This window comes from Symphodus melops (genome assembly GCF_947650265.1).
Source record: "Symphodus melops genome assembly, chromosome: 3".
NCBI classification, from domain to species: Eukaryota; Metazoa; Chordata; class Actinopteri; order Labriformes; family Labridae; genus Symphodus; species Symphodus melops.
In genome coordinates this window covers 20,850,656-20,973,334 of record NC_136693.1, presented here as the reverse complement: position 1 = coordinate 20,973,334, position 122,679 = coordinate 20,850,656, and the positions used below count along the sequence as shown (strand labels likewise).

At 40.3% G+C, this 122,679-nt stretch overlaps 11 protein-coding genes and 1 long non-coding RNA gene across 17 annotated transcripts; 6 read left to right on the top strand and 6 right to left on the bottom strand.

Moving 5' to 3' along the window:
• Positions 1 to 5,054: 5,054 nt before the first annotated feature.
• On the top strand, positions 5,055 to 17,884 carry zdhhc7 (zDHHC palmitoyltransferase 7). The gene is made up of 8 exons (XM_079340234.1): positions 5,055 to 5,220; positions 6,244 to 6,341; positions 11,955 to 12,302; positions 13,045 to 13,169; positions 13,322 to 13,418; positions 14,072 to 14,153; positions 14,765 to 14,895; positions 15,136 to 17,884. The coding sequence occupies exons 3-8, from the start codon at positions 11,961 to 11,963 to the stop codon at positions 15,316 to 15,318; spliced, it is 960 nt and encodes a 319-aa protein (XP_079196360.1). The 5' UTR covers positions 5,055 to 5,220; positions 6,244 to 6,341; positions 11,955 to 11,960; the 3' UTR covers positions 15,319 to 17,884.
• Positions 17,885 to 18,645: 761 nt separating this feature from the next.
• Positions 18,646 to 25,333, top strand: terfa (telomeric repeat binding factor a). Of its 2 annotated transcripts, none has more exons than XM_079340230.1 (13): positions 18,646 to 19,063; positions 19,595 to 19,690; positions 20,104 to 20,225; positions 20,362 to 20,448; positions 21,092 to 21,232; positions 21,704 to 21,828; positions 22,569 to 23,036; positions 23,531 to 23,617; positions 23,951 to 24,058; positions 24,141 to 24,278; positions 24,532 to 24,614; positions 24,701 to 24,747; positions 25,028 to 25,333. In XM_079340230.1, the coding sequence occupies exons 1-13, from the start codon at positions 18,913 to 18,915 to the stop codon at positions 25,184 to 25,186; spliced, it is 1,812 nt and encodes a 603-aa protein (XP_079196356.1). In that variant the 5' UTR covers positions 18,646 to 18,912; the 3' UTR covers positions 25,187 to 25,333. The 2 variants fall into 2 exon arrangements, with proteins under 2 accessions (XP_079196356.1, XP_079196357.1); XM_079340231.1 differs by having other exon boundaries at positions 18,879 to 19,063; positions 24,710 to 24,747.
• Positions 25,334 to 25,379: 46 nt separating this feature from the next.
• On the bottom strand, positions 25,380 to 27,188 carry nip7 (NIP7 nucleolar pre-rRNA processing protein). Its single transcript, XM_079340241.1, has 5 exons — positions 27,048 to 27,188; positions 26,843 to 26,929; positions 26,612 to 26,750; positions 26,015 to 26,155; positions 25,380 to 25,792 (listed from the first exon to the last, which is right to left on the bottom strand). The coding sequence occupies exons 1-5, from the start codon at positions 27,101 to 27,103 to the stop codon at positions 25,673 to 25,675; spliced, it is 543 nt and encodes a 180-aa protein (XP_079196367.1). The 5' UTR covers positions 27,104 to 27,188; the 3' UTR covers positions 25,380 to 25,672.
• A 3-nt stretch (positions 27,189 to 27,191) lies between these two features.
• Positions 27,192 to 33,243, top strand: cdc42se2 (CDC42 small effector 2). The gene is made up of 5 exons (XM_079340242.1): positions 27,192 to 27,296; positions 28,918 to 29,164; positions 29,897 to 29,998; positions 30,097 to 30,175; positions 30,855 to 33,243. Exons 2-4 carry the CDS (start codon positions 29,111 to 29,113, stop codon positions 30,169 to 30,171), a joined length of 231 nt encoding a protein of 76 aa, XP_079196368.1. The 5' UTR covers positions 27,192 to 27,296; positions 28,918 to 29,110; the 3' UTR covers positions 30,172 to 30,175; positions 30,855 to 33,243.
• Positions 33,244 to 35,053: 1,810 nt separating this feature from the next.
• Positions 35,054 to 38,706, top strand: LOC306821689. Its single transcript, XR_013778825.1, has 3 exons — positions 35,054 to 35,134; positions 37,136 to 37,203; positions 38,183 to 38,706. It is a non-coding gene; the product is annotated as an uncharacterized lncRNA (long non-coding RNA).
• Positions 35,128 to 39,540, bottom strand: LOC306821688 (interferon regulatory factor 2-like). The gene is made up of 3 exons (XM_079340243.1): positions 39,023 to 39,540; positions 38,827 to 38,926; positions 35,128 to 35,727 (listed from the first exon to the last, which is right to left on the bottom strand). The coding sequence occupies exons 1-3, from the start codon at positions 39,110 to 39,112 to the stop codon at positions 35,531 to 35,533; spliced, it is 387 nt and encodes a 128-aa protein (XP_079196369.1). The 5' UTR covers positions 39,113 to 39,540; the 3' UTR covers positions 35,128 to 35,530.
• Positions 39,541 to 41,968: 2,428 nt separating this feature from the next.
• Positions 41,969 to 46,414, bottom strand: LOC306821497 (uncharacterized protein). Of its 2 annotated transcripts, none has more exons than XM_079339961.1 (10): positions 46,291 to 46,414; positions 46,127 to 46,197; positions 45,887 to 45,995; positions 45,487 to 45,638; positions 45,241 to 45,389; positions 44,934 to 45,096; positions 43,811 to 43,904; positions 43,618 to 43,696; positions 43,453 to 43,523; positions 41,969 to 43,362 (listed from the first exon to the last, which is right to left on the bottom strand). In XM_079339961.1, exons 1-10 carry the CDS (start codon positions 46,302 to 46,304, stop codon positions 42,393 to 42,395), a joined length of 1,872 nt encoding a protein of 623 aa, XP_079196087.1. In that variant the 5' UTR covers positions 46,305 to 46,414; the 3' UTR covers positions 41,969 to 42,392. The 2 variants fall into 2 exon arrangements, with proteins under 2 accessions (XP_079196087.1, XP_079196088.1); XM_079339962.1 differs by having other exon boundaries at positions 45,896 to 45,995.
• Positions 46,415 to 50,212: 3,798 nt separating this feature from the next.
• Positions 50,213 to 54,929, top strand: ddias (DNA damage-induced apoptosis suppressor). 2 transcript variants are annotated; one of them, XM_079340297.1, is made up of 6 exons: positions 50,213 to 50,586; positions 50,713 to 50,874; positions 51,078 to 51,186; positions 52,154 to 52,467; positions 52,602 to 54,393; positions 54,593 to 54,929. In XM_079340297.1, exons 1-5 carry the CDS (start codon positions 50,465 to 50,467, stop codon positions 54,388 to 54,390), a joined length of 2,496 nt encoding a protein of 831 aa, XP_079196423.1. In that variant the 5' UTR covers positions 50,213 to 50,464; the 3' UTR covers positions 54,391 to 54,393; positions 54,593 to 54,929. The 2 variants fall into 2 exon arrangements, with proteins under 2 accessions (XP_079196423.1, XP_079196422.1); XM_079340296.1 differs by having other exon boundaries at positions 52,602 to 54,929.
• A 3,907-nt stretch (positions 54,930 to 58,836) lies between these two features.
• Positions 58,837 to 62,990, top strand: LOC306821577 (uncharacterized protein). Its single transcript, XM_079340088.1, has 3 exons — positions 58,837 to 58,966; positions 59,662 to 59,801; positions 59,910 to 62,990. The coding sequence occupies exons 2-3, from the start codon at positions 59,662 to 59,664 to the stop codon at positions 62,710 to 62,712; spliced, it is 2,943 nt and encodes a 980-aa protein (XP_079196214.1). The 5' UTR covers positions 58,837 to 58,966; the 3' UTR covers positions 62,713 to 62,990.
• Positions 62,991 to 63,081: 91 nt separating this feature from the next.
• On the bottom strand, positions 63,082 to 68,437 carry LOC306821087 (uncharacterized protein). Its single transcript, XM_079339276.1, has 7 exons — positions 68,374 to 68,437; positions 66,906 to 67,019; positions 66,647 to 66,766; positions 65,959 to 66,015; positions 65,459 to 65,623; positions 64,928 to 65,041; positions 63,082 to 64,755 (listed from the first exon to the last, which is right to left on the bottom strand). Exons 1-7 carry the CDS (start codon positions 68,425 to 68,427, stop codon positions 64,663 to 64,665), a joined length of 717 nt encoding a protein of 238 aa, XP_079195402.1. The 5' UTR covers positions 68,428 to 68,437; the 3' UTR covers positions 63,082 to 64,662.
• A 2,155-nt stretch (positions 68,438 to 70,592) lies between these two features.
• lpin1a (lipin 1a) lies at positions 70,593 to 94,416 on the bottom strand. 3 transcript variants are annotated; one of them, XM_079339242.1, is made up of 24 exons: positions 93,984 to 94,416; positions 85,402 to 85,602; positions 84,912 to 85,007; positions 82,975 to 83,071; positions 82,653 to 82,878; positions 81,754 to 81,828; positions 81,408 to 81,500; positions 81,050 to 81,164; positions 80,185 to 80,383; positions 79,907 to 80,059; positions 79,562 to 79,655; positions 79,014 to 79,213; positions 78,721 to 78,814; positions 78,295 to 78,364; positions 77,080 to 77,166; positions 76,538 to 76,630; positions 76,360 to 76,421; positions 76,117 to 76,255; positions 75,411 to 75,559; positions 75,154 to 75,240; positions 74,469 to 74,621; positions 73,951 to 74,065; positions 73,667 to 73,770; positions 70,593 to 73,538 (listed from the first exon to the last, which is right to left on the bottom strand). In XM_079339242.1, exons 1-24 carry the CDS (start codon positions 94,074 to 94,076, stop codon positions 73,394 to 73,396), a joined length of 2,940 nt encoding a protein of 979 aa, XP_079195368.1. In that variant the 5' UTR covers positions 94,077 to 94,416; the 3' UTR covers positions 70,593 to 73,393. The 3 variants fall into 3 exon arrangements, with proteins under 3 accessions (XP_079195368.1, XP_079195370.1, XP_079195369.1); XM_079339244.1 differs by lacking the exon at positions 93,984 to 94,416 and adding an exon at positions 87,922 to 88,115; XM_079339243.1 differs by lacking the exon at positions 77,080 to 77,166 and having other exon boundaries at positions 93,984 to 94,414.
• Positions 94,417 to 96,014: 1,598 nt separating this feature from the next.
• greb1 (growth regulating estrogen receptor binding 1) lies at positions 96,015 to 120,219 on the bottom strand. Its single transcript, XM_079338744.1, has 34 exons — positions 119,924 to 120,219; positions 113,893 to 114,053; positions 113,660 to 113,767; positions 113,390 to 113,566; positions 112,844 to 113,026; positions 111,242 to 111,340; positions 110,953 to 111,084; positions 108,918 to 109,079; positions 108,657 to 108,779; positions 107,833 to 108,018; positions 107,461 to 107,597; positions 106,762 to 107,038; positions 106,531 to 106,659; positions 106,218 to 106,430; positions 105,772 to 105,969; positions 105,470 to 105,653; positions 105,123 to 105,306; positions 104,888 to 105,024; positions 104,445 to 104,796; positions 103,608 to 103,723; positions 103,071 to 103,276; positions 102,315 to 102,933; positions 101,227 to 101,383; positions 101,037 to 101,139; positions 100,652 to 100,807; positions 100,353 to 100,489; positions 100,083 to 100,244; positions 98,721 to 98,925; positions 98,433 to 98,595; positions 98,195 to 98,313; positions 97,688 to 97,920; positions 97,299 to 97,499; positions 97,007 to 97,145; positions 96,015 to 96,702 (listed from the first exon to the last, which is right to left on the bottom strand). Exons 2-34 carry the CDS (start codon positions 114,044 to 114,046, stop codon positions 96,539 to 96,541), a joined length of 6,015 nt encoding a protein of 2,004 aa, XP_079194870.1. The 5' UTR covers positions 114,047 to 114,053; positions 119,924 to 120,219; the 3' UTR covers positions 96,015 to 96,538.
• Positions 120,220 to 122,679: the final 2,460 nt, after the last annotated feature.

The window sequence follows — 122,679 nt, the reverse complement described above, 5'->3', positions numbered from 1 at the left end:
ACATGGCAATAAAATCGATTCTGATTTTGATTCTGAAAACTAGCAACAATGTCAACCTCAATCTTTATTGGGAAACTGGATTCAAATAAACAATGGTGGACTGGATGGCATATGGTCTTGGCCTTTGTCTGTTTCACACTTGCAGTTCAAGAAAAGCCAACAGATTGTCCTTCTAAGAAAATCCCTTCTAAAAGGCTTCCAGGTTGGATTTGTGCCAGTGAGGCGAAAGGTAGATGGAGTGGAGATAAGCCTGCAGAAGGTTAGAGGCCATTCCATCATGGCCTGGTCAGTGTTATCCGTCATGCCTCTGTGGAGAGAGAAATACTCCCACTTCTCAAGTTTGGATAAATTTGCTCTCATTTATATTCAGTCTGCGATTGTTATCATTTTTGAATTAGTTTGCATGTCCAGTGTCATAGGTATTTACAGCATTGATTGACAGACGTAAACAGTAAACCGATCCAGGTCAACATCAGTTAGCCCTTTAAGGCACCCGGTCATGTAATGTTTAAACCATTTGCAATTACTTACAGATGTATAAAGACGGTAACTACATTATAGACAGTATTCTCTATTTCTACGTCAAACTGAGGATTTTTACATCGACATGGATCATTATTAAATTGATTGGGATCATCAAGTTATACTTATTAAACAGAATTAAAGTGCCAATGCAATTTTTGCATACTTCCTTTATGTATCAATGCAACAATTTTCTGCTGCTTTGATGTGCATAACATTAAGTCAGCTTTTAGTGTATCTATCTACAATACAGTTTAGTGTTTTGCGAAAAACAGCTAACACATTGGGAAAAAAGGGTAAAGTCCCAATGATCTATCAACTGTTGTTTTGAAAGACTTATATGGATGTATGGACATCAGTGGATCTTTGTCTTTATCACGCAAAGGGGGAAAAAAGAAGAACTATCCAAAGCCAAACAACATCAAGCTGTTCTGTTTTTACTCTTGGTCTGTTATTAACTTTTTCATTTTCTCTTTCTTAATATGAAGTGGACCTCCTGAGCTCTAGTGTTGGTAGGCATGCAAATACATTTTTGTAAACAAATTGAACTTCATAATTGATATTCTAAAACATGTTGATCTTGTGTTTGTTTAGGCCCACATTTTGTTACTGTTAAAAATGTGTTGCTTAAATCTCACGACTCAAAAGTCCTATTTTTTTGTAATACCAAAGCATTTTCCTGTATGGATTTAGTTAGTTTTAAAGAATTAGCTAAAACACAAATTATTGAGATGAGGAAAAAGGCGCATGAAGCAAAAAGACTGATGCTTTGATGACAACTTTTGTCATATATCAATGATTAGTGCAGTTCAGTACGTTCACCTTATTAGCCAAAGATTGAAGAAGAACATAATGGCAATCAGGAAAACATAATGAAGCAGTTCAATATGTGTATGAAGATCACACTGGTCGGATATAAATGTCACCGCCTCCTACCAACTGTTTGCGTTGAATTTTTATGACTAGCTCCTGCTGCTTTCACACATCAGCTCTGCATGACTTCACACAGAAAATTTCCTAGGGTGCTGGCTGGCAGGAAAAAAATCCTGGTAAAGACAGGTTGAATAGTTCGTTATAGGCCATATTCATTCACACTAGCAGCTGGCAGTCACTGAAAATTTGGGGAAACCTTTAAAGGTTGTGAATGTTCTGAAGCATAATTAAGGTAAATGCATTTTTAACAGTAATCAAAGTCAGGCAAAATATTAGATTTGCCTTTTTTCACAGTTTGCATATTATATTTTGTCTCAAGGGTCATAAAACAACTATTTTTGAATAGTTTAAAAATATATGTCTGAAACAGAAAACATATGTCTTAAACAGAAAACATAGATATAAACAACCAATACATCACTCAAAACTAAAACCCTACAATTTGAAAATGACTTTTTCCAAGACACAGTACAGTGTCTTAAAAGGAGTGCAACTTTTAGATAAGTCTCTGCATACTTTAAATTTCGTATCTGAAAGACATACAATAAGATGCTCTTCTTGGCAGTGATTTTGCAAAAACAAATGAAAATAAGGCAGTCTACCTTGAGAGACTTTTTTGTTGCTGTCTCTCCCCCTCTCCCTCTCTCTAAATATAGCAGAGCTACACATAAGTAAAGAAGGGGGACCAGCTACAGCCACCGTAGACACTTTCTCCAAACCACTCTGTTCTTAACTTTACTTTGCAGCACTTAAATCCAAAAAGCCGGCATGCGGCATGTCAACAAATGTTGTTTCTTGTGGAAAATGTGAGTGCGGGGGTTACTCCAAAATTATAATGCACATGGGAACCCAAGGCCTCCTGTTGTAGATTGTATTTGTTGCATGAGCACTTACCATTCATTATTTAATCACATACAAGTCTCCTGATAACATCAAGAGTTAAAATCAAATACCTGCTTGTCCTAGATGCTATTTACAGTCTCCTGCAACCTTTCCAATACAACCAAGTAGGAAACGCTTTAAGGGATGTTTATCAGGTTTGGGAAGCCTTTGGAAAATGGAAGGTTAAATGTAGCTACTGTGGCTGCTCTTTTAGCTGTCAGTCAGCTGCTTATCCAGCCATAATTGAGAGAGAGAGAGAGAGAGAGAGAGAGGGAAAGTGAGTGAGAGAGGGGCAGAATTGGAAATGGCTTCAGTCCCCAGCCGTTAAGCTGCTTTAGAGGATTGCTGGGTATTTTTTTCTACCTCCCTCTAAAGCAGACCGCTGATATCAGCTCTGAACCAGAACAAGAGAGGGCAGGGCAGAAGCCCTGCGCTTTCACTGCGCAGCTGCAGCCACAGGCCAGGGAAGGGCCAAGCTGCTTTGTCTTGTCTTTATTATTCACTCTTGGGAGACACGTGACATGCAGAGACTGCTGCAAGGAATCTCCTGCTGCACCCTGCTGGGGACATGACGCCACAAGTGGGCATCTGTCCCCATCTGACCACAAGACAGCCTGGTCAGGTAGTCATGGCAGGTGTGTCCCAAAAAAGCTTTTAGTAACATTACTCATTATTTATCTCCTGCTGATAATTGCTGAACAGTTACTCTGTTCTGCTTGGATAAAATATTGATTGGATTGGGGGCGCTGGTGGCGCAGTGACGCAGTGGTTAGTGCGCGCATCCCCATGTATGGAAGCTATAGTCCTCAACGCGGGCGGCCTGAGTTTGGATCCGGCCTGTGGCTCCTTTCCCGGATATCAGTTCCTACTCTCTCTCCCTGATTTCTGTCTCTGTCCGCTGTCTTATCTCTACAATAAAAGCCAAAAAATAAATCTTTTAAAGATATTGATTGGATTAATTCAAACAACTTCATTAATCAATCTTGGGGCAATTGATGTGTAGCAGCCTGTACACATGAGAAACAAAGACAAGTTGACGTACAAGCAACAGATTATTCAACAAGTTAAAACAAAGATAAGACCTAAAGGAAACACTGATATTAGACAGGCTGATCATTTCCTGAGGATCTGCTGGTCGGCCAAATTGACTACAAAACACTTGGATACACAACTAAAAGAATAAAAGGTCAGTAGCTAAAAGATACAGTCTTTAACCTAAGGAGCATTCAGTAAACTGATTGCAGAGGAGATGAACAATTTTGGATAGGGGTTAGTTTTACAGGCAGGTAAAACATAACAACACTATGATGGCAGCATACAAAATTTAGAGTAAAGAATGAATGTCCAGAAAAAGCTCTCAATTTTCCTGGGGATCTTCTAAAGAATTCAGATCCCTCTGTTTTCCACCCAATTATCTTAAAACAGATTTTAACAATTTTGTTTATGTCTTTAATTGAGAGCCTGTGAAACCAACAGATAAAAGAAAAACAAAGGAGACTCTCAATCAAAGACTGACTTGATTTACTGACTCCTTGAAAGGTGGATTCTCTGTTGCCTCCTCTTTACAATAGCCTCAGTGTTGGCATCAAATTTAAGTTGGTTGTCTAAATATGTGCTCAGGTATTTATACAAACTTTCAATCTCCACATTTTTATTATAGATGCTGAAATCTGAGGCTGCCTCCCTCTTATGTCTAAAATCTAATACCAATCCCTTTGTTTTTCAAATGTTCAATTTTTAAAAGTTGTTGTCACACCAAGGAATAACAACAGGGAGAGCTCTCCCATGGTCTGACACTGGACTTATAGGAGGAGAGACCTCAAGGCTATGTCATCAGAACATTTGACCAGGTATAGCTTCCTCAGTATACATGATGAAGAGGAGACACGCCCTTGTGGTTAGCCAGTGTAAATGATTAAGGGGTCTGACAGATGGCCATTTACAGACACCCTCTGAGTTCTGTCAGTCAGAAAGTCCACAATCCACAGCACAAGCTGATGAGGCAGTTCAGACAAGGGTTCTGTTTACACTTTAAAATATTCAAACCTTTCTACTTATCACGACAAAGAATTGGATTTAATAGTAAGCAGGCACCTAGTATCTGGTGACCCAGATTTTGCTGTGAATGTAGACACAAAGTGAATTTTCATACTTTTTACCATATACTTAATGGGGATATACCTGCAAAAAACGGCGTTTCTTTTGAAAATTGTGTTTGGAAATGTAAAACACATTCTATGGTTAGGTCCGTGGTGCCATTAAGTTCTAATAATACATTCAAACATTTCAGCTGGTTTGACGCTAATTCAAGTCCAAATGCAATAATTTATTGAGGCAAAACAACTGTTCTGTAGGACAATGTTGTTTTTAAACTACTGAATTTAGACAATTAGAGCTCACGATTATACAAGCATTCACATAGCCTTTACTAGGAGGCAACACTAGTGCTACTATATGCAAACATTTAATTACAAGGGTTTCCATGTGGCATTCTCTCAAACTGTTTTATTAACTTTATAATAACCGCAGCATTTCAATGCAGTACTGTTTTCTAAGTTTACGGGGTCAATGTCATCCCCTGTAGTTAGCCAATAGCGCCAACAAGTGGAGAATTGAGTTTATCGCAGACATAATGTTGCACTTCTTTACAAACACGCGGGGAGGCGCTATATTACAACTTCTCCGGACATTTCCGAATGACAACGGAGAAACCCGAGGTGAACCCCGGAAGTACCCTCGTTACTGGTCACTAGCAGCTCGTTGTTTGAGCGATGTGTCGCCGCTGCTGCGGGCACGGCAGCACCGGAGCTGGTGTTTACCTCAAACTGGAGCTCAAAATGTATTAAAAAGGAGCCCCCAACAAATTAAAAAAGGATTATTAAGGTATGTAATTCATCATCCATTCTGGAGGCTCTGTTTCTGCGCCCGTCGTGTACACCGTGTTAGCATGCTAGCCGTGTTAGCTTCTGTTTGTGGCTAAACAGTTAGCAAGCTTGATGTAGCTCTCAATTTGGATGCATGATTAGTGTCAAGCTATTGGAGCTGATGTGCCCAGTTTGTGTGGCTGAGTGTGTAGTTGTTTGTGTGTGTATATAGGTCTCAGTCACGACCCTGACTGTACGCGGTGCTGATGTACAGACTCAAATCTCAAGTCACACCTCCTTTAGTCATCTGTTGATTTGCCTCAGTCTCTTTATTTAAAACAAATCTTTCTGTCCCCGTTAACGATCAGATACCTGTTTGAATTGTTTTTCTTTGACTGTCATTCAAAAATGAAAAAATGAATGTTTCATTATAATTTGATGTCTTAGCTAGTGTAGTAAACTAAATGTGAGCTCGTCGTTTTGTTTATTGGTGTGTAAAGTTTATAGACTGATGCTGAACAGCCACTGTAAAATCATGTGGTGGCTTTTAGACACTTATAGTGTGCTTCATCTCGGCGGTCCCCAAGACATGATTGATTCAAACCTCAGACAGACAGTAAAGTCTGTGATTACTTCCCGGACTGAAAACAGACAACACTTTCAGTTTTACCACTCTGGTATGAAAAGCCACCAACTCTTGAAGATGATAAAGACGTGTTCATCTTAAGAGGAAAGATTTACCTGTCTGACTTAGCAAGTCACATTTAATACAGTAGTCCAATGATTGTTCTTTTTCGTAGAGGTTGCGATGTCTGACAGAGGAGTTGATGACATTTATTGACATATCAGAGGCTGCAGAAAGTGGTGAAGAGTATTGCATTTTATTGAGAGATATTTCTGTTGTTTTGTCGAGACTAGTAGTTGTAGTTTCAACAAACAAAAGTTTGATCTTCATGTGCTGCAAACTGGCTGGTTATTCATTTCTTTATTGAAAAACAATCTTGATCCCACGATCACTTCTTTCCTTGTTTATCTCTTTCAGGGGCAGCCTTCCTGACAGTCTACATATTTACTTCATCCTGAATGCTGGTCCAGGAAATAAACACATAAGCATGTTGTTGTGAAGAAAGAACATATTTGGTACGTTGCAAAACTTTTTTTGTTCTCAATTTGCATGCTTATTTGTTGACATGGTCTGATGTGTAACATGTGCAAACAGAGCAAATCAGCTCAGCTCATGTTGTCTGTTAGACTCTTATGCAAAGGCTGGAAGAGTGACATTCCTCCCTTTGGCTTTTACTTGTTCATAGGAGGGTTTTTTAGCTGTCAGCACCAGAGAGCAGTGCCCTGAGGAGTCATTTAGAAGTGTATAAATGAGAATGTAATTCTTTATAAGGGCTCAAACATTCATACATTCATGGATAGAAGCCTTTGAGTGAGAATAAAGCTGTGAACGAGCATAGAAATAGGATAACAAGTTATGGAGAAGCCACTCCGATATGACTTTTTGTAAAGGTTTTTATTTGGTGTTAGATAATGTAGGTTTTCTAATTCTAAAGTGACAACAAGCCACGATGTCTTGTGGTGTCTGTTATTGCATTGGCTGTTAAATCCCTCGCTCTTTAGTATAAATAGCACAAGTTGTATTAATCCATAAATTAAAACCATTTCTTGAAGGAATATATTTTGTCTTCAGCTCTTGTTTCATCTCATTTTCTTCAGTATTGATACTTCCCCTTGCTCTGACTTAGTATGCGATGGGCTTGACTCTGAAGTGCCTGCTGGTTATAGATGTAAGAGAGAAGACAGGCAGTGAGATAAAGAGAGAGGGAGTCTTGTGCTGTGCCCTCTGACTGGGAAGGGCGGACAGCTCTTGTGGTTTTAATGGACCTCCCTCTCATTGACCTCTGAAAAATCAATACGCCAGGAGCCTTTTCTCCCCTGTTAAACATGATGATGGTTTTCTTTGTTTAACAGAAGAAAAAAAAACAACAACCCTAAAACATGCTGTTGTGTCCAACAAGGCTGGTGACGTGTTATCACAAGATAAACACAATGGTTACAGATGCTTTCTATGGAAGGTTCTTCTAAAGGCCTTGTTTGTCTTCATATCGCTTTCAGTTATTTTCTGAAATAGAAGAAAACATGCTTCGTTTGTCCCACGAGGAGAAATTACTTTTACACTCGGTTATTGAGACATGCTACACACAGAGACTGAAACACACACACACACACACACAAACAGGATGTGACCAACACTAATGGAGAGACGCCTTCTGATGAGATGTGATCTGACTTCTTCAATATATCCCAAATCTTTTGTTCCTTCTCTTCATCCATTTATTTACCAGCCCCCGTTGTTTGATATTTAAAATGGTGCTATCCTTTAAGTCTAAGCTTTTTTAGCTTTGACATTAAATGAACGTTTGTTTGTTTTTGGGGGGGTTTTTTTGCACACTCAGCTGCTCTCCATTCATGTCCGGTTGTCATTCATTCAAACTGTGCTGTTAGTTTCTCTTCCTTCGCTGACCCTGAACTGTTGCTGGTGGATTTGGTTGATTTTCGGAGGCATTTTGAGTCACGCCATCATCAACTCATCGCACGTGTCTGGACGAGCGCTGATTCCAATCGGCTGGAGAAATCCCTTTTCTTCTCGATCCATGTCGTTCTATGCACAATGGAGGACAAGCCTGATATTGTTGTGTCAAAGTGACTCCCTATGTTTGATATTAAAAACAGAGAAATCAGAGGATCGAACTGACACACAGTTCATTGTCATCCGCTGTTTTCATCTGTCAGCGTAAAGACCTCTGCTTGCCCACACAAATGTGTTTAATGATCCAATTAGGCCTCTAATCAGGTGGAAGTGGAGCTTTGCACATAGACATGTAGAACAACACCTACAGGAAAGCTGATCACAGTAAATCTCCTCAAGGCGATCAGTATACCAAGTGTGGAACATTTTCCAACTTTTGAGTGTCTTTGCACAGTTCTATTTCTGCGGGTGACTTTTGTCCTGTTTCCTACCACCTGACTGTCCCCACTGATCTGTACACTCATCGGCCACTGTTTTAGGTTCACGGGTTGGACCTCCTCTTACTTTCAGAACTGCCGTGTTTGTTGCATAGAAGCTGCTGGAAACATTTCTTCAGAGATTTTGGTCCATAATGACACGATGGCATCACACAGTTGGTGCAGATTTGTCGGATGCACATCCATGACACCAGTCTCCACATCACAAATTGTGATCTCTGTTGGACTGAGATCCGGTGACTGTGGAGGCCATTTGAGAACAGTGAACTCACCGACATGTTCAAGAAGCCAGTTTGACATGAGCTTTGTGACACGGTGCGTTTTCCTGCTGGAAGTATCCATCAGAAGATGGATACACTGATCATAAAGGGTTGGACATGTGATCATTCCCAGGTAGTCTGTGGCGTTTAAATGATGCTCAATAAGTACACGGGGACCTCGGTTGGAACCAGGGGTTATTTATTTGAGTTGACTTTCTATCAGCTTGAACCGGACTGGCCATTCTGGTTTGACCTCTGGCATCAGGAAGACATTTTCACCCAAAGAACAACCACTCACTGGATATTTTCTCTTTCTTGGTCTCTGTAAACCCGTGAGACGATCGCGCGAGTAGATTAGCAGTTGCTGAAATACTCAGACTATCTCGCCTGGCACCAACAACCATGCACTTTTTTTTTTTTTACCCCATTCTAGTTCTTCGTTTGAATTTCATTCATGCATTGAGTTGCTGCCATGTGATTGGCTGATAAGATATTTGCAATAACAAACAGTCGAACAGCTGTAGCTAATAAAGTGGCTGGTGAGTGTACTTCGGGTCGGTGGGGAGTCCTTGCCCCAGGTGGAGGAGTTTAAGTATCTCGGGGTCTTGTTCACGAGTGGGGGGAAGATGGAGCGTGAGATCGACAGACGGATCGGTGCGGCGTCTGCAGTCATGCGGTCGCTGTATCGGTCCGTCGTGGTGAAGAAGGAGCTAAGCCGAAAGGCAAAGCTCTCGATTTACCGGTCGATCTTCGTTCCTACTCTCACCTATGGTCATGAGCTTTGGGTCATGACCGAAAGAAAGAGATCTCGGATACAAGCGGCCGAAATGGGCTTCCTCCGTAGGGTGGCTGGGCGCACCCTTAGAGATAGGGTGAGGAGCTCTGTCACCAGGGAGGAGCTCGGAGTAGAGCCGTTACTCCTCCACATCGAGAGGAGTCAGTTGAGGTGGTTCGGGCATCTGGTCCGGATGCCTCCCTAGGGAGGTGTTCCGGGCATGTCCCTCCGGGAGGAGGCCCCGGGGTAGACCCAGGACACGCTGGAGAGACTATGTCTCTCGGCTGGCTTGGGAACGCCTTGGGGTCCCACCGGAAGAGCTGGAGGAGGTGTCTGGGGTGAGGGAAGTCTGGGTGTCTCTGCTTAGACTGCTGCCCCCGCGACCCGGCCCCGGATAAGCGGCAGAAAATGGATGGATGGATGGATGGTGAGTGTATATCTATATGAGTCTATTACTTACTTTTTTAATAAAGAACACAGTTCGGCTAAAATGCATGAACATTTCTATTATGGCAGCTCTTACATATATCAGTCAAAGTTTGAATGAGTCCAGTTTTTCTCCCGAGAACACCAACGGGCTCCCATGGGCCCCTCTTTGAAAGGGAGGCATGTGTTCTTAACTTCCTCCCGTTGATCTGACTTCTTTGTCGTGTTATTAAGGGAGCTGTTAGGACGTCTCTGTCATGTTTTTTTTCCCTTCGTTCAAATTCTCTGTATGCCTTTATTGGATAGGAGAGCCCAACAGAGACAGGATATGTTGGGAGGAGAGCGTAGGGGATGACATGCAGGAAAGATTCGAGGCCGGATTCGAACCCGTGGCTGCTGCGACGAGGACCGCCGTCCATACATGGAGAGATATGCAGGAAAAACTCTTAAAAGTCACTATCAGGGATGTTGTCTGAGACTCTGAAAAGCAACCACAGACCGAATGTAATGTAGGTTCAAGACTTGGTCCCAAAACCATTTGTTTGCAAAAAGCACTCTTTTACTGTGTTTGTACCAACATTCAACTGGCTGGATGTTCATATAGTAATATTAATATTGTCTACTTTTTTTGGGTTTCAGAGTTATGATCATATTCGCAATCATCTCAACAAATTCACTGTGTGGAATTAAAACCAGATTCCTCTAACTGGAGTGTGTTTGCCGCTTCTGTCAGAAAAGCACTTTAAAAACTCTCCTTCATTTTGAAAGCAGCTGACATGACACCCACTGACATGGATTGTTTGTTTTTTTTGGATGCACGCAGAAACAAACAGCAGTCTGGTCGTGCCGAGTTAGCTAAAGACTGCTTAGCTCTGCTCCCACAGACTCACTGGAAATGTCTTGTTCATTACGCTCAGCAAAAAGAAGCAGTGACATCTTGGTTGTAGGGAGTAGCAGAACACCCCGTCATCAACAAATACTAAAAGTCAAGTCTGCCTTGATACAGAGTGTGTGTGTGTGTGTGTGTGTGTGTGTGTGTGTGTGTGTGTGTGTGTGTGTGTGTGTGTGTGTGTGTGTGTGTGTGTGTGTGTGTGTGTGTGTGTGTGTGTGTGTGTGTGTGTGTGTGTGTGTGTGTGTGTGTGTGTGTGTGTGTGTGTGTGTGTGTGTGTGTGTGTGTGTGTGTGTGTGTGTGTGTGTGTGAGAGAGAGAGAGAGAGATTGATTGGGTCAATGACAGCATGTAAGAGGAAGTCACATAGCAGGACACTGATTCATTTCCTGCTTGCTTTAGTTGTCAGTGAAGACTCTTGCTGCCATGCCGACACCCCCTTCATGTAAACACTCCTTTCTCTGTTCATCTTTGTACAGTGAATACACTGTGTCTAGTCACCTCTATAGCAATCCAGATGTTATTGTTATTGAAATTTTTTTTTCTGGTTGTTTTGCTCATCGGAGTTCAAGTCTAACTTTCCCCAGTTCTGTAAAATTTCTTATCGTGTTTTTGGTGTTGGCGGACTCAAGAATTTAGTTGGGTTTTTTTGTCCACCCATGCTGCTCACTGTTGTTCTGATCAAACCCGGGATGAATCCATCAAGATACTGCAATGATAAGTATCTCCTTGTGATATGATTATCGATCATCTCATTGATCGACGTGGTGTCAATAGAAGGTTGTACGGATTATTATTAGCCTTGTATTCCTCACATGCTCGCTGGCTGCAGGATCGGTTTCACTGATTGATCTCAAAGCAGCCAACATTGTCTCACTGTTCCTGTCGTGACCTTGACATGAACACAGAACAAGAAACTCACAGCCGCTCACGTCCCGTGTGTTGTGCAAGGTTCGAAGGGCATGGACACCTGAGATCCCGTTTCTTTGTCTCTTATATGTCGTGTGTTTTCTGTTCAGCACTTTCAAACATCTGAGTGCCTACAGACCAGATTGTGTAATAATATGAACAGAAGTGTTTAGGTTCCTCTTGTCATGTCTGCTGGTTATTATGACCTCTGGGACCTTTCCTCAAGTGCCACCATAGGAACAGCATACCTCCATGTTTGAAGTGAAGTTCACCTGATCTCTGGCTGCCCCTTTGAAAGGTGCCGTGTGTCTTCAGAGGGGCAGTGGACCGATATGGAAAAAAGAATAAAATAAAGTGTTTCAAGAGAACAATGACTTTGTATTTTCTCATTTTGAAGATCAAGAAGACAGAAGCCCTCAGTTTAACTTTACCTGTAATCTCTCTCTCTCTCTCTCTCTCTAGGGTAGGATGCAGTCTTCAAACCACCGACTGCGAGATATGGATCAGCACCACCCGCTGCTGTCGGCAGGCTCCGATGTGGAGTCAGGGAGTCTGTCGGCCGATGTCATGGTCGTGGGTCCCCATGCACACGCAGCAGGAAACCGCACACTGTGGTTCATTCAGGACAGCTGCGGGATGGTGTGCGCGTCCATCACCTGGTTCCTGGTGCTCTACGCTGAATTTGTGGTGAACTTTGTCATGCTGCTGCCCAACAAGAACTTCTGGTACTCCCTACTGAACGGGGCCGCCTTCAACTCCCTGGCTGTGCTTGCATTGGCCTCGCATCTGCGCACCATGCTGACTGACCCGGTAAGGGTGCGAAGAACAGTGTGGAGGATAAAGATGGAGCTAAAAGGCGAACAGGAGCAAAAAAAAAAAAAAAGAGGCTCAAGTCCGTGTTTAACTGAAAAACATTTATGTCACAGTCTCCTAAAAAAAAAAGTGTAATTAAAAACACATGGTCAGGGTCTGACGCTCACATCTGATGTTATCTTGCACACTGTGTGTGTGGGGGGGGGGGGTTGTTGCTGTTGTAAAGTCTCAGCTTTGTAACTGATCCTCTGACATTACTCTCAGTGATTTCTCTCGTCATGCTGCAGGAAGTGTAGGTCAAATACGATCAGTGGTGCTGCAACGTTGACTCATTCCTACTCTGAGAAACCTGATGACGGCTTCGCTTGTGCTTTCTAGCCCACGACAGCCAGGCCTTCCCAGCTGCTCCGTTTTAAAAGCCCAAAATAGTCCACTCTACAGTCAGCTGGCCTGTACAGTGTCCACTCGGGGTTTTGACTGAACTTAAAGGTCTTACATTGTGAGATTGCACAGATTAAAATGAAGGATACCTTACATTATAGTCGAGCTAAGAAGAGTGTGTTGTCCCGTAAAGAGAGATTGTTCCATGTGCACAAGTCGGATGTGTTTGGAGCCCTTCACAGGGAAAAGTAGAAACACTTGTTGATTTTAGACACAGCTTGAATTCTCACAGCCATAACTTCCTATTGTGTTTATTTGGGACATTCATCCTTGATGCCCATCATCCTCCATCCTACAGGGTGCAGTTCCGAAGGGAAATGCAACCAAGGAGTACATGGAGAGCTTACAGCTGAAGCCCGGTGAGGTCATCTACAAGTGCCCGAAGTGCTGCAGCATCAAGCCCGAGAGGGCACACCACTGCAGGTCAGTCTGCAGCCAATCAGGCGGTGACGTGCTTCTTTTGTACCATCTTAACTGCCCCTTTGAAGCCTCTCTGCACATGTTCAGTTTCACTTTAACGGGAGCAGCGTCGGCGTGTTTGTGATGCCTCCGTGTCTTCTCTTCCCTGCCTTCAGTATTTGTAAAAGATGTATCAGGAAGATGGATCACCACTGTCCCTGGGTCAACAACTGCGTGGGAGAAAAGAATCAGAGGTTCTTTGTACTTTTCACTGTAAGTTCACTCAAACACTCGCGCTGTGGTACATTTCTTTCAAACAAGGGTGTGATTGAGTAGATTCATTATGTACATACATCTGATCTTTTATATCACCTAATGATCATTTGAACTGATAACTTCGCATCATCATGTGTACGTTGCCGAGGTTACAGGACTCTATCTCCCTGTTTTTTTAATTAAAAAAAAACGAGGAAGGCAAAATGTCCTCTTCTGGATCTAAACGGTCCCTGGAGTGTTTCGTCCAGCTGAGGTTTTACTGCTCAGACGTGATGTCACTCACATCAAACACAAGCCTGCATGAAATGTACTCACACAGCCATTTGTGATTCTCACGACATCAGCACTTTTTATATGGCTTCATGTGCTGACCGCAACTTTTATTTATTTATTTTTTAACTCTGGAACATAAAGCTCTTATATGTGGCTGTGCAGTACAAGGTTACCTGTGAGATGACAGTTTTGCTCTGCTCACAGATTATGTAATTACAGTGCAGCACAGCCCTATTATATTTAAATCATAGACAAATGTGTAATTTGTAAGGGAAATCAGAACTTAGGCAGCCATGTTGGATAGTGGCACATTGGCCTTTTTTCACCCATCTGTCACTTCCTTCTCTTTTTGTCCTCTGGTGTTCGTCTGCCTGCAGATGTACATAGCCTTGATTTCAGCCCACGCCCTGGCCCTCAGTGGCATGCACTTCTTCAGCTGTATTAAAGTCCAGTGGAATGGTAAGGCCTCTCTGTCGTACAGTATCAACTATGACGTTGTTAATCTTGTGTGTCTCTTTGTAGAGCTAATAATACACTACTCACCATAAGTTAGGGATGTTGTGTGAGGGCTTTTCCTGATTGTGAGTAGTGTACTTTATTCTTAGATTTTCATTTTTTGCTGCACAGCATGATACTGGCTCATCAAGGAAATGTTCTCAACCAGATAGATAGATAGATAGATAGATAGATAGATAGATAGATAGATAGATAGATAGATAGATACTTTATTGATCCCGAGGGAAATTCAAGTTGTACATGCAAATGTGATGTCATAATAAGACAGACTGCTGTGATTGGCCGAAAATGGCAGCTAATTTCACACAACGGCTAATCCTTTGATGAAAACCTTTGTGTGAATGTTTGACAGCTTGTTAGAAATGTTTGGGGAGAATTCACTGAAGTTTCAGTCTGACTCTAGGTCAGGTCAGGTGCACGATTGGTTGTGGAAATTGCTCATCCTTTGAATGCAGTCCGTTTGCCAGTGTCTTTTTTTTTGTTTGTTTTTGTTTTTTTAACATCCCAGTCAGATAGTGAAAAATCACAACTCCTTTCCTTTTCCTTTTGATCAGAATGCAGCGACTTTTCTCCGGGGGTTTCTGTGCTGCTGCTGATCTTCCTCTGTCTGGAAGCCATCCTCTTCCTCACTTTCACAGCTGTAATGTTTGGTACGCAGATCCACTCCATCTGCAATGATGAGACGGTGAGTATCCACTGTTCCCTTCGAGCTTTGTTTCTTTTAACAACGTATGTGTGGTGGGGAGAGTCACGGCACGGTCGTGGGGCGACGAGTAGGTGTATATATACATATCTAAACAGTATACGTTCCTTCCTTCTTCTCGTCCCCTTTTGATGTGATTGTTTACATTGGCCTGCAGATAAGGCAAACAGACAACCTGCCGAGGAATCCTTTGATTTACAGTCCTCTCTGAATGTCTTGCAGGAGATTGAACGTCTTAAAAATGAGAAGCCTACTTGGGAGCGTCGCATGAGATGGGACGGGATGAAAGCTGTGTTTGGGAGTCCACCCTCCGTGCTTTGGTGTAATCCATTCACAGGCCTGCGTCTGCGGCGTCTGCTGCTGTTAACACAAGGTCGCCGGGGCGGATCTGAGTTTTCTGTCTGAGAGCGGGGCAGACTCATGCAGCTGAACACTCGTCCGCCTCTTGAGCGATATTTATTTGTTTCTGGGGGAGCAGAGATGAGCTTCTGCTCCCTGAGGCTCTTCTTTATGTGTGGGAGACACAACAGACTAGCTGCTCCGGGCCATCACTACCACCACTGAAAGTTTGTCTTATCACTTGCACATGCTAAAAGTGACCCAACATCCTTTGGTCTGCACGAGTACAACTGGAATATTGGTTGTAACAGGAGCAGCTTTTTCAGTTCCAGTGTGTTTTTAGGTAAAGCATGCAGTTTTTTTTTTTTTTTTTTTTTTATTCCTTTTGAGACCTTCCAAGGTGCTGTTTGAGCTCGACTCATTCACCTTCAGTAGACTGCTGCAGGAGTTTGATCACCACGAGACCAAGACGAATCAAGTTAAATGGCCCAATGCTTGAAACCGTTTCATGAACCCAGATGAGGGAGTCACAGTGGAGGACGTGCATAACTTTCATGGCTCTCGGGGAAAGAGTTTAGATCGTGTGTAAAGTGGACATGACAAAAAGAACTGTGCTGCCTCGCTTTGCACGTGTAAGCTGGATGGGTTGGTATCCCAGCCTGAAAATGAGCCTTTCACCATGTTTGGACGAATGCACAGGACAACTGTGAACACCTCATTGTTATTCAACAGGACTGAGTGTCTTTTCTTATCTTCTGTGTCATGTATGTCTCCTCAAGCGGAAATTGTTGATTCTTTCTCTTTCGGCTACTTGGGCCTGTATAAATATTAGTTTCTTGTTTTAACAACTGCCGAAGCCTCTTTATCATGACACTGAGCTCAACTCAACAGTTGACTGCAGTGATTCTCTTTTGTTTCAAATCTCTATTTGTGGGGGATAAATCAGTTTTCTATAACTTGTTCAGTGTCTGCACAGTTGCTAATCCTCCCCTCCATGCTGCTCCAAATCCTATTTTCAGCAAAAGATCTATCATTGGGTCCACTCATGCCTGCTTGGTTTTTCATATCAGAGCATTATAGGACGTTGCCTGCTGAAAAAGCTGAATGTTACTCAGTTTGAATTTACTTGCACACCGTTTTTCTTTTATGAAAAAGCTTCTGTTTATATTCCATTTGTAAGATTAACAGTTGGATAAAACTTCACAGCATTTAAACTCCTATAAACAACGGTACAACCCCCTCTGAGACAGAGCCAAGTCGCAGACTAGGCGGCTTTGCATGCTCCTCTTGCAGCATGTGGTGCCACAATTTGAAAAGCAGAACTGGAGACATTAGCACAACCCCTTTTTGGCTCTCGTTGGGATCTCATTTTGGTCTCAAGGGCCAGGCTCCATTGTGCAGGCTGCCTGCAGAATTAAAAAGGAGCTGCTTTGCAGAAAGAGGCCGAGGTAGCTGGCTCTTTATACAAGCTTTAACTCTGAACAAAGTCTTGAGGAGCCCGGTGAATGATTGGAAGGCCGTACCTGCTTTCACTCCAGAAATGTAAGTCCTGTAACATCCAGCAGGAGAACAGTCAGATTCTTTTAGCTTATTATTGCCTTCAAATTCAAGTGAAATGATCAGCTTTTGTATTCCCATATTTATAAAAGCTTGTCTCCCATTTTCACTTCATCAGTTGGCCTGTTTGCACTGAATGGATGACACTCGTTGAATCTGCAGTTCAGGCTTTACCCTCATGTTTGACTTGCAGGCTCTTATCAAAGTATTGACAAAACAAGATTTTTTTTTAATGTACACCGCTTTATGTTCTCATCTGTGGTTGTCAGGAGAATGAACTGAGTCTCCTCTGTTTACACTGAATGATCCCATCTGTTGCTGTCTGACTACAACATGTACTTAGAATGTAAAACATATTTTGTGGGGCTAAGTGACACAGCACTTAAGCCAACTGATATCAGGGGATTTATTTAAAGCTGCCCTCACACGTCTGATGTTATTCTGCAGGACTGCATCACTTTACCTACACTTTTCTTGTTTTGTCTATTGTTATAGTTTAGCCAATAACAGTTTGTTTTACTTCTCTTCATTAGCCCTTTGTTTCAACTGACCTTGATTTCATTTTGGTGTGAAACACAGCAGAGTAAATGTACACTTAACATGCACAAAGTTAAAAAAATCCCATACAAGCTGTCAGTGTCACTTATGTGTAGGGAAATAGATGCGATCTGTTTGACAGTTTCACACGTACTTTGGTTCTATTAAAAAGAAAATTGCAGGTATTGTTTGCAAAAAACCATCTGGAGCCAGTGAGACGTCTCTTGAGTCCAAAAACAGTGGCAATACTAACAACAAACTGAAACATTAAACTCTTAGATGTATTGGTAGGAAGTAGCAGATAATGGGTGTTAGTTTTTGGCTGTTTTGAATTAAAGGACATCGCTGCGTTGAATGGATATTAGTGTTCAGTGGTGTATTTTGTGCAATAAATTGGGCTCGATTCATGTCAACAAGTATTATCACAGGATTTGTTTGATTCCTATCCCCAATGCTGTACTTTTAAGACTTGATTTAGGATTTTTTACAGGGTATGTATTAATGCTTCGTTATCGAATGAATAAACAGTTGTACCCATCATTGTTTGGTCATCCCTACCTGCTGTATGTCCGAAGCTGATACAATCCCCATAGGAGAGGATCGTTCGACAATGTGCATAGTTGTGTGAAACAGTGCAACACTATCTGTCAATGGCTTTTCTCCCAAGGCAGAAAATGTAGGATCAAGAACATTTTGTGATGTGTAGTTCTGACTCTGAGCACTATGGTGATGTGACGACAGACTTACCATTAACATCTTCATTTCCAGTTGACAAAGGTTTTATTTGCTCTCAGGGGAGAGAATTTTTCCTTGAGGAGAAAGTCCGTCAAAATTATTACAAAGTATAAAAGTTACTATTAACAGTATATAAATGGAATGTTTTATTCAAGTTTTTAAATTGTGTCATTATCATGTGTCCTCTTTAACGTCATTCTTTTACATAATAAAGTTGATTAAATTAAAGCTATATGTGACTGGTTTTCTATCCAATGCTATTTCATTTTCCTTTCTTCACAGGTGGTGTGTTTTCCATAGCTGGAAAATTTCCTGCTATACTAAGCAAAGTTGGTAGTGTCAGTAGAACAAAAATAAAGATAATCACTGCTAAGTTTGATAATTAAAATTACGTGATATTTTTTTTTTTTGTATCATTTTAAAATAAGCCACTGTTAATGAACCGCAACAATCCTTTGAGAAGAAAATGAGTTTTCGAAGCACTGTAGCTGTTGTACTCGCTGTAGTCCACAAGGTGGCACTGTAACTTCTTCCGCTGTTGTCCTACAGTACACTTACAAAGGAAGAGTATTTGGGTTCAAATAGTCCCTGAATTGTTTCTTTCAGGCACCAGTGTTCTCAAAGTTTTCACTCTTTCAATTTGATTTGCTGACACTCATCGTGTGTTATTTCAAGTTTAATCCCTAGACTTTATACATGTAAATGTCAAGTCTTTGATTTAACGAGTACGTTCGGCGACATATCGCTGAAGCATTGCCGGAAGTCTAAAGGCAGGGAATCTAAAACCCTAACCCTAGTGCCCTCCTGCTGCTTCCGTGGACATGCGTGGATATGGCGGCAAAGGAAACTGTAAACACCCCTGTGAGCGAAGTTGAATCTATTATCAACCGCTGGTTGTTTGACTACTATTATTGTTGTTTACTAGAAGTGTTTAAAAAGAACCTCTACGATGACTTCTGTCGCATTAGAGGTATTGTTGAAAGTAAGTGACGGATTCAGCTTCCCCTTCTTCACCTCAAAGTTGTGCAGGATTTAGCTTGCTTATTGTGACTGATAAATTTTTCTGATGTGAAAAAAACACTGTTTATGTTCACTACATAATATATGCTGTCCTGCTGTCCACGTATAACTTATGCTTCATGCTCGTCACCTCACGCTGTTAGCTGTCTTAGCTTAGCTTTAGCTCCGTACTCTTCTGCGTTAATTAGAGCGAGGCGGCTCCGTAGATGGTAGCATAGCACTGCACCTAATGCTAACATGTTTATTCCTCAGTAACACTAAATAACCTTTCAGTATATGTGTGTTCAGTCTGTGTTGTGGTGTGCAAATCTTTCCTAGCTTTAAACTGAAGTGTTCATCCAGGGTCGTTTCCTGTTACACTTGTGTTAGTATTATTCATGTTTTAAGAAGTGATGACCAGCGTGTGTATCCTAATGGTATTTTCTTACTATCTGGGCATGTATATGTAGAAGAAGAAAAAAAACACACAAGCTTGTTTGTTGGCTTGTTACAGGCGTGTTGGATCTTCCTATGCAGTCCACCGATGTCATTCAAACAAAGGTCAGAGTCTTGCAGTTTCTCTGCCGGATAAATGAAGGCGAAAAACTTGGTAAGAGAAGCAGCAATACATTTGTATTACACATCCTACTAATAACTGTGTGTAATGCTGTGAATTTTATTCAGCTGCATCGTGTTTCTATAATTATGAATATTCAGCTTTCAGTAGCACAAAACACCAACAACAACACACATCAACACCACTTCCAAACAGCAGATGTGTAACTCATGAATGCAGCACTGCATTATTGTGTATAATTTAACAACAGGTTTGGCCACTTGATTCACCAATATTTCACAGCTTTTATTAGTAAGAAAACCATATCCATTTGAAGTGTACTCCTTCAACATGAATGTAGTTCCACCTTTAAGAGAGTTGTGGGATTATTCATGAGTAGAGCATTACTTTAGAGGCACATGAAGTCTTAGACACTAAGATGAGTATTGATTTGTCTTTGACGACAGACTTGATATTTGAGCAGTCAACTCCTCTGGAGTCAGCCTTGACCATTCTGGAACTGATGGCCAGTGAAAACGCTGTTTCACAGCAGGATTTCCAGAATATCAGCACTTCACTGAAAGAGATGGTACGTTTGTATTTTTAAATTCCAGTGTTCCCCTCACAGTTCTCATATCTGAGCATGTGCTCGACTTTCTTACAACAGAGCGTGATCCCACAACGTTTCATCAGGTTACCGACCTGTTTTGTTTTTGACATTTTAGATTGTTGGGATTCTCATTAGAAACCAGGAGTTTGACAAAGCAAAGGAGGTGCTGACTGAACACTTCCCCCAAAAAATGGTTGGCAAGGTGAGTTGTGTCACTGAAGCAGGTCAGCCTCTCAGACTCTCCATCAATTCAACTAAAGTCTCATCAGGATCTTGCCTTTCTCTCTGAATCCAGGTGGTCATGCTGTCAGTGCATATCTGTAGAAAAACCTTTCAGTAGTAGAACATGGATTTAAAGTTTACCTTGTTATCTAAATACTCAGGCTGTGTTACAGCTTAGCTTGTTTGATATTATTTCATCATCTGTGTGCTGTTTGTCAGTCATACCTCCTCTTATATTATGTGCTTGGTGATGATAAGACTGCTGGGGTAGCATTGTGTTTGTTTCAGCTCCTAAAAACATCAGCAGCATTTTTTGAATAGAATAAAGAAGCCTAGGGGAGTCTCTCAGCAGCTTTTCACCGTGTTCAGTCACACCACAGCCAGCTTGTTGATTGGGTGCAGCTAGAAGCTCCGACTGTGCGTGTGTCTAGTGTGTGTTGTTGACTAGCCTGTAGTCTCCCTCCTTGTATTAAAATCCTTTAATCCTGTGTCCTTTGACACGTTCAAGACGATGACGCTGAATCAACTTGTACTTTAACATGTAACAATGTAATTTCAGTTTTAACTTCATTTTTATGTGTGTGTGTGTGTGTGTGTGTGTGTGTGTGTGTGTGTTATTTCAGAAAGCTATATTCACAGGCCTAATCAGACAGAAGAGTAACACGCATGAAGTCATCGAGAAGATCAACTTCCAGCAGTTCAAGCAGGAGATGTTGGCCTTTTGTGAGAGGCTTTGCCCATTCAGCGTTCCCTTTCTCCACCAGGTATGTAGCTGTGATCAAAGCTGAGCTCCAAATGTAACAACGACCCGAAATGTCATAAAGAAATGTAACAAAACCCAAAATGTAATAACTGTAATGTAATAATTTGTTGATTATTATTATTTATTTATTTTTTTAAACATTTTGGGTCGTTGTTACAGTTGGAGCTCTTACAAAGCTTCCTGTGTTGACTTATTGAGATTAAAGGTGGCTTTGATAAGGCTCATTTTAAATTGATATGGTTGGTTTTTACTGATGAGAAGTCAAAATGAGATTTGCAGATTTCCTTGAGATGCTGACTGTTTGTTTGACAACTTTTATGTTGATGACTACAAATCATTTCCAGAAGCAGAATTCCTTGTTAACCATCTCTGAGTCCTGTCAGGAGTTGCTTGCCATTTTAACATTAGTGTTGTTCGTGATCACAAGACTTTAGTTGAGCTCGTCCACAAACTCATTTCATGTCTGTTACAGGCTGCAAAAAGGCTCATCGATGAGAGAAAACAAAAGGAAGATGACACGGCAGCTGAAGCTGTTGAGCAAGAGGAACCTGGCCCATCCTCTCACCTTTCTGTGAACTTCAACCAGTTCATACCATGGTAGACTCTCACACCATCCCTGCTAATGGAACATGAGCCCCTCGTACAGTATGGTCTCTTTGAAGACTCGTGCAATTGTGTCTTGATATAGGACTTCCTTTCCCCCCCCCCCAGTAGGTGATAGTGTAAGCAGTTAATGCCAGTGCTGGAAAATGAGCCCTTATTGCCATTGAATCAGTCGTACACCTTCCTGGGCTAAAAAGGAGCGCACATGCCTCTGGAATTAAAACAGCACAGTCGGTGCACACTTGAGAGGATGTGCAGACTACCAGTTTTCTCTAAAAGCTCCTCAATAAAGAAAAGATACTGGCCCGTTTGACGTTGTTAATCAACGCTGTCAGATTGACTCAATATTGAGCATCAAATGACAGTCGTTCCCTATAACTATTGGTCTAAAAAATAGGATTTGTACAAGCAGAGCAGTTTGAAAACCTTTTAGCTTACTCTGGTGTATTTACATCAGTGTTTTTGAATTTGGAATTTGAATTTCCCTCGGGATCAATAAAGTATCTATCTATCTATCTTTTTTAATAAGTTGTCCCTGTAAAATAAGAGAAATGTAGCTGTCAGTGTTCAGTTTTAAAACTTCCATCAGCAGATCGTTACGGGTCATTAGTTCTAACTGATGTTTTTGTTTTCATTAAAACTGTTGCAACTTTTTCCATTCTTATATATTGACCAGCAACCCGTCTCATACTCTGTTCAGTTTATTCTTCGTGTCTCTTTGTTTTTTCTCCCAGTGACCACTCAATCATCCTGAGGACCAGGCTGGAGGGAGCGTACGTCGCTTTGTCTACTGGTTCAGAGAGAACGTTCGCTCAGCTGGAGGTAGAGGTGGAGAGAGAGGAACAGAAAAAAAGAGAGTCCCATTCCCTCCACTGCTCGCTTGCTCGAGAGACCAGCACCAATCAAGACTCAGAGCAGGATGTGATACTTCAGAGGGACTCGGGCAGTCCCATGGAGGCATCCCCGGCAGACCAAACTCCGCAGACAGACGCTGTTCCACAAACGCAGGCAGGTTCACTCTCAAAGACACCGGAGGTGAGGAGGACCAGACGGTCGCCTTACAATGTGGCACGTCTAGTGGTGGAGCCGGACAGCCAGGGGAGCTCGCAGAGCACGCCAGCTCTTCAAGACCAGCTGGCTGATTTAAGAACAGAAGAGCTCCCACGGTCTGCAGCCAAAGGCAACACAAACGACGGGCACAGGTATCTAGTTTTTAAGAAAGATGAGCAGTCACTGTAATCAACATTCTCTTATGTCATATTATGGATTGGTTGTATTTATTTTTCACACGTTAAGGAAATTGTACAAATCTTTGTAGTGTTCCCACTGAGCAAAGTGTCTTTAACTGTATCACAGAAACCAGTTGCTGTCAAGCGTGGAAATAAGTAAAGATGATGTTTGTAACTGGAGTGATGTTTTAAGACGTAGTCTGGTGGCCAGTATCTTTGGGCTTTTATCACCCGAGGACTGAGACACTTAGTAAAAACCAAGAGGGGATTACAAAAGTACTAGGTATCACAGAGAGAATTAAGGAAAAAAGTTTGATAGTGAGTATTAGTAGCTGGTGGCTATCATGTGACAAAACACTAATAGCTCCTGTCTTTGTATAGCACATGTAGTCATTCTTGGCTTTTCTGAGGCTTGCTTGTGGTGCTCAGTGAATGCTCGAAACTAACACTGGTGTTTTGTCACATAGAGCCTCGACGAGTTTGGTCGCGTCGTCAGCAGAAATTGAGGACGACTCGTCTGACGAACTCCATGAAAAGTTAAACAAATCAGTGAGGTAAGTCAAAATGTCAAAATAAGGAAACTTGTTTGATTCAATCTGAAACGATCTTGCTGGGTATTTTATCTTCTCTAAGTATTTTTTGAGTGTTAGAAGGAGATGTTTGTGATCATAAATATTTTCATTATTTTTTAAACAGGACTGATAGAAAATACAGATTTTGTTTTGACTTACTTGAAGGGAAAGTGTTCTGCAGACGTTAAATCATCAGTTTGGTTTGAGGTGAGAATTTGTTTGAGGTTTTGGAATTAGACAGAGAGCGGAGAATGTTGTTTACTAAACCGATCACATCTCTTGACTGCTTTGGTAAATCTTAACTCTCGTCTATAGAAAATCTAAGAGGTCAAACAGGATATCATCAGACTCTGAGGACACACAGGAATCGCCACCACCCAGTAAAACACCCCGTAAAGGAGCGGCCAGGAATCCTCCCAAAAAGCAAGTCCAATTACAACACCCATTTCATGTCAATACGTTTATGAAGTTTACATTCACTGAACTTCCTGTTATTTTTACGCAGAGATCAAGTCAATGCAAGTGACATCGTGATCACAGACTCTTCACTGGACTGCTCAGCCAATCTGTTTCCTCTTCACCGTGCCCCTCGAACAAGCTCCACCCCTCAGAAGAAAGACAAAGCTCCTTCACAATCGAAATGGTTAGTCATGAGAACACCGTGAGCTAAAGCTAAACAAGTGTGTGAAAGAATTATTACAATAATTGAAAATCTTCACCATTTTAAAAGAGCGGAATGTTCACTGGGTCCACGAGACCTTCCTCACCTCATACCAAATCATTTCTACCGCACGCATTTGCACAACAGCAAAAACAAACAAACATGTGAGGTGCTGCCCTGTATGAATCTTTCACAGCTGCTTCTGTAGTTGTCATGTTTCTGCTCTCATTCACAGGAAAAAGCTTTACAGTAATGCAAAGGAGAGTAGGGAGACATGGAGCGACGAGGAGACGTATTTCAGCAGCCGAAAGAACAGCGGTAACATCCTCAAACACCTATTTCTTCTGATTAATCCTGAACTTGTTAGTGAAAACCTTTTTTCACCTTTCCCCCCCCCCCCAAAGAACCTCAAGACGAGAGCACTGTTTCAAACACAGGCCAGAAGAAGAAGGCAAGTATAACATGACTTGTATTTTATACATCTGTCAAATATACACAAACATGTTACAGGGTCACATCATTTTAGAGGTTCAGTGTGGGAATATAAATCTAAAATGAAAGGAATTTGGGAGATATTGCTTATAGAGAGGAACTCACTGATGTATTTAAACGTCCACACTTCCTAGCTTTCCGATCCACTGATCTTTATTTAGACAGCCTCATTATTAATCAGCAGGACGGGGGGGAAAAAAAGGTAGCTGAGTGACCGGTGTCTCTTTGTTTTGTTTCAGATGTGGACCGAGGTCGAGACAGAAATGTTGAAACAAGGGGTGAAAAGATTCGGAGAGGGAAACTGGAGTAAGATCAAGGATTATTTCCATTTTAGGGATAGAACTAATGTCCAGCTCAAGGACAGATGGAGAACATTGAAGAATTCAAAGTTTGTTTGAGAGGTTCCAGTGAGAGAACAAGGTTTCCTCATTGATGTTAATTTTTATTTTTTTGTCACCTTAATTGTGCTACATTTGGTTTGATGTAAGTCGTTTCATATGCCGGATTGTTTCTCCTGTTATTGTAATAAATTGCAACGGTTCCTAGTAGGTGTCCTATTCAGCCCTTTTATACACAATACAAGTCACCAAATGAAATTAAAGACAACATTTATTTAAAGATACAGAAAAATATTTACTTTAATTTTGACAAGAAATGAGTGATGGAATATCAGGAGCTTTGGGGACAAAGGAATCCTGCAGGTCACAGCTTTATCCAAAGGTGAGCCAGGAGATGGTCTTCATTGCAGTCCTTTGAGAATTGGAGCTAGTTGTAACATCTGCTTTAACTGCCATCGAACCAGGCACTGAAGTCTAGAGACCAAACATTTACAAAAGAACAGCTGCTGTTCTAGATGAAAATTCAGTCCAGCTTTTGCTGCATCTTTATGTTAAACTGTCTTCATTCCTGATGAACTCTCCCACATCTGCCTGGTGGAACACTACGATGGACATGGGGTCAACTCGACGGCACTCCTGGGTGTTCTTGGCTGCTACTCCAAAACCCTGGAGAGTCAGATACATGACTGAGTCAGAAAGTCCTTTGAGCATGGACGCAAATTCTGTTTGGCAAACGAGAATAAATACTGCTGGGATGAAAGGATGCACCTAAAGGCCACAACATATCAACCCTTTCCGGGCACATTTTCACAGGCAGGAATACGAGCACTTTATATTTAGCATTGTCCTCAAGTATGAACAAAACCACTTTTCAGTTTCAGCACTTACCAGAGGCACATCAGCCATGGAGTAGACAACAACACCTTGATACTGTTGAGTGTTCTCAGTGATCCTCCCCAGTCCAGATTTCATCACATGGTTCCCATAGAGGAAAGACTGCTCTGCTCCAGGTTTCACCCACACTTTAAACTGTCCACCAATAAAGAGCCTCACGTCATTTATATATCAGGCCTAATAGTATGTCGCAGTTGTGATGGATGTCAAGGGTCAAAACAGTGGTACACAGTAGTAATAAAAATATGCATCGTTACTGGGAGATGGCAATTACAGTTACATGGCAGTTAAATTCAAGCTTCAAAAAACGTCATTTATCAAATAATGACAGAAAAAATACCTTTAAATAGAGGCTCAAGTAACGCAAAAAATATTAAGCATTAGAATAAGAGAAAATCACAATAGACTAATAGTGGCTCCACAATAAATAGGGACTGGTCGCTTCACCAAAGATGTGTATTATATGCTGCCTTTATTCAAATGTGCAAAGCATCTCTTCCTTCAACATTTGCATGAGCTCAGTGGACAGGAAGGAATTGATATGAGGAATCTGAAGATACAATTAATAAAAAGAAGTAAGCGTAAAATCACCTTTGCATAAGGAGCAAGGAAATCCAAAGCTGTAATGTGCAGTCTGAACTTCGTTGTCTTTGTGAACTTTCCGAAACATGTTCCCACTGACACGAGCTTGTCACGGGAGATGTTTGTGGCCAGCTTCAGGATTTTCTCACTGTGGGCAGAACACGATGATCGATTTATTAATTCATGTCGGAGTATTGCAAAACACAAGCATGTTAAAGTATGATGATAAATCCGTGTTACCTCATGTAGTAGACGCGGTCATTATGTAACCTGAAACAGTAGGTACCGTCGGGTCGGTCCACTAAAAGTTTGATGTTTTCACCGATGCTGATGTGGGAGAAGAAATAAACCTGGATTACACACATTAAGTGCTAACGTGGGTGCTAGCATGTCTGTTATCATTTCAATCTGAAAGGGCTTTTAAAATATTATTCACTTTACTTACTATTTCGAAAGTTTCTCAAACATCGTTTTCGTCTCTTCTTCAGTCAGTGGCCTCATTTTAACTACTTTAATACAAATGCTGAATCTCCGGTGGAAACGTGACAACGTGGGTCAACACGGAAATGCGTCGCTCGCTGAAACGGAAGTCGTCTGACGTAATCGTCGAGCTCAGTTCCTGGTGTGTTTTTTTTACATTCTTGAGCTTTCAGTCGGTCGGACGCCTTTACTTCGGCAAACCGGCCGTCATTTGGTAAGTTTATTCACTGAAAAATGATTGAAATCTTTCGAGAACAGATGTACTTTACGCCTGCTCGACAGTGATACGAACATTGAGGTGATTTTTTTTTCATGGTGGTTTTGTCTTACATTTAGCCTGAAGACGGGCTCAGTTAGCATGGTGAGCTAGCTAGCTGTCAGAGGAAGAAAAAAAACAAGGAGGGAGCGTTAGCTTGAGAGCTAACTCCTGCTCGGTGCATTCAATGACTCTAGCGGAGTGATTTAAACCAAACCAGAAGTTAAAACACTGAGCTTACATATTTGCAGCTTGTTTGTATTGTGAAGAGAACAGTCTCCGTTACATAACCAGTGTTTGTAAATAACGTGTTTGTGATCCGAGATCAGGAGCAGAGTAATCCTTTAAACATGCTAACAGTCATTGAAACTCTATGTGATACATGACTCAGATGTATGAAGTGTTTGATCTGCTATGTCAGCGGGCTCACGTCATTTGACCCACCTGCCACACTTATTCTCACTCCGCAATCATGTGCCTTTTCCTGTTTTACTGATACTGCTGAGAAATGCTACATACAGTAAAATCCTCTCACTTTAAAACATGGCATCACCAGAAGTCCTGAATGACTTGAAGGTTTCGATGGGATTGCAGTTTAGTCCCTAAAACCCCATGTTTAACCCTTTTCATCCAGACTCCTTTTTTAATACAAGTGTCATCATGAGCTACCAAGAAAAGATCCTATACTCCTAAAAGTGTTTCTTTACACTTTATTATTTGTGAATGAATGAAAACGGTCATGCATTAAATCATGAAAAGTACAGTCCCAGCTCAGGCTTTTTCAATCAGACTTTTCAGTGTTTTCTTTTCCCACTGTATCGTGTTGTTCCTGAACACATGACTGCTTTATTTCATCCTCAGGTCGATATTCATTAAAGTTATAGAAAAACACTGAAACATAGTCTGCTCAATAACCATGTAAGCCCAGTGTTACAGTCGAATATATTATATATTCATAGGTTCTGATCTGTCTGAAGATATTTATGATTTGACTGCCTTTAAAAAGGTGTTTCCTGTTGACTTAGTCTGTAACGGACTTTAGTCAGATCCTCTTGTGCTATGAGAATATACTTGACTTAAAATAACGTGTGTGTATTATTAGGCTCAGGGACCTTTATTATTTTGTCATACTACCCTGCTGCTAATATTAACAATTCACACATTTCATTTGTGTAACCAACCTCTTTAAATTTTAAGATGTACAGTTTCCCCACGTTCCTGAAAATATATTTTGTGTTGTAAACTGTATTTCAAATCATTTTCAAACGGTTATTTTTATTTTTTATTTTTTTTTATACAATTTACATTGAGAGTACGCACACACACCAGTGTCCTCCTGCTGTGACCTCATTATGTGCGGGTGTTGCCGGAGGAGAAACCTACTTAAACGCAGGCAGCAGCACACTTGGCACAGATCCAGCAGCAACTAAAACAGCCACATGATAACACTTTCTTTTAACGTGATTGTGGGTATAATGAAATAACTCCTCTAGAAATAAATGCAAGAAAACAACAAATGCTGAAAAACAGGCTCTTGACAATGGTCTAACTTTCTTTCTTTTCCTCCTTCCACTTTCAGGTGCTGACAGGAGTGAGCTGCCCCGTGTTGGGAGAACAGTTCTGGTGCTAACGGTTAACCCGGGATAAACCAGCAGTCTGTGTCTGTCGCCAGTTTAGGTTGCGTGTCTGTGGCTCTGATAAGTCTGAACAGGAAGACAGGCGGAGAGACGTCTGAAAGAGGAAACTGCTGCGGCTTCTTCTTCAGCCTCAGAATGACTGAGTTCTGGGTTTGTTTCAGCTGCTGCATTGCAGAGCAGCCACAACCTGTGAGTATGACATTCACTCGGAAGACTGATTCATCGGCCTGGGTGTTTCATTTAGCCGCCTGTGTAACGTGGAAGTCGGTCAAAAGAACGTTTAAGCAGGAATATAGGTTTACAAACAAAGCAGTATTCTCTCATGTGTAGGAGTGTCGGCCCTTTTATTTTCAGTTTTGATTGTGAGTTGGGGAATATTCAATAGTTTCATAAAAAACAAAGCAGTTGTCTCGTGATCAAATCAACATCCTCTTTTTATTTGCTTTGCTCATAGCCGTTATTTTTTTCTTTTTTGCTCTTGATGCTGTTTATATTCCCTGTTTTTACTGTTTTTTTGGAGCCCAAATTTCCCCCATTGGGGGATCAATAAAGATCATCCTTATCCTTAAGTTTCTAAAAGCAACATGGTGTTCACGCTGGCCACGCCCCTCTGCCTGACAGACGCTACTTTAGACTGAACAAGATTCATTAAAGGGGCTAACTCCTAACTGTTGTGACTCTTTAACGTCACGTGTAAGCAGGACGACTGGCTGACTTCAAAGTAATAAATGATGTGGAAGCTGAAGCTCCACTGCAGGCAGGTTTTAATGATGAATAGAAAAGGAGCGAGAGGGGTTTCTGTTTCGGCTGGTGTTTATCTCTTCTCCTTTCTGTTTGACTAGAAGTTTTATCTGTGATATATTTAGGACAACGTGGCCGATGAGCTTCACTAACGTTTTTGTTTCTGGTCTTCGTTCACAGAAACGGCGGCGACGGATCGATCGCTCCATGATTGGCGAGCCAACGAACTTTGTTCACACCACACACGTAGGCTCGGGGGACATGGGTCTGGGATTGGCATCGGTATGTTCCTCGTCCGCTATAATGAAAACTCCACCAACAGTCTTTTTTGTTTGTTTTTTTTAACCATATGTAAAACCTCTCCACCTTGATGATTGTAGGTGGACCTTGTCCAGGCTCAGATGAAATCTAAAGGAGGCTACTCGCACGGAGGGTCTGAAGGTTCTCAGTTGTAACAAGGTGAGCGAAGTTTCACGACCCCTCTACACGACTGCTCACAGCTCGCCTGAGACGTGTTTAATGCGAACAGCTCTGTGTTTATAGCTGAAGGTCGATCGTCAGTGCGTACAGAGTTTATATGTTCAGTCTGAGTCAAACACGCGTGGATATTCTTTTGTAACAGTAAAGGTGAACACCACTGACCATAACGCCGTTTTTCAATATAATAAAGAGCACTGAGCTTTATGTCTGTCCGTTTAGTTCCAGGAGTTCCTCCTCGCTCGCCTCAAGTAACCAAAGTCTTTTCCTCTTGATGAGCTGCGATGTGACAGTAAATGATCGCGTCCCTTGTGATGTCACACAGCTGTCAGTATTGTCGTTTAGGTTTTGATCTTCAACGGGACTGCTGTGGAAGTCAGATGGCTTTTTTTTTCCTGGCCTCAGGCAACTTGTTAACTGTTGACCAGTCTGTCATGGTGGATGTTGCCATGGTCACTTTTTTATTTTTATCTTTGGCACCTGTCCTTTTGAGACTTTTGATGAACCGGTTTACGTCGGCACTCCAAAATCTGTTCACTCTCAAAATGTGAACTGAAAAGAATGGGAGAGGTTCATATGTGACGTTCTGTTTATGTTCATACTCCAGTCATGAGTAACATCTGAGATTCTAACTCTGGTTTCATGTTTTCTCTCCTTGCAGCCCCTTCACAGTCTTGTGGAATCTACTGTTATTGATTTGAGGAACCATTTTCAAAAAGCAGTGCTGTCTGTAATGGACGCAGGACCAAAAGATGAAACCACTGCTTTTCCATAATGTTGTATATATTTTTATTTCCATTCCTTTTTTTTTTTTTTTTTTTTTTAATGAAAGCACTGCTTATCCATTTGCTGCCATACTGTTGCACTGTAAAGAGTCGCTGTTAGGAGTAGATAGGAGGGTTTAGTAAAGCTCATAATCCCAGCCACGTATGCTTGTGTGTATGCATGAGGAAAATTAAGTTTCAAAATGATTTTGCTGTTGTAGCCCATTTGGATGCTTGTATTTATTACCTGATTTGTAAAAACGGACCTCATGGTGGCTGGGCCACACCGGAGATTTTGGTCATTGAGTTTCCTTCTTTGTCCTCAGAGGTTAATCAAAGGACAGGTAGAGGTAGCGAAGCATAACGCCGCGCGTTCATTGTTTTATTCTGAGAAACGCTCACGATTCTCTGAGTTGCTTTCAGGGTTGAAGATTGCTGTCTTGTTTAAAACTTGAATGAGTAGAGTACACTGGACCATGCATTGTACACTTACACTTGCTTAGGAATTCTGCATTGATTTATTTCAACTGTTTTTTTTATACTCGTTTAGATCAAAACATATAGACTTTTAATAAACTATGAACTTCATTATCTGCCTTCTGAAGTCATGCTTATCTTTTTTAAACTAGCATCTTGATGCTGCAAATATTGAGCTTAGCGAATTCACATATTTTGTTGATCTTTTTTTGTTTTTTGTTTAACATGTCTTTTTTTTTTTTTTTTTTACGACTTTTGTACCAACATTGAACCCAAGCATTGAACTTGGAAGTCACCAAATCAGCACTGCAAACACTGCTGCTTATGTGGGTCTGGTCTGATGCAGTATTCTCACACCTGTAGTTTATCTTCTGCTTTTCCATCATCTTTTAGTTCGCTGCCTTCCCGGCACTGTTTCGTGTATCGCATTTTTTACGGAGTATTAGTCTTAGTGCAAGTCATTTTTCAGTTCTTTTGCTGATACACGCACAATGTGGTCCGAGGAGGTTTCATCCCTCTGGGGGAGGGCTTGTTGTAGTCGCTTCACGTGTCTTTGAAAACGTATATAAATGCTTCTTAACGGCGTTCAAATGCATGTGACCCACCTTTTGTAGCAGTGTTTGTAGCTTTGTTGTGAAAGCATGTTTTCATGTGGCGTTAATAATACTTTGTTAAAGACAAAACATTTAAAATGTAAAGCGTAATAAAACTTTCCAGCTTTCGAGGAGGACATCAGTACCTCAGCCTGTCAAGAATATGACATAAAATCGGCAGCTCTTGTCGCCTGATTACAAAGATTGTCTTGTTAGTGATCACTGTCTCTGTTCTCACTATGATAGACAGGCTGGTACATTTTCTACCCTTAGTATTGTCACATGAATTGGAGAAATCTAGATGAAATATTTTTCAGATTGATATTAAATGCCTTTGGCCCCTCTTCACAGAGTCTATGGTTCTCCTTATGTACACACTGCTCATTCACATGGACGCTGACTTATTCATGTGATGGTTACAGGTGTAGAGCCAACCAGCAGGTCTGGATCTTAATACACGTGATTCGTTGTTCTCCATCTACATCATATGCTTTACTTTTCAAACAACAGAAAGTGGATGTATAATTGTGTCAATCAATTTGGTATTAAATGAGTGTGAATGTCATATGATAAAATGAATGAAATCTTGATGTTTGTATCATGTTAAGTATCCTATAGCCACATTGTAATATGTTTTCATTTACAGCCTTAAAGCTGACGGTAACTGTCCAACATTCACAGACAGATTACATCATGTGATTCATCAGGCTTTAATGTTGTCACAGAGCACATCTGTTCCTCTTTAAATGTTTCTGTAGTATTTTCAGTGTGAAAACAGATCCACATACAGTCTGTGTAGTTTGTTCTTTGTTCTCCAGCTCGGGGTTCAACACTGAAGTACGCGCAAACAAACTGGGATGGCCGTATGTTCAGTAACCAGCAGGCTGTGCTAGTGGACTGCTTGAATGTGACTTTAAAAAAAAAAAACAGATTCATCCCAATATAGGAAATATTTTATGATTAAAATGTAAATACCAAGCATAAAGTAATTGATCCATGCGTCTATGTAATTGGGATCATACCTATTTTTGGTTACTTTTCCGTGTAAGAGTTTTGGGAAGGTGTTGGAGCAGTGTTCTGTTGACATTGTTTTTTTTTCTCAGGAACTGCTTGTTATGTAGTTCCCACTTTAAGGGAAATTCATTTGTCTTTTTTTTCTGCATTTTTTCAGAATAAAAAATAAGAAATAAATGTTCAATGTTGATGTTTGACCAAATGTGTGTTTCATGTTTTCACTTCAGGGCTCCACCTGCCAGCAGTGGGCTTAGAGCTTATTAAAGAGGATCATATTTAAACTAAAGTGCAGTTTTAAACACTTGAGGTACAGCTGTATAAAGCGTAGACTCAGGAGTGTTGGTGTCATTACAGGGAGACTCTATCGAGGCTCACAAGCAAATGGTTAGTAAACACGTCTGTTATACATTTATGGTTTAGGAGAGTACAAAGTACATCATTTATCTCCGAATATAAGTATCATAAAAGAAAGCAACAAGACGTGGATATACAAGAATGAGAGACACTCAACACTACTAAATGTAATGAACACATTGACTGTGCTCACTAAGATGTAAATGTATCCGTTAATATCCTGCACTTTCACTGTGCCAAAGAAGAACACTTCAGGGTTATTAATAATGCATTACTTTAGACGGCCACACAGAAATGCAGTGGTTATTGCAGTTTTTACAGAAAGGAGGTGCCTGGTTCGAATCCTCATTGGACAGTTCCTCTCTGTGTGGATTTTCCATGTTCTCCCTCTGCATGCGTGGGTTCTCTGTGGATACTCTGGTTTCCTCCCACAGTCCTAAAACATGCTCATTAGGTCAGTTGGTGACTGTAAATTGCCCATAGGCGTGAATGTGAGAGTGGCGCTAGCCTTGTAATTGACTGGTGTCCAGGGTATAACCAGACTAAATATTACCCTGCCTCTCGCACAATATCCCCCCCCCCCCCCCCCCCGATAATGTATGGATAGATTAATTAATTCAAAATAAAGCCAACAATTAATGTTGTTTTAAGATACTTACAATTCAAAGACTCCTGACAAATAAGCCTCAGTTGATTTTAAATTGTTAAAGCTGTTGAACTAATCGAACAAATGCACAAAACAGACACAAACAAAATATTTAACATTGTCTAACAAAAAATGCACCAATTGTTGCTTCAAAAAAAAAAATACAGATTGTTTTAAGTGTCACATTCAGAGACATTTGCACAACAGTATCCAACGCATACACAGTATATTGACAAAAAAGCATAACCGATCCGGCACTGAAGCGAAATGAGATCTGCTCACTCTGTGCACTGTGGTGTAAGCATGGTGTCACTTCGCTGAGTTTTAGGCTCTGAACCAGAATGAACCCGGGTGATGATGACAGAAGAAAAGCTTGGCTTGGAACAGGATCTTCACCTCATCATTCTCAGCAGAGAGATGACCAATGCACTGACTGACAGAGCAATAATCTCTGTCCGCTTCTCCCCTCTCTTGTTTCTCTTCTGCAGCGGTCAGCTGAGTAAGACAGACAGCAGGGCGGAAAAACAGCTGAAGGTTAGAGAGACGCAAACACAGCTTTAATTAAATGCGAGCTGTTTGTGAACAGCTAGAGCATCAGTGTTTGCTGATGTATGGACCAATCGGAGAGTTCCTTGATGTAGTTTGGACCAAATAGATCTCCATAGGTGTTTGTGTGCAGAGAATACGCACATTCATCCCCAGCACCTGACAGGCAGAAAATAAAGTAACACATTAAAGACTGAAACTTAATGTATTACATACTATTTTCTAGAGGTTTACAGCTTTGGCAGCTGGCTAACCACACATGAACAAAAGTATTTTAATGTAATGTTTCTCATGGACTTATTATATCGTCATATTGTCTTACCATGCCAGTGGTCCCACAGCGTGTGTGTTCTCCATCCTTTCTGCTCCTCGATCTGGTTCCAGTGGTCACTGCTGCTTAGGTGGTCCATCAACTGCAGGAACCAGAATTAATCAGAAAGTGATCTACAGAGCCCAACCAGCAACCCAAGAATACACAACTGAATTAAAATCAGTGAAGTCAAATCAGGAAGCTGTTTGAAGAATTTTGGGGCCAGTCATTCTGCATGCGAGAGACTAAATTACTCCTTTTTTTAGTACCTTGTATACAGTCTCATTTTGCTCCTGATCCTCGGGTTTTGTTTCCCACATGCCTGCAACGCAACAGCAACAACCATCGTTACAGCATAAGGCCACCAATGAAACTGTCAGAACAACAAGGGCCTCACCATGTGTTTGAGTGTTGGCAAAGGTGTCATCAGTAGGGGGCTCCACTTTCTGCACTGTGTCTGGAACATGTCCTGCTGCTGTAGGTTGCCAAGTGTGTGTAATGTGTGTATCATCAGCTAAACCGGCCTGTCTACCTTGGGATCTGCTAAACAAATGCATCCCTGACAGAGAGAGAAAGAGAGGGAGACAGAAGGATAGTGCATTCAAATATGTCAGGCAGTGTGTCAGTGTATGTTTACCACGCGCGGTTACCTCTCCTGCGTCTGGGTGTGTGCGTGCTGGGCAGCATCCTGTACACTCTGTAGGCGTTGCTGCCTCTCTTCCTGCTGTGCTCCTGCAGCTCACAGATGTCGGGCAGAGAATTCAAAGCACAGCGAAAGTTTGCCTTCCATGTCTTTGGATCTGGCTTATCTTTGCCTGGGTGATACCGTCCTGAAGAGAAAAAGTGTATAAACACAATTGTTTCCGTATGTACATATCTGTTTGTTTGTTTGTTTGTTTGTTCGTTCATTTGTTCGTTGTTGTTCTGTGTCTTTGTTGTTGGTTTGAAATCTGCCTTTTATTTTTATTTTTCTAAGCTTGAATACCTGATGCCGGGTTTGCTCATTTGACTTACAGAAATAAGACAACGTGTTATCACAAATCAGAAATAGAAATTGAAACACAAAGGCTCTTAAAGCAGGAACTCTCCTAATGGCTCATGTTCATTATGTGTTATAGTGTGTCACAGAGCCAAAAATGATCAATTCAATTAGACACCAAACTTCAAGCGGCTGGGGATAAGTGGCAGCTTTGTGCTGTACCTGGTTGGAGAGGTACTGTAAGTAGCTAAAAATAAACATTGAATACTTCTTCAATTAAAGTTTTAAGTTGTAGATGCACCAGGCAGAGAAGTAGGGAGGACGGCCCTCATCACATTAAAGTTGACTTTTCTCACACTAAGTATCAAGTATTTGATCAAGACCCTGTGAGTCACTATTCTTGACCCATCATTTCCTGTCACTTATTCACACAGACCTCAATCTAACTGTAACCAAAACCATTATCGGGGGACGGGACATTTTTGTTTATTTTAATGATGAGATGTTATAACAGTATGACAGGCTGTATAAAAGAAAAAAGGGCCTGCAGTAGTGAGGTATGTTTAGAAGCAGGCTGTGTTTTACCTGTAACCACATCTAAAAATGATGTCACCTTTTCCTCATGTGTCACTCTAAGTCACTCATAGAATTTAAGTCAATTAAGAAGCACTTTGCAATGAGGTGTTAATATAGTTCATATATCAGCATCAACATTTTAACATCTAACTGTAAGATATCAACATGAAAGGTATCTGAAAAAAGAAGTGTGTCTGTATTCTACTATTGCTATTACTATCTACTAAGAAGTTACCTCACCAAGTGTAAAGAGTTCACTCATATATAAATGAATGCTCATGTATGAAGCATCTCTGTGGGATTTGGCTCTCAGCCAGTTTTCTGAATATCATTGCAGCCTCAGTGATAAAATCAGTGGAGCTTTAAAAGATCCACCATGGATCATTAACAGCAGACATGGCCGTACAAGAAGAAAAGAAGAGCAGTTAGCAGTAGAAGCAGCTACACATGCTACAAACTGTAGACAGTTTTAGAGCCGTCACAAGTTTTTCTTAAAGGCCATGTGAAATGTCATGATAGTTTATTCTATATATTCTGTGTATTGTACATGACGTTACTTTTCTAATGGTTTTTATTTTTTGCTACTTGATATTGGGATACATTGTGCTGTCATTTTACACAACATACACAGTGTTTTTTTGTGTTATGCATATGAGAAAGGTTTTCCTGTTGTACTTTGACAGGAATACGATCCCCCTCAGCTTTGACTGCAAGTGAACTGGAGCTTTCCCATGATGTGATGCAGCTACAGGTACAGTCACCAAGCATGACTTTCCCAACATTGAAGTGATGTGATGCTCTGTGTGCGTGTGTGCGTGTGTGTGTGTGTGTGTGTGTGCGTGTGTGTGTGCGTGCGTGCGTGCGTGCGTGCGTGCGTGTGCGTGTGTGCGTGCGTGCGTGTGTGTGTGTGTGTGTGTGTGTGTGTGTGCGTGTGTGCGTGTGTGTGTGTGCGTGTGTGCGTGTGTGTGTGTGTGTGTGTGCGTGCGTGCGTGCGTGCGTGTGCGTGTGTGCGTGCGTGCGTGTGTGCGTGTGTGTGTGCGTGCGTGCGTGCGTGCGTGTGTGGTTAGGACAACAAAGCAAACAAATCTAGTTATTAGATTTTCAAACAAAGAAAGTAAAAACCAGGGGACTCTAAAATAAGGATAATAATGTCTGACGTGGAATTAAGTGTGTGTCAAGATCTGTAGACTCTCGGCACAAAGTCATTTATAAGTAATCAAATTAAATAGTTGAACTTTATTCATATCAATAAGTGAAAGTGATATATAGTGTAAAACTGTTTAGTTTGGTAAGAAGACTAGTAAAGCACTGTGCTAATCTATGTCCACTTAACATGTAGTTTTTTGTGTAAATACTGATACATACAAATTAAGCAGAAGAACCAAAAGTAGGTAGTAAATGTTAAAAAGAAATCCTGAACTAAGCAAGCATTTTTTAAAAATCAACATTTCTTTGTCTGATTGAGTCACTGTTGTGGAGAGTAGGCTGTGTTTCACTGAGATCCTATAAATCTTTAAGATTAATTATATTGCACATTTGTTTGTTTAGTATTCGTTGTTGGTATGAAAAAAGCCACGGAACAATTATGAAAACTAAAGTTACATGGATGATCAGGGTTTTTTTTTTATTAACATCCGTTAAAGAAACACTATTTAATTAACATTAAAATAAAAATATTTTTGTTATTCATTTAGCTAACCATAAAACATTTTTTTGGCAATTATCCTCAGCTGACAGGCCCTTATACTGGAGACAGAGTGAGTAACAAACAACAAGTGAGGCAAACGTTTCTTTAAACATGTGGTAACAAGGTAGATAGACACTTTAAAGAAAAATCTCTGCTGTTGTGGTACAGCACAACCATGTGAGTATCACAAAGAGTGACGTACATGTGTTTAATATTGTAATACTTGTGTTGTTGGATAAACCTATATTGTGCCCACAAAAAGAAAATGTGTATTTTTTTAATGCACATTGAAATTACATAGTTAAAAGAATTGCTCAAGATTCTGTTTTACATGATATGAAACAATGGTTGATAAATTGCTAAAGTTGTGATTCACTTTGACATTATAAAAATAGATCATTTCCAATTGGTTGTAAAGATGCCTTCATCCTAGCAGTCCATCTTTTAATAGTTTGTAAATATTAATTTGCTCACCCTATATCAGGTCCAAAGCATTAGGATGTTATTTTAAATATGAGAACCTAATTGAAGGTATAAAGAAGTGTTCCTGTGGCTGACAGGATAAGATAAGCAAGTACATAGAACAATAGAATAATTATTATTATTTTTTTTTTTCATAAAAGTTTTATAGTTGACCAATAAAACCGAACAAATCACATTACATATATATGCATGCTGGACTCCTACCAGTGTGCATGGCCCAGCTCCTGAAGAGTGTGGCATCTCGGTCAATACTCCAGCCGTGTCGAGCGGCATGTTTCCACGGGATTTGGAAGATTTGTGCTGACTAAAGAACAACATTCCATTAAAGAGATTAAACTGTCAACATGTGGGTTTTGATATGTGTACGAGTATGGAAAGAGGATAAGATGGAGAGGTCTACCTGGTCCAGCCAGCTGACTCCTGGATACCTCCCAGACTGAATCTGCTCCTCTAGCCACGGCCTCAGCCTCTGCCGGCCCTGCTGCTGCATGCTGCAGTTTGAGCTTCAGGTATGTGCAAAGGTGTTCAGTATGCTTCACAGGTAAGCGGGACTTTCTCAGGAGTTGAGATAAAATCAGAGGATCCTCCTCTGCTGAATTCTTCCAATCAAAGACCTTACAGGTATGACAGTCCTCCTACCTCAAAGGCTCGTCCAGTTATAGCAGTCCACAAAGTTTAAGCGTATTCAAATTTGTCATAGTCAGACATTTGTTGAATGCCTATTATAAAGTGTTGTGTTTACTTCTGTCATAGTTAATCTGCCATTAGGGAGTCAGTAATAATAAGGTGGAGATTCATTTTTTTCATGGGGTTGTTTTTGAGTCAACTCCTGTTAGGCCACCAGGTGGAAGCAGAGGTAACCTTGTGCATGATAAAGGAGCTGCTTTGCATTTAGAAACCTGCTTCAGTTTTATCATTCCTCATATGTCATGTCATGTTAAGTTGTCCTCACGCTTTAATAGACAACGGTGAAGTCATAGTCCTTGCAGTAGTCCAGTAATCCTTCCAGAGGATCATTCCCAATTGAATTTCCATTTCTTCACAAAGTGATATTGATAGTGATATTGGTTTCTGTTGTGTGTATCTTTATTTTAATAAAGCATGGTATTTTTGTTTTAAATTGGGACACATAAATTATATAATAACAATAGCAATTTGGTTTATATAGCGCATTTGATTACAGATTAGCTCATTTTTGATTACATTAAGACACATACAAAAAAGAAGTGTTAACAGTCAAAGTAAAAAGATACAGAAATCGAATCAACAAAGTCATACACACCACATAGCAAACATCAGTTAGCATAAAAATGATCATACACATACAAATAGTGACTTTGCATATGCTTTGGAGAACAGATACGTTTTGGGTTTTGCTTTTAAAGTAGACACAGTAACCATGGACCTCAGGTCAGCAGGGAGCTTGTTCCAGAGAGAAGGATGACAGTAACTAGAGGCCCCCTCTCCGGACATCGATCTTTTTTTAATTTGAACTTATTTATTTAATAGGGACAATGCAATTGAAGATAGTTTCAATAGAAAGCATGAAACTGAATAGAAAGTACATTGATATTGATAATTTCCAACTCATGTCCCGAGTTAAGCCTGTGGGTAAACAAACTGTGGGTAAAAATGTTCAGTTACATAAAACCCCACAACACTATGAAGATACATCAAAATGCACGAACAACAACATGACAATACAAATGCGATAAACCAGTTCAAGTTACATTTTTATGATTCAATTGAAATGTGGATACAGCTCTGGTTTGCTGTCTGCCAGAATTTTCCTTTTTTGTAAAAGATGATTATTGATTATTATTCTGCGCATGGCGAAAAGACCTCCACCTGATGACCTGCTTCATGGACATGGATTGGTAGTCATCAATGATGTGCAGTGTCTGATTTTTTGGACCAATGGTGAGTGTTTCTGTCTTGTCTGCGTTAAATTTAAGAAAGTTGCTGGATATCCAATAGTTGATATCTTGTATGCAGTCTGTTGTTAGTTTGTTTATAGGACTAAGACCTTCAGGTGTGTATTGTTGACGTATGAGTGGTATCATTTCATTTCACCTTTTACATCTACGACATGAAAACAGAATTTCTCTGGGACACATAAGCAACTCAGACGTAAAAAAAAATGGTTCCAGTTTTAAAACAGAAACAAAGCAGATTAAAATACAACATAGGTCAAACTCATAATAAAGGACAAAAATCAACATGATGCTTAAAGACAACATGAGGCCACCTATGTTTTCGGATAATTGTACCAAGTGGAAGCATTTATAGATTAAAAAGTAATGGTCAAGGACTGACCCTTGTGGGACCCCCAAGATAATTTTTGTTTCTTTAAATGTAAAGTTTCCAATAGAACAAGGTTTAATGTGTGAGAGAGATGTCATTTCTAAGGTGGGACACTTTTTCATGAAAGACAACAGCAAATTCTTCACATTTGGTATTGGTAAGACGTTAATGAGGGATGGATTTGGAAGAATTAAGACATTATTCAATGGAAGAAATTAAAAATGATTATGTGATTGAAATGATTATGATTATTGATCCACATAATGCATTATGTGGATCAATTGAGAAAAGTAGGATTGTCTTACAAATTTCATTTCTTTCTTATAGTAGTAAAGTAAGTTTTCATAGATCTTGTAATTGATTTGAGGCTTGTTCTTCCTCCAAATAAGGTACAACTAATTTCTTTTTAAAATCAATCATTTTCTGTATCCACCAAAGTTATTATTTCACTAATTTCTATGCTTTTTTAATCATAACTTTACAATTCAAATAAATTAAAATTTGGTAGGACAAAACAGTTTCACACCATTCTTTGAAATCGGTCAAAACTCAGGACACTCCACAGGCTTAAACATGAGGAATATCTGATTGAATTGTTTCTACAAAAATAAATACACCGTCATGTCATGTCATTTACCCATTCACACAAACCCATTTACATCTTTATGAAAGAGTTCCTTTGAGTTTTGTCTCATAGTAACAGCCTGCTGAGCAAAGCTGATGTATTTCTCTGGAAGTGCATCAGCAGTTCCAGAGAAAAAAAATGAGGAAGTAATTATACAACACTGGGTAGCAACAGTGAAGCTGATTGGCTGGTTAAAGACCCAGCATTTCATCACTTCTCATGTATTTATTTCACAAGGCCAACTATTACGGGTAAATTTGTTGCAAGAATTGCTGTTGACTGCTGTGTATTTATACTTCACTGTAGTCTTCACTCCAGCTAACATGAAAGACTTCATAGTCAAACTGTGTCTCAGCTGCAACATTTGTTAGAGCATTATCAATAAAAAAAAACAACCTTAATATGAAATCAGATACATCAGTTCATGTGCTTTAATAACAGTATATACAAACATAACAGACAGTTAAACATATTGACAAAGAATAGTCTTATATTAAATTACTTACATTTCTCTAAAGGTCTAAGATGTGACGCTGATTCTTCAAATCAAGCAGAAAAAACATATGTACAACCTTTCAAACAGATTGAGTTTAGAGATGTATGTCAACTAAACATCTGTTCATTAACTGATGATGTCATGGAAATGTGAAAACAAAATTCTGATGAAAATGAATACCATAGGATGTACATTTACATGACAACAGTGCCAACTCCCTGTGTGCTGATAAAGATCATGATGTGAGACTGAAGGATCATGAACAGGCACTTTAAAGACCTCCCTTTCATGCTTTACAATGTTTCATACTCAAACAAAAAAATAATAAGTGCTTAACATGTAGCTCTATAGACATTGATAGCTGCTGTCTGTGATCACTGGCATGATCTGGTCAGCTGAGATCAGAGACTGAGGGCTCTGCAGCGCAGACAGACACTGGCCATTGGAAGTGGGACACGCTACAACTGGTTTCAAGATAGTTTGAGGCATTGTTATGAAAGCCTCTTGACGCTGTTTGGCCAAATGTTCCTCTTTTTCATCCCTCCGCAAAATACACGGTTGCTCAACTAGATTTTGAAACGGCTGATAGTCGTAATCCACTGGAGGAAACCCCAGTGAGTCTGCAGGCATGGAGCCGTAGCAGGGATTCTCATCACATACAGTGAGCTGTTCAGTGTTTTCATTTTCAAAGGTCTCACATGCAGCTTTAGCGCTGGAATCAGGATCACATGACACAGTTGTATTTGTTCCACTAGAGGAGGAGGATGAACTGGAGTCGTCAGCGTGTGAAAATCTCCCAGAATCTGCAACACACGACTGATATGACATGTCTATGGGCAATAAAGACGAAACCTCTGAAGTTAAGTTGATGAGTGGGCATCCTGGTGCCTGTTGGTAAGAAGAGATGACAGTGACACCCTCACTAGGACAGTATGCAGACTCACAGAGCATTGGCTTCTGCATCTGGACATCAGACGTGTCTGTCTTAATCTGAGCAGGGCAGATGGGAAGGAGGACGGAGTACGTTTTATTAAAAAATGCAGACGATCCCGAGCTCATGTCTTCAGCTGTGACATCACAGGGGCTGTGTGGAGCACACAACAGACCTCTGTTTTGGTCAGAGTCTGTAAGAGGGCTGGTGGTCAAAGGTGATGTTGGGCAGATGCTGGCAAAAGCTTTAGTGAGGGCATTCTGGACTCCGGCTATGATGTCAGCTGGTTCAGTGTTAGCGTAGCTGAGACAAGAGGAGCCAGTGCTGACTCCAATACTTTGCTGAAGGCTGTCACTGCTGAAGTCTTTCACTGAATCCTTTAACCTAAATACAGAAACATGGGTTTATTCAAACTTCCATTACAATGAAAGTGAAATCCTTAAATCAAAAAAACGTTATATTGTTGTCACTTACCATGGTTTGCTGTCATCTGAAAAAGGCTCAACACAGATAATGGAGATGAAGGGCTGCACAGGCTTCAGGACCTGACACAAAGATGATAAGAAGTCAAATAAAAACCTTTTTTATGCAAGTTTCAGATTTCTGGACAACATTCAGTACATGTCACATGAGCCTCACCTCTCGCACACGCGGCTGCACATCAAGAAGTTTTGGATTTGGACATTTGGCAACTGTGTCCAAACACTTGTTTTTGAGCCTGAAAACAAAAGCAGGAATCAATTATGATAATTTGACAACATCACTCTTGATCCTTACATATAGTTCACTTACAGATAAACAATAAGAAAATACGTTCAGTGGCACGACTTACTTTAAGTAACAGAAATATATAACGCCACTGATGAGAATTGCAGCTACACTGAGCCCGATGACGATGGCCAAAAACAGAGTGTTGGAGGACACAGCTGTGAGGAAACATGTATAGGGTTAGTTTAGTTTTGCACAAATAAGAAACCGAATAGATTGACTACACCCTGTATTCAACAACACTGCTCAAAAAAAATAAAGGGAACACTAAAATAACAGCCTAGATCTGAACGAGTTAAGTATTCTCATTAAATACTTTGTTCTTCACATAGCTGAATGTACTGACAACAAAATCACAAAAAATGATCAATGGACATCAAATTTATTCACCAATAGGTCTAGATTTGGAGTAACACTCAAAATTAAAGTGGACAAACACACTACAGGCAGATCCAACTTTGAGTTCTCCTGAGGGATCTCCTCCCAGATCTGACCTAAAGCATCCGCCAACTCCTGGACAGTCTGTGGGGCATTGTGGCGTTGGTGGATGGAGCGAGACATGATGTCTCAGATGTGCTCAATTGGATTCAGGTCTGGGGAACGGGCCAGTCCAGAGTATCAATGCCTTCATTTTGCAGAAATGAAGGCATTTTCATTTTTCCTCCTTTATTGGGGATGTCTTGCTAATTGCCTATTCCATTAGCACAACAGCATGTGAAATGGATTGTCAATCAGTGTTGCTTCCTCAGTGGACAGTTTGATTCCACAGAAGTGTGATTGACTTGGAATTACATTGTGTTGTTTAAGTGTTCCCTTTATTTTTTCTTAGTTTTGAGCAATATGTATGTATGTATGTATATATATATGTATATATATGTGTGTGTGTGTGTGTGTGTGTGTGTGTGTGTGTGTGTATATATATATATATATATATATATATATATATATATATATATACAGTATATGTATACAATGCAAATTCTGCCACAACATTACAATGAATTTTAGTTTAATCCTGCCAAATAAGAAAATGAAAGAACATGTCAGAGCATGTTCCTTATTGGTTCGTCTTTGAAGTATTTTAGTTTTATATACGTTTGTGAAATAAGTGGCAACATCCTTGTGAAGATTCAAACATATATGCAGAATAAAATACTAATAATAGAAGAGGTAAAGAATTCACTCACAGGTTGTAAATTCCAACTCATTGCTACTGTCACTGTATTTCCCGCTCAAATCGAAGAAGCTTTTCACACTGACCACGTAAGTTGTGCTTGAGTTCAAGAGTCGGCCTTGAATTTCATAGCGGTTCCTTCCACCTTCAGCTTTCTGGTTGACTTTATCAGAAATCTAGGAAGGAGAAACATGAGTCTTAAAAAAGGAGAGTCCAAGCAATATTACTTTATTTCACCTCGCATTAACTTGACATACCCGGGTCTATGTCTATATTGGCAAGAATTAATTGTTAGACAGAGCACAGTACTATGATCCTACCTTATGTGTGCCTCCTTTTTCATAGTAAGTCACTTCAGCTGTCAGACTCCCGCTTAAAAAATTGTCCTCCTTTGTGTTTGTCAACCACTTAACTTGATAGTTCCCGTTAGATTCATCAATTGAAATTAATGTTGGAGTTTTTGGCTTTGCTGTGGAAAAGCAGAAAATAAAAAAGTTAGTTTTATACACTGTCACTGTTCAGTCTAATTCTGTCATAATGATGCTGATGGAAACAAGTCAACTCACTGCTGTCTATGACGCTGAAGGTTTTGGTCTCTATGCTTTTGCCCTTTTTCCAAAGTGTTGCTGTATGCTCATAGCCCACAATAAAACTAAACATCTGGATGGAGCAACAACACTGTCCAACCACACATTGCTTGAAAATGCAACTCTTGTCCCTTTGAAACAAAAGAAAAAAGAACATATTGTTGAGGTTCTCAGACTTAGTCCCTTGGTTTTAATAACACAGCCTATGATGTAGTAGAAAACTCAAGTGAACTCATGGTTTCAGATTCGTATTTTAGGATTAGACCTATAGTCTCTTTTACTTACACAGCCATTGAATCCAAATTGTGGGCTACTGTTTTAAAGTTGTTATATTCACACATTGCACATGCATTGGCAAATGTAAAAAACAACATCTCACCCGTACCACTTGTCCCACCCTAGAGTCATGTTGTATTCGCCACAGTTTTGTCCTCCAAAGCTGCAATTCATAAACTCCTCAAAGTCGTTGGTACAGTCAAGATTTTGGCCTGCACGAGACAGAATATAGGTTACAGGTGAGACTGATGTTTGACATCATGTCATATGACATATTGCATTTAGGCATATTGATTTCTAAGCTGTCTACGTGTCTACTGTCTGCAGGGTAGGCTCTACGTACCATGAACAGATATTAGAGTCGCAATATTTCCCAGGATCAGCAGGACAAAAGTGTTCCGAACGCCAACTCTCCTGAAAGCAGAAAAGCAGGAAGTTAAAGGCTATTTTTAATCCGACAATTTGGATGATGATTTTGGTCCCACGATATCGAGGGATGAAGATTACCATTTTAATTCCATGGTGAAACGATGTATTTGCTTTGTCTCCTTCGAAAAGTGATATCCAACTTAGTCCTGATCCATAGTGGCTGAAAGTGACGCTATTATTCAGTGCGTGCTCGGAGTCTCGCGGTGTCGCGCTTACTGGAAATGTTGCTCCATTACTTCTGAGGAAGTGTAAGAGGGCGTGTCCGTCCCAGTACACAGGATTATACACTTTAACTGCAGCTTTTATTACACGTGCATTATAGGAATGGAGCACTTTACGCTTTCGTATATTACCACTTTTATTTTTTAAAGATTTCTGAAGGCATCATATAGGCTTTTCAGCTCTTTGTGGTCTATTGTTTCTCTACTGAAATGGGATTGAACGCGAAGCTGTGCTTTAAAGGCCATCGTAATTTAGCTGTAGCCTATCTATCTATCTATCTATCTATCTATCTATCTATCTATCTATCTATCTGTCTATCTGTCTATCTATCTATCTATCTATCTGTCTGTCTGTCTGTCTGTCTGTCTGTCTGTGACCTTTAAAGTCTAAGCATATAGTCTTAGGGATTACTTACTCTTTGTAGAATAGACATTGTAACTTGGGTTTTGTGTTGTTTTGTTTTTGCTTTAGAAAACACATTAACAGATTAACAGTAACAACAGCATCAATATATAGGTCCAGCCTATGTTATGGATAGTTTGTAAAAGTGTAAAGAAGCATGAAATAAAATTACTGAAGTATCTTATATGCACAAGGCCTATTTTAGTTTAGTGAACCCTTGGTGTTGCTTATCTGTTCATTATTTAAAATGCACAAACTGATCCAACGATAAAGACACGATTTCTTATCTCGCCCTTAAAGCAATTTAACATTCTAGACAAACAAATTCAAAACAAGTTTAAGATATGTTTACTTAAATTTACACTTGTACAAAATAAAAAACGTTTTGCGATGACAATAAATACAGTATGTAAAGCAGGTCTATCATTATAATAAGTATATACTCCTGAAAGATATTCCGGTTTTCCTGTAGGATTGAACATAAACAAAGATTGTTTAAATGGCACTTATTTGATTATGTATCAGAATAAAAAGACTCAATATTAATCTTGTTGTGTTTAAATGAAAAGGGGAGACGCAAAAATATAAATTACAAATGCTTACTATAAATCGGATAGTTTGAAATGTCTTGTTTAAAAACAAAAGTTTAAAAATAAAGATAGACACTAAAGACACTTTCTGCTTATTTGCACTTCTGGTGAGATGCCAAACCTCATTTCGTTGCACTATACTTGTATATGTGTAATGACAATAAAGTTGAATCTCATCTCATCTCATATTTAATCACAGGACATCATATCCATATTATGATTGACAGTGTTCCCACTTGCTTGGTCTTATTTATTTGTATAGTGTGAAGACAAACTGCATTCTCGAAACGTTTTGATCAGAGTTCAATTCTTGGAGAGGAGACATGTTAGTAAATAGCTTGTTGATGCTCCCTTTCATAACTTCTGCACACGTATTCTCAAACAAGCAGTCGATTGGATCTCAAAATCCTAAGGCATCAACATTTGGTTTCCCTAAGATTTAAAAGCACACTGGTGAACCTTGCTGGGGACCAGCTCATCCACTGGGAAGCTCTTGTTAACTAAAACTCCCAAGTCAGACGAGAGGAGGGGAATAATGGCTGACAAGCCTGAACACCTCTGTGTCACTCACAGAGCTTTCATAGACTGCTGACACAAATGTTAGAGCACCATGGGGTGCCATGCGTAACGTCACTTTGAAGGTGAAGTTGGAATTGTTTGAGGAGGTCCCCTACAATCTCAGGTAGCAGTGATGAATGTGTCTGGTGGTACAGCTCTGTGAAGTCAGTGATGATCTGGGTGTCTGTAGTCCTTAAACTCCAAAGCAAGATGAGCTGTTGTTTGTTCAGGTGTCTTCCAAGAGTTTACAGATCGATGGATGTAGGACGCTGGCCCATGGCATGATTACCATAGTTACCATGGTGTGGTGGATATTAAAGCGGAGGACAAGCTCCTTCTGGCTTTATCTAAAGTTAAAGTAGATCAGCTACAGGAAAGACTCTATGGGGACCAGTTTCTGATGTCGAAAACCCTACTTAAGAGTAAATAGAGTAAATAAAATTCAAAAATTTTAAGTAGGTGTGTGTTATTACCCAAATGGCATATTGGCCTACCTGGGCATGGATGCCAACCCAGCAGGGGGAGAATGTGGCTGAGGAACATGTGCAGAAGCTTTGCTTGTCGACCTGCGTCTCTTTGACTTGGGGGAAAGTTTATAGGCAATACTTAAAGGACTTTTTGATGTAATCAAATCACAGATGTTCTTTGCATGCTTTTTTCAGATCCTGCTTGACTTCAGTGACATCCAGCTCTATTTGGGGCTGATGAAGGCCCATTCAGATGTTCCTTCTGCTACAAGATCTGTGCACCAAAGAAGTTTTTATCTCATCCTCCATGGTCACCACCGACTCCTGCTCCTCTCCTCAACTAAAAGTTCCTCTTCACATGGGTCCTTCAACTCCACAAAGCTTCCTCTGATCTCCTCCACAAGTCAGCTCCAAAACACAGACACAAGTGGACAATTGGTACTTTAAACAAACACAAATATCTGCAAAGATCACTAAATATGTTACTTGTTTACATGTTTGTCAATGTAAACAATAGTCCAGTGTCAGAAAAACAAATATTTTAAAATTATTTCAACAACATATATCTGCGGTGTAAAAGCGCTTTGAGTAGTCAGAAGACTAGAAAAGCGATATACAAGCTCAATACCATTTACTTTCGCCGAGAGGAGGAGCTGTTGAACTGCATTATCTGCTCTCTGTGCTGGTGACTGAGAAATGGTTTGGTAGTAAATGAGCTGCAGCATGTCCAGACAGAACCAGATGGAGCTGCTGGAGAAAACACCCCAACAACAAAAAGTACATTTACTCCTGTGTAAGTAGCCGAACAGGGTAAGTCTACTGAACTTTGTAGGTTGCTCAGCCCTTAAAACGCACTCTGAAGGGTTTCAGCAACACATTAGGGAGTGAAACACAAACAAGCTGCAATGGTGCTATCTGCTGGAGTTTTATATTGTACAGCCTCTCTAAGCCATACCATGACAAATGTCTTCCACTTGGACAAGTGGAAGATTCAACTCTTTAAATGGACCTGTGATTACATTTGTGTTGTTTAAAAGTTGTTTAAGATGATTTTGAGTTTTCTCTGAGGCATCCAGCAGTATTTAATTTACATGTGTATGTTTATGAAACCTATGGATCTGAACCGAGCAGAAACTGTCACATCAAGTGTTGTTCAACATTGATTGTTAATACCTCGGCTGATTACTGACCGAACAGATAATGAAATCAAACCAAGCACAGCGCAGGCTGCTCATCTCATTTCAGAGGCTAATGTTGAGTCCAAATGGAGTTTACATCCACAATGACAACGCACCACCAAACAGTACAGACAAACATTTAGCGTCACATTGCTGACCTCAGACATTGCACAAAGTCTCTGGAGGTTTTAGCAGGTAATAAAGAAGACTAGTGATTCACTGCACGCTAAACAAGCATCTTTATATAGCCATGTTTTAATAAGGAAAAAAAAAACTTAAAACCAAACAATGCTTCACATGAATAACTCTGGCTTTAATATATTTCTTGTTGTAATTTAATTTGTTCAATAGTGTAGTAGCAGCCTACTAGGCTGAGCACCCAAAATATTGTTAAAGTCAAAGTGAAAGAGACAATACATTTTCTTTGTTCTACTCCCAATTCAATTCATGAAAATTCTAGTATCTTCTCAAGTAGCCTAAAAGAAATGTGCCCCTAAATGTATGTTCAGTTGTTTCCATATTGTGTAAAGATGTAGCTGTCTTTCCTCCTGTTATACATCCAGTCCAGAGGGGGGCAGTAAAGCAACTGCGAGCTGGTTTATCAACCACAAATGAATCATAACAAGGCGAAGAAGACACAATGCATAGAAACTTTCATGTATGACCATTTTAGTAAGGATTTTTATCTGTCGAAACATTTGGCTCCAACCTTAATATTTGTTGTCATTGTGAGTAGAAGTTTCTGCTGTTTGGATGAAGTTAATTTTACGCTCGTTTGTTTTGTGAGAAGTTTATGAGTTAGCCTGCTAGCTCCTCTGCTAGCTGACTTAGACTTATGTCTGTCAGAGCAGCTCTGCTGGATTGTGTCGTGTTGTCTCTGCAAGATGCCTGTGTGTTTTATCCATGCTGTAAAGACTGTTTCTCTAAGCTTCAAGTTGAACTGCAGGACCCTAAAAGGTAACAAAAAAAATCATTAATATAGTTAGAGAAACTCTGTGTGTGGATCTCTTTCAGTAAATCATAAGTCTTAACTCTTTGTGACAGCTTTAAAGTTCTTTCTTTCTTTCTTCATATCCTTCACAGGTGTCGATGTGCCAGGTGTGGTTACATCTGTCAAAAAGAAAATGTTAATCACAGATATCGTCTCTCACTGAAAGTGATCCGGGATAAATGTATATTTGGAGTCACAGTTTTTGGGACCAGCTTAAATACATTTTTTGGCATTCCTGCATCTGATTTACAGAGGTGAGAATGGGAAACAAGCTTTTATCAAAGTGTTTAAACTTCAATATGATGTTGGCAGAAGATTTAGTTTCAGGCACCTTGAATGATTCTTCGACAAAGCTCAAGTAGGTCAGAGGTCATGGCTCCTTTTTTTAAGTGTTGAAAGTTTAAAGCGGTAAACGTTTTATTTTTGAAGTTAAATATTGCATCTGTTTTTGTTGTAGGTTGGTGGAGAACACACAAGGACCAGCTGAAGCATCAAGCAGACATACATTGTTGGTTAAGGCTGTCCAAGACTGTTTTATTGGCAGACACTTCATCTTTGGTTTAAAGGTACCGCTGCATGCTACACTAGAAATATAAAACAGATATACTTCGAAGAGATAGATAACAAATTCAACGGGAAAGATATCACAATAACACGATGCGCTAATAACAGAACTAGGAAGGAAAAACCTCAAAATTTCAATAGATATAGCAGAATATATAGAGCCATATTAAATCTATAGTATACACAGTGTATAAACTGGAGCCCCACCAACATGGGATTTTTAAGAGATTAATGTGATACTGCCATATTGATCAATCTCTATGTTTGATCTGCAGAGATAAATGGATATTAATCCCTCAAATGTTTCTTTACGTGAAAAATATATAAAATGAAGATCAGTGGTCACTCAACTGGAAAGTAACTGTGACTTGTAAGTGCCTCACCGCTGGACATACTCACTGGAGAGTGATGATGCTTGTTGTAATCCATAACATAGTACACTTTTATGGTGAAAAAGAACAGCTGGTGTGATACAATGATACTCAAAATAAAATGCTTTTTGACTGATGTACAAATAATATCTCTGATAAAATGATGTGATACCGATAATCACTTTATATGCTAATATTGTAAGTTATTGGCTGGTTGATGAATCATCAGGCCGTAATATAAACCCTTCACCAAAACACACTACAGATATAATAACAATTTTTACTTGTTCACAAACATCAAGCAATTTAGACGAACCACACTGACTTCTAAGATGGTTATGATTTTGTGTTTTATGAACTCTTAAACCACTCTTTACTTGGAGTAATAATGTTATTTAATTTTTCATCTTGTTTGTGTACTATGCGTTGTCAAGAACTGTGTAACGACTGTAAAATGTATTTATGTAAAATGTATTTATGTATGTTGTCCTGAGTAGAAAACAGTCTGCACAGGCACAGTGCTCGTCCTCTGTGCTTGAACAAGATAACACAAATCAATGTTTGTTAAATTGAAGTTGTATTACTCTTTACCATCCAGGTGACTGAAACAGAACGTGAGCCGTGGTTACGACAGACTGTCAAGAATTGCTCCAGAAATGAAGACACAGTCCAGTTAATTGCCAGCCAGATGATTCTCCCCAAAGCTTTGGGCCTGGGCGGCTGCACAGTGGTCAGTTATTATCGGATGCTCCTGCAGAAAGCGGCAGATTATGAGCTGGGATCTGCTGATGTAAGAAAACCCTCCAGAAACCCAGAAACACCCCTGCTGCTGCTTCCTCATCATTCTCCAGCCAGCAGCTTTAACAGTGCTTCAATTTCTACATCAGGTCTTCTTAGTCAACCACTGCAAAGGTAATGAAATCAAACAGTTACTGATAAAGTTTTCTCAAGTGCCCTTCAATGTTTTTAAAAAGCTACTGAGTCTAAATTGTTCTGCGGTCACTGTCCTTTTATCTGATGTTTTGTGGGTATTTTCTTGATCCTAGATCACAGTACCAAGACTGCACGCTTACTCCCACCCCTCCATGGCAACAATCTCTGGGACTGGTTACATCATCAGCAGAGCAGGAGGAAGGCTGCAGCATTCAGGAAAGGGATGATGTGAAAAGCAAACAGAAAGAAAAAAACAAAACACAAAATCATCATCATCATACACAGAGAGACAAGCTAAAGAACCCTAAAGTGACAGAAGAAAGAGGAGTCTCACCTCCTCTCCCTTTACAGTGCAGCTCGTTGGCCAAATACTCATTCTCATCTGTGGATGAAGCTGTTGGAAACACCTCCATCACAGAACATCGGTTCAGTCTTTCTCCAGCTGACAACAGCGACAGGAAGGAGAGGTGGCCTCCCAGAAAACTAACCCAAACATATTTATCAGACTCTTTGGCTTGGGAGGATTTGCCACTCTCTGAGAGTCTTACACAGTTTTTGGGTGGGGAAAACAAAGACTTTATCGTAGCTGGTGAATCAAAGCCTGATCTGAATGTTCAAAACAGAAAAGAAATCTCAAGAAACATCCTGCAAGAGAAGAAGTTCTCGACTGAATCGGAGTATGTTGATTCAAGTTTTAAAGACATTAAAAGCAGCCACTCACAGATATTTGTGGGTACCAAAGATACAGCAGCACCCCATGGAGCTGACAGATGTGATTTATCTGACCAGGTATGTAAGAAACCAGCTGGAGTTTTTAATAAGAGTCAGACCAAAAACACATGTAGGCAGGAGGATGAGAAGTCTTATTCTGCCTCTTTTGAAAGCACAGAAGAAGAGCAGCTTCAAGGAGACTCTTTCGACTGTTCTGCAGACCTATTTAGTAACCCACTGATGATCGATGTGGGCACAAACACGATAAAAACACAAGTAGAAACTGTCAGGCCCACCACAGAAGCGTGTGCGCTGCTTTCCGTGCCAAACAAACCACAGCTAAGGAGAGAAATGACCAACTCAACACATTTAACTCCGGACAAGCAGAAAGAATGCACTGACGGAGACATTTTAATTCCATCTTGCATGTTTGATCTTGACTTTGTCCCTCCCTCTCAGTCCACCCCCATTGTAAAACTAACTACTTTGACAAGGTCACCTGACTGCTCATACAGAACCTCGACATTTGATGAGCCCACTTCTCAAAGTCACAGTCCAGATTCTTCTTCTTGTTCTAGAAATCTGCCCCAACTGCACGGGGCAAAAATCCCATGCTCCCAAACCAAATGTGTCGGTTTGAATCAGCCGCCCTGGCGTTGCAAAGAGTCCACCAAAGAAAACTTGTTGTGGAGCACAAAATCAAACAGACACAGGTCAAACTCAAAGAGGAGATCTTGGAAACGTAAAAAGAACCTTCTGGCTCAGGAACCTCGGAGTGTCCAGAGAGGGGCTCCAAAAACAGGGACTCCAGGAAGGCCGAAACACACATGCGACTCAGGGCACTTTGATGCGACTGTGTGTGATAATGATGACAACAACGCACTTTTTGTCCCCGCTACGCCTGCTGTTAAAACACGGCTGAGTGTGAAGCTACGAGAAAGAAGTCCCACTAAGTGCAGCTGCAGTGATTTGGGTAGGATTCGTGAAGAGCAGCAGAGAGATGGAGAGAATTGTCCACGTTCTGTGTTGGATCAATCTGACAAATCCCCACGGAGAGGTGTGGTGGATGCAGGAGGATCGGACTCTGAGACTTATGAAAAGGCCACATTGGATGGATCCAGTTGTTACTTTGTTGACAGGGAGAATGAGGTGTGTGATTGGTCTCGAGATCTGTTCTCTGACTCTCTCTGAGAGGTACTGCTGCACGTCGACTTTAATCTTCTTTATGAATGTATTTGAGGCTGGAAACATCATTATCAAAGGTCTCCATTCATTGTCAGAGTCGTAGCAGAACTGTTGACGCTTGATAGCTCTGTTGTGCTGGATCAGAACAGAGCCTGCGTGTGAGGAGCGTGTCTCTTATTAAGGAAGTAAAATCAGAATGTCCCCTCAGCTCTTTAGACACAGCCTTTCTCCAGAGTGCAGCTTTGTCCACATGTCCAGATCCACATCCAGGTCTGCCTCTCCATTGACAAGAAGCTTCAGCATGAATTGTCATACTACGTCTCCAAAATCTGTACTTTATCTTATTCATTAAAATGCAAATATCTGTCACAGATGGGCTTAATGTCCTCATATTTATATTGATTAAAAAATCAGAAGGCACGCTCTGGTCAACTTTTGAATAATTAAGGCTTTGATTCAAATCCTTACTTGTAATGAACTTTTCAAATGATGATATCCATGTCAAATTATCTGCTGTGGGTTTTTAATAAAAGCAATCTGTATGGTATACTCCTCTTCTCTTGTCCATTGTTTTCAAGTAACGATAACAAAAGCAAGACTTATTTCTGCCCTGGAGGCAAAGGGACATGGAAGATTTAATCCTGGACTCTGTAACGAGCAGAAGAGCCTGATCTCAGGCTGCGAGCCAGCTGTCGTAGTAAAATAAAGAGTAGAGTCTTAAACGAACAGAGGCTGGATGAAGGGAAGCCCAGACTTAGATGGTGTGATGTCATCAGCTGAAACCGGTTCAGTTTTACTCTGATGTAATGTATAAAAGAGAAAGTAAAAGGATCAGTACTCTGAGTGTATGATGGGTTGGTATCTGTTAATTCTGCTACTTCTAAAGATCTCTTGAATTGAAACATTAAAATGATTAAATTAAGCATTTTATCTTTCACTGACAGAATTATGACTTCAACGGTTTGAGAAAAAGAGGTTTGGACAAAGGTCCCCAGCTGGAATATGACACCTTCATTGTTCAGTATAAGTCACAACCTCAAGGCCAACAAGACACCATTGTGACTCTTGAATGCTGCCTGGTACTTCTGTTGGCAGCAGTCCTAATGTTTCTGACCTGCTACTGTATGTCTTCGCCGAGGTGTTAATATAAGGATGAGTGCTCAAAGTGTCTTGCCCATGAGCTCAGAATAGAAGTCACCAGATATCATGACTACAATGTTCTGGAAGTGTGAGTACTGTACAGGAACGCGAGACCAAGGTGATGTTACATGAGTAAAAATGGAACTGGGGCAAGAAGTGAACAGCTGGAGCTTTGTTCTGTATGTGCTGCAGAAGCAGGGTTGATACAGCTTGTTAGCTGGGCATTATATAAATGTGTGTGTGTGTGTGTGTTTATAGGAGGGTATTAAAGCATACTATTCGGTTGATCTCACTTGTTTTTATTGCATATGGTGGGTTTAGTTTTGCAGCATTTAACTGTTGATCTTGTTAACAGAAAAAGTGAGAAAAAACATTTCGGACAGAAGGGAATTTTATTCATTTTTTTGCTCCCTCAGTTGGTCAAAAAACGATGACTCAACTTATAACATATCCTATATGCATGCTATGTTGGTGCTACATCTGTTGCAGACTCACTCTGATCCCCTTTGTCTATTTTCATCAGGGTCAAATTTCTGTCTGTCCAGCACTTTGGTTTATCCACTAAATATGTTTCTATCGTGAGAATTACAGCCTTCCAGAGGGCAGTAGACTCATTCCAGTTTCTTCATGAAAAAATTAAAAAGTAAATGTTTAAAAAAAGTCATCTGGTGGTAGCCTATATTTGAAGGCAAATGAGCTCCCTAAAAATGATGTTTTTGGACAAAAAGTTGGATGTCTATGTGTTGCGTCTCTGCAGTGCTTCTGTAGGACGAATGACCATGTTGAGTCGTCTTTAATTACACATGTGAAAAGAGAGGCTGTGAACATTGCCTTGTAATATAATGTACTAGAGTGCAGTACATTATGGCTGTACTCAACAACTTCAGGCTGCGCGCCTGAAGCACTGCAATCGTTTTGATGTTTGCTGTGATTATGCCAGAGAATTTCTGGCTTCAGTGGTCTAAAAAATCTAAGAGTAAATATAACCATAAGTGTAAACAGATATGACCTCAAGTATCTGCTCATGCTCCAGTACAGGCTTGTGCATTTCTTTGTCATTTAATGGCCTAATGATTTTTAATGAGGAACATAATTATAGATCTAAATACTTATTGATCTCAATTCAGTCCAGATGGTAAGCTTGGCTTTTCTTACTTTTAATTTCATATTTATAACTTTTAACTGCATAATCTATTTGATTTGTGTAACCAACTGAACTCTGTAAAGGATTTCCTTTGGTTGTTTCCCCACCATGGAAGCCAACATTCAGATGAGTCTTGTTTGTATTGAATTTGTTCATCAGTGGCTTGTTGCAGTAACTCAACCTGCAGACCATTTACAAATGTTATTAATATAAGTGTACCTTAATTATCCAGCTGGTTCTACTCAGCAGAAACTGTGTCCTGGTTAAAACTGTTATTATTGTCAAAAAGCAGCTTGGTAGATGGGACAGTTCATGGAACATGAAACATTAAGCAGAAGCTTGAAAGTTGTGTCTAAAGATGTTGAGGCTGATGAAAAGTTCTCAAAAATTGAAGAATTCATACTGCAGCAGGATTATATAACGCAAACACACCTCAGCGCTTTTTAATAATTAGTATGACTTTCAGCCCACGCTGCAGAGCATTTATCAGCTGTAATAAAAAAGAAGATTTCTAAACGACTCAATATCCGTTTAAGTACATTTGATCAGCTCTATAGGTACTGGTAGTTGTAATTATTTAAATGGCCCATTCTAGTCTGTTGCCTTAATTTTTCTGTAAGTTTGCAGCTTATCTTTTATATGTTTTAGTGATTTAGTTATACTACATGACTTATTTCTTATAGCAACAGCTGCACGGTGCTAAGTGAGACCCTCCCTAATTTGCATGCCGTGAGAACAATACGTGAGCTATGTCACCAAGCACACAGTGAATGGAAATACTATACACAAGCAATCTTTCCAGCACGTGCTACTTTGTGTGTCTGTACTATGTCTGTACGTGTGTGTCGTGACTGCTTAGATTAAAGCATAATTGATAATAATTCTTAGTTTGTTTTTAGGGATTGATTTTGTTGTGAAGCCTAAATTTGAGACAAAGAGAAAGAGAGACAGGGATGCCTGCAAATCTGGTATTCAGCTCTATTCATTTGTGTATTATACACATCCAGCAAAACATATCTTTCAAATACATGCAATTTATCTGCAATTGTATGTATATGTTATGTGTATATGTGTATGTTATATCTTTTAAGGGCTAGTATGCCCCCTAAACAAACGTTAAATATCAAATGCTTTATAAACATATTTTAGAGAAAATGATAGAGACGTGTTGCATAAATATTTTATCCTCTTTATTTAGCACAAAATGAAGCTTTAAAATGATTTCTGTGCTTGTAGCATGATTCCTCTATCGTCATTTTCAATGATGCATTGTGTGTCAGCGTGATTTGCAGTAGTATTGCCATTGCAGAGTTTCCAGTGCAACTGTACCACTGTGGGCAGCTGTCACATTAGAGTGCAGTTGAGATTATAAGGCGTGACAAGCACATGGTGTGTGAGGGTGGAGAAATAGCTCAGTATGGAGTTGTCAACAAAGCGTCAGACAGGGGGCGTCTCGTAGCCAGTACACTGGACAAGCTCCCCTTTGTAGAAGCAGAACAGATAGAAATGTTGAGATGCATCCCTCATTTCTTCAGTGTGTGTGCAATGCTTGCGAGGAACTAACAGTGCAGTATAGAACTACAGTGTAGACTCATGGATGGCACGCTGGGCCAAATGATACTTAATAATAGCTCTAGTGTGATCAATGTATCACATTGGCATGCACGTATCCATTTGTTTTACCTACAGTTCAATCACATGCAGAAGAAGAGTTTTGTACCATGTGATTGAACATTTTACACACATAGGTCAGAAACACTATCTTATACTGAGCTTAATTGATCCCAACAGAAGAATTAAGATAAAAAAGGAAGCTTTTTTGAGAATGTATTTATAATATTATTATAAATATGGATGAGGCAAACTGTGTGTCTGCATGTTTCTTCTGCAAAGAGAACTTATCTTTGCACGTTTGTGACATAATAATGAAAAACATGTCCCTTATATCCTTTGAAAAGTGAGTGGAAAAATTGTGTCTATTTGCTTTATGTCTGTAGTCTTGCGTTGATCCTCTGTGGGCAGGTCTCCGTTCCCACTCCAAATCAGGCCATGGAAAGTCTGACGTTGGATGCCAGGGTCCCTTATAAGCACCTGTCGTTTCACGTCACATCAGGCCCCAAATACGAAAAGCGTGTGATTGTTTTCCGCATGAGACACTGTGCGTAGATAGTAGACTGTGACTATATAATCTTCTTTGAGGTTCTTTTCCCCATTTCACCACAAGCAAGCCGTGCTTGAAGACATCACATTGAACCCAACAGGATTTTAAGGGATTTAATTATTTTCTATAAAACAGAGGTAAGATAATGTTTGTAGGATATATTTTGTCTGATGTGCATGTTGAAACAGTCTGTCATTAAGTTATGACTAAATGAGAGTAGTGAAGGTTTATGTTTTCCTGTTTTTATAATGTTATACAAGTATATTTACTGTCTTGCTTAAGTGATTCACCTACTGAAGCTGTTCTATAGAAAATTGGTAAGCCTTTAGAGCAGGGGTCTCCAACAGGTAGTTCGGGAGCTACTGGTAGCTCATGGCCAGGTTTTGTGGCACATTAAGAAGTCTTGTATTTTCATGTTTTTTTTCTTGGACCTTGATGCGAATTGAAGATTATTGAAAAACATCAGCTTATTGCAATTTCACACGTGTAACACATGCGTTCACACGTGTGCATGTGATGCAGGTATATACATGTAGCTCTTGGCCTCTTTCATTTTTTCAAAGTAGCTCTCAGATGAAGAAAGGTTGGAGACCCCTGCTTTAAAGTCAATTACTCGACATGAGTCAAATAATTTGTACCACATATGGGAAGTCTTCTTGTGATGCCTCATATTGCCAGAGGCTTTTTCATGCTAAATCTAAACACTTGTGTATGTAGAGACTTTAGATCCAGGAGAAAAAAAAAAAACGTTCAAATCTTTTCATATAAGAAGGAGTCAGTGTCATGCTTCTGTTTTAACCAGCCTTACAGTTAAACTGCTTTTTTCATTCAGATGGCAGCTTTAGTCCAGAAAGTCAGCAATTATGCAGAACAACTGCTGGCACATCTGAACCTCCAAAGAGAACGAGCTCAGCTTTGTGACTGCGTGGTCATACAGAGACTGAACCCTGGCCGTGTCTTCCCTGCCCATAGGTGAGCAACAACGATCAGGAAATAACACAAAGTATCTTCTGGCAAAATATCAGATTTTTTTTTTGGGTTTTTGTGGTTTTATGTTTGAATATTTTCCTGCTCCCCCAGATGTGTCCTATCAGCTTCTAGTCCAGTGTTGGCATCTATCTTATCCTCAACTGGAGTTCTGGTTGAACTAAAAGATCCATGTCTGTCTGACTCTGTGCTGGCAATGCTTTTGGATTATATTTACACTGGATCTATGCAATGTACTCAGAGCAAGGAACAATATTACAATCTGCTCACTGCTGCTACCTACCTGCAGATGGATGAACTGCAGGAGACCCTGACGGCTTTGCAGCAGACTAATGTTGATGCTGCAGATAAAACAGATGGTTGCACGAGAGCAGACCATCATCCTCATAAGGACATGAAGGATGCTGATGACACAAATGTGAACAGCTTTAGTAAGCATCAGCCGTTGTCTCGCATTTGTATTGAAAACTCAACGCACAGAAAGGACCAAACATGTGCAGCTAATGTGGACACGTGCAATAAAATATACTCGTGCAGAAGTAGCACTGAAAATGATACAAACTGTTGGAGCAGAAAAGATAACAGCTCTTCAAGAAATGCAAGCACCATTTGTTGTTTATCAGGAAACACTGGAAGTTGTGCAAATTCAGATAACTGCACACATGTAAGTCGCCTGACAACTCAGGTTTTGATCGACTTTCCTTGCACTATTGGAACAGATGGGGTGTTTAAAGAGGTGCTAAAGTCTCGCTCAGTTGGCATTGGACAATCAGAGACTTGTCCGGAGAACATGACGAATAAGGTGGTGAGGACAGCTGAGGACAGGAGAGACTTTTTCTCAACTTGCACAGCTGAGCAGCAAGACAAAAGAAGGGAAGAAAATACTAAGAACCCGTGTTTAGCGGTAAAAAGCAATGCAAAAGGCGAGCAGATGAAAGGAACAGAAGAAGACAACAATCTGATCCACCCCTCTCCATTTTCTTGCCTCTCCCCCTCAACCCTTAAAGATAATGTTTCTCCCTCACAGTGTACCTCCTCATCCTCATCACAACATCCATGCTGTGAGGCAGTTTCCGTCATCTGTCACAGCAGCACAGCATCTATGACCCAGCTGGCAAAATTGTCTACAATGCCTTCTTACCCTTCAATACCCAAGGCGTCTGTCAGCGTCTGCTCTCGATCGGAAAACACAGACATTGACAACACTGTTGAGGGTACTAGCATCGGCCCCAACGATTTTAATGGGGCTCAAAACCAAGATTTATATTGCAAATCTATCCAATCCAATAAGACTGATCATTTTACAAGACAGAATAATGAACCCAGTGACAGTGCATTCCCCCACATGGTTAACCCGACTGACCAATATGCTCATTGTGATTCATTTCAGAATCAGTTAAAAGATCGAAGAGGCGATTTAGTGTCACAGAAAAGGCTTTGCCGGAGTCCAATCAGAGAGTTAAAATATAAGCTCAATCTCAGTTTTGAAGATTTCCCCTCCAAACATCAGCGTCTTGATTGTTCAGATAGCCACAATATTTCAATGGCAACAACAGCAAAGGAGCACACCGTTCACTTAAATCCCCAAAAGGATAAGGTTCCCCTTTATGTGCAGGAAAGTGACACAGGATGTGATTGTCAATGTCAACACTTTACTCCTGAGGGAGAAGTGAAAGAGGAACATGCTTCTTCAAAACGGTATCCAACCAATGTGGAAACACAAGACAGCAACAGTAACCTCTGTGGACCTAAGACTGATTGGTACCAAACCTTGCAGAGGGCTGAGACAAGCCCAAAAGATGACTGTGGCAAAAGAAACATAACTATGACAGACCAAATAAACAGTGTTGTTTGCCCGTCTGTCCCCACCATACCTGAATTAAATTTAGGTAACGTCTATGTGAGTCTTCCTACCGCTGAGAGCTCCACACCTCTGGAACTTGAAAATGTCTCAATCCAAATGCCTGTGGACAACGGCACTTCCGACCCAACATCAAGTGTCATGGAGCAGTCATACCGAGCACATCTTCATTATCAGTGCCTAGCTCAAGAAGATACTCAGATATCACTCAGAGACCCGGATCATTTATACTCCAGCACTTGGCCATCTGACCAGTCCAGAGATGATGAGGAAGTTGGTACATTTGCCAATCCTGACTGCAAAAGTTTGAGTCAGCACTTTGCCAGTGGGATGACAGAACGAGTTCTACTACTGGATATTAGCACCAAACCAGCTGAATTACTAGTGTCCTACAAACACAGATCTTCAGAAGGAGAAAACTGGGTTGCATGTGACCACAAAGACACATTTGCAAGTGTGTTTGAGAACAATGATGAAGAGCAATGGGATGAAGTGCCTCCTGCACATGTGGTTGATAAGAGAAAGACTCCAACTAGGACAAATCGAAGGAATGAGAGTTTTGATGGAAATGAGACTAAATCTTGGGTTGGAGATATTGCAAAAAGGCAATCTGTTGGAAAAGACCGAAGCAGTCTCGGATCTGAGGTTCTACATGAGGCAGAGACTATAGAGGTTCGGAGCCATGCCCTAAACCGAACAGTCTGTACACCACCCACTGAGCCAGTGTTTGTTCAAGACTCCACAGCCTCTACCTTGTCTGACTCCGTACCTTCAACTGTTTCTGGCATCGTGCCAGCAACTAAATTGTCTCAGTCAACTCCGGTTCGCCACCTTTTCCAGTGCTATCTTTGTGACCGTTCCTTCAGCCAGCGAGGATCTCTCAATAGACATGTTCGAAGTCACCTTGGTGTTCGACCCTTCCATTGCCCCAGCTGCCCTATGACCTTTTCTAGACAGTACCGTGTCACAGAACATATGCGTGTTCACCAGCGCTGTGCCCTTGGGACTGACTTTCAAAATGCTTCTCCAACATGAGCCACTGCAGCGAGGCCACAAAACCAAAGTTGATTGTCCTGTTTTTGATGGACAGTTTTTTAGGAAAGATATATTGATGGACATTTCATTTTTGCAAGGAAGACAACAAGGGCATTTTGGGATCAAATCTGAGATATGTTTTTGCATTGAAGGGTGTCTTGGTCCTCCTGAAGCCAACAATTGGACATAACCCGATAGCACTGCAGGTCCATAAAATAAGTGATGATACCCCACTTCCCCATATACTTTCAGTCACACATTAGCTTACAAGACATATAAAATCAAATAAAGGGGTAAAATGTGTTTGCTGTGCATTTTGTTGCGTTTGAATCTAATTGTTTGCAGCAACAAACTTAACAAGAGTCTTGTGAAAAAAATCACAAATATGTTTATTTAATAGGGATACATACAAGGAAATGCTTCACAATTGTCAAATCTATTCCCTGTTCAGACTTTTTTGTTGGCTGTCAAACCAATTGTTTTGTGTTGTAAAAATAACATATGCAAACTGAAAATACACTGCAATAACACAAAATATTTTAATTACAATTTATTGATTTTCTTTATTCTTGGATTTAAATACATTTTTTAGTCTTCTTAATCCTCAAGACAACCCGTGTCTATAATATTTGTTTAAAACATATTTTCAATTACTTAAAAGGCAAGCATAATTTTGTTGATGATTATAGTCTGAATCAATGGAAAACAAATCATAAACTTTATGTGTATTTCATTGATGTTTAGATAAAAATTATCGACAAATGTTCCTACCCCTTACCCTCATTACAATTAGGACTGGCAGGTTCAATCATCTGTTGATTTCTTAAAAATCTGAACTAAAACAGCTAACTTTATAATTGTGGTTATACAAGAAACCTGTTGTATAATATTCTCTCAGACCGAGAACATTATTGGTTATACATGCTGTCCTCTGTATGTTGGCAGCACATAGAGTTTGCACTTCATACTGCGGCAGCTGAAACTTGAGCTGGCATGACAAGAAAAAAAGTATCAAGGGGAGCTATAAGATTCTGGGCATGTTCTGTCTGTGAATGTTCTGGTTTTGTTCTGCTAGACTTCTGGAAAGGATAAAAAGGGGAACAAAATCCCAATGTTTTGTGTTCAGCACAAAAACAGGGAACAGTTCAGCATAATGAAACTATTTATGGTTTGACTTGTTAAAATGACATTATGAAAGTAACACGTTAGAGATGTTTTTAAATAGGAACATGTTCTCCTCATGAAACAGTTTATATCTGACATGGCTTTGTGTGTCCCGTTAGTAATAATCCAACTCACAATCAAACAATACTCACAAGAAGCATTAGTTTTTAACTTTTTTAGAGTTTTAGCTGTTATTATGTCAATGTTGGTTAATGTTTAAAATTTTACTGAGTAAAAAAATAACTCTGCACTTCCGTCAGCACACTGGTCGTTTCATTGATCAGACTCTTTTTTTATAATCCAATATTTGATTTGCTGGCAAAACCTGATATCAAGCTGGTCAAAGAGTATTTAGAGATTTATGTACAAACATGAGCTAGAAAAAAAGAAGTCAATAATCATGTCGGCAGGCTTACAGCCTCAACCTAAAATTCTTCTTCTTTTCAATTACCTCTAAATGCAAGTCATATACATTTTCTTCCTGAGGGTTCCTAAATGAACAATGGTGCCTTTTTATGGATTTTTTGTTAAGTTTTGAGAAATGTACTCTTTATTTGCAACTATCTGAGAAGATATGTGTTCAATATCAACCACTGTCCTGTGACGCAGTATAGTGTAAACATCATGTGCGCACAAGTAAGTGCCATTGAAACACCTATTAAGTGGTTTTGGTGGTAATGATCATGAAGTGAGAAATAGTGAGAAGGAGTTAGTACTTTGGAATCATTCATCCATTTAGGATGTGAAGAGGAAATCCTTTGCTTCATTAAATGCTTCTGTTGATTTCTATTCGCTCATTTTGTCACAATTTAGACCATCTTCTTGTTCCCGTTGTTCAACTTGTGTTTCACTTGTCGGAACAGTCATCACAATCATGGCCTAAAGAGAAGAGAATAAAGAACCCTTAAAATCTTTGTTAAATTGCTCCTCACTAAAATGTTATTTTCATTTAGGCTGAGCAGCTCCTGTGAGGCAAAGTCTAAGCTCATGGACCATGTACAGCTCTCAGATCAGCCTGTAAACCATAAGGGAGAGTTTTGATATCTTTTACCTGGCTCTTTGTTGAACGTATGGCAGACCCAGCCATGACTGCCATAACAACAAAAGTAATTCCACTCAACAAGATGTAGAACAAGAAGATCCATTGAAATGCCATCCCCATGTTCTGTCACACACATTAAAAACAAACAAAGAAACCAGTGATATTTATGACATTTTACATAATGTATATGTGCAATAGCAACTTTGTGCTGTGTATGCATTATAATTTTCTGTCAATATTCTTCTGTGAATGTGCAGGCACCAATTACATTTTGAGAACGATATTATTCCACTGAATTTTTCCTCATTTCATTTGTTTCTTTGATGCTGTAAACACAACAATTGTCCCCGTTGTGGGATCAATAAAGACTGTTTTTATCACTGACTCAATTTTCTATATATTTTCAATGAATAACTTTAAACCAAAACATAATTATGTAAGCAAAGAAAATCAAACGTTTTTATTTTTTAAAATCAATAATTTACAGTTCATTACACTGTTGACAGAAAATAAGTAAACAAAAGTAATAAAATAAATTACCTCATAATATGATACCCACATAGCGTCATCACTTCCTGTGATATTTTCTTCATGGTATTGATAATAGCTGTATTGATGGCTGGCTATTATGTCTGGCACGGTTTGCAGAAGACTCCAAGATATCAAAAGTACATTTATAATACTCAGAGCCAGTGATATGGTTACCTACAGGCACAAACAGATGCAGATCATTAAAAATCTAAAATCAGAATCAGAAAGAAACTTACTAAGGTTGCCAATTGTTGAAAATGTGCTGATGATATTTGTGTTTATTCTAAATTAAAGATGGCTTAATCAACCTTGCTTAATTTACTTTTCATATTGTTCAAGTTCAGTTGGGGAGAAACACAACACACAAACTATCACTTCAAGCCATCACTTTGTGCTCAATATGTATTAAAACATGTTACTGGGTGGTGCTTAAATAAAATAATTAATACGCATGGATTTCTTGGTTCTTAAAAATAACAATAGTTGTTGAAAAAGTGACCACAACTTACTTTTTTCTTGGTTGGATTGTGTTCTGTCAAAATAAACAGAATCCCACATATGATAAACTACAAGAGAAAGAAGGGGAAGCTGTTCAATTATTACTCTCTACGGTTGTGCTGTGAACACTTTGCTGAATTATGTTGAAACAAAGACCACGAAAGCAGAAACACAGACTTTTTAAAGTGATTATTTACTATATGCACACATTGTAATCAGCCCTTAACACATAAAGTTAATAAATTAACTGAGATAGGGGAGCAGGACAAACCGCCTTCAATCACCTGACAAGTCTACTTATATCGAGCCATCCCGACCTCCCTTTCCTTCCTCTCATCCAGTCACCCAGTCACCCTCCTTCCTTATTCCTTCATCTTGGGAACTCTCTGGGCCGTGATCAGCTCTGGTATTATTATGTATGAAGCTCATAAAAAGTCTGCCTCTGCCTTGCCCTGTCAGTCCATCCTCCCAAATCAGCCAACTGAATACCTCCTCTTCCTTCATAATTATTATCTCAACATTCATCCCTCTGTCCTTTCATTCATATCATCTATCATCAAAATCTAATGTGTATTGTAGAGGCATGTTCCTTGCTGGTGAAATTTGAAATAATGGAGGTTTCTTGGGTTATTAATTTGTCAACGTAATAGATAAACAGTAACATTATTAACTGCCTTGTCACCTCGTCAAGCTACTAACCGGAATTCCAAGTATGATGCCGGGCGAGATGGATCCCCCAGAGGGTCGAATAGAATGGGCAATGCTCATTATGGCCATGGAAAGGATGAAGAAAGATGAGCCCAGGATCAACACTATGACCTAGGAGAAAAACAATATCTGATGTAGTTGGAAGTTGGTCCCTTATTTGATGACCTTGGAAAATGCTATACTGTATAACTGAATATGGGTGCGTGTGTGTGTGGATGTGTGCGTATGTGTGTTTCTGTTTTTGTCTCACGCCAATGATCTTGGGTTGTCCCTTGATGAAGCGATGTAAAGGTTTGGTTCCCCCCACTGTGGTGCCCTGAAGACTTGCATTGTTCCCACTCGCAGAGTAAAGTGCAACAGACATCTTAAAGGCAACAGACAAGACAGAGTGAGACCTGAAATATGAAACAAAGGCATTCACTTGCATGTTTGCCTTTGGAATGGAATGGTTAAATCCCATCATTTTGTTCTTAAGTCATAAACTCAGTGAGTTTCTTTAAATCATAACTTTAAATCATCTATTTAAAGCAAAAGTGCAATTAATAGGTAATAGTTGTACCATAATTAATTCTTCAAAAAGAAATAATTTTATTGACCACAAAACATACGTCTTTGTAATATTCCTAACATCTGGCATGTTATGAGTTAATATTAAGCAATAAGGTTGTGGGAATATGATAAAACACTGCAAAGAAAATACTGAAACACAGGGTGTTTTAAATAAATTGACTAAACTAAAATGTTATTATACTGATTGTTTAAATATGTATGTTCAATCTCATAAATCCTTATCTCTGAAATCAATCTGATCAGTGTTGTACTTTTAGAAAGAAAGGTTGCACTGCACATTGAAATTCTAAATTTGTTTAAAAAATTAACTTTCTAATTTTATATTGAAAACCTTCAATAAAATCTTAATCTTAACGAAGGGGAAGGAAACACAATATTAACAGGTAACATATTATCTTTTTTTATATTAGCTTAATATCCGAAACATATTGTGACAAATTTGGGGAGAGGAAAAACATTCCAAAACAGTCTGAAAATGCATTAGATTCTGTTAATATGTGTACTTCAGATATGGTACAATATTGGACCAAAGTTTTGGGACTTAATCTTTAAAAAAACATATCACAATATTTTCAACCTTACTTTGAATGGTCCAAATATGAGACTATGTCTCTAAGAGGTTTTTCTTTAGTGAATCGGCCTATAAATTGCACTGGTCACTGTTTGCAAACCGATTCTGGCAGCGAGAAATCCATAGTATCAGACTGTATTGTTTAGTTAATGTACTGTAACTGTTCAGGACTAAAGGAAACTATACCAGGCCACGTTTTGCTGAAACAAGGTTAAAATAGGCTCCTCTAACACCTTAGTGCAGCTCTTAAAGAGTGTGAAAACACAGATTCACAACTTTACAGACTATGAGCTTCAGACGATCTGCGACTTTAAAAGTCCGACATTAGAATAGACTATATTTGTAGCCTATGTCGAGCAGACTCAAAACATGACACTCGTTTACCTCGAGACACTTGTTTTTTCTCCACTCCTACAAAGTGGCTACGTTACAAAAACAAAACTTTGCCGAGAAGTAACACGGTGATTTTCAAATGACTGCTGTCATGCCATTATAAAAGCTATGACAGGTAAAAGTGGCATTTTATTCAAAACTAATCACGAGCAATAGAGTTAAGAAAACAAAAGGAGGGGCAGACCTTGTGCTGGAGTCCAGTGTTGCCTCTTGAAATGACTGACATCACGGGCAACATCTGGCGCAGGCTGAAGGGCGGTTTGTGAACGATCGGTTCTTTTTAAACACAATATAAACCCTGCCATGCTGAAGGCAGGATGACTCCTGAAAGCAGGTGGTAACTGTTCATTGACTCTTCTTGGCATTAGGACATTTTATTTTTCTGTTGTATTTTTGTGTTCTATTTTCTCTATTTCCCCATTCTTTTCTCTTAGTTGATCAACTTGTTTGAATGTAGTTTATTGTTACTGTCTATTAGTATTGACTGTTAGTAACAGATAAGTCTGGCAGAATCATTAACTGCAAGTTAGGGGATGCATTCAACATGTCAACATCAACATTAGTTGCCTCCGGCTTTTGTTTTCTATCAGATGAATGTAAATACATTGTGGCCTACTGGCCTATGTTGCTATTGCTCGACTAGCTCTGAAAGGAGTTCATGTGTTACATTAGGCTCAGATTAAAAAGAAACTGTACATAATAGTTTAAATTAGCCATAACGTTCTTTTACCAAAACAAAGAGCCAATGACATACATTCTGGATTTCATTGTCCAAAATGGTGGATTCTTAAAGGAGAGTCAAACTTTCCTTCTCTCTGGAAAAAAAAATAAAACAGTGGCGGGAGGGAGGATGAGTGCACATGTGTGAGTATATGTGGTAAGCTAGGTCCAAGCACATGAGGTTACAAGGGGGTAGGGTTGAAATGGAGAAGTACGAGGAATGTGATGAAATACTCTGAGAGAGAGAGGGAAGGAAAGAGAGGCAAGATTTCCTGTTTTGTCCAAAATTGACACAGCTGTGTGCTTTGGTATTTTAGAGTCAAGATTCAAGATTAACTTGACCGTCTCACAAAGTCATAAATTTGTCTTGATTTCTTTACTCATGCTGCAGCCGTAAAAAGACAACCATTAACATCATTTACATTAAAAATAAAACCATATATATCCAGGGGAAAAAAGAACGTAAAAAACATCAGTTTCTGAGAATAGTATATCAGTGCAAAAATGTCAGTATTTAAAAGCCTTCAAGGGATAAATTATTTTGTAAATCTGTTCAGTCTACAACAAGAACATCTGAACCTCTTACCAGAGGGCAGAAGCTTAACATGTAGTGGGTCACTGACATTCCTCTCGGCTAAAGTTCTTTGTTGCTTCATCAATCGCTGATATTAAAAGGGCAGAAAAAAAGAAAAGGAGTGTGAGAAGAAAGTGGGCAAGAGGGAATAAAGACAGCAGAGAGATTTTAAAAAAAAAAAAGGGTTTGGCTTAGCTACAGTATTTTAAACAAAACAGTAAAGTCCCTGTTGTGTCCAGAAGTGTAACACAAAATTCTTCTCTATGTTCAGAGGGTACAGACCTCTCCCCACCATTATGGAAATGTACTCCTGTTCTTTTAGTTAGTTTGAGTAGTTTTCACATGCAACTTTTCAAAGAAGGAAATACATAAATGTTGCTTCAATTTCGGGAAGTGAAGTTCTTTCCTGGGTGTTGTTCCAAAGTGAGGGTAACATGGGTCATCAACAGTATTGCACATGTACCAAACCATCATTGTAAAGAGAAAAATGACACAGAGGGCAAGAAATGGGGTAAAGAAAAATCTTGAGGGAAAGAACTTCTACTCTGCATGTAAAGCAGCCCGTTGAGGGGTTTCTGGAATCTGGAGAGTCAAAGGTGGACACAGAGTTTACAGAGAAATGTGAGTGGGGTCGTCTGGATTGACGCTTAGCCTGTTACCAGCTTGACCCACCATTGGACAAGACAAAAATGGTTATATGAATAATTACTTTCCAGAACAGCCTCTGGACAGAACATAGGGCGCACCCAGTACCGGCTCTCCTGATTTTTTTTTTTTTTTTAAATGTATTTTAAAATATCAATCATACAGCTGATGGCTTGTTTTTCTTTTGTATATCACTTAATATGAATCACAAAGGCTTTACATGTTATAGTGTACACACAGAAAAAAATATACAGATATCTCTTTCTAAAAATAAACTGGATATGCAGTGTTTAGGAGTTGATTAGTTCTGCAGTGATAAACTTTTCACAAACATCAGAGATTAAAATAGACCATGAAAACAAATTAAAAATAAATCTTTTTAAGAAAAGGACCAAATGTCTGTTCAGATACGTCTGTATGTCTGAAATGGAGGGAGAAACAAACAGACTAAAGAAGAGTTCCAGTTATCAAGTAGCAATCATCTTTGATTTTATTGAAAAATGTGTCCATTATACAATTTAATTTAAATCATGAAGTTCACAATGGCTTGCACTGCACACTACTGTTTTACATGGGAGGGCAGGCTGGATCCACATCCATGTCAACCCATGGACAGACTGAATAACTGCTTAAATAAATCTTTCATAGAAAGAATTAGGAACTAAACATCTAGAAGATGATTAGACAAAATAATTAGATGAGTATGGTGTTCATTAAAAGCTGAAAGCATCTTACTTATGACATCATATTTCATAGTTTAAAAGATCTTCTTGCACTCTCTACTGTCCTCACACATATCAAAATGCACTTTTGGACTAAAATAGTACACTGTGTGCATATAATGATGTACTTAAAATACCAAGAAATTAGGCCAAGGCCATGAAGTCAGAACGACAAATTCTAATGTTGGAAAATTGTTTTTTTCAGTAAAATTTGGAAGCCTTTGTTTTTTAAATCTCTTTTCTTCTCTTTTGATAAAAGGAGGTTCTTCCTTACACAGATTCACATTACAACAGCATGCGTCCGTTGCATTTTTCCTCACTACATTAGACTCACTCAAAGCATGTTCACATCGATAGTTTTACATCTAAACCAGGTGGATTCCTGATTCGTTCTTCCTTTTGGCAAAGTCTATCACAGATCAGATTCAGACTCATCTATCCTATGCATAAAAAGAGTATATCAGTAGAACAGACTCAGTCACAAACCAATCAGAAGTCTCATTAAAAATATTCAGCTCTTCTGATTAGGCTCTTTGATCAATATGGGATATATTGGTATCAGGTGAGTTAAATTCTTACTGAAATCATGTGATTTACTTTAAAATTGTTTAATTTCTTCTTTCTTCTTTTGCATTTAGATGAACATTTGCGTTCGTTCATCATCTGTTTGTTTCGAGAGGTATAAATGTCATCAAACATACGTTTAAAATGTATTCAACAAAATGCAAGGGTTAATAAGTAATCCACGCTCTGGTGTCTCTAAACCACTGCAATTGTACCTCCTGCCTTAGTGGCCACATTGTGGGACTGCCACCACTGGTTTAAAAACAGATATATAAAGGAAAGCGTAATATGGCTGTAAGTGCATTTGAATGAGCACCAGTAACAATGAGTTTTAAAATACCGAAAAGCCCTCAGAAGATGAGAAGAGTTTTTTTTTTTAAGTTGACTTCATATAATTTATAGTGGTTTCCCTATGAAAAGTTTTACATGTGGTTAAAATAAACAGGTTTCCGTCTCACAGAAATGCAGAGCAGTAGATTTTAAATGATACAAAAACATTAGATAACAGATAAAAAAATATGTACAAACAACAACCAACAAAACTGTTTGTATAGAAAGTTCTTTTGTCTCTGAATACCCCAACGTACGTGTCCTCAACATAACTGATAAGTGCTGTAAAAGTATATTTCTCTGTGCAGTAACAACATGACAAAACAGGAAGTAAATGACTGTATATCCTGTAAGAGCCATACAGTAATTGCATTGATGAGCATTAGTCATTAAAATAACATACGCTGAGTGATTTGTACACTACATTCGAGCATATCAATGGAGTAAATTTATCAAAAAACAGACTGAACATAGAAGTTAATTGCATTGTACTGCATTTGTCTTGAGTATTGTCACTGTGCCCTGGTAAGAAAATGTGCCAGGGTCACATTTGTTCACAGTAGCACGGTCAGAGGACCCCACAAATTTGGCACAGAAGATAACTGAGAACATTTCTGTGCTATTTTTGCAAGTTCTGAACGGTTTAAGTGCAATGTGTTGTGAAATGATGCTTCTGTTGCAACAGTTTTGTGCTTCATACTGTATCTGAAGAATACAAACATCCCTGTGGCTACTAACACTTTACCCAAGAGTCTCTACTGTTCGCTGAAATCACTGCTTAGTGCAGGATAAAGAACGCATGATGAAACATCAGGCTGATTTGAGATTAGACTTTGACTTGTTTATGTTTGTTATGCCAGTTGTGTAGCTGGCTAAGTAAATCATTCCTTACAGTAGTTCATTCACCTTGTGAGGCCTGATGTTTTCTTTAACTTTGCTTGATGCTAACCTGAACGTAGGTCGGTGGATTTAAAAGACAAGCATGTCTGAAATAATACTCGCAAATAAAGGTACCAGTTGAACAGTGGGTATAACCCCATATTGATACCAGCATTTTAAAGTCATAGTGGTGAAAAGTGTTGTGGCCTGAAAGAGCTCTGAAGAGCATGAAGCGATACACATTATTGTGATCGTGCACTCTTTATAGAATATCTTTATAGATCATTTTTATCGATGTGTTTATGTAAGTTAAATGAAACATTTCCAAACTTGTTATATGTGACTTCCTGTTGAGCTCAACCTGAAGCAGGTGCTGAAATTCACCTGAGATTTTTCACAGTGGCTCTATTTTCCGTTGACCCTTGTGTGTGATGCTTCTGTTGTAACTATTGAACGAGCACATGATGTTAAAATGAAAAACTGAAACACATTTGTTTATCTTGATTGAGTGGTCTCAAAAAGTAATCTTAAATGACACCTTTGAGCCTCGGCTGAGCCCCCAAGCTCCAAAGCAAAGATTAAAGGTAGGTATGATGGCTGTTTCCGGGAACTTTGGGGAAGTTTTAAAATGTGACATAATCAGCATATTTAATCTTGATCTGGGCTGCAGGCATACCAGTGTATCACAAAACCACAGATCGCAGCATCGTGCCTGACTGTGTTGGGGAGAAAAGGTGCGTCCTCAGTGCTGGGTTTTAATGGTCTTTTCTTCAGCTTGTTTTCAGAGGCTGTGGCTCTTCTTCCTTACAGGTGCCCTCAGGAAGCTGATCGCTCCAATAATTACATTGACCAAAGGTGTAAGCACGGGGGAGCATAGGGAAAACGTGATCGACCACCTCGCACAGACCACCAAATCTAAGAGGGACACAGAGATGACTGAAATGAACTGCACAAAATCAGAATTCAGACGATCAAAAGATCGTTATACTAACTGTGCCAGACTACATCAATCAAAATGATGTGATACACAGAATACAGCTTACGAGGAGATGTTGGTTTTGGCGTGCTCCTGTGTCAGCTCTCCCTTGGGATTAACAGTGAAAATCCTGTTCAGAGGGACGCCCACCTCTTTATAGGAATACACATCCTGAAATCACAATCACACTCAGCATTACTGATTAACAATATTATGCCATAACGACAAGACTGATAGAAGACATTGTTTCACAAAATGTATGCAGATAATTATTTGTTCTCTTATCACATATCACAGTATATGGCCATTTTTACTGAATAAGAACATGCTCGTTTGTTACAGAAGTCTCACCGTCGCTCTATTGCCAAACGCAGCATAGAAAGGTTCAGTGTTCGGGTAGAAAAGGTTCTTTATGTCTGTGAGACACTGGATCTTGAACTTCTCTGGTTTCTTCTCAATCACCTCCCTACAAAACATCAATGTCTTAATTATTGTTTTGCATAGATTACATCTGTTCCCAAGCTCCCTTAAAGTATAGATATAATATTTACAGATATTATAGTAAGTTATGTTTATTTAAGGAAATAGCAATATGTTTAGATATTTCTGTAACAGGTTAACAATGTGATTAATTTATTTTGTCAGCTGCTGTGCAGATGTGAATGATTAACATTTATAAATATTTCAATATGGTAACTGTTATTTGCAGTCCAGGTTACTCCCGCTGTATGTATGAAGAGGATTAGACTTCTGATGATCACTTTACAGAGCAACTTCCCCCATCATTGTGTGAAAAGTCAATTTTTACGGTGACAGTAATAATTCACATTATTTAAATGAGGCACTTCAATGTGTGTTGTGAGTCTGACCTGTGCAAGGCAGAGAAAAGGCTGCTGGGACTGAGCAGCACAGGGCCCATTGGCAGCATAGTTCCTCTCTCATTGACCCAGTGCAGGTAGCCTCGTGTCATGTCAGCCATGCCGATAGCCCTTGCTGAGCAGTACATGAATTTATATCCATTTCTATGACAGAAAGAGAGCTTCAACTTAGATGCACACTGGTTTAAATAAGAACGGATTCAAATTATAACCCAACTTCACAAAGACTATCAAACAATGAAGAAAACTAAATAATGTAATTTTTTGCTTTCAGCTGAATCATGAAACACGGGACATGATGGAAAACTGTCCAATGTGCCAATGGGTGGTAATACACATTGTTGGTTTGCCTTGATGTTGAGAGTGGCGTGAGAGCTGTATCTCAGACTTTTGAAAGATGTCAATCTTGGGAATCCGAACAAAAGTCAAGTCAAATCAAGTTAGATACACATTTACAACAGCTGTAACCGACCAAAGTGCTTTACATGCACACAAAACCAATACCTACCTGGACTATAAATAGTCAAGGACTCAAATCATCAAAAGGGATAAGAAACAACCAATCTTATAAAATGACAGAATAGGTCATGGACTTGGACCCATAAGAAAGAGTTACGGACTCATAAGGAACGTAAGAACGAGTTAGGGACTGTATTCCAAACAGAATATAACTTACTGGCTGACTTTGTGGTAAAGACGTGCGATACCCTGGTGCGTCCAGTCTTTGCCCAGTGTGGGAAGGATGTGACCCAGAGTGTCTGACCTAGAGGCACACCACACATTGCATTTTATCAAAGTAAGTCATCAACAAACATGTAAGGTAAAATCTGACACCTAGTGGTGAGAATCTATATCTCTTCTGCTGCTTTGTCGCTGCAGGTCAATTTCACCTACTGGCCTATAGACGTGAAGGAAGAGATGTTTTTGTCATACCTGGTGATTGTCCCATCTATATCTGAGATCACAATCTTGTCATCCCAGCTCCAAAGATAGATAGTGCCATTGCAACGGCAGGTGCCCTGATACTGCGTGGTCACACTGAACACCACCTCATTAGGACCTTCCTTTAGCTGCAGACTGGCCTGAAAACACCACACACACACACACACACACACAAACATTTTTTTATGGGCTATTCCTTTACTGTATGAGTTTTCAGAGATTCATTAAAAAAAGATACATTTAATCTTGACAACCATCTTTTACCTCTGTGTTTTCTACAGTGAGAGAGAACGTAATCCATAAACCATGTTTCTATTCTTGGTTATTACCGTAGTTGAGAATATACTGTATAATTATAGCCTGATTCTGGCCAAAGGAAACAAAACATATTCATGTTCCAATAGGCAACCTTTTTTTTTTTCTTTTCAAGGTTTATTTTTGGGCTTTTTAGCCTTTCATGGATAGGATGGTGGATAGATTTGGAAGGTTGCCACAGGTCGGACGCGAACCCGGGTCGCCCCCATGAGGACTGTGGCCTCGACACGTGGGAACAAACGCAGTGCCACTGTACCACTGGCACTCCCTCCAATAGGCAACTTTATGTGGAATATGTGGGCACTGGGAAATCATTCCTGGGCATGGATACTCCAAAAGTGTGTATTCCCAATCAGGGGAATAAAACTGTAGCTACACGTACCAGCTGCTCTGAGGTGAGCCGAAGAGTCTTCTTATAATAAACACTGCTTGAACTCATGAGGGGATCAGACAGGCAGGACCCTGACGCCTGATTGGTTGATCTGTGATCCTCATCACTTGAGGATGATTCATCTTTCACTCTGGTTAAGTCAAAGACAAACAGTTTGGTTTAGGAAACATACATGATGGCATGTGATTGTAGTGCTGGAACAAATAAATAAAGGCAGCTGTTTTCTGAAGTTACCTGTTCACTGAAGGCATAGGGATTGAGCTTTCTCCTGTCTCTCCTCCTGCCTCCACTGATTCCTGTTGTGTACAAGGTTAGGGATCACTTCAGTAAAGAAAGCATTATGTATAAATGAAGAAGAAATGTGTAAAATTAAATTAAAAATCACCAAAAATGTGCATTTCTTTGCACTTACTGATTTGGAGTCACTGTTCCTGCTCCTCCATGAGAACCACCAGCGTCCTCCTTTCTTTGGCATCTTGTCCTTCATGATGTTCTCCACTGAGGCCTGGAGACAACCATTCACATACAACTCAAAACTGACTGAAAATGTAACTCAAAACTGATGAAATAAACTCAAATCAAATTTAGGAAGGGAACGCAAGTATAAAAGTAAAACATGAATAAGAAAATAAGAATACAAATGCATATGAAAACACAACACAGAGCCCTTTCACACCATGCTAGTCTAAACAGCTCAAGTGAAAGTGCAATGGCAAGCAGTGAAAGGACAAAAAATGAACCATCAAAAGGAAGAGCCTTTTGAACATGTAGACAGGATAGAACATGTGGGAAATTTGCAATAAGACACACTACAGGGAAATGACAGACATGCAAGGCTTAAAAAGACGGGTACTCAAAGGTTTTTAGAAATGGAGATAATATTAAACAAGACAAATAGAGAGACAAACTCAAGTCAGGTGACCAATGTCCATGAAAAGCATTAAAATGTCATACAGGCTGGGCAGGGTTGGAGCCAAAAAGACCAGGGAGGCAGTATGAGAATAGGCCAAAAGCAGAGAACACATAACTCAAACACCAACACTTAGTACACGCAAACATGGAATGGATGATGGGTGGAGAACATATAGAGGAAACAATAAGGAGGGGGATAAAGACATTATTAAAGTGTTAGGAAAAAAAGACATATTTCACTGTGGTCTACGACCAACGAGTTTCCCCATGAGTGTTCACAAACACAACCTATCTGTCACCGAGCCTCAGTGGCAACGCTGTCACACAAAATGTTTACTGTTTACAGATTTTTTGGAGGTATATCAATATCAAGAGTGTCACAATAGAATTATAATTAAACACGGATTATCTTGCAGTATTTTCATGAGGACTCTTATGATGAACACTAAACCAGAGTGAAACATCAGATTAAAGCCAATCATTTGCAAAATGCTGGGAGTGCACAGTAGAAAGTGATGCAGGGGTACACCAGAACATTAACAGACAGGAAACACCATCTCACAAATACATATTTCAGACATACTCAAATGAAAATCAAGTCAAATCATTGTAAACTTATTATGATTTCTGACAAGTATGAGGGCTGAAAAAAATGAAACATTTCTAAATCATAATTTTGTTTTCAACTTGCTACTAGATTTATGGCTAGGTGTGCCACCTCACAAAATTACTTCAATGATAAGGAGCATTGAAAATATTATTAAAAAATGACTGGCTTATAATATTGTGTATTTCAACAAAAAGTATCATATCACATTCTACTTTGTTTCTTTGTATTGTACATTTTAGTCCACTGACTGCTTTTATCTGATGCTTACTTTCAGATAAACTTCTCTGATGATGGGATTTTTAATACAAAAATAAAATAATACTATTGTTATTCAATATAATGAGGAAATGTTGCCCACATAGTAATGCATTGACAATCAGTCTTATAAGTTATATGATACATTATACCATCAAGCTAGGAGAGGCCACCAATGAGCAGTTCTACTTTCTATGCTTTGAAGACATTTAGCCAATTAGCACTGACAGTTTTAGCTTTAATAAATTAAAAACACTTTCCCACCACTAAAAATAATAATAAAAAAACACCCCAAGATTCAAGATTTTTATTTATAACTTGCTTATACAGATGTTAAAATCTTACAACTAACTGAGGGCAAATAACTTTATGTATCGCTGTGGTGGTCTTACCTGCGGCAGTGGTTTCTGGTAGACCTGCATGGCCAACATGACTGGAGCTGCTGTACTCCAGTTGTAGTACCTACAACAGATGACAGAGGGCACTATAAGCATTTCTCTACAATTCCGCCTCACACTATGTAGCTGAGATATTTGATTTTTAAGGGACCATATAACTGTGAGTACACTTATTTGTTTTCTGCTGTAGGTTATGATCAGATCAATACTGTGTAAGATGTAAATATGCCTTTAAGACATAGTAGAGCATACACCGGGAGATGATTTGCTAAAATTCTTTAAACAGATAAACGCAAAAAACAACAAACTAAACATTGTGTCTCCATGTTTTCAGACATAGCAGAAATTCTCTTAAGAGTACACTTTCTCAGCTTATTCTAAAAGTGCATCACATTATGAATATAGTCTTGTCGTACATACTTGTTTCCTATCTTGACAACTAGATTCGGGTCATCGATCATTGAAGGGTTTTCAGAAAACTGCTGGTATGAAATTGCCCTTTCCTGGAACTCTTCTGTTGCATGAAACAAACACGTAAAAAGAAACACATAGATTTAGAAAATATTAATTATACTCAATTTGTCAGGCTTAATTTGTATTTCTTACAGGAAACAGAAACCAACATGTTTTCTTCAATGTTAACGTTTTAAAAACCCATGACCTTGTTTCTTTTGATCATATTTGTCCTTTTGTTGTTACTGTCATGCTCCTACCTCTTGTAATCTCTCTGTTGTCTGTGAGTCCTCCGCACAGAGAGATAGCAACATGAGGCAGGTCCCCTATTTGGTCGGATAAACTGTCTACACCACTGTCCATCCCACTGCTGCCTACTGAATGTGGGGATTGGTTGGCACTCCGCACTCCCATCATCATCATCTCTGAGTCCATTTTCATGGAGCTGCTCCCTCCATCACTGAGAGAGAGAAAGAGAAGGAGAGAGAGAATGAGAGTGAGCGAGAGCCCATCACAGAAATGAATTTCTGTTGTGATGATGTTGGTCAGTTTTACCATGTTGTCATCAAAGAAATGCTGGAGCAGTTTATATGGGAAATTAAGTATTTTCACATACACCAAGTTTGGCCAAAATATTACGATGAGCGTGTCTTCAATTCTATCAAATTATTTGAGGGACCTTTGTGATTGCCATCATACAGTAAATTACAGCCCACTTAAGCCCTTTATACAGCCATCTTTTGTACTCTCATTTAAAGGCATGAACACTCAACACACATGTTTGGCATATACATGTTCTATACTGAACCTTTTAGGGAAGTAGAGAGCAGCAACTTCAGGCTCCAGCTCTGTTATATCATCCAGGTATATGCCATCAGCACCCAGGTGTTGGCTTCTCTTTTCTAAAGATGCAATATCATGCAAAAAGGAGGGGTTTATTATTATTATTATTATTATTATTATTATTACGTGATAATTTAGTAAAATGGAGGCCATGCATATATAAAATATATTTACACACTAATAGGCATTGATCTAAATGTGATGGTGGTAGGATGTAGTTAAAATGTAAAGAACATTATTTAAATAAAATTACAGGGCAGGCATAAACTAATTCAAGAAAAGCTTTTGCATTGAGGTACAGCAAGGATACCTTTCTTCTTGGATGGTGAATCTGTTCTTCTGTTGGGGCTTCCTCTGTTACTCCCCTCATCAAGATGATCCAGGAGCATCCTGGGAGATGCTAAGCTGGCTGTTAAGCCCTCCATCTCTGCACACAATGGTCCAACACTTTCCACTGTCCTTCCTACACATGCAATAAATTATGATAAAAAACAAAGTCATTGGTCAATAACATGATTATAGTAAGAGGTTTACAGTCACCACTCTGATAATGCTGTAGATTTGTTGATCTGTCCTCAATGTGACTACCTTGCTCTCCTCCAGCCCTGCCCCTGGTCATGTTGTCCTTGTCCTCACAGTGAGCAGCAGTCTCCTCTGGCTCAGTAGCATAGAGGTTGAGGGAGGGAGGTCCAGTGTCATCAATGGCTCTGAAGTGAGTGCAGGCAGACACTGGGATAGAGACTGCTGTGACTGGGTCCTGCTTTTGATGGGAAGTAAGGAAGGCTGGCTGTGAAAGAGACGGAGACAGAGATCAGACTTTTCAGTCAATGTTTTTTTTGTTGTTGTTGTCAGCAACCCTATTAAGCATTCACTTCATATTACGACCCTAACTTCGACTACTCTTATCTGTTTATTTGGATAAAAACTGTGTACTATGATCATGTCTGTAAGTCTCTGCTGGACAGATGTTAGCTTGACTCAGCATAAACAGTTAAACTGTGGTACACAGCAAACCAAACTCCATCTAATGTTCATAAAATCCATCTACTAGCAGCATAAATACCCACAAACATTTTGTAAAATAAGGTGCAAAAGGTTTTCCTTTGTGGATTGTATATGAGTTTAACTATAATCTGCATGTCTGTTGGTCATCAGCACCAGATAGTTTGAGCATAATATTTCAAACTTAAAGCTTTGTAGTTGTTGGTGGATTGTTGTTCTTTTTTTTACTAATAGACAATGTGATGCTGAGTCGAATCTTAAAATGATACAGAGGGAACAACAACCTAGTGGTAGCTCTATATTCAAAATATAGACATAAGCATTGTATTGGTTTTCTGATTTTACTCTGAATGAACGCATGTCCCTGGCTATGCTTCAATTGTATTCAAATACTTCCAAGCGTATTTGTTGAACTGAAACAACATACAACCACAGAGTGTTTATAACCTACCTGGGCAGCCTGTGGCAGTTCCCCCCAGGTCCAAAGCATCTCAGGGTTATCTTTGTTCTGGTTGTTTAGCTCTGAATCGCTCTTCGGAGTTGATGACCGTGAATCATCAGGAATTCTGGGATGTGACAGAATCCAAATTTAGATAAGTTAGTAATCCATATTTGAGTCCCAATACCACAAATTCGTCTTACATATTCATTCAAAACAAAGAACAAGACAAGGCTTTACAACAACATGAAGTCTAAAATCATTGAGCAAAAATCACAAAAATATTTGAATCATTTTAGATACCGTGACTGATTCCTTTAAATAGTTGAATTTTTTTGTGATTTAGAGATGCTGAAATTGAAGGTAATACCTAACAGGGTGAGAGAAGTGAGAGGTCTGCTGAGGACAAGAGATGGACAGACCACACTGTGGAGGGATGGAGAGAGCCTCCTGAATCCCTTTACTACAGGAAGATAAAAGGAACAGAAAAGACAAAAACAGGACGGGTGGAGAGGCAAATAGAAAGAGTCGGTGAATGTGATCATTATCTAGTCGTCATAAGCAAAGAAAATGTATTAAATGCAAAGCACAATTTGTACAGAAAAAAAACAACAACAACTGAAGAACAGAATGAGGATAAGAAGAGTTTACAAGACATTTCAAGAAGTCGAAAACTAGATCATCGTCCCAGATTGATCTCTATATCAAAATAATACCTCTGTGTGCGAATCCAATCAGTGCTGGGCCGTGTGTGAGGGTTGGCTGAGGACCCCTGATCCCCAAACACAGGTCTGTTGAACAAACACATACTCATTATTTAATATAATAATAAATGGTTAATGGACTTCAGCTTATATAGCACTTTTCTAGTCTCCTGAGTACTAAAGTGCTTTTATACTGCATGTCACACCTACCCATTTACAACCATTCACACACTGATGGCAGTGGTTACTATGTAAGTTGACCATCACAGGTAAATAATAGCATTCCTACACATTCACACTGGTGATCTATTCTCATACAATGGTTCTTAAGTGCTTTAAATAACCAATGATAGTCTGTTGATCTCCACAATACATTGAAAAGACCCTTAAGAGACTGGTGAAGCCTGTCTGACTGTCACCACACGTCATAACCAGCCTAAAGCCAAGTTCGACAGCGTGACCTAAAGCAGACAAATTCTTTGCTGTCCTTCAGGGCTGAAGGAATTTTCCCATCCAGCCATGTGGGCATACTTCCGAAGGAGGCTCTGAACCCCTGCAGTAAAGATGCACTGTGAGCTATTATTTCAAAGTGACAGAGGGAACACTGTGGGAACAGGACATTTCTCTGGAGAGTTTCCCAAAAACAAATCTGATTTTAAAGAACGTCACACACACACACACACACACACACACACAAACACACACACAAACACACACATACAAACACACACACTTTTTTGCCATGTAGTGTAACTGTAATAGGATGCAGAACACAGCTGGTGGGCTGATATTTGATTAATCCTTTCTGTACTGTACTTATTACAACCAAAGCTGACGTGTGGTTACAATCAGAGAGGCTGAATCTCAATTCAGTCTGACACACAGAATTAAACAATCTATTAGGCACACACCTGCTACCAGTCCCCTCTTTCTCCTCATCTGAGCTCAAGTCGATAGTGAACATGTCTTCTTCATCTGAGAACTCTTCCCCGCTTTCCTCTCTTCTCCCTCCTCCTCCTCCGCCTCCTGCATCTTGCCGAACCTTCCTCCTCCTTCTCCTCCTCTTCTTGGAAATTCCGCTGTCACTTTGCTGTGGTCCCAAGTTCAGGACAGGGAGTGAGCTGCATGGAATTGTGTCTATGTGATGAGAGAGAAGAGTATGACAACAGTTTGTAAAAAAAAATCTAATCAAATACGCAACATTTCCGAAACACTTTTTACAGGAAGTCCTACCATGGTGACGAGCACTGCCCCGGCCCAGCTGGGTCTCCATCAGCTGCTCCCCGATGGACATGATGGGTGAGGTGGCAAGATAGGACGGAACTACTTCCTGTCAGTGGAGGAACATGACATGATCATGTGAGACCATCAACCTTGATTGAACTTTATTTTCAATGATGATGAAAGTAAAATTTAAACAAAAAATGATCAGCCTGCCACAGTCTCTCTACAAAGAAACACACAGAGTAAGAACGAAGAACACTCAACCTCAAATAACAGAAAACAAAGGAATCACAAGATGAACTATTCATCAAAAAATCTGTCATAAAACATCAACAAGAAGGCGATCAAAAAGGTGGCAATATTGGTTAGTTAAAGCATCGACAGTCAGATACGCATGCCTCCAGATCATTAAGAGCACCTTTGAAAACATTCAAAGAAAACCAGCTCCTGAAGATCTAAAGTATCTTGCAACTGATTCCAAGAAGAGGGAACAGCATACTTGAAAGCCCTTAGGGATGGGTGACCATCTTTCTACATTCATGTCTGTACACACGGCACACAGTGACAGCCAGTTTGTGTTTGCAGTCTGTGTGCAACAGAGTGTAGATGAAGATGAATTTGGCAGAGCTATAAATAGCCCTGTGGTGGTCTTCCACTCTGCAGAGGAACAGTTAGGTCAATAAGGGGATTTGAAACAAGGCATAACAATTGCGACAGGCCTGAGTCAAACAGAATTAGCATTTAATTTAAAGTTTTTGTTTGAGCGTGATTAAACCTTTCCGGATTATTTCTTTACCAGAACCATGTTGTTTTAGGATCTACTCTAAAGAGGACAGGCAACCTTTGGAAATGAAAAACTTGGCAGAGGGCAAGAAAATGAAAGCAAAACTAGACCGATGTAATCCATCAGATTAGGAATAAGGATGATTACAATTAGGATACAATTCTTCCATTGCAACTCTATCCTAGGGGAAACACTGCATAACCTACTACTCATTCTTCCTGTTATAAGCTCCCTCTCTTTCACCCCTCGAACTTCAAATGAAATCATAGCTATCACTTTTCAGAATCTGTAGTCAAAACAACAGGAAATTACTGAATTTTTGTATATAATATATATATATACACACACACACACACACACACACACACATACATACATACATACATACATACATACATTTTGTGGCTTTCTACAATCTTCTTCCTTGTGTTTCATCCATACATCAGCCTTGCTTGTCTAATTGTTGTGCCTTACTTGAGGTTATGACGTTGACTAGGCTGGAGCTCTAAATGTCATCTGACCACTGCCATGGGGGATTTCATAATGTAAAGTACAACATTTTGTTCATCTTGACTCTGACAGAGTTCTAATATTTATCCTATATTTAGTTTTATAATTTTCCAAATTGAATTTGCTGTTTCAAACGTCATCTTTTCACATCAACGTGAACCTGAAATAATAACATCTAATTTACCAACACATATCCAAACTTAAAAGTACACTGACTGACTTCATAGAAAAGTTTGTCTTCCTAGGATCAGTTGTATGTTTTTGAATGTAGCCAAGCTTCACACTGTTACTGTACTGTAATAATAGACAATTAACTGTAAAGGGATTTTAAAGGCTCCTCCAGCAGCTGTTCATGAGAACATGATCTTGTTAGTCTCATGTTGCATTTCAGACTACGGTTGAAGAGGGGCATGTTTCTGTATCCTCTGGGCTTGTCTCGACATGAAAACTATTATAACGACACACGTTAGAGAAACTGTTGAAATCTTTCCAAATGATTCATGGATGGAAACAATTAAATGTGCACACCTAAGAATTCAAGCGCTCGCTGACATGAGGATTCATCGGTCCTCCGTGACCTTTGTTTAAGTTCTGTCCTATATTTGCGAGTGTGTACAAACTCAGAGGGATGACTCTGATGAGTATTTCTTACCAGATTGTTCTCAGTCTCTTCAACGAAGAAGGCTTCACCATTCTCCCCCAGCTTCATGTGCAAACTCACCGGCTCTCCATTAATCTCTATGTCCACCTGAAGCACACAATTCAGAGTCTTTAATATGTGAAACAGAGATTTTCCTTCAACAAAGGAAAAGAAAAAAACAGATTCAAAATAAAATGTGTGGAAGACGGTAGAGGTTTTCTTGTGTACCATATTGTGTTTTGATTTGTGATGATACTCTGAGATTTTGTGTTGATTTAAAAAATGTAAACGCCAATTTCTCGCTCTTTTTACACTTTTCTTTTCTTGTACAGCTACTTTTTCCACTCCTACCATCATCTGGCATCATCTGACTTTATCATTCTTTTCACTTAGGCTTTTCACATTCTTATCACCTCCATACATGTACAGAAACTAATGACAGGGATTATAGAGCAATAAAGAGAGTGAATGTGCGAGGGACTGTGACACCCTATAATCTCACCACTTTCTCACGGGACCGCAGTACACCCATCTTGCCAAAGCGGACGTGGAAGGGGGAGCACTGCATGGAGCCATCGGGCTGCCGCACCACAATGACATCTATACATCCAGACAGTGTTGCAGGGTTGAGTCCCCTGTACAGCTCCTTGACCTGCACGAACACCTGACCCGCCAGCTGGCCCACATAGTTCATGGTCTGTAACTGGAAACACACAGGAGAAAGGCAGGCGATAGTTGTTGTTTTTTTTCCTAAACATTAACTTTTTGTTTTTTGTTCTTTTTATTTTTCAGCATGTTGGTGGGTTGATTCTATTGGCAGACAGAGAGTGGAACAACTTCTTAAAGATTAGATGATATTCAATAGTTTTATGCAATGAATATGTATGAGAAGGCTACTAACCCTTAGAGATGCCTTCTTTATTTAAGCAACAGTAACTATAGTGTCAATCAGAGTATGTGGTACATAGGTGATTCTAAAGAGAACTGTGTAAAATATATAAAGCCTCTCCATCTTTCTCTCTGTTTGCCCTAAAACACCAAACATAATATACTTAAAAGCCCACTTGATTTGACAGTAGGTTGAGGGCATTTGGTCTTTTCTCTTGTATTGAAACCCACTCCAAGGTCAGGGAAAAAACAGAATATCAAGGTGAAATTGATGGTGAGACAAAAGAAATAAAGACGCAGATAACAGGAAACATGAAATTTGAGAGATGACTGCACTGTCTGCGTCACAGAATGTCCTATAACATCTCCACCTGCTTTTGCTGACTCAGATATTTGCACACACACACACACACACACACACACACATTGTTGCAGCCTGCCAAACAGATGGCTTCATTTTTGGCAGGGCATGTAAGAACCCCTGAAGTACATGATGATGATGAATCAAGGATTCAGTTGCCTCCGCTCTAATGACCCAGCATCACACCCATGTGAGACTTGTTCTAACCGGCCATCTATACCAACAAAGTACACAATACCAACAACATCATCCTCAACAACAACAACAACAACAACAACAACCACATGGTCAATGTGTTCAGACTGGCCCACCTGAGACCACTACTTCAATCATGTTTACACAAAATGTCACATGTGCATTAAACTAACAGTGGTGTCTGGTATGTTGGACTTTGTTTTACAAGTCAACCAGTCAACATGCAGGTTTTCTAAGTAAAGTCATAGGCTCCATCAAATAGATACGCTGAGGGCACACTCCTCCTATATTTAATTACAACATAGTAGAGAGTTTTAAAATGCATTGTATAAAGGGAAAGTCTATTGAGTATTTGACATGTGAAAAACAACAAACCTCTAAACCTGGTTGTAATTATATAAAAAGTTCAAGTCTAACTGAACACCGCGCTGATGTTAGAAAATATACTGTACATTTATTTAACTAACCAAAATTGTGATATTTGTAAACACTTCAATAATTATTTGACCCTTTAGTCTAACATACCTACTGTTTTTTTCTTCTCACAAACAAACTCATGCTCATACACTTATTCCCCACATATTACTAACCTGACCACATTGTTAACACAGACCACGTGCAAGCAGAAAGGACCATTTTATGCATACACAAAGCCTTGCCCACTCTACTGAGAAACGTCAGTTTAACAGCCAATCAGAATGTCTCCATGCAATATGACCAACCCTCAATCATGAGTTAACTCTGGATCATTCATTGTCATCCAACACCAATGCTGCAATTGTTTTGGCTAAATAAACAACAAGGTGATGTCAAATGACCCTTATTCTAAAAAAAAAAAAAAAACCCTGCTGTTTCATTGTCAACAACCCTGAGCCAGAGTCAAGTGTAAATCCTGGAATCTATGGTGAGAACCAGACAATTCCACAGAGGCTCCTTTAGTAAAACTCAGTGAAAATAAACCTCCAGTGTCATTCTCAGTGCAGAACATGAAGTGAGACCTGAAGACACAGAGGCAGAGAGAGGTGAGGGATTAACAGGCCGATGGTGATGTGAGGGATTATCCAATTAGATTTCATGTAGCAAGAGCACAAATCTGACACTCCTGGATTATTGACCGACACAGCTGTATGGTTACAAGGAAAGACAGAACTCATTTTCAATATTTCATTATAGTTAACAATAAAACTATATTTTTATAGGCTATAATCTATTAACATATTATTAATAAATGAGCAACATTTCAATCCATGTCAGTGCTAGGTAGGAAATAGGACTTCATAAATGCGATAGGTAATGTGAAATCAAGATAATGTGAGGTTGATGATATGCTCGTAGTATTCTGTGTGGCCTGTGAGGCGACATGTAAACATCTGCACACGGGGTGAGGCTCTGCAGCGTGCACCGCAGCTCTGCCTTCATTCAAACAGCTGCAAATTACAACACGCAAAAACAAGCATGCAGAAGGAAGCCTAATACCAAAATAGGCCTAATATCACCCTACGTGAATGTTGCAATGTGTTAGGATATATTATATTTAGCCAACAGTAGGTCACGGCACAATCCAGCAGTCTTACTTACATTATTTAATGATATCGCTCTTCGCTCAGAGATTTTTCCGCCATCCAAATTGTATTAGGCTACACAAACTGTCCTGTGTACACTTCAGTCCTCTACGTGTCAAATCCTCAATTCAGACATTATCGGCAGAGCCTTTCCTTACGACTGATCTTGAATTTTCTGAAGGGTGCTTCGCTATTTAAACCACCTTAAAATATTCCTCCCACCACCACCGGACTGCAGGGAAAGAGCCACCCGATTGGCTCAATCTGCGCTGACGTCATACATTGTTGACTGATATCTTCCCTCTTAAAGTGAGTTTTGTTTATGGTTGTACTTTCGTTGTTCCATGTTTTTACTATCACTTCGACCTATGTCTGACTGTCGCTTCATAATGCCCTTTGTAATAATGTGTATGGTAGTTACAGTACTGGCTCTATCAAAAAGCCTGATTTAAATTATAAAGTATAAAGTATAAAGGCTATTAAAATCATATGTGGACACTTTTGCCTGCATGTAATTTAAGGTTGGGCAACTGGCAGCCAGGGGGCCACATGCGGCACCTAACCCTCAATGTGGTCAATTTTTGCACATTAATTAATTAGAAACATGAAGAAAACATAACACAATCTGCCATGAAAATCCAGAAATATGTCCTTAATATTTGATCACTGACGATCACTGTAATCGTATGTGTACCCTACAATTTGGTCTCCTGGCAGTGAGAATTAAATTAATGTGGTCCTTGTTGTGACCAAAGTTGCCCATCTCTGTTGATGCTTATTAAGAAATACATGTTTCTGTTTTGTTGAAGTTTAAACTTATCAGAAGAACCCATCCAGTTTACTATTTGACCTCTGACCCTCTGGGGGGAATGCGAGTTGTTGGGCATATTTGAATATTAAAAGAATAATAAATTAAATAAATGTTTTTAATGTTATCATCAGTAATGATAAAATACTTCAAGTGGTTTAAAACACTTGAAGTGTGCTTTTATAAATGACTCCCTTAAAAAACTTCAGATTTTTCACACTGAAGATTTTATGATCGACTCATAATTGGTCTTTCAAGGATCAAGTTAAGTAAAAGTGGCTCTGGGTTTATTTATTTATTATGCAGGTATATAGCTGCAGGTTTAAGGTTTCTCTGATGTTTCATTTTAAGATAAGTTTAAATTTATTGTCCCAGTGGGACATTTACCTTGGTGCTCTGATACAGTATGAAAGTACATTTAATTCATCAGCAAAACAAGCCAGTTAATTATCATTAAAAAACTGTACAATTTTCGTAAATGTAGCAGTCTTTCGTAGTCTTTATGATTGTAATGTAGGACTGTATGATTTAAGGGAATTGAAAACAAAAGTCCAATGTTTTTTGCGTCTTCTTTATAATCATCAAAGCAAAGTTCCTAATGACAATGTGTTGTCTTTAATATCTGTTGAACTATAAGTAAGCAGCACAAAGGACTTGGCTACAAATCGAAAGACAGTTACATTGATTGTGGTTTACTGAAATGTTCTGCTGGGAAGTTTAAATGTGATGAAAACATTCTTATAAATATGAGTGCTCTGAAAATGTCTTCCCATCTGTTATTATTGAATGAGTAAATAAACAACGTGTCGAAACCAACAAAAGTAGACTAATCACTTGACTGGATGAATTCACTTTTGATATTATTGGCTATATAACACAATTAATACAGAACAGCAAAAGTTTTGGCACATATTTCTCCTGTATGAGAGATGAGCACGAGTAAACAGGATCTTGTTCATATTCCCAAGAAATACATGTGAATATGGAGCTGGACAGACAAGAATAGCAGTGACATTCAGGAGGCTCGAAGGCCTCTGCATTTGTGCCATGCTTCTCAGTTTTCAGAATGTGAATCTACCCACCTGCCCTGACACTCAATGCCAGGCCAAGACATTGTCAGTGTATTCATTTTCCTTCCTGCATTTTGACTCCAAAATGGTCTACTTAATAGTATATTTAACATAGCAACGTAGAACTGTCACATTGAACTGTTCTGATGTTGAAAACCATCAAACTATAACACTAACAGTATTATACACAACAGATCTATGTGTCATAATGTAGGCTTTTACAAAGGTTTAGGCCATCTTCAGATAAGCCTGAGCATTCAGGAAAGCACAGTTATTTTAGCTGCAGAAGATAATAGTGAACAATTATCGCTTTGCAAAGTGTAGCATGCGAAGGTTTGTGCCATTTGTGTCTATAATGCTAATGGTAGCTAGCAAAGGTCAGCATAATAGCATGAGGACTGCTTGCAGGGATGAACAGCGATTGTCTGAAAACGCCCAAATCTGCCTACCACTACCTCTGAAGCTTACCAGTTAGTAACTTAAGTTACTTAGTTTGTACATCAGCAGTAGAGATGTGTTTGGTGATGTGTGGTCAGATGTTAGGCTACTTTTAACCACAAGCAGTGAGTGTGAGAAGTATTTTCTAGATTACCACACAATCATTCAAGCTAGCTGCTTGCTGACTTTTTTGGTTTTTGATTGTAAAGTTGAGTAAAAAACATTAATGGCATTTAAGGCCAAACACAGATATGCTGACAGCTGCTCGAGGAAATATGTAGATGTTGAAATACATATTTGCAATATGTTTCAAGAAGCTCTGATGTTTTGTTTTATTACTTTTATTCATAGATTAAATGCAAGGCTCACAATGGCAGAAAAAGGATATAACATGAAATCAATGTTATTGTTTTTCCTAACAGCAGTAAGGTAAAACCTCTGTAATGAGATTATAGTAAGGTTATATAAGGTGATGTTGGTTGGCGTCAGTCAAGTCTGGACACAGAGTTCCCACTTTAAAGAAACAATCACAATAGTTTGCCTCCCCACAGAGTCTCCCCTGACCAGGGTCTCATGGCTTTTGTTGTTGCTCAATGTTTCTAAGAAATGGACCCAGGAGTCACACTCATATCCAACTGTTACTGCTTTTTTTTTTTTAGAAAGTGGTGCTACAGCACTGGGACTCACAGACTGTTAATGAGGTTTTCTCAATATGTGAGCAATGAAAATGGAGTAGAAAAGGTGTCTCTCAATGAATAATAGCCTACAGACTGCAAGAGAATGTCTTTTTTGTTTGTATGCAAAACACTACCACCAAAAAATGTCAGTCATTCTGCTGTTAATAAGCACGTTTACATATGTGCTGTGTAAGTTAGTACCACGTGATTACTCACTTCCTCATACTTGCTGATAGAAACACACACACACACACCTACACACACACACACACACACACACACACACACACACACACACACACACTCAGACACATTATCAGCACTAGGCAGTGGCACAGGGAACAGAGAAACACGTGTTGGGACTTCCAAGAACTGAGTCATTCATCAGGGAGCAACAAGAAGCCAACGAGAGGAGGGGAGGGAAGGGAGAAAGGGGAGAGGGGAGTGACAGACAGAGAATATGGAGATTCAAAAGTAGGCAAGGAGAGAGTCTGCAGAATAATAAAGTTTGTTCTCATTTTAAAGGGCAACAGAGGAGAAGAACTGGTTTATTTACTCCACTGTGCAGGGAGATTGTTGATTAGGTGGATTTACTCAGGCTTCGGTTTATGTTTACAGTTACAATAAAATATGGTTATCTATTTAAAGTACAAAACACGATGAAATCATATTTTATATTTATCATCAATGCTTTTTAAAAATCCTACTCTGCACTTTTTATTTTCAGTTAGAGGAGATTGTTAATATACTGTAATAGTATGTTGAAGTTAAAATGAAGCTAACCTAAGCAAACAGTTAGCTTAGCATAAGGGGTGAAAAGAAAACAACGTTCCATGCCTATTCCAAAAGTAACAAAGTCGACCGAGGGTTTCTAAATCTCACCTCTTAACAATGTATACATGTATGTTTATGCAACACAAACCAGAGTAAGACAAACTGTTGCCAGAGTTTTAGTATTTAAGTTAAGCTAACGCTGCAGTTAAAAAACAAAGTGGAGTCAATTTTCTCTTGTTGATTTTGGCGAGAAAGCGAAAGGATTATGCCTTAAATTTCAAATAATTTATTTCAGGTAACGTAAGTGAGTCACACTGACACCTGATTTAACAGTTATTAATACATGTAACAGACAAGTTTATGTGTAGAGAAACTGTAAGGCTTAAGTTGTATGTAATTTCAGGAATGTCATTCATAACAGCACATTTGACCATGTGCTCTGTTTGTTTATGTGGGTTGGTTAATGTTTGCTCTCTGCATGCATGAGCAGTATGTGTTCAATCTATGTGTGTGTGTGTGTGTGTGTGTGTGGTTTGAGAGCTTGTGTGTGTATGTTTAGCTGTAAACTGCACTCTATCTCTCCAGCTATCAGCCTGAGGTATTGCCTCATAGCAAACACGTGAAGAGAGAGAGACAGAAGGAGGAAGATGTGATTTTCAGGGACAAGGGAAGCCTGATCTCTCCCAGGAGCTCCCTCTGAGGTCAAGAATACATTCATTTCATCACCAGGGCGACTGGGGTGTTTTTGGGGGATGGGCTCCAAGAGCCAATCAGAGGGTGTCAAGAGCCACACATTTTAACTGAATTGTTCCACCCGCCCCTATGTAGCAGACATGCTGCTCGGCTTTAGAAAAATCCTATTAGTTTTATTTCCACTACCAAACATAACAGATTTACTCTAACCCTGACCCCCTAACAGGACCAACCAAACCAACAAATTCACTTTCAGAGACCACAGGCTGATTTAGAGGAGAGGGCAGAACTAACAAAGCCTTTCTCACTTAATGAGCAGTCACTATCAGATTCCAGGGTCTATTAGCATTGTATTTTTTTTGTGCAGGCAATCCATATTGCCCATGGGGTTATTTTTTGCAAGATAAAACTGACTGGAGGTTTTAGTATAGGTTGGCATTTAATCAGAGGCTGTATAGGCTTCCAAACTGTGTTTCTTTCTCTACAAACTTGATTCTTATAAGAAACACATTTTTTAAAACACATTTCAAACAATTTTGCATTTCATCACTAGACTTGGGAACTTTTTGTACTATGATATTTCATCCCTCAATAGATAAAATTCTGGATAGCAGCATAAAGGATGAAATATGAACATCAGTGTGTGTTTGGGGGATCTACGTCTTAAATGTACTGAATAGGAGAAAATCAGCACTATAAATGCTTTAAAGCTCAGAATATGGAAAGAGCATACACACCAGCAGAGCTTCACGGAGAGTAAGCAACAAGAGAAATAATGTGTACTGAATCTCAGCTTAAGATAAACTACAGTCTGATATGATCTAAAGGAGGAAGAGGGAATGTGGAGGTGCTGCCTGAGCCCACAGAGCCACTCACAAGCCTCTGTATGGTGGGACTATTATGTAATAGGTGCACTGACTGTGGTGTAATATGCCTTTATAAGTACCTGTGTGGGCTTGAGGTCATAAGTGGCCATATGAGCTGTTGATAGAGCACATGGTTGCACTGCACACTAACAGACAAAAGCTCACATGCTCTGTGTGCAGAAACCTGCATCAACACTGAGTCCGGGTGCACAGTCACACAACACAGGATGAGAAAGTTATCTGATCATAGTGTTTTAAAAGAGAAGCTTTCTTCTTACTGGCCAGGTGGTCCCTCCTTCCTCATGCCTTACTTCATCTCCCATGACTCTGTTAATTGATAATAATAACAACAGCTCCTAAAAATACATCTTTTGTGTGCCTAAAACTCTTTTTACTTATTTAATTCACAAGTTAATTGTTGGACCCGCGAGTCAACTTCCTATGTAGCTTAACAATAAAGACCAGAATAAGAAGCAAGTTTGTCCTGAATGTTTACACCAAGCAAGAAAGTAAATGCAAAGTATTGATAATTAGTCAAAAATGAACAAGCCAAGAGGCCCACGAGTCAGCTTCTCTACTGTGAATATTTGCTGCTCTGGAGACTGACTCATTCTCTTTTAGTTTTGACTGTCGATCAGACAAAAGACATTTAAAGAAGTCCTCTTAGTTTTTTTGGGGAAAATGAGAGCGATATTATTTGAAATTAGCAGATATTTTAAAAAAGCAAACAAAACAAACAAAAAAATGATTACCAAGGACCAGCTGTAATTGGGACTGTTATCTTCACTGTGGCTGCTGAAGTCTAGCTCTCCATCCTCCACATGGGTCAAAGCTTCATGTTGCATTGTTCCCAATCCTGAGCTGCTGTGCAGACTCTTCTTGTGAAGAGTTTCAGTACATAGCAGGATCAAACTGCAGGGATCCTTCTTACTTGTCCAAGTAGAAATCTTCAGAAAAAAGTTGCAGCAGTCAAGACAGAAACATGAGGTGGTCAGTGCTCGAGGATGTCAAAAATCTGTTCGTTTTTCTTCTCTCCTCTCTGATCTTCCTGGTCAGCTTTCTCTCAAATCGTGTTTTTTTGTTCAGTACAGTTTGAGATCTCTTCTTGTTGCATGGACAGTGCCTAACTGAGAGCCACACTACTCATTTTAATAAGCATCTGGTCGAGATGGTGTGAAAGCTCTCGTCTGTGGTTCTGGTTGAGTCCTTTGACTCTTCGATCAGTGAGACTGTTTGAGTGACTAACTGGTGCAACATGGCAGTGACCATTTTAAACTAAATTTATCACGTTCTGGGAATGGACTACTTAGAGGAAATCTGAGAGGGTCCAGAGTGGCTGAACTGTACCGACTTCTTGAAACTGCAGTACCCCCACACACACCCATAAACACACACAAACACACAGTCTTGCAGCAGACGTACATTCTTAGTGGCTTTATGCAAATTCATCACTTTCCACACGCTGTATGACCGATCAGTTTTTCTGGCAGATTATTGGGATAAGCAAGAGGAAAAAAATGTTGTTACCGTACGTAAACAACACGTTTTGAAATCACCTTGCGTCATACACACTCACTGATCCTCCACGTGAGGACACGGGGTGCATCTGAGGGCAGCAGCATGTTCTGTCATTGAAGCGTAATGTTTGCCACTTGACTCTCTCCCCCTGTGACACTTGTGCTAACAGCCATTTGGACTTTGTCTGCTCCACTTGAGTATCAGATTTCTACTGAAAACTGGTAAAGGTACTGCAGGAAATATGGGGACTATATGTTTTCTGTACCATCCAAATTGTTTCATCCAGGCTATATTTGTTATGGTGCAGACGGAAGAATTAAGAAAAATTGTGTTTCTTCTATATTTCTTATGCAAGTCACAAAGTGAAGCAAACTTAGCAGTCTTAGTTAGGTACACATAAATATACAAATGTGCTTCTGCCTTGTTGTTGACAGTGACAAAAAGTATGCAAAGAGATCAACGCAAGACTATAACCTGTAAAGTAAAAATGTTTAATCTGGGTATTAAGAATGATTGTTTGAATCATTAAAGGAACATACAAAATCAATGTAAAAAAATATGTACATTTATACACAATATTCAAAAGTGTAAATAGTAAGAAGCTGCAAAACCACAACAGACTTCTGTTTCTGCAAGAGTTACAAATAAGACCTACCTGATACTACAGAGCTTAAAACTAACATGTTCTACGTACAAACATTATTTCTCTCATTCACACAGTTAATAAGTACTTTAACATCATGCAAATAGGAGAAATTATATTCAAAATATTACACTTTTTTTTTTTTAAAAGACACAAAACACACTTACATAGCCAAAAAAATATGGCTACCATAGCATACAAATGATTGTATCCACCCATTTATAAAGCTTCTTTTACATGTGCTTCATAAAGTGTTCAAAACCCTGTTACACTGCCATCAAACTTCAACATAGCTTCACATGCAAAGAAAACAAGAGGAATAGAAAAGTAGTACCCTAAAATAACTACGTGGAGTGAGTCTGTTTGATGGGATGTTTCCTCTTCCTTTAAATATAGTGGTATTATTATTATTATTATTATTAAAGTTAGTGTATTTATCTATAAAAAGAATTTGAATGATTTGACTGACGCCAGCCAACATCACCTGATTGTTTTAGAGGAAAAAGTAACAATTAGATAAACAAATTCTCTTGAAAAATGATAGTGGTATTGAAATATTGTATGATTAAAGGTGAATAACACATTCCTTGCTGTTTCCTGTACATTACTTCATTAACTCACATGGCTTAATAAAAGTCCCAGAAAAACATACGACACAAAATGATTACCTCTTGATTTGTTGGATAAAACATGTTCATCTTTGTGAAGACCTGGTGTCCAGTCTTTATGTTTGCAGCCAAGAAAACGACCTCATCCCTCCGAATCCTGTTTGTGTGTTTACGTTAGTGCAGACAATCATCATGAAGTCTTATTTACCAGACACTGCTTTTCAAGCTAGGTCAATCCTTTGTCTGTCTGCAACTTATCCACGGTTCGGTTGCTGTGGCATCAAGGATTTTCAATCATGCCAAATGTTTCTCAGTTCCTCCTGGCAGATCACATCCTAGATGAGACACACGATCCCTCGGCTGAGTTTGTGGTCTCTACTCTGAACAGACTCTCTGGACAGAAATAGGTGAATGTGAAGTGTAGGGTCAGTGCCTACTGCCATGCTCTAAAAAACACTTGTACATTTCTTCTTTAGTAACTGAACTGACATCGATCCTTGTCCAATTCTTTGGAGCCAACTATGTATTAGCATTTCAGTCATATATGTTTTCCAGTCAAAAAGAAGAGTGGTCGGTCCTCTTTGGCGTTGGCAGTCTGGAATTCGTCACTGAGCCTGAACCTCCACTCCTCCTCTAGCTCCAGCCTGCCCACCGTTTGCCTCAAGGAGCTACGATCTGCACCAATGACACACAGAGTCGCACCTACAGGGAAGCAAACAGGAGGAAGAGGGACACAGACATTAAATATGCTGTGGAAGTCAGCCTCTTTCAACCTCATGTATTAATTACACTTTTAGAGGGTATGACATGGAACAAAGATCCCTAACTGGAAACTTTGGGCTAATGTGTGCTGTGCATGATCCATCCCCCCAATGTGGCCTTGTTTTCATTATTTAAAATGTCTGTCATGCAGCACAGATACTTTTTTAGGCTGTCAATCAAGTACTGCTACTCAAAAAAGTGTCATTGCCTCTGGTCCAGGTCTACCCTGTATCTGCCTTATTACCTTGGAGGAAGGTGAACTTCTTGAGGAACCCAGCAGTCACAAAGGAGTCAGCAAAACAGAGGAGGAGGCCGCTGAAGAGCAGCCCTGTCGTGCTGATGTTGACAGAGTGAGGTCTGGAACTCACAAAACACACCGTCACCTGCAAGAGGAGCAAAGAGTGAGACCTTTATTTTCTTCACAATAAGACCGTCTTATGTATGTCCATGTCTTTATGTTTTTATTCATGTCCTTATCAAGGTTTTCTGAGCCAACATGTACAGTATGTGTCAGTGTGTTTGTTTGAGCTGTGTACCTCAGGCCCCAGGTTGAGGAAGCAGTCCACTGACAGTACAGGGTGTGCGTAGTTCTTGGTGCTGAGGGGAAACAGCTTCTGGCTGGTGTGTTGGAGGTATTTCTCCAGGAGCAACTGAGCAGGTGCAGCCAGGAAGAGGTGTTTGCTGTCTGGGGCACAAACGTACTGCGAGGGCCCGACTGAGGTGGGAACATCTGTCATCTGGAGGAATTTCAAACGGAAGTTATTAACATCTGCATCTTCAAATAGTTTTCTTCTTTGTGGCTGTTTTTTTTTTTTTTACGTGGCATGAAAACAACGGCATTGCTTTTTGTATTAATGAAGTTAAATCTGTTTCTCTGCTCTGAAGTAACATTTGTTTTTTGTTTTTATGTGTGTTGATCTTCTACCTTGGTCTTGATGATGAATGTCCTGTATCCTCCAATGGCGATCTGCTTCTTCATGACACTGAAGCTGTTGAACCGGCAGACCAGCAGTCCTGCACTGTGCAGCCTCAGGGTGAAGTCCACATCGTGACAGGTGAAGCGGTTCTGGTCGTACTGAACGTTCTGACTGTGGTCCACATTGAGTAGCAGGAAGTCGTGAAGGTGACCTCTGGAGAACGGCTCTCTCCTTGGATTGCCTGGATTAAAAAAAAACAAAAAACATTTGAACTTTAAACTGATCTAAATTGAAGTTTGCTTATGTTTTACTTTAAAAAACCTGATGTGCCTAAAATTGATGCTGGTTATTGTCTCGAGGTGTCCTGTGCATCCTTCTAATAGTAAAGTAAAGTTACTTGGTAATGTATGTATTTGTAATTAATTGTGATTCATGAGGATGATTATTGCAATGAGAATTTACTTTTGGCGAAGTGTTTGCTGTTTCTCAAAAGTATGTGACATCTTGACTCTAACCTGGGAGTCCACGGCTGCTCCACTTCCTGATCCCGCAGAGTCCATATTGGACCAGGTCTGGACACGCCTCCATGTGCTGTAGCACCTGCTTCAGTGACACAGCGTGCTCCACTGCACCGCTAACAACAACAAACAGCAGCAACTCATTAACTACTATTTCAAAGATTTTAGTGCCACTCGAAGCAACAGCTTTTTTTGTCCACATGATAACTCGTCTAAACAACATGACTGTATGTACCTTCGAGTGTCCAGATCCACTGCGTTCCACATGACGCAGGAGTCATCAGCCAGTATGATGAAAGGCCAGACATCACCTGCTGGGCCCCCTCCCTCCAAACGTCGACTGCGCTCCAGCTCTAAGTTGTGATATGAGAGCTCTTTAATCAGGAAGTGAGCAGCACCTGAAGTAGAAAGGGAATGAGTTATCTGGTAGAGTATCACATTTGAGTAATTCCTTAATTTGCCCTTTATTAAAAATCTATGAAATGAATGATTCTCTGCATATGTAAGAGCAGTAATGACTTACCTATTCCAGCTCCATTGAAGACAGTGGGCAGGACCAGCATGATGTGGTTGGGCCAGTATTTCTTATACACAGCCATCTCGTATTCTTTGACCACCAGGATGTGTAGATGAGAGGCTCCGTCCATAGCATGGTACAGGTTAAAGAGGCCATGCTCATGACGGCCAGTGGTCGGGGTGAAGATTGGCGTCTTGATGCAATCTGGGCTCTGGGAAAGTATCACATAAAACATATTTTCATATTTTTAACCTCTGACAAAATGTGTTAAATATGTAAATAAAGAGAATCTGAAACAGGCAGAAATGTAAAAGTAACTTATTACGGTCACTGAAATACTACACATATTCTGTTTTAACATAAAGAAATACTCATTTCTACTGCAAACATAATATCAGGAGTTGTTTATTTCTAGAGTCTGTTCTATGATCTGTGTGCTGGATTAGGGATCTTGGGAAGTGTGCCGGATTCTAAAGAGTTAGTGGGAAAAAAATGTAACTCGAGAATAAAGATAGCTTCATAGCTTTGTTGGTCAAAAGTTATACAAAAAGGTGTTTAAAGGGCTCTACTTGGTTGACAAAATTCCCGCTCTATTGCAGAGTGGGTTTTAACCCGTTGCACAGGGGTCACAGGTCAGATTCAAACCTGAGGACTTAAACCTCTGTAAACTAACCACTAGACCACCTGTGCACCACTGAATGGGGAGTTTTTAAGCGTCTATCAACCCAGTAACATGCAAGATCTGGAGCTCCACTTGTGGCATCTTAGCCTTAGGCTAGCATGTAGCACCACCTAGTGGAGTGTACGCATGCTGCATCGATCTGCATACATATTTAAAGGTGAAGGTAATGTGTTGAGATAAGTGCATTTACTTTTAAAGGATTTATTATAACTCAGACTTTGACCAAGTTTCAAACAGGACGGTTTGGCACATTCACTTTCAGTGTGTTGTAAATAACCAACCAGTAACAACTGACATCCACATGGTTGGCCACGATCTTCACTCTAAGCTACCTAGACTTCACTGAAAGTGAATGTTGGATAATTAAATGGTTTCATTGCACTCCTTTAGGCCGAATTGAGGGAGGGGCTGATAATAAAAAAGTTTATGTACCTTCACAGAACGACAGTCCAAATGGCACGCCCACTTTACAAGGCAGTGAGCCATTTGTGTGGAGTTACACGACTTCAAATGTACAAACAGTGTATCACCATCAACACATTTTCCCCAAGCCTTCATTAGAGGCTGTTGTGCTCAGCAAGAATCAAACTACATGAGTACTGCATACGTTGGATGTTTGTCCTCTGCACATTAACATCTGGCATAAAAGGTAAAGCTAGTATTTCCTGTTTCAAAGCTAAGCTCACCCAGTCAGAGGTGAGAGGCAGCCTCATGCTCTCCAGCTGGCCTCCGGGATTGCTGAAGCTGAAGTAGTGCTCTTTAGACTTTGGGATGATGAAGTAGAGTTGGATCTCTTCCCCGAGCAGTAGATGGGTGAATGTGAAGGCATGCAGCGTTGACTCATACATCTGGATGTGAGATTGAAGAGGACATACAACATAAATGTTGAGAATAATGATTTCATTGAAAAGACGTCCGTGTCATTTGTCATGGTGTGGTTGTTGTGTTCTGCTGACCTGGTATCTTGGATTGAAGCCCAGGTACTGGTGACACTGTTCACAGTGGTGGTAGGTGTTGTACGCTGCATATTTAGACAGCTTGATCCGAGAGGTCCGCCGTCTCAGGTACACATCCTCCTGGCGCATTGGGTTTCCTTGAGAAGAGAACAGGAGTGAGGATGGAGTAGGAGAAGAGCACAGACAGGTAAGTTCTGAGATTTTGTTTTATAAGCAGCAGACGTAAAGATCAACGTTGGGTCAATATAGTTATGGATATTTGCTTCACTGATTGATTGTCTCTGTGTCTATACACCTACCCTTAGCACAGGGTTTGTATTCAGGGCAATAGACAGAGCTGATGTCATCATATTTGGGATCGTGGATGGTGTAGTCGAAGTGTATTGTCTTCATGATATCTGGGTTGGGCCAGCGAGAGTTGGGTGGGTGGTACTGCACTCCCTTAGCCTGAGCACCTAAACACACAACATATATCAAAATGTCAGCAATACACTACAAATATCGATGATCAAAATCAAAACTGAATCGATCCAGCAAACAACATCATACATACATATGATGTTAGCAAAAGCATCGCATTGACAAATAGAAAAGGTCAAAAGTGAGCAGAAGTTGTGTGATAGGGCTAGCCACCTTTATTACGATCATTTAAAAGAGTTGCTGACTACTGCCGAGTATACTCACTGTAGTTGATGTCTTCTTCATCGTAGATGTCCACCTCCATCAGCCTGATCAGCATCCGAGACAGAATACCCAAGAAGTGCAGGTACGCTCCAGTCTTACCCACCTGACCACGGGAAATACAACAGCAGCTCCATGAAAACACACTGCAAACGATGAGCTTCAGTTGAAACAAAGGAAGGAGAGCACGCACCTGCGGGGGTCCACTGAGCAGCAGCCTGCGAGGGTGAAAGTTGTCACTTCGCCCTTCAGTGCGGTTGCTGCAGTCCATGTGGTAGGAGCGAGGCACGGTCCACTGGCGATAATACAGTGACTGCTCTGTGCACGTCATCATCTTACTCAGCAAGGGCCTGCACACAGAGGGAAGGTGAAAAGCTGAATTTCATCAAGTGAGACCTGTAATCCTCACAAATAAACCTGTATATAAATTCCCCTCTGAACATTTGTACCACATATTCAACAAAAAGATACTGTCATGAAATTATTCCCAATATCTGTCATCAGCAACCAGAGGAGCCGTTTCAGTGAGAGGCTGCTCCTTCCCAAGTGCAGAACCAACAGACTCAAAAACTCCTTTGTCCATCATGCCATCACGCTCTACAACTCCTCACTTGGGGGGAGGAGGACTAGAGCACACGGGACAGAGGGGTAGGAGTTGGAGCGTCCTTCTTTCTTTCCTTCTTTCCTTCTACCCTCACTGTGCAATAACACATGGACACTTTTTACTCGTATGTGCAATAATAATCTCAACCAAGTGCAATAATCGCAACAATAATCATTGCCTTTTTTTGGTATATTTTGCTCCCACCATGCATATTTCGGGTATATTCCTTCCAATGGAAGAGTGTTCTGTTCTATTATTGGTGCTGTATTATTCTGTATATTGTTACTTACAACACTTTTTGTATTTTGTGTTACATTTTTATCTTTATTTTTTACTCTTATTGTACATGCTGCTGGAACCTTAAATTTCCTGAGGGAGTCATCCCAAAGGATCAATAAAGTTTAGTCTAAGTCTAAGTCTAATAAAAAGCAAACTTAACTAGATCAGTAAATCAAACTGTTATCAAAAGATTTATCTCATAGTTGGACTGCCTTATTTGTCTTTAAGACAGATTGAGGAGCCCATCAGACTATCATGTTTGTGTTAAGACCTTTACCGTTCTTTTTCAAATTATGGTAACTCTGCATAGCACATCAAAGTAATAGTGATAATGTCCCACAGCTCCAGTATTGGTTTGTAAATGATGACTCAACTTTTCTGTACAAGTCATACGTTACCTAAAGCTGCTGGCCCATGCGACAGACATGTGTGGCAGGAATGTAGTACACCGTGGGAGCCCGCTGCTGTCGCTAGCTGTGATGATGTCGTAGAGGGCGCGGGGGAGGAGCACGGAGGGCGGTCGACTCACTCCTCGAGCCCAGGAGCAGCTCAGGTGAGGAGAGGAGGCTCGCGGGGACAAGGAGCCAGAGGAGGTGGACTTGGAGTTATGGCGGCGAGACTGTGCAGGGGGGAGCAGTTGTTGTTGAGACTGAGGGATTTGCATGTTGGAGAGGGACTGGTGCTGGGAAGAGGTTTGAGTGTTATGTTGGGAATTTGGTTGAGCGAGTGACTGATTTTGAAATTGCGGCTGTGACTGCAGCTGGGACATCTGTGGGGGCTGGGAGTGAGCCTGCACATGAGGAGGGGTTTGGTAGTGTAAGGCAGGTTGAGGACATAGAACAGACTGAGACGGGGGATGGGGTTGATTTTGAGTCTGTGATGGCGAGGCAGACTTTATGGTATCAATGATCCTTTTTTGAACATTTGGAGAGGTGGTGCTTTGTGCAGGGAAGGACTCTGAACCTCCACTGTCTGGGACTGATCGAAGCTGCTGGCTGGATGACAGAGGAGAATCTACTAGATAAGGAAGAAGGAAAATAAAATAAAAAGAGTTAATTAGGTACCAAATTAGTTAAGATACCAATCGAAATTGCATTCTTAAATATTTCACACATTTCATAAACATAAAATAGTTAAATTGCTTATCATTTCACCATTATCTTGTCCCTCGTCCTCCTCATTGTCAGTACTGCTGAGTTTCTCTGCATCGCTCTCCAGCTGGTCACTTCCTGGTCCTGGGTTGTGTGGAGGTCGTGACTCCGCCTTCACCAGATAAGCAGCCAGTCCTAGCTCTTGTTCAAGTGTGGTCCTCTGGAGGTAGGAGCAGCTTATCACTCGGAGATCACAGTACTTCAGTGATCTGTTAACACAATGGATTCACTGTCAACATTTACGATAACGTACATGTTAGTTTGAGCTGCTTCATAAGAAAAGTAAACATCACTCTTTTGAATTTACTATTGCATCAAACCTGATTTCACAGACAAGGGGTTAACAATTGGTTATGAAAGGAAAGTGTACAGATGTTGGTAATGAAGGCGCAAGGAGCAAAACTTTGACATAGTAGCCCTAATAGCTTAATATTGGTGTATCAGTGAGTAATTTTACATTGCTTAGAATGGCACAACGTGTAACTTCCTGGTAACAGTCCCATCTTGGACAGTCAATATAAAAGTATCTACTGCCTGTACCTGGGCAGAGATTCTCCAAGGGGCTCAGCTCCTGACAAGATAAGTATGCAGGGGAGGGCCTCCAGTTCTAGGTAGGTCCGAGGAACCCAGTCAGCCTCCTGGATCTTCAGCCATGTCTGCAAAATACACACAAACACGAGCTCAGCAAACTCCCGGGGAAACACCGTCATCTACTTGTTATCCCATCTAACTTGAATATTTATCCTCTCAGACTATAAACAAAAAGTGGACTGAACCTCTTGGGATCAAAAGAGAAATACTGTACAGTTTGTGCAGAAATGCAAAACACCAGCATTCTCTTTTAACAGGGGAAGACTCCCTGGTTGGAAAAAGTTCATTAAAAAAAAACCCAAAACAAAGTGGACACCGAAACCTTGAAGCACCATATTTAGTCAGACTATTGTTGAAATTTTGAGCTGTGCTCGACATTACAATCTTGATTTTGCAAGAATAAATTCTTGAACTTTTCATTTCATATCAGTAAACCACGAACCAAGAAGAATATTTAAAAGAATTGTAAGAAAAAAGAACAAAAAAAAGAATTATCCTCATCTGATTTATAACCAACTAAAAAAAACAAAAAAAAGTGTGTTTTAATTTACTAGAGTTAATTCTTCTTCAATACAGCATTCTTCTTTTTATGAATAATGGTCTTCAACGAAACTGCCAAAATGTCAGGTTTATCACAGGGCATGGCCAGATGAAATTAACAGTAACAGCCAAGACTTCAAAAGAGGGGTTTACTAATGGTTTATGTCTTGATTCCTACATCTACTTCATATCAACAGTCGGTGTTTAGCCAGTACTCGGCATGCCAGTACAAACTTTTATCCCCACCTTGATCTGGTCAGTGAAGCTCTGTCCAATAGTCAGAGCTTGGTTTGGATTCCCCATGATGATTTCAAAACTCTCCTCCAGACCGAGCTGCCTCCTAACTCTGGACAGCCGTCTGTGGGCCCACGCTGCCAGAGCCAGCGAGGGGATCCGCAGCAGAACCATGTGGCCATGGTGGGCGGGGCATTGCTGGCCAGCAGTGAGCAGTGATTGTATAATCTCTAGGGTCTCTACAGACGTGTGTTTGTGGAGATTGTGAGAGCCGCCGATTCTGCCAGATGCAGCCATCAGAGCTACACAGTAGTGTTGGATCAATACTGTAGTCCTGATCACTGCACTGTGCAGCTTTGGAAACCTGGGGGAAAGAGAGAGACTGCTCTCATGTCTCTGTAAAATGCAAACTTAAAATATAAAGCACAGAATAAGCATGTGGGCATTCGAGTTACCTCTCTTCCAGAGCAGATGCCATGCTTTCAAAGGAGGAATCACAACGCATCAGAGGCAGGCTGCTGCCTGAACGCGTTGATTCTAAAAGCTCTGACACACCAAAGTACCTCGTCCTCTCGTGGTACAAGTCCACATCCTACACACGGATACAAGCAACAGATTAATCCCTGAACTTCATTTCAAAAACTGGTTTCAACCATCCGATGTGTGCAGTGAGGGTGTGTATCATCTTACGTTACTGAACGCAGAGGGCCAGTGGATCTCATTGTAAGGGCTGATGCGAGTATACTGGGTCTGCAGGGCGAAGGGGAAAGAAGTGACGTGGAGAATAAGGATGTTTGGAGCATCTCGGACCTGTCTGGAGTTCAACAGCTGGTCCACCAGACCCAAACTACTGTCTGAGCTACCGCAGGATTCACTGAATGAGAGAAACACATGAAGACAAAGTACAAAGAAAGATAAAACACACTTTGCTTGTCTGCCATTGATCACATTAAACCACGTTATTCCACTGAACTGAACACACTAATTGTTTTGCATCACATCTGAATTATTTGTCTCTTTCTTTTCCTCACACGCACATGTTAATGTCCCGGTGCGCATGGTCATGGACCAGGATGTAAAGCGTGTAGGAGTTCCTATGCGCTTCCTGAATGAGGTTGTCAATTCGTGTCTGAGCGCTCTGATCCATCTTGACTACATAACGCTCAGCCTCCTGTTGAGACAGACACTCCTGGTCTAAACCTCCATGCTCCTGAAGGACACCTGCGTTACACAGACAAACATAAAACAGTTTAATATTAAAACCGATCAGGTTATAGGTGTGACATCAAATCAAACACTCCAGATCGGATAAAAACAAGAAACTAGTCATATTACAAACCAGAGCTCCACAGGTGAAGAACAGTCTGCTGAAATGTGACCTCAGAGGGTGGGACAAGAATGAGGAAGCTGACCCTGTCAAACGAGCCGAGGTCCAGGTTCTGAGTGCTGGAGTCTGCTATCGCACAAACGTGGGACAGGAGCTTTCTGGCAACTGCGAGTTGGATGGGACGAACCCCCCGCCAGTCTACAGAGTATTCTACACACAAAAGCACAAGTTCATATTAACAAACTCTTTAACATAATACCATAATGGATCCAGTGTCAACAGTGCACAGTAGCGACAGAAAATTAAAGGGATCGATGCGAGTTTACATGGAAGATAAACAGTCAAAGCTTCACTAATCTCAGCCTGAGCTACAGTCAATCATGTCAGCCAAACACTTTTTCAAAGATCACCTTCACTCCGTGATGGAGCAAAGAAATCCTTTCACTCAGGTGTCTCACCTGAACAGGTGTCTTTGGGACTTGAAGCTCCCTCTTTAGTGCTCGGCGAGTCTTTTGAACCCTGTGTTCGGGAATCTTTTGGTCTTTGAGCATCTTTGGGACTGTGCCTGGATTTCAGACTCTTCTCTTCAGCTGACTCCTGACTACTGGACATGGGAGACTGCTCATTACTGTCCACGGTGGCACTGTCCAGCAGGGAGTCCAAATCACCATCTGATGAACAGAAAGATACAGTTTATGGCGGTGAAGTTATTGTAAAAACACACATTAGCAGCATGTCAGTGTGTAACTGAAAGCAGGCAGTCAGACAAACCTTGTCCGAGGCAGTTGCAGTAATGGATGAGTTCCTGGGCAACACCAGTGGAAAGTTGGTGGTTTATTTCTTTTAGTCCCTCACTGGGAGAGAACATGCTCTCTGCCAAAGCCCGACACTGGTGTTTACCTGCAAAATGAACACCAAATACACACAAAAACTTCTTGGTTCATTTTCAAAGAGACTTTATAACATTTACAGACACAAACAAATAAAAAACCCAACCCCTACCTGTGACTATCACACAGGATTGTGTTTCCTGTCCTGGAGCAGTGACAATAATTACGACATAGTTGGTGTTTTCGAGCCGTCCTTCCTTTAGCCTGCTGAACGTTTGCTGGATGCCTTGAGCCAAAGATCCGATCTGCTCCCCAACAACCACTACGCCTTCTCCACAGGATGACGCAGCCAGTTGGGCGAGCCAAGGAAGCTGGCTGGGGGTCAGAGGTTGCTGACTCTGGGGCAGTAATGAGAGATGCTGGGGGAGTCCAGGCAGGGTGGACAGGGTCTGGTAAAAAAGAGTACAGGTAAAGGATAGCATTATGACATGAATACAAAAGGACAAAAGAAAATAAAATACTTTTTTTTTAAAATTCTACCTGTAAATATTCTGAGTTTTTTTTTCTTTTTATTTCCTTGGCAATATGACCAATATGACTGTAAGACACCTCTCAGGCACCAGTGGCACTGACCCTGTCTCTAAGGCTTATGTGTGAATTGGGTCAAAAGTTCAATGTGTGTGTACACAAACCATTGCACACCACCTGTGCTGGTTTCACAATATCTTTGTTGTATTAAATTATAAAATGTAGAATTCACAAACTAAAAATTCTAAATAAACCCCACACATTTCTTGGGGGTGCTACAGCTATCATAGGGGTGCTACAGCAACCCCTAGCCGCTCCCTGGCACCATCCGTGCCTGTCTCACCTCTATGCCATACTGTCTCCCTTGGGTGGCAGCTGTTTGAGGCTGCTGGTACTGTCTGATCTCGCTGAGGTGGGACTCCCTCCATGACCTCATGAAAATCTGCTCCAAGTCTTCAATGAGGGGCACCTGGTCTGGACCTTGGATGTTTTATTGGGAGAAAAAAGAAATGATATGAGTTATGCAAAAAAGGGCAAAAAGTCACTCGATCTAAATATACAGGAACTAGATGTTTTTGCCTTTTCCGCCACCTGGTGGCCGTTAATAGGTATAGCAATAATATCATGGGCAGAAAATGTATATGATCTGAGTTTTAGTTCCACTGAAGAGTGTGTAATTATAGCTTGTATTTTGGAAAGACGTGTTTTCACTGACCTAGCTGAACGAGGTAGTAGACTGTGAGTAGAATCTGCATCTCAGTTGACAGCGGCTGAATGGGTGATGGTCCGTAGTGCTGGTAGACTCTGGGGAGCGTCTGGGAGCTCAGATAACAGCTCTGGAGCAAAGAACTGACGAGCACTTCACTGACATTGCCAGTCAGCTGAGGGAGAGGGCCATGACCTGAGGTAGACACAAGGATGAACATGGTGAGGTGGCTAAGATTACTACAGCCATTATCATTGTGGATTTTAAGCAAATCTCCACATCCTTTCCACATATTTTTAATTTTGTGGTTAAGAAACCTGAATCAAATTGCGCTTGAGTACAGCGCGGTATGGATGGCCAGTGTGACCACGTCCATAAGAAGCAAATTGTTCATATATTTCCTCATGACCTGTGTTTGATCTTATTGCTCATGATAGGCTTATTGGATGAGTCAACAAACACGGGAATGAAAACGAACACAACAACAAATAAAGGAAGTGTTTCAGGGCCAAGAGGTGAGGGAGGAAAGGTGGACGACATGACAGGTGATACGAAGGACTGAAAGGGGGGGGGGGGGGAGGCAGACAGGCTGAGAAACAGCATGAGGTGTTGGCTGACCTCTAACCTGAGAGAAATAGGGAGCTAATAGACCATCTGTTAGGTGGTCTCTACCTGGTCACCTGCTCTCAAAATGTTACTCAACCCTGCCAAGAGTAGAAATGATCTAGAGAAACATGAAAGTGTATCCTAGCATCAGAAATAAGTGATAGGACGACTGAATCGTACAAACCGTGGACTTTTTATTGACCAGCAGTGATAATGATAGATCGAACCTTTAAAGATGACAGGTTGCAGTCTGCAGGTGAGTAGCAGCTGATCGGGGATCGTTACAGACAGCTCTGGGGGAGAAACTGGGGTTGAGGAGCCCTGTGGTGAGCTCAGTAGGACGGCTGTCTCTGCAGAAAGCACATGAACACATTTACATTGCAAAGTAAACAAAGTACTCTTCAAGTAACTGTACTGTCGTGTGTAAACATGTTACACTGAATACATGTCTTAAACCACATTATTACTCTGACCCCCCCACTTTGTACCTGGCCTGGCTCCACTACTTATGACAGAAGAAACTGGGATTGCTGTTAAGGTGGATGAGGACGGAGGTGTCTTCACAGCACTCTCTGGCACACTGTTGGCAGAGGACTCAGGGGACCAGCCTTTGTGCCTCTTTTTCGGGGGTCCAGCATTTGCAGGAGGACCTGCAGAATAAAAAATAAGATTAGAAATATTTAACTTCAGAGGATTAGCTTTATTTTTCACATGCATTAATAAGTATGATGTAAAGTCAATGCAATGAAATGCATTTTGCCAAGACCCTCTCTATCATCCCTTGAATCAACACGCCCCTGACGCAGCAGGGGGAGCAATTTGGGGTTAAGTGTCTTACCCAAGGACACATCGGGCATGTTGCTCACAGGATCAAATTCTCAATCCTTCCGTTTGAGAGGCAACAACTCTACCAACTGAGCCACAGCCGCCGACATTTTCAATTTAGAGTCATCTATAATACCTCTGATGTTCTCAATGTAGTAAGAACAAATACATTTCAAATATAATTGTCAATCATTAGTACACTAATATTTAATCAATACAGCTACAACTGTACTTGACAATTTACATTGTTTTGACGTGATGTATTCAGGTGTATTCAGACTGGCTTTTCAAGACGTGATACGTGACATTTTGCCTTGAATCTGAATGTTGCAGAGACTTAATGGGGGAAAAGCTGATCCACCTCTGTACCAGATCCAGAGGTAGTAAGAGAGGCTTTCAAGAGGCAAGATGGGATCAGATGTGGCGGGGGAGTGCAGCACTGTGTGTGTGTGTGTGTGTGTGTGTGTGTGTGTGTGTGTGTGTGAGCATGTCTGACTGTGCGAGTATATGGGGCGCCCACTATGCCATACTTCTGCATTGCTGAAACACAATGTGTATTCACAGACTGGGACACCACTACTACACCACGGCAGAATCATTCTGAATGTACAACAAAACGTCATGACGGCTGAGTTTAGTTACAGCACTTTAGCGAAAACAGCAGTTTAAAAAGGCTACTGTCATACTTTTATACATTTTTTTTAAAACATTGTGATTCAGTTCTAACAACCCAGACATCTACAGAAACTACACTTCATGTTTTATAATGGACTTCTGGTATTACATTATTGGAGAGCAGCTGTGTTTTTAGGTGATACATTAACCCGACTCTTCCTTTTCCTCTCAATGCTGTGTTAAAATGCACTCATAAGGAGACACATAAAAGGTCCACTTGTTAATAGGGCCATGAAAAAAACAACATCAACAGGAAGGAAGCTTTTCATCCTGTGAGAGGGCAGGGAAAAAGACGAGACAGAGAGAGAGCATTTTATAACCCTGTTTAATAAAGGTGACAGAGTGAAGAGAAGGAAGGGAGAGAGACAGAAAGACAAAGGACAACCCCCAACCCACAATGCAGCTGGCAGGCTCTTTCAGCAGGGATGAAAAACACACACACACACACACGCACTGGGCTGCTTGCGGTAGGAGTTCTCCCTTTCAGAGGTGTGAAGGCACCCAGGGGTTTATTGACAACAGACACAAACTGACCACGTTTGCATGTGCTCAAGAAGTCACCTAATGCTCAGAACGGAGGTTAAAGCAAAACGTGTTTTAAAATCTGTTTACAGATAATGTGTAACATATATTTTTTTAAGGCTACAAACGTTGATGTGCAATAGCTCCATATAGCTAGTTTGAGTAAAACTCTGAAAGAGGGTTCAAGTTTCAAATTTGAATCTTTAGCAATGAGAATGCTCTGCAAAACAAAAACGAGAATTTACAACTTTAAGTTTGAGCCAAAAACTGTTAAGTTTACTTTTTAAATAAGCATTAGGTGTGTCAGTCAACTGTGTCAGAGGATTACTCAATAAAGAATCAACTGTAAACAATCTCTTTTGATTAAGAGTTCCCTGTTACATCAACATGAACAGTGTTGCACACATCGGTGTTGTGATAAGAATTTAATCAGAAAAATGACATTTCCTGTATTATCCATGAATGAGGAGGATAACTGTGTGTGCGTACTGTAGGGTCTACCTGTAGCTGAGGGTCTTCCCGGCCCTGACTGATTTAAAGGTGGCTGTGTGACAGAGGAGGGAACTGCATTTGGCAGCGCAGGGGGAACATCAGCTATTTGTGTCAGAACAGGTGGGTCCACATGTGCTCCTGCTGTTTACAAAAGACAAAAAAAAACAAAAAAGAATAAACACAACCACATTACAAACAAAACTCTCCTAAGAATGAGCAAACAAATGAAAACACGTGACAACATCTTGACCACTGAGATCATCTTCAACTGTGTCCATGTTTCTGTTCGGGGTGTCACCTGTGTGTGATGGCTGGGTCAGTGTAATGTTGGGTGGCTGTGCGTCCGGTGTCACATGACTGTCTGCGAGGGTGGATGCAATCCGTCTAATCCTGCATTCTGAAAGCCAAACATTCACACAAAAATAAGTCATCTGATACACAGTCATGGACTTGGCAGTAGCTCAGTTTTTGCTTTAAGTGTTCACTGTGCGTTGTGCATTCATACAGTATGATCCTTATGTGTGTGAGAAATAAGAGAGGCCATTGTAAATAACACCTGAACTACCTGGTTTACTGAAATAACATGTATAAACAAAACAAGAAATCCCCCTCCACCAGTAACTAGTTAAGTATTATTAAGAATGATTTCTGTGTTCAACCATTAAACACAGCAACAATAGCACGAGGTAAAGTGCCAGAATAAAACACAAAAACATCAGATGAGATGTACATGTATAATTTTTCAGCTGGACAAAAAAAAATGCAATTCCAAAGAGGAGGGATGTAACGATTCTCTCAAAGATTCACCATACTGGGCTCATGATACGAGACTGAAGAAAAAAGATTCCTTTAAGTTTTTAATGGAAACACTAATGCACCTCTTCATCTCTTTGGCTCTTAAACTTGTTTGGGGCGAGCGAGGCTACAAACCTGCTTGTTAGTGTGGTTTGGTTTCACAGCTGCCATGGTAACGCCTGCTTATTACAACATACCACCTCTGCTTTACAGCTGCTGACACTCAACATATGACTGACTCACCGGCCAGGGTGGTTGGTAGAGAAAAAAACGCTTTATACCGGCCAAAAAAACAAATAGTGTTTTTGTGTCACGTACACATCTGTTATAGTCCATTTAATTGAGAGGGTGCTAATGTTCTGTTCAATCAATCACAGGTTTAAGTTACAGATTCAATCATTTTATCAGATCAGGAAATTAAGAAATAATAAAAAAAAAAACATATTTGCTTGCCTTTATTTTTTAAAAAGGAAGCCTCGTTCCCACAGCCCCCACGCTCCCTGACCCGTTGCACCCGTTCTACCCCATGCATCACGGATCAACTGTGTGCTGATGCACTAAAAGTTCAAAGGGCTGCGCGCGTGTGTGTGCGTTAGCGCTCAAGTGTCTGTTGGTGTGTCAGACTCAGCGTGCTCCTCGGCAGCAGAGAGAGAAGCAGCTCGCTGCAGCTACATAAAACGCTCTTCATACTTTATAATACTTTATGGTTCAACATGTACCCGCTCTGTGGTAGATAGCTCTCTGAAGTGTACTCACCAAATGAAAAATCTACCCGCATTTGGCTCTTGGCTGGTGTTGATTTTGGACCCTGTTACTGCGATTCATTTGTAAGTATCGATGTGAACCGTGACAACTTTGAATCGAATTTTAACTGCCTCACAATTAATCTTTACATCCCTACCAAAGAGTGATAAACAGCTGCAGGTCTTCAGCGTATGCCTTCATTTAATCAGCAATCAACTGGATGCTTGAGATGAAGAACAAGAGTTGAAACTCATGGGCACGTGTTTCTCAGTTATACTTAAATGTCTTCATTCCACGTTGTACATTAAAGTGTGACCTCAGTTGGCAAACACAACACATGTACAGTGTGTACATCTCTTACCGTGTCCCCTCCAGAAGATGGGCGCTCCTTGGACCAGCAGGCCCTGGTTGTTTCTGAACAGATGGTACTTCAAGTGCTTTTGTTTCTTGGGCTGCGTGCTGAGCTTCAGGTTGATGTGGTTGGAGAACTCTGTGAAATAACGAAAGCCTTTCTCTCCACAGCCCATGCAATTCCCGGAAAAACCTGGAGGGATGCACGGTTTGGTTAATGTGGACGTAACGATTCATTCATTATGATGATGATCACAACAATGGGTTCACCATATGATTCTCTCAAGATTTATTTTACAAAATCAGACTGCAGACAAACTATGAGATGCTTGAAGTGTGGGTTCGGCCTCAGCAGCTGCCGACGTAACAACCAACCGCCTCAGCTCTCCGGCTGCTGCCGCTCTTTTCAGAGTAGCTAGTGATTGATTTTTAACCGCCTCACAATTCACCTTTACATCTCTACTGGCTTATCATGTACTCACGTCTACTCAACACACAGACATGAGAAGAACTTCCAAGGCTTGTTGACAAACAACTGGCGTCTACAGTCTCTCACCCAGCAGTGCGTTGTGGCCCCGCTCATCTGGCAGGAAGCGGTGGTCCACGGCACAGACCAACAGGGTCTCAGGGAGGGAGGGGGACTTCACCCCAACCAACATGAACCCGCTGGGCACATCAAAGGGATCAGACGCCAGCGAAGACAGACGCAGGTCTCTGCCTGCCTGACAGAAGCCTGTGGGGAAACACAGACAGGATGAAACACTTGATCTGGATCCTCTTTCAAACCTGAACTCTGAACCTACGAACCATGTCTTCATGTACAAACCATCTGTGGTGCAGCATCCCTCGGGTGGGGGCTTCATCTGATAGGGTATGGGAGGACTGTTAGATTCGGATCCATCTTCATCATCCTCATCATCGTTCTCTGTACGACCTGTCGAAGACATAAACAAAACATAAAACCCTAAACAAAGGATAAGAGTGAGAGGAAGACGCTACAGAGGTTCCAGGAAGGATTTATTTTCGTCCTGCTTCTTCTTCGCCTCCACAGAAACCCACCATCATGTGTCAACGGCTGCTCAGTCTCCAGGTACAGCTGTGCGAAGACGGGACGAGGCACGACAGTGTTGGACCTCAGAGACGCCTCGATGGAGTTATGGAGAACCTCCTCAAAGCGTGTGGTCCGTAGCTGGCCCGCATACGAGTTCCCCATTGGTGTCCTGCAAAAACAACAACAATATTGTGTTAGACGTACAAAAAACATTCGCAATTCCCGCCAACCAACATTAACCCAGTGAGCACGTCAAAGGGATCTGATGCCAGCGAAGACACGATAAAGCACTCCGACTTTATTATTAGCCGCAGGGTCATCTTTTTAAAGCTGCAGTACATGTATGCACTAACAATACGGATTCTGGTTGTGGAGGTTTAGATGATCCTGTCTCGCCATTATCTTGTAAGATTAGGCAACAAAGTGGTAACAGAAATGAGCAGCCAAAATAATAAACAAGAACACGTCCTTTATCCCGGTGATGTATGACTGCACTGTCTCCTGAAACTCTTGTGTTTACTTCTGTTGAAAGAGTCCGACAATGAGAGTAATGTGCTCCTTCAAGCTGCCAAGCCTTAGCAAAACACACACACACACACAGGCAGAAAAAAACATCAGCATCAACACACGCAAACTGTGGAGTGAAGAAACACAACTTGTCACACTGGCCTGCACACTCACGCAGACAGGAGTAAGTAGGAGATGGCCTCGGTCCAGACAGCATGCCTTGAAATAAGACGCACTGACAGAGTCAGGGCACCCTGACCTGCACTCTCCTCCATGTCTCTGTTTTTCTACTTTCCCTTTCCAAACATCGCTCTCTGTGGTTTATTCTCTGGCTCGCCTCCTTCATGTGCTCTCCAACAGATGAGAAACTCCAAGAGAGCGGTGCATGGAATTATGTTGCTTTCATTAATGGTTACATAACACCATACACACTGCATCTGTTAAGTATAACTAGCAAGTCTAAATCTGGAAGAAAAAAACAACAACTAAATTATACTCAGAGTCCTCAATTGTATCTGATATGATGATAAATTATGTGTGTTTCAAACACTGCTCAACATTTCAGGGCAGAAAACATTTTGGAGCATATCGAAAGATGAATATTTGGCAATTTGGATTGTTGACACAAACTTAATCCCACTCCCCTAAACCTCACCATATGCTGGCTGCTACACTCACTCACACACACACAAACACACACACACACACACACACACACAGAGGAGAAGCTGCGTGTGACTAACCCGGATTCAGCGTCTCATGCTTCATTGACCAGTGAGCAACGAGTAGGTCGGATTAATGAAGACACTAACATGTCAGTTTGCAGGCTCAAAGCTTACTCCTCGGGTTCCAACTACAGCTGTGTGAGCATTTATGAAAACATCCATGCAAGTGAAATCACAGCATCACTTTGATCAGATGTCTTCCATACAAAGGCACAAAGATCATAGAGTTAAAACAAAAATACACATTTCTCTCTGCACATGTCAAGTGATGGGATACAAACTCAGTTTCATCTCTTCTTGCTATACAGTAAAAACTCATTCATGCAGTTGGCCTTGAAATGTGCTGTGAAGTGTGAACGTGAACTGAACCAACAGCTTTGCAGACTGTGCCAGCGATGGTTCAGATTCAGACTGTCGACAGCTATCAACATTTTTTCCACATGAGGATGTAAATCAGTGGTGTCAAACTCCAGTCATGGAGGGCCGGCTTCCTCAGACTGTTAGACGTCTCCCTGCTTGGACGCAGCTGAATCCAATGAGTGACTCATTATCAGGCTTCTGCAGAGCTTGATGACAACACATTGTTTTAAAGCAGGTGAGTTAGAGCAGGGAGACGTCTAAAAGTCTGAGGAAGCCGGCCCTCCAGGACTGGAGTTTGACACCCATGATGTAAATTGTCAAAGCTCACTGACCTCGTAAAAATCACATGAGCAACGAACACACACACACACACACACACACACACACACACACACACACCTTAAACTGGCCACCTTCTGTTTTAACACTTTCACATGTAAAGAAGCAGTGCAGACTTTTAAAGCCTTTGCACCACTTTGCAGAATGACAGAGAGGAGAGGAGACAAAAAGGCCAGTCATAACACAGCCGGCGCTGACAGGAAGTAATCACACCTTCTCCCAAAGAGCACCCTGATCTTTTACAACCAGAGACAGAGGAGACGGGGAGGGACACAAGCGGAAAAAAGAGATGAAAGTAGAGAGGTGTGTTCCTCTTTTTATTGAATTGTTACCAAAATCCCAATCTTTGGACCAAATGGAGATCAACATAACCAGTAGTGCATCGGTGCAGATCTGAACAAAGCAACAAAGGCTGTTTCTGGAGGTTTCTTCTGTAAATCGGAGCTGCTTTGTTTATAGAAAGTGTTTGAAAGAAATCAGTTTAAAATCAAAGACACTTTCCTTTAGGTCAGACAGGATGACATCAGACTGGTCCACGGATCAGCTCTATTTACGATCATAAAAAGGGGGGAAAACTTGACTGTCGTTGTCGTTAAAACGAGCACAGTGCTCCTGTTTAATAGAACATCTTTGGTCCCATCACAAGCTTGTGTTGATGACTCTCGTTCACTGTACTGCTGTGGTGGGCTTGCAGGCCTGGCCCCCACGCCCTTAGCGTTCTGAAAATGTGGCTCCTTGAGCATTACAGCTGAATACCCCTGCTTTAAGTTAGAGTGCAGGTTACAGTCATTTACATTCTTTCCTCTTAACCAACAGGAAGAAAGCAGTACGGCTGGGCTCACAGAGGAACTTCACTCTGTGTGACTAAATATTTTACAGAACAGTTTGCACATCATCTCGAGCTGCACTTTTGCTCTGTTGTTTTCAAAATATGAGTGTGGAAAAGATCACAAAGAACATGTGGAACATCAGCTCAGGCACTAGGGATGGGAACCTGAGGGTGCCGGTTCGGTGTGTGTGTGTGTGTGTGTGTGTGTGTGTGTGTGTGTGTGTGTGTGTGTGTGTGTGTGTGTGTGTGTGAGAGAGAGAAAGAGCGGGCAGCGTGTCTCATAAAAACTGAGTTAAAAGTTAAGATGTCCCCTTTGGGATCCATAGAAAACACACAAGCTTTAAAAAAAAAAAAAAAGTAAACAAATAAAAGATTGACAGAAATGAGGAGAATGTGAACCTTTGTTGATCTTCTCTCCTCATATCTCCGCCTCCTTCAACTCTCCTTTGCATGGAGGTGGGAGATCCTTTCATCTACCCCCTCCTCTTGTTCTGTGTATCTCTCTTTCTTTCCCCCTGGGGAGAGAGACACTATTGTGGTGTTTTATGACCCCCTGGACCACCTTCCCACAACCACCCTGAAAGAACACCAACCTCACACTGTAGTAGGATCCTTTTGAGCCCCCCGTGCAATCTACAGATGGCACTATAACAAAACAGCCTCTTCACCACTATTGTAAGACTTTAAAAGTCTTCTTTAAAAAAGTGATTTCGAGGACATAGCTGTGTCCAGATGATCTAAAAACTGAAGGAGGATGTCATGTTTTTTTTTAAATAGAGTAACACTGGACATGAGTAAAACTATTTGTTAGAATCAGATCATGTGCAACCAAAGAATTCCTAAAGTATTGAAGGAAGTGTTTGAAAAAGATGTGATGTCCTGTTTAATGCATGCTCTGTCAGCTCTCTCAGCTCCTTGCTAATGTATGTAAAACCTCCTCAACACTTGCTGTGGTGAGGGCAGAGATGTTTTTATTTCAGGGATGTCTCATGACCCAAAGGTCAAAGGGGAGTCCAGATAACAATGTTTAAGTAAGACTTTGATGTGGCCTATACTTCTCACACACACACACAGAAACTTGTGAATGTGAATGCACACACATACACACTGCACACACGCTCTCCCATGGGCTCAGGCTCAGTGGACACAAAAGGCTTGTCTTGAGGGGTGAAAGGTCATTGTGGGAGAGGTCAGATAAGAACCCTGGGCTCTTTCTCTGTGGGCAGGCCCCACATACCAGTTACACACACACACACACACACACACACACACACACACACACACACAGCATCTCTGCTATTCTTCCTTTCTGTTAAGTCCCTTCCCCACCTTCAATAGCTGATCATATTACTCTGCAACACACACACACACACACACAAATATTCAGACTTGTACATAATTAAGTTAATGCATTTGTTATAAAGATTCTCTCTATAAAGTGTGCACAAATACACAGTCAAACACAGCTGGTCTTGAGTGGCATTTTGAGCGTGTGTGTGTGTAGGTGTGTGTGTGTGTGTGTGTGTGTGTGTGTGTGTGTGTGTGTGTGAACGATAGAGAGCTAAAGAGGGGGGATAAAGCAGGAGAATCTGGAGCAGTGTCAGCTGGTGGGTGCAGCATCTCTTTCAGGCCTGAACAGCAGAAAAGAGAGAAAATCGTCCGACTTGCAGATGCTCCCTCTGTGATCACTGACCCAGAGCAGCACAGCAAAAGGACATTAGCTGCACACACACACACACACACGCACACACACACACACACACACGGGTTCATCACTGACCACTGACCCACAACAAGCGCTCTCATTCACAGTTTGTTCAACAGACACTGGATCGATGGCCTGCCTGCAGCTACATCCAGACACACCTATCCGGTCAGCTTATACCTGATAGCTCTGGGAAATGTTTACATTCACCCTACTCTGACATGTGTCCTGCACATATCTTCCAACCAACTGTTTACAACAATTTCTTTATTGTTAAGTGCATTCCATCTTTGCAATATCAATTTCTCCAGCACAAAACACAGAAAACGTACTCCACGGTGTGCAACAGCGAGATGAAGGGAAATATTCAAGCATGCAGCATGGCTGTCTTCTGTGTGTGTTTGTGTGTCCACATATGTGAAATACACCAGTTTCAGTGAGTGACAAAAGAAGCCTGCAAGGCACTACAAACTCCTACTCCCTGCATGGTCACTGTTCACTGCTCTTCAGGTCCGCTCACTATCAAGCTCCACGTTCATCAGCAGTTTTCTTTTCTCCTGCCTTTTGTCTTGCATAACTCCAGGAGAGCTGGTGTGGTCAACAGGCACACAAAGCTGGCTGGAAAGTGCTCCCAAGTGTGGGTTTTAAATCTTTAAGCTGCAGTCGGCGTGTGAAACTTTAGTTTGAACAGGAGCCGGGTGATCCCCATGAGGAACATCTCTGTGTTTGTTCCTCTTAAATACTGAGCCCCCCCACCCCACCCCAAGGTGCATCATTTGTTTCTGCTTCTGATGCCTCACATACTGTGTTAAAGAACAGCAGAAACTCGGCCATATATTAAGGCCAATTCAACCTAACTGACCTAAAGTACCTCGTACTTCTATTGAAAGGCCAATTACCTAGTGTAACTTGATGGACAATATAGTAAACAAACTGCAGGCCTGAGTTAAAAATAAATAAATGACGAATTCATCAGCAACTGTTGAGCTTTAAATAGATTTGAAAGCTGTAATATGAGTACATGCATTATGTCTGTGTAATAATATACTATAAAATAACAAAAAAAAAGGTAAGACTATACAGAAAAAAAATACCAGGCAGAGAATTTAAAGGAACAGAGTTAAATTCAACTTATTAAAGTTTCATTTATTTTAAGTTATTTTAATTTATAAAGGACTGAGAACATGTATCACAGTATAGGATTTAGACGTAATAAAGGGGGGAAAGTTGGACATTTGGTACATCAAGGGGCTTTAATACAAAACGAACTGCGCTTTAAAGCGTTATAAGAGTGTAAGCATGAAGGAGACTACGTGAGAAAACAAATAAATCACCACTTTTATTTGAGGAAACATTTAAATATTACAGCCAAACAGCCAGAGTCAGAGCTCAACCCTTTCTAAAGAATTATGAGCAGGGATTAGACCAGTGTTACAACATATCTAACTACTGAGCAGACAATTCAGGTCTGCTTCTAATTATCTCGAGTCCAGACGAGGGAACCTAACTGCTCTACCTGCAAAAAATACTGCAACAAAACAGCAAAACTCAATATAACAGCAGAAAGGACTTACCTATACAGTCCAGCTGGAGCAGCTCTATTCCTTAAGAAAAGCCTGCGAGTTTGATCCAACGTGCTGTCATCATGTCTCCGGCTAGAGACCTCCGGCGGGACTGGATGTCGCGCGTGTCATCACCTCTGATCCTCTGCGACGAAAGGTCCGTCCCCTCTTCCTCCACAGGAATGGTACGATCCACGTTGCGCGTGCTTTCTTTATGCGACTTACCGCGGATAAGTAATTAGTGTAAATGAAATAGATTTAAAAAGGCAGAGTAAGTCAATTCCATATAACGTAACATAAAGTCACACATGTTGTACGATATGCTATAAACGTGGGAAAAAACATATTGCAATAGAAAGGGCGGAGGTAGTGCTTGAAAGCCTCAAAAGTTTGGGGATATTTCAGACATTAACACTTATCAAGCTAACTCTAAAATAAACCTTTGCTTTCATTATAAATTTGTTGCCCAATGTTTTTTTTTGTTTGTTTGTTTTTGTTTTGTTTGGTTTTTTTTCCAAACGAAGGCCTATATATTTTGTCTGCCTGGTTTGGACTCACGCTATTTATTTTGAACAGATGGACTAACCTGAATGAGCAGCTTCTCGAAAATATGCCCGAGGCCCTTTGGACGATCAATAAGAACGAAGTCTGTTGTTTTGTAGCATAGTGGGAATTTATTTTTCTCTCAACTTTATGTTAATCCTTTGTTTTTTTCCACCGTAGGCATGAACCTAAACTCAAAACTTCTATGTGTTTGGGTTTATCAGACCTGACAGAATTTAACTGAACATGATGATTACATAAGATAGCTTGAAGCAATATGGATGATTATTTAGCCAATTCAAATGACATGTTTTAATTTACACTAACATACATGGTCTACTTATCATTATAGGACCTAGTCAAGTTAAATTCATAAATATTCAAACGTACTATTTTTTTCCTCAGGCTGCTTTACAATCTGTAACATAGACTGTATGACTGTATTAAAGTTAAATCAATTACATTGTTTGGCACCGAAAACGCACCTTTCAACAAACAATATAGATGTGTAGTTATCTGTCTCCCTCTACTGGACAAAAAGCAGACTTTCAGTGAACAAATCCGACAGGAGAGGGAATGCAAGTATCTCAAGTTATCGCACAATAAAAAAAACTTCTTTCCAAACCTCCTTAAATATTTGTTTAATTGTCTCCAGACTATGTGGTCTTTATTTCCAATTTAGGACGTGTATTATCACTTGTTATCATTTCCTAAAATGTACACAAATAGGCCAACATGTCAGTTTAATCAAACACAATGTAATAAACGGTCATAAATGAACATTACTACTACTTAAAAAATAAACAGTCATTCAGTCTTCCCCTCCTCTCTCTCAGAACATCTATCCAGGTGATGGGACCTCCCAGAGTGCTTTGTTTTTGGATACTACACACCAACAGATTGACAGGTGAGTATGTAAAGTCCTTAATGGCACAACAGACATTTTTCAAGGTCATGTTGGTAGTAACACAGGGATGATATCTGGTTTTAAATTAGCCACTAATATTGTTGGACTGGTTTATCTCTGGTGTGATCTCCATCACCTTGATTTACAGATGCAAATGTTCTTCATTGCATTTCTCTATATTTTCCTATTCTGCATCCACCAATACAGTATACATCCTATAACACTATTACACACACTCCATATGGCCCTGGTGCTACCAGAAGCTACATTAGAGTGACAACAAGACATTTACAGGTTATGGATCAGAGATTGAAACTGTGGTTCAGCTGAGCCATTTAAACTGGCATAAAATGACTATGACTCCAAATTATGATCATTAACTTGATTAAGTTTATTTAATGAGAACTGGGGATTTGCCTATAATGCAAAATTGCAGTTTCGTCTTTAGATGCAAACTACTTGAGTTGTCAAACAAAATAAAATAAGTTTAAACACATTCTTTCACTTGAATGTATTGAATAATTTATAACTGTACGTATATTACAGTAATTCAGATCATAGTTGTTAGGTGTTTCCCTCTAATGAGAATACAGTATAAAAACACATGTGAGTGCAGCTTAAATGCTTTAAGCATCTAATAAATAATAACTCATTCAGTTGCTGATGAAATGATTCATTCTGTTAAAGACTTGGACGATTACTATTGCAAAGAGAAACTTCAATCATGAAATGCAGAGGATATTTATTACAGTCATTGTCGTTTCCTCTGTGGTCCTCCCTCCTAATTACAACTTGCATTTTGTCACTGGCAAACTCATACTTCATCGTTTCCGCTGCCCCAGTTGGGCAGTGCCAATCTGTACAGTGGCACAGCCACGCCACGCCAACACAACATCCCCTGATGGGAGAACAGGTGTTGGACAGGGTCCAGTGGAGCAAAGCCGAGCGGCCTGCCATGATATATCAGCTGAACTGGCCAGCACCGACTCCTCTGGCCTGAGGGAGGGGGACCCAGCCATTTATTAAGTGTGTGTGGCAGTGTGTGTGTGTGTGTGTGTGTGTGTGTGTAAAGGTTCTGTGACGGCAGCAGCAGTAGTGAGCTCCAACAAAACTGATCGGGACCCAAAGTTCCAACAGGGTGGCAGCTAATCTGGGAAATCCCTTATAAAAACGATATATTTTTTTGTTGCCTGAATCAATCAATCAATCAATCTTTATTTATATAGCGTCAATTCATAACAGGCGTTATCTCAAGACACTTTACAAAAGCAGGTAAAGGACCTTACTGTTTGTCTGTTAACATTAACAAAAGGGCAGG

What these genes read in the sequence shown, in the direction of transcription:
- zdhhc7 (XM_079340234.1), top strand. Translation starts at nt 11,961, where the DNA reads ATGCAGTCTTCAAACCACCGACTGCGAGATATGGATCAGCACCACCCG. An exon ending in GGTTCTTTGTACTTTTCACT is followed by an intron (nt 13,419 to 14,071) that starts GTAAGTTCACTC and finishes GTCTGCCTGCAG; the next exon opens with ATGTACATAGCCTTGATTTC. An exon ending in TATTAAAGTCCAGTGGAATG is followed by an intron (nt 14,154 to 14,764) that starts GTAAGGCCTCTC and finishes CCTTTTGATCAG; the next exon opens with AATGCAGCGACTTTTCTCCG.
- terfa (XM_079340230.1), top strand. Translation starts at nt 18,913, where the DNA reads ATGGCGGCAAAGGAAACTGTAAACACCCCTGTGAGCGAAGTTGAATCT. An exon ending in GCACTTCACTGAAAGAGATG is followed by an intron (nt 20,226 to 20,361) that starts GTACGTTTGTAT and finishes TTGACATTTTAG; the next exon opens with ATTGTTGGGATTCTCATTAG. An exon ending in AAGTTAAACAAATCAGTGAG is followed by an intron (nt 23,618 to 23,950) that starts GTAAGTCAAAAT and finishes TCTCGTCTATAG; the next exon opens with AAAATCTAAGAGGTCAAACA.
- nip7 (XM_079340241.1), bottom strand. Translation starts at nt 27,103, where the DNA reads ATGAGGCCACTGACTGAAGAAGAGACGAAAACGATGTTTGAGAAACTT. An exon ending in TCCTTGCTCCTTATGCAAAG is followed by an intron (nt 26,156 to 26,611) that starts GTGATTTTACGC and finishes ATTGGTGGACAG; the next exon opens with TTTAAAGTGTGGGTGAAACC. An exon ending in CCATGGCTGATGTGCCTCTG is followed by an intron (nt 25,793 to 26,014) that starts GTAAGTGCTGAA and finishes CTGACTCTCCAG; the next exon opens with GGTTTTGGAGTAGCAGCCAA.
- cdc42se2 (XM_079340242.1), top strand. Translation starts at nt 29,111, where the DNA reads ATGACTGAGTTCTGGGTTTGTTTCAGCTGCTGCATTGCAGAGCAGCCA. An exon ending in TTGCAGAGCAGCCACAACCT is followed by an intron (nt 29,165 to 29,896) that starts GTGAGTATGACA and finishes CTTCGTTCACAG; the next exon opens with AAACGGCGGCGACGGATCGA. An exon ending in TGGGTCTGGGATTGGCATCG is followed by an intron (nt 29,999 to 30,096) that starts GTATGTTCCTCG and finishes TGATGATTGTAG; the next exon opens with GTGGACCTTGTCCAGGCTCA.
- LOC306821688 (XM_079340243.1), bottom strand. Translation starts at nt 39,112, where the DNA reads ATGCAGCAGCAGGGCCGGCAGAGGCTGAGGCCGTGGCTAGAGGAGCAG. An exon ending in GAGTCAGCTGGCTGGACCAG is followed by an intron (nt 38,927 to 39,022) that starts GTAGACCTCTCC and finishes GTTGTTCTTTAG; the next exon opens with TCAGCACAAATCTTCCAAAT. An exon ending in GAGCTGGGCCATGCACACTG is followed by an intron (nt 35,728 to 38,826) that starts GTAGGAGTCCAG and finishes TTTTCTCTTCAG; the next exon opens with GACGGTATCACCCAGGCAAA.
- LOC306821497 (XM_079339961.1), bottom strand. An exon ending in AAAAAGGAGGCACACATAAG is followed by an intron (nt 45,097 to 45,240) that starts GTAGGATCATAG and finishes TCTCCTTCCTAG; the next exon opens with ATTTCTGATAAAGTCAACCA. An exon ending in TGCAGCCGCGTGTGCGAGAG is followed by an intron (nt 43,524 to 43,617) that starts GTGAGGCTCATG and finishes TCTTTGTGTCAG; the next exon opens with GTCCTGAAGCCTGTGCAGCC.
- ddias (XM_079340297.1), top strand. Translation starts at nt 50,465, where the DNA reads ATGTCTGTCAGAGCAGCTCTGCTGGATTGTGTCGTGTTGTCTCTGCAA. An exon ending in GAACTGCAGGACCCTAAAAG is followed by an intron (nt 50,587 to 50,712) that starts GTAACAAAAAAA and finishes TATCCTTCACAG; the next exon opens with GTGTCGATGTGCCAGGTGTG. An exon ending in CCTGCATCTGATTTACAGAG is followed by an intron (nt 50,875 to 51,077) that starts GTGAGAATGGGA and finishes TTTTTGTTGTAG; the next exon opens with GTTGGTGGAGAACACACAAG.
- LOC306821577 (XM_079340088.1), top strand. Translation starts at nt 59,662, where the DNA reads ATGGCAGCTTTAGTCCAGAAAGTCAGCAATTATGCAGAACAACTGCTG. An exon ending in CGTGTCTTCCCTGCCCATAG is followed by an intron (nt 59,802 to 59,909) that starts GTGAGCAACAAC and finishes CTGCTCCCCCAG; the next exon opens with ATGTGTCCTATCAGCTTCTA.
- LOC306821087 (XM_079339276.1), bottom strand. Translation starts at nt 68,427, where the DNA reads ATGTTGCCCGTGATGTCAGTCATTTCAAGAGGCAACACTGGACTCCAG. An exon ending in ACAATCCAACCAAGAAAAAA is followed by an intron (nt 65,624 to 65,958) that starts GTAAGTTGTGGT and finishes TTGTGCCTGTAG; the next exon opens with GTAACCATATCACTGGCTCT. An exon ending in TACGTTCAACAAAGAGCCAG is followed by an intron (nt 64,756 to 64,927) that starts GTAAAAGATATC and finishes TCTTCTCTTTAG; the next exon opens with GCCATGATTGTGATGACTGT.
- lpin1a (XM_079339242.1), bottom strand. Translation starts at nt 94,076, where the DNA reads ATGCAACATGAAGCTTTGACCCATGTGGAGGATGGAGAGCTAGACTTC. An exon ending in GGGCAGTGCTCGTCACCATG is followed by an intron (nt 82,879 to 82,974) that starts GTAGGACTTCCT and finishes CTCATCACATAG; the next exon opens with ACACAATTCCATGCAGCTCA. An exon ending in CACTTCTCTCACCCTGTTAG is followed by an intron (nt 81,165 to 81,407) that starts GTATTACCTTCA and finishes GTCACATCCCAG; the next exon opens with AATTCCTGATGATTCACGGT.
- greb1 (XM_079338744.1), bottom strand. Translation starts at nt 114,046, where the DNA reads ATGGGGAACTCGTATGCGGGCCAGCTACGGACCACACGCTTTGAGGAG. An exon ending in GCTTCACTGACCAGATCAAG is followed by an intron (nt 103,724 to 104,444) that starts GTGGGGATAAAA and finishes TGTATTTTGCAG; the next exon opens with ACATGGCTGAAGATCCAGGA. An exon ending in TGCCTCTCACCTCTGACTGG is followed by an intron (nt 98,926 to 100,082) that starts GTGAGCTTAGCT and finishes ATACTTTCCCAG; the next exon opens with AGCCCAGATTGCATCAAGAC.